The sequence below is a fragment of the Ascaphus truei genome, chromosome 1 (genome assembly GCF_040206685.1).
Source record: "Ascaphus truei isolate aAscTru1 chromosome 1, aAscTru1.hap1, whole genome shotgun sequence".
Classification (NCBI taxonomy): Eukaryota; Metazoa; Chordata; class Amphibia; order Anura; family Ascaphidae; genus Ascaphus; species Ascaphus truei.
The window spans coordinates 87,530,881-87,675,059 of NC_134483.1; the positions used below are offsets into that span (position 1 = coordinate 87,530,881).

The following is a 144,179-nucleotide window of genomic DNA, read 5'->3' on the forward strand; positions in this document are numbered from 1 at the left end:
AGCTTACCTTGTCCTCGTCCTGTGCACTACTGCATGGCTCTCGTCTCTTCTTTTTCCCCCGTTTCTCTTTGGGCTGCTGAGTGTTTGTCGCGTTTAAAGACTGAAGGTCCACTTGGGAATGAAACTGATAACGTCCACTTTCTACATCACAGTAGTAATATATACCAGTGGAAGGGTCATAATATAGCTGCGTTTCCTAGACACGAGACATATGCTTAAGTTATACCAAACACAGCCACTTACAATATCGGATATTTTAAAACAAGCAATCAACATTTACTATGCACAAGTGAGAGGCAGAGTTTCGTTGAAAGAACATTAATTCCCTGTGCCACCCAATGCCTCACATTTCTGCACTCAATCCCTTAGTAAAGTGCACGTCTCATCTCTCTGTATGCCAAGTATCTTTTCTTTCTTATTTACGTGCATATAAGAGAGGCAGTACAAATACGTGCACAAAGGGAGAAATTACACTCCGTTTTAAAAATTATGACCGTGCCAGGGTCACTCACAGCATTTTACAACTTGAATATAGTAATTAAGCCCATACCGAGTCATAATAAAATCCAGTGCTGTGATCATAGTACATTCCAGTGCTTTCATCATATGTAAATCCGGTCTGTGACACAGCGGCTTCTGCAGTTGCTCGCAAGCTTTCGGCTAGTGAGGTGCCCTCCTCTTCTTCCTTACACAGGGAAACACAAATAAAGATTAAAACAAAACTGCCATTGCATTGTAAGCTACAAAAGACGACCAGGCATTTTTTTCTTCACATACATGCACAGTAATTATTATTGTAGGGTAAAACCGGACTGAGTATTGGGTGGAACCCTGCTGCCAGAATCACAATAAAGGATGGACAAAAACAAGGCCCCAACAACCAAAATGACCATGGACATCTCCACGAGACCAGTGAAAGCACCTAGCTTAATGCTGTACACTTCCTATAAAAAGGTGTGGGTTTTTTTTTTTTTTTTTACATTTAACCTGAACTGGGTCGTCCCCCTGAGCTAATCAGTGGTCCCTCAATGCACAGTGAACCCCCTCCTGTTCAGAAGCAATGAGATTGGGGTGGACAAGGTGCCTGGAGTAAAGAGGATAAGGGGTCCCAAGGGCAAAGTGGGGATCCGATATGGCCGCCAATGTAAGGGCTCCCTCTAGCAGCCAATATAAAAGCTGTAACATCTTTGGGGAGGTGACATTGCGGCTTTGTAGTTGTGACCGTGGCAGCCTCTCTTACTGTCGTGCTTTTATTTATCAAAAACTATGATGCTTTAAATGCGTCTTAATTTAGGGAAGCATCGATCCTTTAAAATGTAGACATGGGGAGACATCTGCTTTTCACCAACCTGGAAAGTATGAGGCATGAAAGTAGAACAGCTGCAGGCCTGCCAGCAAATAGGCAGGTTTTATTAATTTATTTTTAAAGAAAGAGGGGGGGAGGGGGCATCCCAGCTGCCCCTCCCCCCCACAGTTTTGTGACACTGTGTGTATGTCTGTCTATGACACTCATCTCAGCCCCTCTAACTATCCCCACCCCCAGCTCACCTCTGCCTCCTGCTCTCAGATTCCCCCGCGCCCCTCACTGAGCAGTGGTGACTTGACCTGTCAATCAGGTCAGTCATCGCTGCACATAGCACAGGTGCAAGGAGGGACATTTTAGGCGCTCTGAATTTTTCTATCCCTGTAATATGTGCATGTGCACATATGTATGCGTGTATGCATATATACAGCCCCCTCCCCCTAAAAAAACTGCACTAACTGCTAATCGACACATTTTGCAATTCCCCACAAGTCCTTCATTTCTGCTGTGCGTATGGAGTATATTGAGTATATTAATAATAGGCAGTACTTTGTCTTTTTGAAGATTCTTTTACATTTTTCCCATATTCTTTAATTTTCATCATTTTAAAAAAAATATATATATTAGCATTTTTTCATTAGAGATTGGTTTTTGAGCACATCAATTCTTATCTGGAGATATAGATATTTATATACATTTATATTATGCACCACACACTGTATACATTTGATTCTTCATTGGGAAAAGCTCCCACACACAAAAAGATGATGAAAACTGTAGTGCATGTAAAAGGTGCACACCCTCCAAGGTCTATGAACTAATGGAAGTTCCATTTTTAGGGAGTTTAAGAATTATTTTAAAATACTTAGTTTAAGTGAGTTTGTAATTACGATGAGCAGAGACATGGGAGGGTTGGATTTGTGTAATATCACAATGTGCTGTAAATGAGTTTGCACATTCCCCTCCATTATCTTCACTCGTTCTCTAAGGCTGCGGCCACGCTGCCACTGAGAGCGCTCATGCTTGACAGTAGTGAGGTCACCAACTCTCCAAGCATGAGCGCCGGGTGTCTGGCAACATGTTAGACCACGCCCTCCCGCTCGCACTAACAGTGACTAGCGCTGATTGGCTGAGGAAGTCATGTGACTCCCTCAGCGTGCCTCGAACTCAATTTAATCTGTCTCGGCAAGCACCCAGCGCCCGCGAGTGTACGTGCACGCGCGTAGCTGGACAGAATTAAATTGATTGTGCAGACCACGCCAAGCGCGGTCAGTGGCAGCGTGGACGCAGCCTAACCCCAGGCATTACTCCCAACAAATTTCAGGGTCTGAATGGGTGCAACTCCACAGTAGGGCATGATTCACATAACAGTTCTCTCTCTGTCTAGTCAAGCAAAGGCCTGATTTCAGGGAATTGATAGGACTTCCATAACACGTTATTTGAAAATAAAGCAATGTTATCCTATAATACTGTGATGTTAACCTATGCTAATGAGATGTATACGCAAAACAATGTACATATTACATCACCTTATTTCCCTGATTTAACAGAGTTTAGTGATTTCCCTGCCCCCTACAGTGTAATATTAATATGGCACAGCTTCTCATTATATTTAATAGGAAGCAAAGACAGGAAACTAATTTATTTTATACAATTTTCACAAAATAAGCAGGTTAAATATAGTAGACTTTTTTTGATGGAATTACAAGTTGGATTGCTTTCTTGATCTCTGAATAGGGAGAAAAATGGCAAAAAGCCAAAAAAACGCTGCACACTTGAATAAATAAGTGAAGAGGGTGAAAAATAAAACAATTTATTTAAAGCAAAAAAACGGGAGAAAATTACATTGACATGTTTCGCTTCGTAGAGCTTTATCAAAATGAATATTTATCTCTGAATTAAAAAAAGTTTTAAAACCTCATGAAAACGAGTAAGTGTACTTCTTGTCTGTTACTGTATTATTCGTGGGCTCACCTATCCTAAGGAATAAAATCAATTTATTATATCTTAAGCCTCGTTCAGTTCAAACCCAGTTATTTTTGTGTAATATTAATAGATCTGTGTAGGCTATCGTCACAGGCGTATTAATAAAACTCATAAACGAGAGGTAACTCTCAATGTATTACTTCCTGGTAAAATATTTTATAAATAAATAAACTGGTGCTGTCCCATACATTTCACAAGTTGTTACAAGTTAGCTCTATAACTACAATGTAATTGCATGGACGAGAGTACTGCACTAATGATACACTCACTTCTCACCTTACTGAATAGGTAGCGTTCTATGTATCAGCGAATCAGAGTGTCATTTCACTCATTACTTTAAACATGCAGCAATTTGGGTATTTCCTTCATTGATAATGTTTAAGATGTACCTTTTTTCCCCCAACCCAGTTATTTTATTTATTTGTGCGGCTTGTTGTTTTTACCTGCCATGAAATAAGTGGTCACCCGGCGCTGAACACTGGCCCTGAAAGCTGTGGAGATCCCCACCTTATTTCAGAGATATGTCATTCTGAAGTTCCCTTAAAGGAATTCTTGGCCGAAACAAACAATATGGCCACTGGGGCCTGCCTCACTCTGGCGGCCAATAGAAAGCCAGGACATTGAGTGTATGACATTGCAGCTTCCGATTGGGTGACCCCGCAGTAAGCACTGGCAAAAGTAAAACATGAAATCTCTCTGAAGTCGGGTGTCTACAGCTTACATGCCCGGTGTTCAGGGGACTGTTTTATATAGGGTAAAACATGTACTTGATTTGGGGGGAGTGGGAGATTGCAACTTCAATTTAAAATGTATCCAACTCCCTTCATCTATGCAGAAGAATCTTAACCGTAGCCATACATATTATGCATATCTGCCACTACTAGGTGTTACATTTTTACATGGTCACTGCTGCTGTAAATATTGTTTATAGGAGTTTCCTACATCCACTAAAATCGGTATAAACGGAGGCCAAAAAGGGATTTGTACTGTGCACTCATTCTGCCTAGAACTCTTGTATGCCCAGGCTGATCTGTCCAGGCCCCACTATACAGAGCTAGGGAGAGGGAGAGACAAATACAGTATACATACATTCCAAGGAAGCCAACATTTACTGTCAGCCAAGGAATAAATACTGTGAATATTAAAGCATTTGTAATGTATTACTTAGTCTTAGAACATAGGTGTCCTACCTTCGCATGTTCGGCATAAGCATTTCCCTGCTCTTCTGCCGCATACTCTGTGTTGTTGGCATCTGAATGTAAACCCGTGTCTGCTAGAGAATGCTCCCCCACACCTGCAACGCTGCTGCCAGCTCCTGGATCCACCTGCGCTGGTGGTTCAGATGCATTTGTATCGTAATGATCCTCATGGGAAGAATAGTAATAATAATCTGCAATGAAGTGTCACCGAAAATAAAAAAAACAATTCCCCTTCTGAAGGTTTGTTTTTAAAAGGATTACAAATGTACAAGAACGCTTGTGCTACCACAAGACCAGGGAAATGCGTTGCTGGCGGCTCAGCAGCAAAGGTTTAAATAGCAAAAATTAAGTCTGCCGTAAATTATTGCAATAGTTCACATGGTGAGGTGTAATATTGAATGTATATCAATTCTGTGCATGTTTGGGTATCTACTGCACTAATTGTTTACAGAGTGCTGCTTCCATTTTAGTTTTGTCCATTATATTTCAGGACTCCGAGACTGGTTCCTTTCAGTACTACAGACGTAGCCAGACTTATTGTACCCGGTGCCGCGGGAAGAAAAATAAAACTCCTCTGCAGCTCCAGGGACAGGATAACCGCAGCTGCCTGCAGGGGAACCGTTCTGCTGAATGGGAACCCCCCCACCGGAAGAGTTCCTGCTGCCGGATTTGGACCACGGGTTCCCCGGCAGTGAGAACACCAAGGCTGGCTAGATCTGTACACTCCCGCACACACACTGAAATTGAATTGCTATACTCATTTAATCAAGAAAAGTGTGAAGGTGGGAAGAGGGTAGTTTACCCTCCATCATACTATTAACAGCTCACATGAGGAGCAATGTACTAAACTTATTAAATTATGAAAACTGTAGAGGCTGAGAAGGACCCCTCATCCATACCATCAACCACTGAGCCGTGATAAAAACCCAGCAAACAAATACATTAGTGAAGCGGTATTACAGGCATACCCCACATTAACGTACTCAATGGGTCAAGAGCATGTATGTAAAGCAAAAATGTAGTTAAAGTGAAGCACTACCTTTTTTCCACTTATCGATGCATGTACTGTACTGCACTCGTTCTATACGTGCATAACTGATGTAAATAACACATTTGTAACAGGCTCTATAGTCTCCCCGCTTGCGCACAGCTTCCGTATCGGTAGGGAGCCGGTATAGCTGTTCAGGACGTGCTGACAGGCGCATGCGTGAGCTGCCGTTTGCCTATTAGGCTATACATCCTTACACGCGATTGTACTTAAAGTGAGTGTCCTTAAACCGGGGTATGCCTGTATATGGCTGCCTGAGGGATACATTGAGAATCAGCTTGAACACAGAGCACAGGGACAAACATTTTAATTAGCTATTGTAATAAATCTGACAACTGTGAGAGAGAATAAGTGATATTCATTGTATACATAACTGACATGCTGCACTTCACATAATATTCTCCCTGCTTCTTGTTTTGTAAAGATGGATACAATGAATACTGTGTGGGAATTAATACACACAGATATAGCAGACATGATTGCACCCGTTATCGTGCGATAACACGTTTCTGCTAGCACGGGTTTGAGCGTGTTATCATGAGACCTAGTGTTTCTGTGCGATTTACAAAATCAAACAAAAAGTAATAAACTACAAAATGTGTAGTGTTTATGCTAGCTTACAACTAGCATAGTTTAAATCATTACATATCCCGTATATGCCCCCCCCCCCCAAAAAAAATGTTCTGCCTCATTAGCCATATTTGTAACCTTAGACTTCAATGTCAGTGAATGAGACTGCAGTCAATACCTGAATGTGACAAAGTAGAATAATCAGTCTGCACTTCCTGGTCAGTCTTTTTCTGTTCTGTTTCCTTCTGTTCATGGATTGCTCTGCTTAATTCCTCTACCTGCAAAAACCCCCAAAAGATAATTTAATTTAAAAAGTGGAAAGAAATGGACAGGAAACACAGGCCTAAGAAATAACAGTGACAAATTGGCCATTCCCCTGCACCTCAGCATCATAACATTTTTGTCTCCAAAAACAGGGAGGTCCAGAGGGCACCTTACAGTCATTCTTGCCAAAGAGATTGGTAGCCCATTTTGTAAGTTAATCATGGATCTTATAAAACGGACAAGCACTTACAGTACCCTCCAAAAGTACATATTTAGCAGATACATCATAGCCCTCACCCCCAAATACTCCTTTAAATGTCCCCTTCATTCTACCCATGACCTCCGCCTTTTCTCCTGCCTTATTATGTCTTCTCGTGCGCTGCAACCTCTCTCTGGAATTCCCTACCACACATCATCAGACTCTCCCCCAGCATTCAGACATTTAATAACTCCAAAGGAAAAAACACTCCAACGCACAGCCAAAATAGAGTGGGTCCCAAACAAAAATAGTAAAAATAAATTTTTATTGGTCCATATTAAAGAAACGGAGGTAAGTACCCTCCTACGCGTTTCGTACCCACTGGTACTTTATCAATACTTTATTTACCTTTTTAAATTAAACCTGTCATACCCCTAACATACACCCCCACCACCCACCTATTGGGACTAGCTGAGCAGCTGGACTACACTCCATGCAATTTGGCACCCACCAACATCCAGCCCCCCCAAACCTTAACTGGATCAGCTGTGCAGCGGCACCAAACTACATCCCGAGTCATACACCGTCCCACAATGAGCACTTTACCTTGTTTCAACAGTGCCCCTTATTCCCTCTAGATTTTGTATGTTTGCGCTGGCTTGTCCTTCTTTGGTATGTCTGTTTATGTAATTTACATAATTCTGCCCCTCCATTGTACACCTTACAGAATATATTGATGCGTTATAAAAAATATAATAAAATGTACATCAGAAAGTAGAGCAAATTTTTTTCTCACACACACACACACACACACACACACACACACACACACACACACACACACACACACACACACACACACACACACACACACACACACACACACACACACACACACACACACACACACACACACACACACACACACACACACACACCCTAATGACCCCTGTGATTGGGGGGGACCGTTACATAGATAATCCTTAAAGATATAATTCTATACCCCTCTCGGGATAAATACTTCCCATTTTGAAGAGGACACCCTCCCTCAGTGTGGGTTGAGGATTAGCGGCCTCCCCCGGCCCTCTCACCTGGCGGCGCAGCTCCTGGTTCTGGCTCTCGGTGCTCCGGTGCAACCTCTCGCTGCGGCTCAGCTGCCTCTGGATCCTGCGCAGTTCCCCGCGGCAGCTCCTCAGCTCTTCCTCCAGGACCCGCACCCGGCGGCACAGCGCGCCTCCATCCCCGCTCTCCCTGCCGCCTCCATCCCCGCTGCCTCCATCCCCGCTCTCCCTGCCGCCTCCATCCCCGCTCTCCCCGCCGCCTCCATCCCCGCTCTCCCCGCCGCCCCCATCCCCGCTCTCCCCGCCGCCCCCATCCCCGCTCTCCCCGCCGCCCCCATCCCCGCTCTCCCCGCTGCCCCCATCCCCGCTCTCCCCGCTGCCCCCATCCCCGCTCTCCCCGCTGCCCCCATCCCCGCTCTCCCCGCTGCCCCCATCCCCGCTCTCCCCGCTGCCCCCATCCCCGCTCTCTCCATCCCCGCTCTCCCCGCTGCCTCCATCCCCGCTCTCCCCGCCGCCTCCATCCCCGCTCTCCCCGCCGCCTCCATCCCCGCTCTCCCTCCCCGGGGAAGATGGGGCACCGAGGTCCAGGGGAGGCTGGTCACCACGGAGCAGCGCGGGAACGGGGGGTTGAGACCCGCGGGAGGCTGGAGACTCCGGAGACTCCGCTAGGGACGGGGAGTCCGCCTCAGTGCCCGGAGATAACGGACACTCCGCAGCGGCGGGAGAGGGTTCCCCGGGACTCGGTAAGGGAGGAGCCGCACCGGGAGCAGGGGGAGGAGACTCGGGGCCGCAGCCCTTGTGCCTGCGCGGCGCTTTGTGTCGGGCCATACAGGAGCAGCAAGGCCCGAGGGGTCACATACCGGGCCGTGCGCTCAGCGTTCCACAGATTCAACCAGCTGAGCGCGGCGCGTCACCGCGAGCAACGTTTCCTGACACCCGGCGATACGGTATCCGCGTGGGGACAAGAAAAACAGTTCGCGGGAAGGAAACTAGGACTCCAGTGAATGACATCACAAGCTTTTTTTGCGCGTGCGCAGAATGTACAGCACGTGGTGGCCATTTTTGATATGGGCAGAAGCCCTTACATCACCTTTTAGATCAAGGTTGCTTTTGGACCTCTGTCGTCATTGAGATTAATGGGGTTCCGACAAGAATCATTGCTAATTTACATATCAAGTACATTACAGTAAATCCTTCTCTCCAGCTGTAGCGATTGCAGCAGGTACTGCTCGTTCAATTTACCCTGCGGCGAGATGTGACCAGTTCCTGCAATTAGACTAATTATGAGTCAATGAAGCTAAGGCAAGGTCCATGGTGCCTCCGCCCGTGTGGAGGCGCGGGCGGCTGTGATGTCACCCGCTTGAAGCCCTCTGTGGGTGTTTCTAGAGGCGTGCCAGTGACGTCACGGAACGCTCACGTGAACGGCCAGTCGCGCCAAGAAATCAGTTTGAACTGATTTCTTGCGCAACGCGCGCCCCCTTCCGCACGCCGCATGGACGTGAACTTCTGTTCATCCCGCATGGTCTGCGGTACCATGACCCCAGCCTAATTTAGACAACAACTGTGTGTATTTACCAAGTAAACTTCTATCCATCTTTGGGCTCTACTGATATCTCTGATACATATTGCCATGGATCACATTACTATAGTGCCAATCTAGTACTATTATAATACCTTGAGTCTAGATTCAAGAAGGTGATCTACCACTTTTCGTCAATGGCATTCAACCAATATACCACCTATCAAGTATACTATTCTGGCTATCACCATTTAGCCCTCAATGTAGTGGTAATATCACCTAACCCCACTCATTAAAAATACTAGGTTTCATTAATCCATTTACAGGATTAATATACCAGCCACTGGGACTGTGGACTGGATAGAGCACTATATTTGGTCTCATTTCTATTTAATTCTATTTTAAGTTAAATGTGTTGAGTGTTCGCACTTTTATTTGTCTACCCCTCAAATATATTATTGGACCATTAAAGGCTATGTTTTAAATCTCCCATTTCCCTCATCATCTGGTGAGTGCTAGTTTAAGAGGGGCTTCCTTTTCTTGTCTAGGCAAGTTCTTTTTTTATACCCTACTCTGCCCCTAGCACCGCCAATTACTTTAGTCTGTAGCAAGAGCATCCTTCCCTTCCCATTCCTTGTTTAACTATATATAGTTAAACACTTTCTGGGTTTTTTCCCCCACATATGTATGGCCAAACCTTTCACCAGCAGCCTGCTCCTTACACAGAGAATCGCGGTGAATATATATTTGTTTTACATTTTCTGTTGGGCCGAATTAAATCCCTATCAGCATTGTCCTAGAGGGCACCACTATTAGGGTGTGATTAATGTATTTAGCCAATCAACCTGCAACTGCTTATTGAGCAGCTTGTGGGAGGCCAATCCCTCCATTTCAAAGTATATAATGTCCCAGTAGATGTACTTTTCACTTTACTTGCATACATGTTAGTATCTACACTGGTATATACCAGTTTTTAACTGCACTAAATTACATAAGATTATGCTTAGTTTATTACCCCCCTCGGGGTATATTTCACAGAATATTTACAGTATATGCATTTAGCGTAGGGACCTGCTATAGAAACTTACCTTGATGTTGTTAGCAGGCTTGGCATTATTTGATCAAAGGATGTAACCAAAAGTCTCCATTGTCTTACAGATATAGTTTTCACTATGTATGTAGCCCTTGTGACCCCACCCTAAGTGATATTGGGGGTTTGCTTCTCATCTGGCTACTGTCTAGGTGTTGGGCTGCATACCTGTAGGCAAACAGGAGGGCTGAGTGCTCCACAATGGTGTGGGGAGAACCAGGACAGGGTTGCAGGTTACCTTTGTTCTTCAGGGGTGCAGCGCCTCCAGTCAGCATAGATTCTCTGCAGGGGCAGGCCCATACTGACACCTTGTTCTTCTTTCACAGCATCAGACAGTAATCACACTGGTTCTGATACAACTGGCTTTATTGCAGGCAGATGGTAATAACACAGTAAGCACAGAGGTATCCTTTTTCTCTATTGTCTCCCAGGACTGCCAGAGCCGTGACTCAGACATTTGGCCCATGTCAGGCCTGCTACAGTCTCCTCCCATCTCCCGGTGGGATGGAGGAAGTGGCTCCTCGCTCCACAGGTGGCGGAGAAAGATCAACCAGGAAGAACCACACAGAATTTAGGAGAGTGCCAGAATTTATAACCTGAGATTGGGGGTTGAAACCCTGCCCCTTAACAGAACAGGTTGAATACTGATTGGTTCATCTAAAAGTAGTGATTACCAATCAGTATCCTTCTCTCAGGCTGACACTCTCTGGTAGTTGCTAGGCCTGTCCTTGGATACCTGAAATGTATCCAAGTCTGCAATACACACACAGAGCCTAAAGAAGGAATTAACCCCTCCACTGCCTGCACCTAACAGGATTTACACTGGAAAGGTCCAGGCAGAGAAGTAGCGGCCGGGAGGCTATGCTATATGTATATTTATTTCCCCATTTATTGCTATCCCAATGGGAGAAGCGCAGGGATTCACTTTCTGTTTTTTCACTTATGTATGGCCAATCCTTTCACCACCAGAAGTATGCGCCTTACATGGAGAAGCGCGGTGAATATATATATAATCTTTTCAGATATAATAAACTTTATGGCTCAGGGACCCCTGGTTTCCAGACTAAAAAAAATGGAGGCTAAAAAAAAACTCTGAAGGGCACATATTAGTGGAGTCCTGTTTATTTGACGGTCTGGATCCACACAGAAGAATACAAAGCCTGGCAAAGCAATAGATTTTTGCCCCCTCCGGCATCAAAGGGGTTAAGCAATTTATCAATGTAATTGACGTCTATAGGAATATTCAGTTACTCTTGAGCTAAACATTTTACCTAGTTTAAATTTGTATATTTCTATTTTCAACAAGTCTTGTGAGCCTTATTTTACCAGGTAAAATACACTGTAGATGTTTGATTCCATACACAGGGCAAAGGTTTTTTTAAAGGAGCAGCTCATGCAATATCCTACATGTTTTTTGTTTTTTTTAAAATAAATCAGGTATGTAGTATTAGATAACACTTACTACATTTTTTTTAATTCAACTCAATGTCATTTTGTAATGTTTTAATATACTGAGCATCCTTTGATTTCTATAACAGGCTTTAGCACAAATCCTCAGCAGTGCAAGATTTTTGCAACACTGTCCTGTTTGTGATAATTTATTGCCAATCTTCCCAGCAGTTTGAGCTGTAAATTTAAGCAATAGATAATGTTACCTTAGTAATATAAGAATAAATTGTAGCTGCTGAGTTACACTGACTGAAGGATTGAAACTGAAAGGCAGCCATTTAGTGAACCCTGGGAAGCAGGATCTTTGCTGATTGATCACAGGAGAACGAATCGAGTATGAACAACTTAGACTTAGGAAGCTTCCTTTGAGAAGGGACTGACCCGTGACAGAGGTCAGTTGTCAAATCCTCTTGGTGGTCACACCTACCTACAGAGGACTGGTCCTAACGGCGTCTGGAATCCCTGCCCTGTCACAGTTGTTTGTCCCATACATATTGTTTTGTCTCTTACCAGAGCGGGTTCTGCCTGACACAAGTCTGGTGTCCTTTAGTTTGATGTTGATGCCGCCTCTATAACCTATTGCTTCCTTACTCATAAGCCACAAAGCTGTGATCCGATTCCTATGTCCGTGGTCCTCTCCTGCCTCTGACTGGATTAGAGGTCGTATTGATTGCTTCTACATATTCTTTAAATTTACCCCCCACCAACCCCACACACACACACACATTCTCTCTTTTGTCCTTCCCGTCCCCTCTCTTTAATTCCTACTCCCTACTCCCTAGCCCCCCTCTCGGGCTCCGTTGTTCCTCTTTGGCCTCCCATACAGATGAGAACTGTGTTCTCGACATACTCTGCCATATTCCGGCCCTCATGGGATGTTATCCCACCATCTGCTTGATGTTCACTGACCTGCTAGATGCTAAAAAAATCCATAAAATCATGTTCACTCTTCTCCAGAAGATGTCACTGTTTTACTATAGTTGTATAAAGTATATTACAGAGCAGATTTTTGGCGCTTAAAGAACGTGTTATTTTAAAACTACATTGAGTGTGTGGGGATAAGTGAATTGCTTGTGTGTGGTCCTGTACAATGATGCTAACTATCTAAATACACTCCAAGTTCATTTTCCTACTAGAATATAGATTGTGTAATCCCTCTTCCTCACTTCTATAAACTGTGCACATATACTAGGGCGGTGTTCTGAGTTCACCTATACATTGTGGATGTATGTTGACCAGTAATATCTATATATGTATATCCCTGTAGAGGGAGCGTCCAACCTGGAAAAGGACAGGGCTTGTGGCAAACAATACAACAGAACTTCCTTGGCAATAATGTATGTATGTATCTGTGTGTGTGTGTTCAGGTGCTGTGGTACCTACTTGCAGGTGTCAACACCTACAGAGTACACAGGCCTCATGTACAGTACACAACAATAGTGCAGCGCGAGTGACCCATAAAATCAATAATATAATCCCGTGGCCTGTGTACTAAACTAATGGGCCACTGTTGGTGCCGGCACAGCGTAGGAGCTCATGTAAGACAAAGTTCCCTATAGTAGTTGCAGGACTGATATTTCTATATGTGTATGTGGTTATGGGGCAAGAGTCCCAAAAACAGTGCTCAATCTCGTTCAGAACTTCAGTAGATAATAAAAATCCTTATTTTGTTGTGGAGTCAGCCTATAACCATAACTTTTTAGGTATTGGACCCAGTGCTTAGTACATGAATCTATCACATATGACAAATAACATGAATGAGGGTTAACGTACCGTTACTTTGTAGGATTGCGCCCTACATGACCCTTGTGTTGCCGCACTGTTACCGGTCATCCAGTCTCAATGAAGGGATACATACAATACTCACATATGGCTGTTCTCCTGTGCGTGCATCCACGCTCGGTGTGCAATATAACAGTAGGAAGGATCCGAAGATTCCAGCGGTGCACAGCTTGTAGAGATGAGAGACCAGCAAGGTGTAGATTAAAAATGAAATTTTATTGAAAAAACATATGGTATATTTGTGTTGATCCCTTATCTTCTAGTTAGGCATTAACAGATAGTTGTAGTTGTTGTGTAGCGAGTAGATCTGATAGGACAAAGGATACTGGTGAGTTGTAGGAGTGATCTTCCAGAAGTCTTTCTCTGGCTATTCACGACTCCATGACCTGATGTTATCGGTCCTCGCAATCAGGTATACCAATGGCTCCTTGTGACTGGATGAAGTCACTTGCTGATGAATATGCCAGGAAAACATACCTGTGACTGCTGAAACCAGCAGTCAGAAGGCGAACTAAGTTAGAGCTACCTGAGCAAACAGGGCTGAATTAACACAGCTGTCAGGCAGCTTGATAAGGAGGCTAATGCTGGTAGTAGGTGGGTTCTCTCACACACTAGAGCTGTCCTGTCCAGGTTTCAGGATCCTGAAAGATTTCCTGAATTCTCTCTTAGGACAGGAGTCCCCACCAAACACATAAGTAATTGTTCTTCTTTCTATATACAAGAATCTGTTATTTAAAGTTGGTAACCGGTGTAGTCGGTCTACTCATAGGTAGCCTTATATTGTTTAGTTAGCCTCCGTACTGTGGAGTAGATGTTCTTTTTATGTTTTGTGTTTTCCTTAAAGGGACGGTGTACCTAATGTTTATATACTGTGGAAAATAAAACCACTAAAGATAAAAACGTTACCCACTGTTTGGGACTCTTACTGACCACACTGTGAGGCCGTCCTGTCACACTCCTGCTCTTGTTCGCTGCCTCTTTTAACTGTCGCCTGCTTGTGCCTTAGATAATATGCAACCACAATTGTCTTCTCCGGTCTCAGGAGCTAATACTCTCTGCTCTCTCTCCTCGTGGGTCTGATCTCTTGCTCACCCCGCTATGCCTGTTAAGTCTCCCAGTGCAACTACCGGGACATCACAGTTCTGCAGAGTCCTTACTTCTTTTCTCTGTTCATAGGCATTTGCAATGGGTACTGTCTGTTAGGCTATTCAAGATCTCTGGATCAATGCAGCCATTAAAGAAGTCCTTCTCTAGCAGTTTGGTCAAGAGTTTTACTCAATATTCTTTCTGATCCCCGAGGCATCAGGAGGACACAGAGCAGTGTTAGACCTCAAGTAGGTCAATCGCTACTTAAAAATCCACCATTTCAAGATGGAATCCTTGAAGGCAGCAGTGCAGCAAAATAATTACTTGGCATCAATCGACCTAAGATATGTGTATTTACATATAGCAATGTGCCATGCTCAGCGAAAATGTCTTGCTTTTTGCGTATGAGACAAGCACTTCCAGTTCAAAATCTTGCCTTTTGGGTTGGCAACAGCCCCGCAAACAGGTGACGGCAGTCGCAGCAAAGCTTTGCCCAAAATGAAATATTCATCATGCCATATCTAGATGATTGGCTGGTCAAAGCTTGTTCGGAACATCTGGCACAATTACATGTCCAGAGAGTCCGCAGAGAACTAGAAGACCACAGATGGATCATAAATGTAGAAAAGAGCAAGATGATTCCTGCACAGATGATTCAGTTTCTTGGAGTCATATATGATACCAAACATGGAATAATTTCCTTACCGGGCATCCTGCAAAAACAGATCAGTCCAAGGTCGATGGTCATCAACTGAAACCAAGAAATCAACATCCTAGAAATGCGCACAGCATTCCGCGCAATTCAAAAAATGAGTTCAGTCCTAAGGAACCTTCCACTCAGAGTTTTGTTGGACAATGTCACAGAAGTGGCTTATATCAACTGACAAGGGTGCACACAAAGTGTAGAAGACCTCAGAGAGCCTGAGATGGGCAGAACAGGCATTTCCCCATCTTTCAGCATCTTACATTTCAGGAAATCAAAATGTTAAGGCAGATTTCTTGAGCAGAAAAACTGTCCTAGCAGGAGAATGGGAGTTGTGTTCACAAACATTTGTGGACATAGTACAGCGTTAGGACCACCCGAACAAACAAAAATATATCTCACTTCGGCTCCAGATGGCAGGATTCCAAAGCCACTATTTAGGATGTCATGCCAGTCATATGGACATTCCCTCTCATATATGTGTTCCCCCCACTCTGTTACTCCCGATAGTGATATCCAAAATCAGGAGAGAGAAGGCAGACACCATACTGATAGTGTCTCACTAGCCCAGACGCTCATGGTCAGCAGACCTAGTCAACCTTTCCATAGATACCCTAAAGAGGATCCCTCTACTTAAGGACTAATATGCCATACCAATCTTGGATTCCTTCAGTTAACGGCGTGGAGGTTGAAAGGAGAACATTGAACTACTCGGGCCAAGTAATTGATACCTTACTCCACTCCAGAAAATCTGTCACCTCAGTTATATACCACAGAATATGGAAGATATTCTTTAACTGGTGTCATCACGAGGACATTACTCCACTCCGAGCAACAATTCCTCAGATCCTTCAGTTTCTACAGCTGGGATTTTAAAAAGGGCTCAAACCTGCCTCATTAAATGTACAAGTTTGGGCTTTAGGCAAATTGTTCTAAATCTGATTGTCGCCAGATTAACCAAAGCAACCATCAGAATCAAACTATGGATAAAAGCTCCCATGCCCACATGGGACCTCAATCTGGTCTTAGAGGTGTTCGCATCTACAACCTTAGAACCTTTGAAGGACCTAGCTATTAAAGCATTCAAAGCAGTGTTCTTCACAGCAATCACTACAGCACGCAGAGTCAAAAGTCAAAAAGTCAACATTAATATTAAAATTATTCAAATGTATAAAATACATTTACAACATAAACCAATTATACAAGTGTACAAAGGCTTCCATTTAATCCCGGAAATAACGTGCAGCGTGTCCCTAAAATGCAACCTCAGATGGGTGACATAAGGCTGGAGAAAATGGTTCACATAGGGTGACAGGCTGGACATAATCGACTCCAGTCCCGAGACAAGGCACTTATGCACTTTTGGCAGATGGTAAAATACCAAAGTCCTAGGATGTTCCAGGTGTAAAAATTGTAATTCTGTTTTGGTGATGATCTCTAAATCCAGGGCACCCTGTAATTGTCTTGTATGCAATCTGAAATTCGTGAACTAGATCACCTGACAAGACAGTATAAGAAAGTGGATCACCCAGCAATCTTAGTGCTTCCGCAACATAAAAATGGATTATGCTGCCCCCCTTGTCGACCTGTCTAGCTATCTAATTTCATCAAGAGCTTTACGCTCATCACAGGACAGGATCTGCAGTCTAGGAGGGTGCTTTTTGCAGAATGCCTCAACATTTTGGAGAACCAAGGAATAGAAAGAGACAATGAACCCTCCTTTTGAGTGATAAGAAAAATAGGGATTTGGTGCAGAATGGAGAATGTGTAATAACATTGGCCAATTCTGTCACTTCAGTTGCTGACTGGCCTAGGCCAGTAGTGACAAATTCCTCAATTGTATCAGGTCCCTCCATAGAGGAACTCGATGCAATATCTGACTCGGCTAAAAGAGACGTTAAGGCCTGAATACAGGCAGTCCTCGGTTATCTGACACAATGTGCTACTCAAAATGGCGTTGGATAGCGAAACGTTGTAAAGCGAAACACATTTTCCCATAGGAACACTTTTTAAATGAAAGGTTCCGTTCCTGAAGGCATTTTTAACACTAAAATACACCAAATATTTTATGCAGGCAATAAGATATGCAGCACACACATAAATTATATAGTGTATATACTGTATTATATATAATATAACATAATAAATAATATATTATATAGTATAATATTATATAGTATAATATTATATACATACACTCTTACGACGCTTTGCAACGTTGTTTATGTGTATGTGTATATATATATAAACACATACACAACGATGCAAAGCGTCGTACGAGCGTTGGATAAGCTGTTTTGGCGTTGTAAAAATGAACATAGGTATGCATTGCACAGCGTTGGATAAGCCATTCGTTGTAAAGCGAAGCGTTGTAAAACGAGGACTGTCTGTACAGATTTTCTCTTGTGTGGTGAATGTTTCACTAGTACGAGATTCCTGATCCGAGAAATACCTTAAGAGTGAGTTTCCTAATAAAACTATTAAGAGCTACAAATAAAGCAAAGCAGTTGGGGCCTGAGCTGGGTGCAAAGGCTAAACCTTTACTAAGGAGTGATATTTGTGATGGAGTAAGTAAATGTGTAGACAAATGTAGATAAGATTGGGCTCTGTCAGAGTATTTATCCATCTATTCTCCATCCTTCAAATAGCTCTTTCCCCTCTAATGCCTCTACTCATCTATAAGGGACAAGTGCTGTTGATTCTGGGCACTTTTTCGATCCCAGAGGATAAATGCGATCTCATTGGTAGCCCCTGTTTGGGGCATAAGTCTAAAAAGATGATTTCTGTGAAGGGGGTGTGATGAACAGGAACTAGTACCAGAACATGCACCCGGTGTGGTTCCCAAAGGAGACTCAGTATCCAAAACATACAGGTTTCTAATTTGATTATTGTGTTTCCAATTTCTTATTTAATGATTTGCATAATCATCAGTATCTCTATTTCCTTTGCTCCTTTTACTTTCAATTAGATCTTTCTCATAAGCTTCAACTCTATTGTCAATTCATTCATTAACATTTTTAAAATCAAGGTTCTCTGTAAAGGGTTTGAGTTTATTTTGAATACATTCAATTTCTATCTGTAACTATTTTATTTTTTCTCCCCTAAAAATCTATAAGTAACTTAATTAATAAATTAGAACAAGTATCCAAAATAGTATTCAATGCCTGAGTAAAGTCTATGCCTACCCCAGAGGCCGGTGCCTTTGAGATGCATAACACTCTAGGAATAATCTTTTTATCCACCTAGTGTTGGAGGGTGGTTATATCTCTCGCACTCGATCGCGCTCTCACGCTCTCTCTCTCGCGCTCTCTCTCCCTCTCCCGCCCCCCAAGGGTAGGTTTGTAGAAATTTAATTTGAAAAGAGAAAGTATTTTAAACTTACAATTCAGAAAGCGACAGTCTGCTCGACACACGGGATATGTATACGTAATCACCATCCTGCTAAACCCCGCAGTGAGGGGGTGGGGGGAGGACGAGAGTGCAGGGCGGCTGGCACTGGAGTTGGACCCGGTGGGAACCAGAGATCGGACCCAACTTCCGCACCTGGTGTCACGCTTGTGCTCTCCTCACAAGCGCAGAGAGAAAGGGAAGGACCCATTAGCAAGGTGGGGAGGCCGCAGGGGATACGAAGGGAGTAAGTTGCCGCGCAGCTTGGGATCGGCACACGTAGTCACGTGACCGCGCCGCGCGCATGAGAATGCGCGACACGTCCGGAGTTGCGGTGCCTACTCAGAGACATGAGTGATCCAGCTGCATGTGCGCGCATGCTCTGTCAGCAGAGTGGGAGTGCGCGCATTCTCAGGCACCAACGCGGGGGTTGCTGGGAAGCCAACACTTCAGCACGGGAGTCTGGAAACAGAAACCAGGAACAAGGTACAGGAGTCCAGAGCACAAGGTAACATCCAGAGAAGGATTGCTTCTAGGAGAACGTCCAGACTTCTTAAAGGCATAGTGCCAGAAACAGCAAGGTGCAGTGAAACTAAATAAACATAAGGGTTCTTAGTCTAATCCATTGGCCAAGGAATTATAAGCCTGCTACCACGTCAAGGTGAACCCTACTAAGCAGGTACCTACACTACCCGACGATAAACTAACCTCAGTAGTATAAGAGTGACTGTCCCAGTCTTCCAGAATCCACAGGAGATAAGTAAAGGTCCCAAGGAGGTCCAGGCAGGTATGCGATGAGTACTAGCAGGCACCAGGGCTGGTAGCAAAAGACTAATAGCAGAGAGAAAGTCAAAGAGAGGCTTACTTCCTGTCAGGAGTAAGAGGGCAGGGTTTGCCAGAAAGCAAGATGGCGTTGCTTGCTTCAGAATCCTTAAAGACACAGGATCTTGACTCGCAGCTAGAGAGCGGCGATCAGAAGTAAACAGGTAAGGAAGGAACACGCCGCAGGGGGCATGTTCCGCGCATCGTTACAGTACCCCCCTCTTAAGGATCGAACTCCGAGCGATCCAAGAGCCTTAGGGGCAGCGATGCATAGGAAGGTAGGCTCGCAGCTAGAGGGCAGCGCCCACCACACAGAGAATCAACAGGGAATCTAGACTCGCAGCTAGAGGGCGGCGCACGCCATACAGGGAGACATCAGGGAAACTAGGCAAGAGGGCAGCGCCCGCCACACAGGGAATCAACAGGGAATCTTGACTCGCAGCTAGAGGGCGGCGCATGCCATACAGAGAGACATCAGAGAAACTAGGCATGGGTAGAGAATACGCCACAAGGGGGCGTGAAGTTGACTCGCAGCTGGAGGGCGGCGCACGCCGTCACGTGTACGCGCCACGCGTGAGAGAATGCGTGACGCGACCGGGGGTGGCCGGGCTCCATGCTACGAGTAGGGAACCGCGGGTGCGTGCATGCTCTATAAGGAGAGCGGGAACTGAGATGCGGCAGGTAAGGAGGGAGCACGCCGCAGGGGCCATGTTCCCCGATTCCTTACAGTATCCCCCCCCTTCAGGATCGGACTCCGAACGATCCTTACTAGACTAGGGGGGACTATAGGATCTCCCAACGTTACAGGGGTACAGGAACGGGCCTCTGCATGGAGCTAGCAGCAGGCCTCAGGAACATGGACACGAACATGGCATGGAACATGGAGGAAGGCGGGGCCACCACTGGGGGTCCGTTTGTTTGGCCGAGCATAATGTCACGCTTGTGCTCTCCTCACAAGCGCAGGGAAAAGGGGAAGGACCCGTTAGCGAGGTGGGGAGGCCGCAGGGGATACGAAGGGAGTAAGTTGCCGCGCAGCTGGGGATCGGCGCACGTAGTCACGTGACCGCGCCGCGCGCATGAGAATGCGCGACACGTCCGGAGTTGCGGTGCCTACTCAGAGACATGAGTGATCCAGCTGCATGTGCGCGCATGCTCTGTCAGCAGAGCGGGAGTGCGCGCATTCTCAGGCACCAACGCGGGGGTTGCTGGGAAGCCAACGCTTCAGCACGGGAGTCTGGAAACATAAACCAGGAACAAGGTACAGGAGTCCAGAGCACAAGGTAACATCCAGAGAAGGATTGCTTCTAGGAGAACGTCCAGACTTCTTAAAGGCATAGTGCCAGAAACAGCAAGGTGCAGTGAAACTAAATAAACATAAGGGTTCTTAGTCTAATCCATTGGCCAAGGAATTATAAGCCTGCTACCACGTCAAGGTGAACCCTACTAAGCAGGTACCTACACTACCCGACGATAAACTAACCTCAGTAGTATAAGAGTGACTGTCCCAGTCTTCCGGAATCCACAGGAGATAAGTAAAGGTCCCAAGGAGGTCCAGGCAGGTATGCGATGAGTACTAGCAGGCACCAGGGCTGGTAGCAAAAGACTAATAGCAGAGAGAAAGTCAAAGAGAGGCTTACTTCCTGTCAGGAGTAAGAGGGCAGGGTTTGCCAGAAAGCAAGATGGCGTTGCTTGCTTCAGAATCCTTAAAGACACAGGATCTTGACTCGCAGCTAGAGAGCGGCGATCAGAAGTAAACAGGTAAGGAAGGAACACGCCGCAGGGGGCATGTTCCGCGCATCGTTACAGTACCCCCCTCTTAAGGATCGAACTCTGAGCGATCCAAGAGCCTTAGGGGCAGCGATGCATAGGAAGGTAGGCTCGCAGCTAGAGGGCAGCGCCCGCCACACAGAGAATCAACAGGGAATCTAGACTCGCAGCTAGAGGGCGGCGCACGCCATACAGGGAGACATCAGGGAAACTAGGCAAGAGGGCAGCGCCCGCCACACAGGGAATCAACAGGGAATCTTGACTCGCAGCTAGAGGGCGGCGCATGCCATACAGAGAGACATCAGAGAAACTAGGCATGGGTAGAGAATACGCCACAAGGGGGCGTGAAGTTGACTCGCAGCTGGAGGGCGGCGCACGCCGTCACGTGTACGCGCCACGCGTGAGAGAATGCGTGACGCGACCGGGGGTGGCCGGGCTCCGTGCTACGAGTAGGGAACCGCGGGTGCGTGCATGCTCTATAAGGAGAGCGGGAACTGAGATGCGGCAGGTAAGGAGGGAGCACGCCGCAGGGGCCATGTTCCCCGATTCCTTACACCTGGATGCTGGTGCTGGGGCCTCTCAATTCCTCCTTCCCCTGCCTGTTTCCCGGTCAACAATAAGGCTGCGGCCAGGGTGATGCTGAGCGGGCTTGCGCTCGCCGTGATGAAACACATTGCTGCAATGTGTGTGGCCAGCATGAGCGCACGCCTGCGCATGCCCGTGAGCGCACAGCACTCAAGCTGCTTGCAGAGGCAAGCAAATTTTTTTATGCCGCTTGCTGACGCATCACATGAGCGGTTTGCCTAATGAGGTTGAGGTTGAACCAGCTCTGTGATGTCATGACCGTGCCCCCCGACGCCCCCAGATGCGCACAACTAGCTGGCCAGGAAAAGCACGGCCAAGCAGAGCCCATGATGTCACGGCGCTCGAGCGCCAGCACGATCGCTCCCTGCCTGGCCGCAGCCTAACTTCTGCCCACGCTCTGCAGCTTCTGACACACACGCAGCCAGGACAGGAGCAGCCAAACAGGCCTATACAACCCCAAGGTTAAAGTGTGTGTGTTTGAGGGGGGGGGGGGGGCGATGTGTGTGTGTATTAAGTGTGTGTGTGGGGGGGGGGTGTGAGGGGGTGGGAGGGTGGGGGTGTTTGGGAGGATTGAGATGTGCGTGAATTGATAATGGTATGGTAATGGGGATTGAGCGTGAGGAGGGGGATTTGAGTGAGAAGGGGATTGAAGGAGAGGGGTGTAACTGAGGGAGGAAGAGTGAGAGAGAGGTAGAGTGAGAAAGAGAGGGGGAAAGGAAGGCAGGGGGAGAGTAAGTGAAAGAGGAGAGAGTGAGTGGGGGTGTGAGAGACAGGGAGGAGAGAGATGGAGAGGATGAGAGGGGTGATGGAATAATATTGCTGAAATGAATATACTGTTGATATTACTAAAAAGGACTGGGGGGGGGTCTATGGAGGGTAAATTGTTAGCAGTGTGCGGAATCCATTTTGTCTATGTGTTATATGTCAGTATGCGTGTTGTTACAAGAATGAACTTTGCTCCAGAGGGGGAATATGGACCATGCATTGTTGCTCAAACACTCAGTGTCCAGTTTAGGGTAGATGAATTGATCTTTGGAGTCAGTTTGGGATAGATAAAATGACCTGGAACTTGATTGGTTTAGAAGAGGATTATCCCCTTATGTACAGGGAATGCATTGTGTTATGTCATTATATATTCTGCCTAGTAACCTATTTTAAACAAAGGAATCTAAAATGTATATAAAGACTGCTCGGGCCCTCCCCTGGCAGAGAGTCTCATCTTTTTTTGTGTATGATCCTACTCTGAATCTGTACATTCAATAAACTACTCATTATCCACGCACCCGTGTTTGTGAGTTTGCAAACATCGACGGGGGGAGTGTGAGAAGGGGGAGAGAAATAGAGGGGGTGAGAGCAAGAAGGTGTGTGTGTGTGTGTGTGTGTGTGTGTGTGTGTGTGTGTGTGTGTGTGTGTGTGTGTGTGTGTGTGTGTGTAAGAGAAAAAAAGGGGGGCTTCGAAAGGCTCCCGACACGGGGGCCGGATGAAGATCTCTAGATTTATTTGACATTTATTTATTTGCGGGGCCCTTTAAACATTTTTGCACGGGGCTCAAAAATTGTAGTTACGCCACTGATGCTGGCAACTTTGACAGCTAGAGAGCACAAAACAGTATGCATGGAAAGGGGACATTAATTTAACTGCTAATAATTGATTTGGTTGCATATAATATTCTACACGAATACAAATATCCAATGTTTCGGTCTTCGTATCTTCATCAGAGCTCTATTGGGAGAATGACATTTATGTAAATGAGTAAGAACATAACTTTTTCTTTTTATATCAATCTCACATACAGTATTGTATATTGTTTCATTTTGAAGAGCTCACCAGTGCTACTACGGTCAATCTTTGTTGAAAGCAAGTACAACATAAATTGACAATTGATACAAAAGCAATGTAAGTTGAACACTTCCTGCCCTCTAGTTATCTGTAACAGTATCTATATATATATATATAATTCTGAAAATCTCGGTTGTGAGTCTCTGTAGACCATCTGATTGGTCCGTCGGTCCGCCCGCCCTCCCACGGCTCTCATTGGCCGGTGTGTCCCGCCCCCCCGGTGTGTCCCACCCCCCGTGTGTCCCGCCCCCCCACGGCTCTCATTGGACGGTGCACTCTAACCCAGGGCTCCCCAACCCCCAGGCACACTGCTGCTGCTGCCTGAGGTGAGGAAATGCTCACTGGTGGTGGTGGTGTCGGCTGTTGCTGCTGGGGGGGAGGCTTAACTGAGACTGTGAGTTTTTGCACCCCCCCACCGCTGTTTTTGCCCCCCCCGCTCCGTTTTTGATCCCCCCAGTTCCATTTTTGACCCCCCAGTTCCATTTTTGACACCCCTAGTTCCATTTTTGACCCCCCAGCTCTGTTTTTGACCCCCCAGCTCCGTTTTTGACATCCCCCAACACACACAGTGACAGACACACACACTGACACACAGTGACACCAACCCTTCCCTCCCGCCTGCCCCCACCCTTGCCTTCCCCTCACCCCCCGCTCCTGCCTTCCCCTCATGCCGCCTCCCGTTTCCCGCCTCTGCCTTTCACCTACCCGCCGCCTCACACCCCTGCGCCCCACAACCGCCACCCGCACTCAACAGACACCTGCCACCTCTCACCCACTCGATACACACCCGCCGCCTCTCATCCACCCGACACACTCGTCACACGCCTGCCGCCTCCTGCCCCTACGCACCGACATCACTGACCAGCCGTCGCACCCACTCACCACCCACCTGCCGCCTCCCGCCTCACACCCACCCGTCACACTCACACCCCTACGCACCGACATCACTGACCAACCGCTGCCCGCACTCACCAGAGACCCGCCGCCTCACACCCTAGCGGGAGCCCCACCCACAGCCAGCACTCACTACCCACCCGCCACCTGTACTGAACACCCACCCGCCGCCTCACACCCGCTCACACCATAGCGGGACACCCACCCACAGCCAGCACTCACTACCCACTCGCCACCCGTACTGAACACCCACCTGCCGCCTCACACCCACTCACACCCTAGCGGGACACACACCTCACATTTTACGTCACCAAAATATACATTGTACTGTGTTGTCTTTACAATAAACCATTTTTAAACAACAACATCGTACTACATTTTCTTCCATGTTTCTTTTCAACATTATTATACAACCTTTCCACCAAATAGTCATCCTATTGTTCCCCTATTTATACATAATACTACCTATTACGGATTTACATCCCGGGCAACGCTGGGTATATCAGCTAGTATTCACTAAATCTGATTCCTGATATTGATGCTGGTAAGAACTGAGAAATTCAAAAAGAGGCAGACATTTATTGGTCAGCATTTGTTTTATATTTGTTGTTATACATTGTTAATAATAATTCCTCAGGAAAGCAAACACCGGAGTAATAACAGCTGATTATGTGAGGAATTTGATATACGGTAGAGAGAATGCAAAAATAGAGATACAGGAAGGTAGTGTAACGGATTGTAAATGATGTATTTACTCATAATGCAGTAATGTATTTTAGTCCTTGTAATGTTATCAAACTGTAACTATCTTGATAGGATTGCTACAGTCATCTGTCCTCATGGAATATTCTAATCCCTGCAGTAATTAAACCAACACTATTACTTAGAACATCTATAACAGTGAAATCTTATAACATTATTCTTCTTTGTAGCATGGATTTAAGATATTAAATGTATACCTAATTCTTTTATAAGAAATTGATTTGTATTCCTCTGGCCCAACAGAAGGAAATGACTGAATATGATGGTTTGGCAAAAAGATTGATGTTATTATGTTCCATTTATTCAAGCAACATAAAGCTCACAAAGAACAAAGTACAGTACTTCTAATCCTAAAATATTATATGAGCTGCTATTTTATCATCTAAAAGTTTTCTTGACACAAAATGTTGATTAAGATTTTTGTTATTATTAATTGACATATAGGGTTAACATGGCAATCTCTAACACTGTACACCAGTGGTACCTGTGACCCTGCCTTATACAGTATATATCTATAGCAAGGCTCTTCAACAGGTGGGAGACAAAGGGCCTTCATGTGGCCCTTGAATTGTCAGCTGTCCAACCAACTAGTATGAAATTAGCAGGGGCAAAGTGACATTTTTTCACACTACAACTTACTTCTAAGTTAAGGTACAGTAATGTAAATATATAAGGTACAGATGTTATACATGCTAGCAAAATGTTGAAATATTTACATTTTCAAGTTTTTAAATATATTTAAAATTATGATAAAATTGTGTTCCTTCTGCTCCTAACCCTGGTCCATTTGGAGAACTGGTTGAAGAGTCCTGCTCTACAGCCTATACATGTCCACAGCCACAATATACAGAGTGTCCACAAGTCATTGGAATGCATACATCTCCCAGTGACCTCATTGCAAGGCCTCAGATGACTTGCCAAAAAGGAAATAGTTAATTCTGCAAATTTTCTGGATATATAGGAAAGTGTTTCAGATTGATCTGCTGTATCTACATTGGGACTAAATAATTCAACAATTGTAGGCGCAGTATACAAGTTTGTTTGAGCAAGATAAATACTTAAGAGCTATCAAAGCAAAAGTGGTGCAATTCTGGGACAAAATGTGTTACACAAGATGTAATCAAAGAATAAGATCCCACAACTGGATTTTTTTTATGATACATCAGATGCATTTTTTTGCACCAGTATTATTTGAGCACAAGTTTGTACCATGTGTGCCTTGATACATATTCTCTATATGTGTAACTTAAAACTACCATAGTGTTTTTTGGGGAGCACGGTTGAAGCCCAGGGATAGCCAACAATCTAAACAACTTGTGTCTCCTCCTGGTGTGTCATAGAGTACTTGTGTATCTTGGTCATTCATTCCTTTATTGAGAACCTTTCTCCAGGATTACTTAGGCACTTGGTATTACTCTGCTGCATAAAATATCTTGCTGCCAGTCAGCCTTACCCTCATTCATAACCCAGCCTTTCACACGTTACCAAGTGACAGGAATGTGTTTCCCTGGAGGATTTGCTACTACACTCTACAAATACAGGTAGCCACCATAGGATTTAAAAAGCCCTCTGTCATAAGGTTGTGCTAGAAATGAATTTTGACACACAGATTCCCAACAAGCTCTGAGAAAGCCCAAACATTACCACATAATATATATATATGTATATAAGTGTCCAAAGGAGTGCTAGTGGGCGTGGCTAAATGTATACAACAAAAGACAAACAAAGATGCCCAAAGCTACTTCCAATGTGACAAAAATACACAGTGCAATACCTATATATTGTCTTGAAAAAGGGTCATTTAGTTTAATCCTTTGGCCAAAGCATCTAAAGCCTGCTGCCACTTCAAGGCATGGTTAGCAGGTCCTAACACTCCCTGGGTTAAAATGTTTATTTACCTGTATAATTACAGGAAGAATGATCACATTGGATCTGTCGTAAACTCGCAAAATGAAACTGACCTGCCAACTTGGAAGGTGGGGAGGGGCAAGCTTAAACCTTAGGGGTGGGTGTGTTGTGGGAGGGGTTAACCCATTCACTACATTAGCGGTATTAATGGCTATGGTAATGAAGGGGTTAAGTCCACCTGCAACACCCCCCCTCCCACGGAAGGCCTAAACACCCACCAAGGGCCAAATACCACCTTCACCCACTTCTGCTACCCACAATAAGCATGGCACTGGTGGTTAACCCCTTCATTGCCTTAGCGGTTAGCCGCTAAGGTAATGATGTTGCCTGTAAATGCATTTTTCATGCATCTGATTCATGCCGGGGGTCTCCGGTGGTGATATTAATGGATATCAGCTCTGGAGTCTCCCGGCAATAATCCGATGAAGGAAAAATGCTTTTTTTTCTTCTAAGTGCCGTCTCGCCTCTTATCGGCAGCTTCTCACCACCTTCTTGACAACTTTTTCTGGCGGGACGATTTGGAGAGGAAATCTCAATTCTAGAGCGGTGATCAGCCTCGATAAGCTGATCGGGGCTACTAGAATTGAGCGAGTTTGAAAAACAGGCGATAAGTGGTGATAAGTGTCTTATCGCCGCGCGTTTGGCAATTGTTTTTTTTCCTCGGCAAAAAAATCCAGCGATTGTTGCTCTTGTTGCCAGCTTATCAGTGTTTACTGAATCGCTGTAGGCTTTTTTGGTGATAAGCTGGCGATAAGTGGCTTATCACTGCTTACTGCATGAGGCCCTCTGTGTCTTAGGCTGCGCGGCCGCGGACCACCAGACCCTTGCCCGAATGGTCCCTGCCCCCGCAGGGCTGACTGGCAGGGCTGACTGGCAGGGCTGACTACGTACTGTGACGCATCAGCCGGCCGATGCTGCAAGATCCTAGTGATTTTCGGCGCTGACACGTCACGTGGTACGCGAGATGAGCCAGATGGGAGGCGCCTTGGGCGGGGAGCAGGGAAGGAGCTGCGGGTTAAAGTGTGTGAGTGTGTGTGTGAGTGTGTGTGTATGTATGTATGTGTGTGTGTATGTGTATATGTATATGTGTGTGTGTGTGTGGGGGGGGAGGGGGTGGACGGCACCACGATCAGATCCCGCCCCCCTCCCTCCCACTCCCGCCCCCCTCCCACTCCCGCCCCCCTCCCGCTCCGGCTCCCTACAGACCGCATATCACGGTCTGTGTCTGTCAGCGCCCCGCCTGTCTGCAGTGCGGGCGCGCTGACTGAGGGAGCGGGGCCCTAGGCTTAGACACTCCAGATGTACAAGCAAACGTCAGTGGCGCCGGGGACAGTGTCTGCTGCAATGGTGCTGCTGAATGGGACCCCCTGCAGTGTTAATCCTTCCATGCCACGACTGCCACGGTTGCGTGATCGCGTGTGGCAGTGGCACAGAAGTGGTTTTAGACATCTGTATAGGACATAAATCACTTTTCACTATTTTGTGAGGTTTTTGCCTTTAACTTGTGGTAGCATTTCTTGGATCCAAACCCAGGTTTGGGTCAAAAAGAAAACACATTTTCCCAGTAAGGTGACTGAAATCACTAAGAGGCTTATTTAATTAAGTGCCATACTGCCAATGTGGCACTGTCGCTACATACATACGTCCCATTCAAGTCAGTGAGACTTTTCATGCGGTAAACCCGAATCACCACTATCACATGTTATTGAATAAGCCCCTTAGTGTTAGAGACTAATGCTCACATTTCCCCGCTGTATATTGCAGTCCCTTTGGCACCCAAAATTCTTATATTGGTGACTACACGAAAGTTACTGAATGTATACATTTTTTTTCTTTCAAGTGTTTATCTAACAGAGGGGTAAGTAATTAGATCTGCTGATACGGTATCAAAGATTAAATTAAATAGATATCTGGGCTTTTTCGTCATTATCTTTTCAATGTGTAACATGCAAAAGATAAACCGGTAAACAGATATTTTCAATTAATAAATCCTCCTCAACTCAGGGCAGTGAAACATCATTGCTGTAAACCTCAGGGAGTTCGATGCTGTGAAAATCTAATGTTCTTTCCCAAACAGACAATTACAATGGCAGCCATCTGGGAAAGAAGTGGAGAACAGCACGTCAGCCATATTACAAGATTACATCTACAGAACCTCACGGCCCATTCACTGCAGGGCCTTTGCATTATTATTCTTTCCGCTTGACATGTTGTGTTTTCTTAAACACTGGCCCAAGCGTGCTGAATTGAATCAGTCCGTGCAGCAAATGTAATGCAAGCAGCAGAATACCGTGCAAGATCCAAATGATAATGTCCTACGACAGATGAAATGTACTGACTTTTACTTGAAAAGCTAACTTAAGCAAAATAGACTTTTCAGCGCTTTCTCCGGGGTGTTCAATTGTCAATAAGCTGTTTGTACCACTCCATTGTAACAAATTATCCATTCTTAATTTGTTATAACTCAAATTTTATTGTTTTTTTTTTTTTTTTAAATTTGACATTTTTTTAAATATATATCTTAACATATTCCACAGTTTCTGGTACATTCAAATTTGACCCATTAATTCCATAAAAGCAGTATAAAAGAAATGTATACTTCACCAATAATTGAAGAGTGTGTATAGTCTGCTTTAGTTAACACTGCAGTTGTATTGTTAAAGCACTTACTCAACAGTGCCACCATCATCATCGCCATGATTTCTTGCCCTTGCTCAGTCATATCATTCATTGTTGTCCCTTGTTTTAAGAGGCTTATAACATTGGATAAATAATTGTAGATCTTGGTGAGACTTTATAGCGTTGTATCAAAGGGCTTCATTTGCCAGCCTCGTGGGTGAAAAACTAGCGGTTTGAGGAGGGTTTGGGGGGGGTGGGGGGGGAAAAGAAATACTGCACCAGATTTATCAAAGGAGAACATCCCATTTGAAAAGGAATATTGGTACTAATACCTAAAGGGAGTCTACAAGCTATTATTGTCATTTGCTGTCATTTTAATCATTAGATTGCAAATTGTAATGTGACTTTAATGCTTTAATTTTGTAGATATTTGTATTTTGGGACCCCAGTTTTTTCATGTATTTACATAGGATTGCTTGAATTCAAAGCACAAATTCACAAATAATTGTCATATTAAATGGATTGTAATCATTGGAACGCATTTCAATTCTAATTGTAAAATAAAATCAACCAACGATTACAATTATTACTTAAAAATAGCGATTTCAGAAATGAAGAAAATAAAAGTATATTAGACTAAATTATTTGGTGACTATAAAGCATGAGAAACTAGTGTTGTCTTTTGTTATTTCATCATTCTTTGCAGAAAGCTACAGTATGAAAACATTCTCTTCAAGGGTTTTCATCCATTTTGATGGAATAAATATTGTAAACAAACTTTCCATCTGAAGTAATTGACTCGTCAGAGTTATTTATTCTTCTGCATATCAGCCATGGGAATAGCCAAGATCCCTTAGCACAGAGTGTGATTTTCCTATTTAATTAGATTGGAAAATTGCAAGAATGTCATGGGGTAGAGGCATCAGGATGCAAGTCACTTACCTAACGTATAAAGGATCATGCCCTTCTCTAGTGGGTCTCAGTGCTCCTGCTGTCATGGGGTGGAGGCTTCAGGATGCAAGGCTCTCACCTAACGTATTAAGGATCATGTCCTTCTTCTCTAGTGTGTGTCTCAGTGCTCCTGCTGTCATGGGGTGGAGGCTTCAGGATGCAAGTCACTCACCCAACACATAAAGGATCATGTCCTTCTTCTCTAGTGTGTGTCTCAGTGATCCTGCTGTCACGGGGTGGAAGTGTAATGGTCGTGCTCGCCACAAACCGGGACCAGACCGCGGGGCTGAGGTGGGGATGTGAAAACACTGACCTTAGACCACGAAGCCGGTTCTGGGTTGCACAGTCCATTGTCAAACATAGCCAGGTCAGGGTTGGAGAATGTAGGGTAATCCGTGGACAAGCTGGAGTCAGGGTAGGCAGCATAGTAGAGATGGTCGCGGTCACGAACTGGGGTCGTCATCAGGAAATCTTGGGTGAAGCCGCTTCAGCATAGAAAGCAGGAAACTGAACAGAGCTGCTTCAGCGTAGATAGCAGGAAACTGGAGCTAAGCTGCTTCAGCATAGAGGGCAGGACACTTAGAGCCAAGCCGCTTCAGCATAGAAAGCAGGAAGCTTGGAGCGAAGCCGCTTCAGCGTAGAAAGCAGGAAGCTTGGAGCGAAGGCGCTTCAGCATAGAGAGCAGGAGACTGGAGCTAAGCCACCTCAGGTTAGACTTAGGGAAACTTGAGCAAAGCTGCTTCAGCATAGAAGGTAGGAAAGCTTCTGGAAAGACACTAGGAACCGGTAATGTCAACAGGCCAGAGGAACACAGAGGGTTTCAGAGTAGCCACTTCAGAGCGGCGAAAGCGAAGACTGACAGGTACTGGAAGCATAGGCAAGAAGGCTAAGACAGGCCAAACAGAAATGCTTGTGGTAAGCACAGTTACTTGAGAAAGTCTATGTTCAGCAATGAGGAAGTGAAAGAGCAGGGTTTAAATAGGAGAGATGCATGACATTGGATTGAGAGCCATCACGTGTGCGCGCCATGCGCGAGGGAGGCGCGGTGCAGCCGGGGGGCGGAGCTATGGTCCATGGTACGCCTTGAAGAGCTGCAGGTGCATGTGCGCTCTGTAAACAGAGCGGGGGTGCGCGCATGGCTAGAGACCAGAGCGGAAGGTGCAGCAGTGGCAGGTAAGGAGGGAACACGCCGCAAGGGATGTGTTCCCAGATTCCTTACAGTACCCACCCCTTCAGGCAACAACTCTGGACGAACAGGAGCAGGATCAGACAGTGATCTGGGCGACATAGAATTATTCCTGAGTTGTCTTCGGCAGGTAGTAGGTCCGTGGTCCAGTAGTTCGTTGGTGCATAACATCCTTACAAGTGAGAATAGTGGTACTGCATAAAGTTCCATGAGAGTGACACCTGGATTCGCAGTAGCAATCATGCAGTCTGTAGCGGATGCCTCAAATACTGTGGGAGAGACAGTGAAAGACAGTATAGTCTGAGGAGTGGGAATCCCAGATTCAGAGGTTGCATGAGGTACTGTGGGGGGAATAGGGAGAGAAGAATTACTCTTTGCTGTGGAAATTCTAGAGTCATCCATGGCTATAACAGGACCCGCCGAACAGTCAGTGAAGGATATATTTGTTCCAGAAATGGATGTCTGAGAAGCAGCAGTGGTCACATCAGGTGCAGCACAGGAATCCAATAAAGGTATACTGGTCTCTGAAGTGGGTATTTGTGAAACAGCAAGGGCTAGACGCGGTACTTCAATTGAATCAGAGGACATTGCGCTTGTCTCTGAAGTGGGAGCCAGAGGGTCAACAATAGGTATAACAGAACAAATAGAGGTTTTTATGGCAAGAACCTTAGAACCAGAGAAAGGTTTATCCAACACTGAATGGGCCCCAGCAATAGGGGTATTGGTCATGGGAGAAGCAAGACAAGGTATATTTAACCATGTGGGAACATTGGTGAAAGGTCTGCTTGTCACTGAAGTGGGTGTGAGAGATCCATAGTGGGAATGCCAGATACTATGGGAGACTTTCTGGCAAGAGTCTTAGGCCTTCTCCATGTTGCCTGCGTGCTTGCGGAAGCGTGCTGACGCGTGCTCCCGCTCAGCACTGAGCCCCTACAGCCGCAATTAGAGCGGCTTTAGTAGGGGCTCACCTGCGCTTCCGCGCGCTTGCGGAAGCGCAGGTCTTAGGGGAATTTAAAATTCCCCCGCTTGCCGGCGAGACAGGCCGGTCACGTGAGCGGTTCGCCCAATGAGGGCGAACCAGCTCCGTGACATCACTGGCCCGCCCCCGGCCAGTGACGTGCCCGCCCCCGGACCGCCCCCTGACGGCTGCTGAGAGCGCTTGCGGTAAGCAACCGCAAGGCCAGGGAAAGCACTCGCTTTCCCTGAGCCTCATCGTGCCTCAGCACGCAAGCGGTAAGCGTGTCCGAGGCCTTAGAATCAGTGCAGGGGACTCAAGGCATATCAGAGAGGGTGCCTTTTAAAGCAGGCGTTTTAACATTAGTGATAGGCATATCACATACTGCAGTAGAGTCAGAGAAAAGGGAACCTGCTTTTAAATCAGAGGCCTTATAACTAGAAAAGGTTACAGCAGGTACAGTGGATACGTTTAAGGAACAGGGCTTAGACTCAAGGATAGGTGTTTCACACATAGCATGCAACTCTGGGGCAGGGAAATATGACTTAGAAACTGGATCCTTAGATGAAGTAACAGGGAACTGGAACCTTGCAAAGGAATCAGAGACAGGTAGGCTGGACACTGAAGTGGTAGATTGAGAAGCAGCAAAAGGAGAACCAATTGCTGTGGGAGGCTCTAAGGGAAATGGTTTAGAGTCAAAGGGCCTCATGCAGTAAGCGACGATTATGTGAAATCGGCAAGCTTACCGATTAGTCATGTTATTGGCGATTTTTCCTCTCCGTATGCAGTAAGTGCCGAATACATTCAAAATCAAGCCGAAAACAAATCCGCCCACTCTCACGATGATTAGCCGATCACACACAGGTGTATCGGCGTGCGTGGCGGGGTGCTGTTAGGTTGCCCAATCACAAATCTTGCTGAATCAGGCGAAACAAGCATGTATTGGATAGCGCGCCATATTTAAAGGCAACGTGTACTGGTAATCATTCTCTGTGTTGTTGGGAGTGAGAGAGAGAGAGAGAGACGCACAGAGCTGGGTGATTTAAGATTTGCATATTGACTGAGAGACTTGTTGTGTATTGTGAGAGCTTTGTCCTTTGTTGTTTTGTTTACATCTTTGTCTTGTTTTATATGTGGAAGTGTTTCGTGTGATTGGCTGTACATTTGTTGTCTGTTTTTTGTGAGTGCTGTAAGTATGCCCGCAAAGCATGGGAAGAGTGATGCTGGTGGGAGTGGGAGTGCTACTCGTGCGAGTACGCGTCGGAGTGAACGTACTGTTCAGGGGAGTGATGTTGCTGAGAGTGCGAGTGGTGTTGCAGGGAGTGGGAGTGCTGGTGCTGCGAGTGGTGTTGCTGGGAGTGTGAGTGCTCTTGCTGGGAGTGTGAGTGCTGTTGCTGGGAGTGTGAGTGCTGTTGCTGGGAGTGGGAGTGCTGTTGCTGGGAGTGGGAGTGCTGTTGCTGGGAGTGCTGGTGCTAGGAGTGCTGGTGCTAGGAGTGGGAGTGCTGGTGCTAGGAGTGGGAGTGCTGGTGCTAGGAGTGGGAGTGCTGGTGCTAGGAGTGGGAGTGCTGGTGCTGGGAGTGCTGCTGGTGGCGCAGTTGCTGATGGGGTGTCTGGTGGTGGCGTGCTTGCTGCTGGCCAGCTTTTGGAGGCTCTTCCATTGGAAGAAGGAGAGTCCAGTCAGCACCAGCCAAGCTCTGACCCTAAACCTGCTCGGAAGAAACGTGTGGAGAAGCCACGTAATCCTCGCTTCAATGACCAGGAAAATAGAGCTCTTGTCACTGGGATTCTGGAGCACTATGACAGTATCTATGGACATTTACTAGGTAAGTGTACGTTTACATTTATTATTCAAATACATGTGATCCTAGGTCATCTGAGTTTTGTTCATATGCAAATATGGGTTCAGAATATCTTTCTATGTTAATTAGTGTGGAAACACAGCTTTTTATCATGCGTTACAAGGACAACTAAACACAGGCGGTCAATTTGCCATAACTGCATACAATATGAATGCAAGCTTGCTTACATGTATAGGTTTAGTAGTGAATGCTCATGTGCTTCACATATTACACCTAAAACAGCATGTTTGCTATCTCTTGGAACAGCTAGCAGTGTAGGAAACTGGTGCTTGTATTATTATTAATTTACCTCATATATTTTATATGTTTTTCAAGGGCGGACAAGTTCATCAAGCAGAAAAGAAATGTGGGACACAATAGTCATTGGTGTCAATGCGTGTGGGAATCTATCAGGGACAAGTATCATTGTCGGAAAAGATTTGATGATATTAGGTCAAACTTGAAAAAGAAAATACAAGACCAACGCGTGCATGCTACTGGCACTGGAGGTGGGCCCACACCACAACGTCTGATATTAACTCCATTGGAGGAGCTGCTTCGGGCAAAATTACTTCCCGTCGTCGTGGAGGGATTGCCTGGTGACCGTGATATTGGAATTTATCCCTCACAATTTCCACCAGGTGAGAAATATTACTGTACTAGGCGTGTCGTTGTTTACAGTTATTTTGCATATTTACGCAGCTTTTTATAGTGTCTTCCCAATATAAACATACCTACATCTATATATGTATATGTCTGTTTCTCTCTGTCTCTTATATATATATATATATATAGATATATATATATATGTGTGTGTCAAATTAGACATATCTGTTGTAGTCCTACTAAAAGCAGTAACTAATATACCACGTTGCATTGCGTGCTCATTTGCATGTGAATTCCCACAATGCTTTGCTGCATTGGAAGCAATTTATGGTGGGCGAAGATGGGGAACAACAGGGTAGCACACATGTGTAACACATGCTAATGAGAAATTATTAGTAGCTACAGGTACAGAACATAAATATGTATAATATTATTGTGTATTTTATTTATTTTACTCCTACAAACACGACATTACTGCCTATTTTAAACATGCATCAAATATATTCCATGCAACGGCCTACAAACATCACTTGCACTAACACATCTATAGTTGTTTATGAAAAGGTCCATTTTTGCTTTATGTCATATACAGACAGCATAATGAGGCACACGTAGAATATGGTATGTCATTGTGTTCATAACTTAAACACTGCAGACGACTATTTAGCTCCTCTACCATTGTGTTAAAGCAGCTGCAATTAATATCTTATCACAGCATACACTTCAACAGAGGGGGTGGGGTTCAGCACAGACACAAATTACAGGCTCATTTGAGGGTCAACTTAGTTCACACCATTTTCACCTGTTTGAAGTAATTGAAAGGTGTGGCTGATTAGGCTTTTTGGGGAAGGGAATACCGTTCTTACAACCTGACTAGCACAACTGAAGTTAATCACACTCATTTGAAAGCTTAACTCTAGCTACTAAATGCCCCAACAACTCATTAGTTATCAAACCGTACGTCACACATTAGTTCACTCATATCTATAGTTGAACTACTATCAACGACACATTATCACACACTGCATGTGTTGTCTTGTTGAGTGACAGCCACATTCAGGTGTGCCACATCTTCTATTACTGTACCACACATATCCTGTACCAAAAACAAAACTTTTTGCAATATGACCACCTTCATGATAACCATTGTGAATGGTCATCTCATGATAGTTATGTACATTATGATACTGATATCACTACACAACATATGATTTTTATGTACAAATTTAATCTATTTATCCTCACGCATTACTGCAGAAACATAGTATGTTGTATGTTAGGGAACTCAAAAGTTCTAAGTACACAGGCATGTACAGTGTTATTACAACTATTTATGTTCACTTTCACACACACATTTTCGGTTAAGGAACTGATGCTGTTAGGTAATCATAAATACAGAACATACAATAAGTGTTTGTTCAATATTTACACATGTAAATGTAAAACTAATGTTATTGTTATATATAGTTGCCCCTGGAGGACATGTGTCACCTGAGATGGAACAAGTGTCTTCACCTGTGTCATGCAGCTCAACACACGTAGAAGGTGAGTGTATCAGTTGGTGGCCATATAATATGTGCACTTCTATATGTTATGTTGTCATGTTCATTATTTGTTTTGCACATCTTCTTTAAATAGGATTACTTAGTGTCAGTGAAAATGAAGTGTAAGGCAACATGTATTGTGTTAGTGATGTGAACTATCATGTAGGAGTTCTGAGTTTAGAGCAAGTTTTCATTCATTCATATTTCATACTGAGTCCAAACATTATTCGTAAGTCAAGGTAGTTTTTAATGTGAGGTTATAAAACTTATGGAAACATGTTAGGTGTTACTTATGACACAGTACAATTACATAGTAACACAGCAGACATTAACATGCCATTTAATAATGTGTACATTTATTTGTAGAACATGATGATGAGTATTATGATGATGATGATGCCGCCATAGACACAGAAATACAAGCAAGTGACCATGAAGAGGTTCCAATTGAAACTGTTTTACCGCCAAATCGTCCAGCAACTACCACATACGATGCAATTGTAGCTTCTGAGGGAAAAATTGTGGAAGCAGAAAATCGTCGCCATTCTGACCTGATGACAGTGCTGGAAAGGATGATTGCACTGCAGGAAGAAACAGTATCACAATTGGCACATCTCCACAGAGTCTTCATTGAAGTGCCTAAACAGTTGCAAAAAATCAACACCTCATTCGAAGCATTAGTTGTTCAGCAAACCCAAGCAAATTACTTGAGAATGACTAATGTACCACAATTCAACTTGAACACCTCACAGGCAGGATCTGTACATGCTGGTCAGTTTTCATCACATGCATCTGATCTTCATTCCCCAGGTCCCAATGTTAGCGGTCAAGTAGCAGACATTGCTGTGCAGGTTCCTGACGACATCCTACCACTGCCATCTGTACAAAATCAGCAGCTGACACCTACAAAGGAGGCAACAAAAACAAAACAGCACAAGCAGTTACTACTGACCAGTTTTTGGTCAAAAACAAAAAAAGACACACATGAAACAGACCAACCATCACTTGTGCAGTGTCTACCAACTTGCTCACATGTGTCAGTGGGCACAAGCCCTGTCCGTGAACAGTCACTGCCCAAAAGCCCTGTAGGTGAGTCAGTGCCCAAAAGCCCTGTAGGTGAGTCACTGCCCAAAAGCCCTGTAGGTGAGTCACTGGCCACAAGCCCTGCCCGTGAAGTGCCAGAGGCCACTCAAAGTGGCTCTGTTGTGGCTAAAGTTGTTGCAAAAAGAAAAAGAAAAATCCAAGAGACAACAAGCAGGCCTGTTACTCGCTCTCAAAAGGAACAAAAAAAATAAATGTTATAATTCACTAAATATGTCTTTGGCCTTGTTTTGTTGACTTCAGATTATCTAATTAATATTGTATGTATGCTGAAGACTGTGTTGTTTTCAAACTTTCAAGTATGTTCTTGTACACGTGAAGTTTTGGAAATGTTAACAGTCATAATTAATGATTACTGTTATTAATATTGATGTATGAATCGTGTATTCAGTAATGGTCCACCAGGAGCCAGTTGCTAAGTTTAGAGAAGCTGCCTTTGACTTTGCAGCAAAACATTGCATTTGGGTGTGTTACTTGATGTAATCATTGCATGTGCATATTATTCACATGCAATTAAAAAAACACCTATTTAACTGCAAACATCTTTCTTGTACGTGTACAGCAGGATTATGTGTTAAATATTACTTACCTTTGCCTTGCTTGGGCATTGTAATGTTGTCCTTTAATCATTTATGTGTTCTTGTTTCAAGAACATCTCTGAATGTATACTAATATATATATGTAGTATGTATGGATATATGCACACACACACACACACACACACACACACACACACACACACACACACACACACACACACACACACACACACACACACACACACACACACACACACACACACACACACACACACACACACACACACACACACACACACTGTGTGTGTGTGTGTGTGTGTATGTATATATAGTACTATCTAAACTGGTATAGATGTATTTACAAAAAACATACACTTCATGCTTCCTTGTGAAAACACAGTATTTTAATAATACAGGCCTAATGTTTGAGAACTATACTAAGTGTGAGCCTCTAACAGTATTGGGCGCAAACAAATGTTTATTACTTAATTCACTCATGTTTATCACCATTTAAATAGGTTTCATACAAGGCCTACTTACTGCCATCAATATGTTGAGTGTACTCCTGCAATATAAAAAAAAACAAAAAAAACATTATATATATATATATATATATATATACACACACACACACACACACAATATATATATATATATATATATATATATATATATATATATATATATATATATACACACACACACACACAATATATATATATATATATATATATATATATATATATATATATATATATATATATATATATATATATACACAATATATATATATATATATATATATATATATATATATATATATATATATATATATATATATATATATATATATACACACACACACACACAATATATATATATATATATATATATATATATATATATATATATATATATATATATATATATATACACACACACACAATATATATATATATATATATATATATATATATATATATATATATATATATATATACACACAATATACATATAGTACAATATACACTTTATATATATATATTTATGAGAGAGATATATTTATATATATATATATATATAGATACACACGTATTTAAACTCATGCAGACAGGGAGTTAACCAGACTTTCAAATACACACAGAAATGTATGCGGGAAAGAAACATTTCATTTTGCAGGTGTGTGTATTTACTGATATGGCTGTCTAAGCACTATTTTCACACAGTGCTCTTTGTTATTTTTCAAGAAAACTCAATGTTACTTAATTAAAAGTGTAGGAATGTTTTCAGAAACGAGATAAAAAAAAGGATACATGTTTGTCCCACAAGCGGCTATCAGAAACCACAAATGTTCAACCAATTAAAACTACAGATCCAATTGGCGTTTGAAATGAGGAGTAAAAGTTTATACTTTTGTTGACCTTGAAAAGGAAACACAGCAATTTGTTAGCCATTGAGCAGTTTCATTTTTATGAGTAAAGAACAGATACCTGCACACATCTTTTGTGCTAATCTGCAATGGCTGATGAATTCGTTAAAAATCTGAATCCGCAGTTAGGGTATAAATACATGGTATCAGAAGCAATTTTATCAACTTGCGGACACAAAGCGAGCACACGCCAAATCTATGATTTGATTCGAGCAAAATATCCTTATTACCAAGACCGTGGGCATGCGCGCAATTTTAATTCCTCAGTAAGATTCACTTTATCAACTAATGACTGTTTTGAACGTGTGCAGGATAAGCTAGAAGACAAGTATGGTTTCTGGAAGATTGCGAAGGAAAAACATTTCACCGTGAAAGAGGGCACACATATTGTGCTTAAAGGCATATTTATTCCTAATGCCAATAGCAATGGATCCGCTACTACTGTTCCGTGTGAATCGATACCTGCTGCAATATCTGCACCCTCCATTCCTGAAACCCACATTGTACAAGAACAAAACTACTATGATTATGTAGCAAGCCTTTCAGCAGAAAATGCATTGGAATGGGTACCCGAAGAAATGAACCTACCTCCGGACCAATTGTTTGAAGAAAGCAGTGGCGATTCCTATGAGCGCTTCATGGAGGAGATGTGTGTCATACTGGATTCAGCGTTTGGGTCAAGCGTGGATGAAAATGCCTTGCATTTCTGGAGCGACCAGTTGCAGGCAGACGAAGAGTTAATTCTAGAAGAATGGTAAATATAACAATCGTTATGCGTTGACTCTGCGTTTAAATTTTTTTTTTTTTTGTAACCACCATTTTCACTTTCAATGCGTGGATACAGCGTAACATTGCAGACTGCATAACATGTAGCGATCACAAACAAATTGTTTCCTAATACAATATAGTATAACCTGAAAGAGTAGTACACATTGCTGACGGAATAAATATACGTACTTTCCTATCCCTTTAAACATATTAGCAACATTTTACCATAACTCTAACACATACCTGTTTTGTTATCATGCAACATCTACAACATTTAAAACCGGGTCCACCACGTATGACGTGGGACCCTTGTCATGGGCCAAGGCGTCCTTAAAAAGGATTACGGCTGTAAGTCCCGCCCCCAAGCGACGTGCGCGCCTCAAAGCCTATTGGCTGTCATGTTTTGTTATAGTAACGGTAACTGCAGTGTGTCATGCGTGCGGCTCAGTGTTTGTAGGCGTCAACGGGGCGTTAGCCGAATGTTAATTGAGTGGGAGGAGTGTTAGCGTGCGTTTCACGCTGGCTTAACATGACGTCACACGTATTGCATTTGCGCATTGTGTTATCGGCCGTGCTTTCTGTCCAAACACGTCTGTTTAAAAAGAATACAGATGTACTCGTTTAGAACGAATGTAGTTTCGTCTTCATTGTATTTGAAATAAAGATTTTATGTTTACTGGTATTTTCAACATGTATTGAACGCACAACGTACGCTTTGTTTTGCGCATGCGCTAACAGTTAGTGGAGCCAAGCGTGAAGTGCGTGCGCACACTAAGATGTGCGCGCACATTTTTCAGTATACAGGCAACGTTCACTTCATATACATAGTTATGCCTGCTACAAATTTAAAGAAACATTACATACTGATGTACACTTGTACTTCTAACATATAAGTGAGTGACGTGTGTATGTACACAATCATATAGAGCTGTGTAATGCGTTGTCACGGATACATATATAGTAAGGTGCCATCTTTGACCATCATGTGTTTGCTGTATTTCAGAGATGTCGGGGAAGATACAATCGGATCAATGTATGATTTCATAAGAGTCTACCTTTATATGAGATGATTGTGAGGAGGAGCCACCGACTACTATACTACATATGGAACTAATTTTATATTGCTTGCAGCGCTTATTAACAAACAATTAAAAATGTTATACCCTTATGCCTATATTGCATAAGCACTTAATTAACATAATGATGTTGCAAAAGAGTGCCTCATGAATTTTTATGGAGTGTTCTTTAATTACTACTAGCATTTTATGGCATGGTGTGTTTTATATATAACAACCATTCCCACTCTGCTAACACATTTGTGTATTCTATTGTGTAATGGAACATATGACTGTCGAAACTATGTAACAATAATAATAATTATAATATGAGCATGTTCATGTATAGCGCTGCTAGTTGTACGCAGCGCTTTACAGACACATTTTTCAGGCTGAGGTCCCTGGCCCGTGGAACTTACAATTTATTTTTTGCCGCCTGAGGCACAGGGAGATAAAGTGACTTGCCCAAGGTCACAAGGAGCCGACACCGGGAATTGAACCAGACTCCCCTGCTTCAAACTCTCAGTGCCAGTGTGTGTCTTTACTCACTGAGCCACTCCTTCTCCCAATGTAAAGGACACTTACAACCAACTAACCATTTATTGTTAAAAATCTCTTGTTACATGGGTATGTTGATAAAATGGTTTGGGACTGTAGCAAATAATGTTATTGCCCAGATGTTGTGGTCCCCTACAATGCATGATGTTCTGAATATTACATCAACATCATGTAATGAAGTACGTTTCTGTGTATATTTCATTAACCTAACTAACTATAGTTTACTGTGTTTATTAAACGTTCTAAAAATAAATAGTATAGTCAATATGATCATATAAGCTACCATAATAAAGCTGCTGTTATCATTTGTCGGTGTTATACATGGATCCTACACAAATTGATACAGACACAAACAGTTGTCTTAAAAAGTGTGTCTATGCTACTGTGCACGCGATTGACGTTACAATTGTGAGAATACTTGATAATTATCATCATGATAATGATGAAGTGACGTGATTGACATTCCAAAAATATTACCAACAATGTCATATTGGGAAATTAGAAATGCTACATGACAGTAACATTTGCGACAAAATTGTGTTTTCTGTTAACAGTTTTACACTTGGTACATGTAGGACACATCCACACACGTGTGACTTATACATACACATGTCACAAATTTAAATTAATGTTGACTATTAATTCCTAGCATTAATAAACACCTACATTGCTAAATATAAGATGTAGTACGCATTGTTGTGATTACAGGCATTCATGCATGGAGTGTTATGATCAGTCAATTTCATCCGTGATGAATGATCTCCCGTAAGTAAACAAATAAGTACAGTTATCCCCTTTTCTCCAAACACCTCTATATTACATTAATGGAATTTATAAGGAAACATACATAAAATGTGATGAAATGTGAGTAATCATTTTGTAATACAATGCACATGAAACCTCAAGAGTAGCTAAATGCATATACATGATACAGAAAGTACATGTATGTTACATTTGTCTTTAAACCAATATGTTGGTTTTTTAATTCAAATAATTATAGGAAGATTGAGGTAGGCACATCTTATGAGAGATGTCAGCAAATATACATACCATGATCAGTCATACTGGAGATATACCTATAATGCAATGGAACAATATGTAAATTGCAAACATTGACATGCCATCTTCAGTACCGTAAGCAACACAGCAAAGTGTGTATTTGGTGTTAAATGTGCAACACCATGTATATTTAATGACATTCAACATGTTAAGCAGCCTGGTGTACACATCATATGGATGTACATGTTACACTGCACCAATAACATTGTATGTAAGCATACTAGAAGAATGAGTGAGTATGGGCATACTATGGGTATTGTGTTTGCATAAGGAACAACACAATGCTAAAATATTAGTGCTTTGTTACCCCAGTTGTATTCACATACACACAACTAATGTACAATTGAAGAGGGATTATATAACCTGTGCAACAATAACATACCGGTGCCACATCCCTTTGTGCACACAGCAGAGAAAAGAAAGGTGTGCAACCCATATTCATCTGTGTCCTAACAGAAGGTTATATAAAGAAACATTATTGTTAATATAACATAATTAAACTATAAAAGTAGTACTAGGAACATATCAGTTTTTACTTACAAGAAAAAAATGAATTGATGAGATTCTGGCGTGTCTGGCCACCACTGGCTGTTTGTTCATTTTCAGCAGCTACATGGGTGGGATGCTCGTCTACCAATGGCTCAGCTAGGTCTGATTGTACATTGTGCCTGAGTGCAACATTGTGCAAAATGCAACAGGCAAGGATAATATCAGACACTTTTTGAGGCTTGTATAGAAGAGCCCCACCAGTTCTGTCCAGACATCTAAATCTGGTCTTGAGTAGGCCAAATGTCCTCTCTATAACAGATCTTGTAGATATATGGGCTGCATTGTACCTCTGCTCTGCTTCAGTTTGAGGGTTTAGCACCGGAGTCAAGAGCCACGGCCTAATTCCGTATCCTGAGTCACCTATAATGAATGGAGCACACATAAGCTGACATTAGTGATCAAATTGTACAATGCCAACATTCCTAAATAAAAATGTGTTTTGTGTTAGAACATGTAAATCTGTACTCACCCAGCAGCCAACCATGTTCAAAATGTCCCTCTTCGAACGCATGGAAGACTGAAGAGTTCCTCAGGATAGAGGAATCGTGACTGGAACCAGGGAATTTGGGTACCACATGCATTATCCTCATCGTGGCATCACATACCACCTGTACATTGAGTGAATGGTATTGCTTACGATTGCGGTACACATGCTCACTCTGACTAGGTGCAATCAAAGCAACATGTGTGCAATCGATTGCACCCAGCACAGATGGTATCCCTGCTATATTATAAAAGCCAGTCCTGACTTCCAGCCACTCTGTTGCCTCTGTAGGAAAATGAATATAATTCCTAGCGCGTCTATTGAGTGCATAGAGAAACTGGGTAAAGGCCCGCGAGAATGTAGATTGCGAGACCCCGCCCACTATGCCCACAGTTGTCTGGTATGACGCGGAAGCAAGATAATGTAATGAGCACAGCATTTTAACAAGCCCAGGGACTGCACGACCTCTGGCTGTGAAAAAATCTAAATCTCCCCTTATCTCCTCATAAAGAGATAAGATTGCTGCTGAACTCAAACGATAGCGACTTACAATCTCCTCCTCACTCATCCCATCTAACAGGGTTCTCTCCCTGTACAGACGCGGACGAGGCACAACTTGTCTCCTCTGTCTTCTCCTCTGATCTCCTGTCCCTCTACCTGTCCCTCGGCCTGTCCCTCTCCCTGTCCCTGTCGTATCCGCGTGACTGTCCCTGTCACTGTCCCTCGGTGTGTCCCTCCCTTGCCCTATATCATTCTCTTGATCAGCAAGCATGTCATAGAAAAGAATGTTCCTGCGTCTCCTAAACAATCGCAACATTTTGAAATGAGTAGCTGTGAATGAGCAGGTAATGGGCGTCCTTTAAATAGGTATGTGATGATGTCAGGTGACATAGTAAAATGCAAGGTGTTACATTAACATAATAAAGTACTTGTGTGGCAAGCTGTGTGCAGTTGTTCTTAGAAGTATTTGTTGTGTGTATTCTGCAGGGAATGATGATATTTGCCAATGATGTGACGTGAAGCTTTGTACAAAGATTGGTTGAAAATAAATAGTTTAATGTGCAATGCATGTAACACTTGTGAACGCAAGAGTCAGTCATGTAATTAGACAAAAAGGCTGAGATTGACGTGGGAAAAGTTTGGTGTAACATGTGTAATTAGCCATGTTATTGTCACATGTTGACAACAATGAATAGTCGTGTGCATATGCATGCATTTCTGTAATGAGGATAGTTGCTATAGAATGAGTTTACAAGGTGTCCCAATGATAAATTACTGTACATGTGTGTATAAGTTAGGTTGAAGTGCTTGTAATGCTACGGTTACAATGTAAACATGCAATGTGATTGAGCGTCCAATAAGTGACGTCATGAAAATAGGGAGGAACCAAAACTAGATGTAAACATGAGAAGACAGATGTACATGAACGTTTAAAGATGCGTGACACATTACAAGCATTGTGTAACGTAAAGGAACATGAATATACGGTGTATGTGTGACATGTGTGACATGTGTAACATCATGTAAATAATTGTCGCTCAGTTCAGTAAAATGTGTGATATGATGTGAGGTTCTCCTTTAAGAGTTGAGTATAGTATTTTCCCTTGCCACATCATCACATGATGAGTAATGTGACCCGCAAATGCTGAAAACATGTAAAAGTAGAATGTTATGCAAATAATACACGTCAGCTGTGACACAATGCAGGGAATGCCCCCCACACTGTAATGCAAATGACGTTTGTATTGTGAGCAATGAAACGTAAACAGTACTATACTGTTATACGTCCCCGCTCCATTGACTCCATTGATGTACAGAAGATTTTTTTTTTCTAAGTGCCGTTCCGGCAGCCTTAGCGATCGTTCTCCCCTCCAAACTGCCAACTTTAGTTGGCGGGAGAAATTGGCCATAACATCTCAATTTCGTAGTGCCGATCAGCCCCGATAAGCTGATTTTTTTTATTGAATCCAGCCGATTTAAAAAAGTGGCGATCAGTGGCGAAAACAGGCTTATCGGCAGCCGACTGGCCATAACAAAATTATCGGCTCCGAAACCTGCCGAAATCAAGCACTTATCGGCGCTTACTGAATCTCAAACCCAATTTTGGCTATAAAATGCCGAAAAATACCTTATCAACGCTTACTGCATGAGGCCCAAAGGCAGGGATTTCAAATGTCTGAGAAACAGGAGTGGTTACACTAGGAGCTGCAAAGTTTTTTGAGAAAGGGAAACTTGAGTCAGAAACAGGGCTAGTGAAAAATTCCTCTTTAGGTTTTTGACACGCAAAATCAGTTTGGTAATTCCAAGGAGACAAGGGGTACCCCCAAGGGGTTAGTAACAGGACTAGGAGGGCAGAAGGACTGCCACGTAGCAGAGTGGCTGGCTGGTATTTCAGAAAAAGTCTCAGGGAACTCAGTAGCATGAATTTTAGCTGTGGCAGGGCAATGAAAGCAATGATCCCAAACGGCTCAGCAACTTGAGGCTCAAGGGGGGCAGGAGTAACCTTAGGCGGAGCAGAAGTATGAAAGCAATGAATTCCAACAGGCTCTGTAACTTGAGCCATAAGGGTGGCACAATGTGCAAGCTCTGCCTTTAAACCTAAGGGTTGAGAACTAGCAAGGGTTACAGCAGGCATAGCATTAGAGACAGAGAAAGGGGAACGTGAGTTTGAAACTGGAGACATAGAAAGTTCATCTTTTGGCTCTAGGCATATAACATTGGCTGGGAGGTTCCAGGGAAAAGACTGCCACTTAGCGGCATATTCCTTCCTAGACAGGGCTCTTATTTCAGACGGGGACCGGTTTTCAGACAGGGACTGGTTTTCAAACAGGGTCTGGTCCAAACCCACCTCAGCGGGGTCCGTGGTTGTGGGGCTGAAAATTCTGTAACAGTCGTGCTCGCCACAAACCGGGACCGGACCGTGGGGCTGATGTGGGGATGTGAAAACACCGACCTTAGACCACGAAGCCGGTTATGGGTTGCGCAGTCCGTAGTCAAACATACTATGGAGACATAGTATATGGCTTCGCACCTCAAACCCACCTTAGCAAACTTGACACCCTCTACAATTCAATTTGTCATTTTGTTCTCCAATGCAACTACAACACACATCACTGCGAAATGCTCAAAGAACTAGATTGGCCATCACTTGAGTCTAGGCGCAAAGTTCACCTTTCCTGTCTTGCCTTTAAATTCTTCATGGGCAATCTACCCATCTATCTGAACAAGCTCCTCACCCCTACCACATGCAGCACCTATCATCTGAGATCAGACTCCAAAAGACTGTTCATGGTCCCAAGGCTCAACAAAGTATCCGGATGTTCCTCCTTCTCCTACCGTGCACCTCAAAACTGGAACAACCTACCAGAGACTCTCACATCCAGCACCAGTTTAAGTTCTTTCAAATCTAAGGCTGTCTCACATTTTAATCTGGTCTGTAACTGTTTCATACGCCCATAATATATATTTTGTTTAACTGTGCACGCAATGTCTTGTATATAATGTATACCCTGTTCATTTATGTAACTGTATATGTAACCATGTATTATTTGTTTTACTCTGTGCCCAGGACATACTTGAAAACGAGAGGTAACTCTCAATGTATTACTTCCTGGTAAAATATTTTATAAATAAATAAATAAACATAGCCGGGCCAGGGTTGGAGAATGTAGGGTAATCCGTGGACAAGCCGGGGTCAGGGTAGGCAGCATAGGAGCGATGGTCGCGGTCACGAGCTAGATTCGTCATCAGGAAATCTTGGGTGAAGCCGCTTCAGCGTAGAAAGCAGGAAACTGAGCAGAGCTGCTTCAGCTTAGAAAGCAGGAAACTGGAGCTAAGCTGCTTCAGCGTAGAGAGCGGGAAACTTAGAGCTAAGCCGCTTCAGCATAGAAAGCAGGAAGCTTGGAGCGAAGGAGCTTCAGCATAGAGAGAAGAGACTGGAGCTAAGCCGCCTTAGGTTAGACGTAGGAAAACTTGAGCGAAGCCGCTTCAGCGTAGAAGGTAGGAAATCTGGAAGGACACTAGGAACCAGGAATGCCAACAGGCCACAGGAACACAGAGGGTTTCAGAGTAGCCGCTTCAGCGCGGCAAAGACTGCCAGGCATTGGAAGCGACGTCTTGTGATCCATCCTTTGGAGGCCTATGTCTCGACATCTTAAAGGCAAATTAAGCACAGCCATTCTGATTGGCTGGCATCATTCCCTTTAAAATGACGTCACTAAATCCAAGATGGCCGGCGTCACATGGTATTTCAGCCAATCAGAGTGTGGAATTGGTTCCCACGATCTGATTGGCTGAAATACCATGTGACGCCGGGTTTGTGACGTCATCTTAAAGGCAAATGAAGCACAGCCATTCTGATTGGCTGGCATTATTCCCTTTAAGTGACGTCATGTAAAAAAAAAAAATTAAAGTCGGAACATGGTTTTAACAGCCAATCAGGTGGCTGTTAACTATTTTGAGGCTAATGTGATGTCTCAAGCCCTATTTAAGGCCGTAACGCCTCATTTGAGCCCAAGAAGACGACGAGACAACATCGGTTGGGATGTTGTGGTGCTTTTTGGATTGACAGATGAAGATAGAAGATAAAGAAGATCAAGAAATGGTGACAGATGAAGATAGAAGAAGGTGATTACAGAAAGAAAAAAGAAGATTGCGGTACCTGAGCCGGATCTTCATGGCGGATGGCATCGGATGCTGTTGGAGGCCTTCAAGGTACGTGAGCTTCCTGTTTCCCCGGGAGTCGGAGGGCCACCGCTTCTAATGGTAAGTAATATATTGAATGTTTGTAAATGTTTCTTTTTACAGGTTTATTCATTGGATGTGTTTTTTGATTTTTTGGGTGAGGCACATTGACAGATAATATATTAATCTGTACCACTTTAGGGTACAGATTAATACATTATTATGGCAATATTTGGGGGGCATTTCTGGCTTGGTATTGCTGTTGGTTTTTGTAATTTCAGTTTCTTATGTGGATGTCATTGTTTGTTTTTTTCCTGCTTAATGCTAATAAAATGTTTGCGATTGGTGTTCGTTTTTAGTTAATGTTGTATTATGTTAGCTAATGCGTTTTATGGTTACAGTATTTCAGATATTGTTTGAATTTATTTCTTTGTATTTTAATTTTTAAATTCATTAATGTTGTAGTAATTAATTGGTTTGATTGGTTAGTATTACTATTCATTTTGAGTTGGTTTAGGAATTATTTGTTTTGATTGGTTAATGGTTTAATTACTTAATTGTTGATGTTGTTATTGCTTGTATTGATTGGATTAGCTGGCTACTGTTTTTATTTAGTGAAGTTTGGTTTTGTGGAGTTTAGTTATGTTTTATTATTGTGTGTCTTGTGTATTAATGTATTGTAATTAAGGTGCCCATTGTGTGCTTTAGAGGCTTATCATGCCCATATTATTATTATATGGTATGATGTACCACTATACTACTCAATGGGTACAGGGTGGGTATAGTCAACCAGGGGTGGGTGCTTAGGCCTCCCGGGTTTGTATCAGGTCAGGGTGGGTTAACCCCTTAATGACTATAGCGGTTACTAACCGCTAAGGTGATTAAGGGGTTAGGGGCCATTAGAATGTCTTTATTATGTATATATGCTCTCCTGCTTCGGAGGACAGAGGGACCTGCTGTTGTGGTAAGTATAACTGTATTTATTTACTTTATTTATGTATGCTAATGCAGTGTTTAATAATGGGCAAATAATCTATTATCCATATCTGGATAATAGTTATTTTGCCCATTACTGTACTGTATGGGTTTGGGCGGAGGGGGGGGGGGGGGCGTGTATTAATGTTTATTACATTATTTATTAATATACATTTCTTTAATAGTGTAGAGGTGCAGGGGGTCTCCGGAGCTGAACCACGTTGGTTTTATGTCTGGGGACCCCCTGCTTCCCGAGATACAGGCCCCTTTATGGGGGACATTGAAATGTCCCGTGTCACGTGACCGGGACATTTCCTTGCATAGGAGATACCGGCACCCCATAAAGGTGCCTGTATCTCGGGTAGCAGGGGGTCCCCGGACATAAAACCAACGCGGTTCAGCTCCGGAGACCCCCTGCACATCTACACTATGAAAGAAATGTATATTTAAATAAATAATTTTAGCCCCAAGCATGGAATTAATTAAATCCCTACTAATCAAGCTCATTACCATAGATAAAATTAATAAAGACCAGAGAGGAAATAATCCAGGGAATAAATTCCAAAACAAATGGGACCTAATCATAGCATCCTTCCCAAAAAGGACCAGACTAAATTCCTAGAGAAACAAAAGGAAGCGTGACACCCCTGAAATTAGACCCCCCCCAAAGAAAGAAATTAATAATTTTAGGGCGACATTTCCGCTGTGAGAGGCAGCTCTCTCAGAGCAGCTCTCTCTGCAGCAGAAATGAATCGCCGGTTTAGGCCTTTTCAATGCTCTCGCTGGCAGCAACTCGCCCGTTTTGGGAATTTTGCTATCACAGGTAATCGAGGCTTTCTGAATACCGTGATAGCAACCCCCCAAAAAATGGAATTTTAAATGCCCTGGCGATAATTTTTATCAACCTTCTCTGAATGAGGCCCTGTGTGTTTAATAAGAATTCTGCAAAATAAAAGAGGTTGGTTTATGATGGGCATTTTATACTCTGAATTATTTCAGTTCTAAAAACCATTCTCTATCCCAGCCATAAATGTGACGAGATTGATGAGTCAGAGATAAGACACACCCACCAAAAGGTTGTGACAGAGGCAAAGCTTTGAGCATAAAAAACATGCATTTGGGTTATCAAAACTGGAATTGAACAGAGGAATGCTAAGTTCATAAAACGTGAATTCTCATATTTCAACTTCATGATGAGTCTATTTGGTGGTAATGTATGAGAACTTTCCTGTATGCATTTATATATTGTATGTCTTTTTATCGTGCTTTTTCTGTAAACAAACCACTGTACCACTTTTTGTATGTTAAATCTAAAAGGTTATAAGGACTGGCTTTGGGATCTAATTGAACCAAGTACCCTTTTGAAGAGATTAACCTAATTTTTGGACATATTTTGCTACATTTGGTTTCTGTGTTAATTACATCCTTTTCTAGTAAACAGGAGACCAAGCACTCCTAAGGGAAGACCATACATTATTCTTGGTGGTGGCAGCAGCGTAGTGTGGTGTAGTGTGATGATTTTTGGGGAGGTATTGCTCATTTTGAGGACCCTGCAGGGAGGTAAATGAGTTAGCAAGCTGTTTTAACCCCTTTCACATAGACAAGCTACATGCACACAGGTGTGGTGATCATAACACTCCTTATGGTCTGTGTAGATACCCTCTCTGCTTCGATGGCCTGACAATGCTGCATAATTTGAAGAGATAAGTATTGCATCGGTTGCCGCCACATAGCCACTAATTCCTGCCGATAGCCTAGGATTTGAGCTACCACTGATGGTGGAGCAGCAGGTTTAGGGGACACAGGCAATGAGAAACCAGCAGGTGCAGGAGCCACATGCAAGGAGATAGCAGCAGGTGGAGGAACCACATGCAAGGAGATACCAGCAGGTGCAGGAGCCACATGCAAGGAGATACCAGCAGGTGGGGGAGCCACAGACAGGGAGATACCAGCAGGTGCAGGAGCCACATGCAAGGAGATACCAGCAGGTGGAGGAACCACATGCAAGGAGATAGCAGCAGGTGGAGGAACCACATGCAAGGAGATAGCAGCAGGTGGGGGAGCCACAGACAGGGAGATACCAGCAGGTGCAGGAGCCACATGCAAGGAGATACCAGCAGGTGGAGGAACCACATGCAAGGAGATACCAGCAGGTGGAGGAACCACATGCAAGGAGATACCAGCAGGTGGAGGAACCACAGGCAAGGAGATACCAGCAGGTGGAGGAACCACAGGCAGGGAGATAGCAGCAGGTGGAAGAGCCACAGGCAGGGAGATAGCAGCAGGTGGAAGAGCCACAGGCAAGGAGATACCAGCAGGTGGAAGAGCCACAGGCAGGGAGATAGCAGCAGGTGGAAGAGCCACAGGCAGGGAGATAGCAGCAGGTGGAAGAGCCACAGGCAGGGAGATAGCAGCAGGTGGAAGAGCCACAGGCAGGGAGATAGCAGAATGCGAAGGGGCCACATCATGTAGGTACAGCGGAACAACAGGAGGGGACATGCTTAACCTATATGAGAGCAATTAGAACTCTGCCAATCTTGTCTGTAATATCTGGAGTTTTTTTGTTTGCGACCTAAAATAACGTTGATAACTTCACTGGAAGATCTTACAGCATATTGCTATTGGCCAGTAGTCAATGAGTCAAGTGAGGAGCTGGGCAGGAGAGGCTTCTCGGTGGTGGGCGGGGTCAAAAGAAAGGGGCGTGGCCGTCGCTTTCTCCGCCCCTTGGAATGTTGTTGTGCCCCAGATTACATGGGCTGTGGGTGTGCGCTTCTTCATACTGTACCTTGCAGAGGGATGCTCTCTGCTGCAGCTGCAGAAAGCTGCAATGTGCCTAGTCCTGCATATTGTGATCATGACATGAGGTTAGTAATGCATTCTTCATTGATTGAATATTTGTCTTGCACTTTTACTCATGTTGCCGATGTTATGTGGTTTTGGATAGAGGCAATCATTTTTTTTAAATGATGGTGCCATGATGTGGAACATTTATTATTAGAAGTTGAGTTTGAAGTTTTCTAGCTCTGATCCAAAAAGAAAGAAAGCTATAGCTTTAAATAGAAGGGTTATGATGATTATAGTAGTACACTGTGGTGCCTCACTTACTGTGATTGTGTGAGATGTTTGAGTTCATGCCGTCCTCCTCTTTAGCACTGCATTGGGTATTGCTTCCTCTCAGTTAGCTCAGTATCTCTCCCCCCTCTGTTCCATCTTGTACTATCCAGCCAGCAACTGCCTCCTCCCCCTCTATTGCCCTTCCCTCCCTGCGACCACATGGCTGAGAGGAGGGAAGCATGCAGCCCTAAAGGATGGAAATACAATATTTTCACTGGGCACCGGGATCGTTCCGAAGACACCCTAAGGGGGCATGTTTACTAGGTGGTGGATGAAGGTGTCTTATGAATTGCAATGCTAAGTAAATTTGTCCTTATTGCATGTATTAAAGTCTTTACTGCAAAAGTGGGGCAAAAACATTCATCAACATTCCCATTGATTTTAATAAAATTGTTTATCTTTAGTGAATCTGTTGCAATTTCTTTCTCCATGTTTGCCTCCAAGAGACTATGATTAATATCCCCCATCGTGTCATATTCCTGTTGTTCGCCTCATAGCTGCCTTATATCTGATTTTTTTCTATCCGGGTTGCAGGCAGCTTTCCTGGGGCCAAGGACTATAATTTCCACTGCCCCCCACCCCGCCCCCTCAGTGTCGGCTGCCTTGCGAGACCCCCTCTATCTCGTACCCCATATCTCACTTCTCTCTCCCACCTCTCTCTCCCTCCATCTCTCTCCCTCACGCCCCCAACGCTCTCTCTCCGGTCCCCAACTCTGTCTCTCTCTTGCCCCCACCTCTCTCCTTTATGCCCCCACCTTTTCCCCTCTCCCTCTGTCCCTCACCTCTCTCTCCTATACCTCCACCTCTCTCTATCTCCTAATACACGTAACTCCTCTCCCCCAATACACATAACCCTCCTCCCACCATTAACATAATAACCCCTTCCTCCCACCATTCACATAACCCCCTCATCTCCCCACTCACATAATAACCCTCCCTCTCACCATTAACATAATAACCCCTTCCTCCCACCATTCACATAACCCCCTCATCTCCCCACTCACATAATAACCCTCCCTCTCACCATTAACATAACCCCCCCCCCACCATTCACATAACCCCCTCATCTCCCCACTCACATAATAACCCTCCCTCTCACTAATCACATAATAACCCCTTCCTCCCACCATTCACATAAACCCCTCATCTCCCCACTCACATAATAACCCTCCCTCTCACTAATCACATAATAACCCCCCCACCCCCTCCCACCATTCACATAACCCCCTCATCTCCCCACTCACATAATAAAGACCCCTCTCACCATTAACATAATAACCCCTTCCTCCCACCATTCACATAACCCCCTCATCTCCCCACTCACATAATAACCCCCCCTCTCACTAATCACATAATAACCCCTTCCTCCCACATTCACATAACCCCCTCATCTCCCCACTCACATAATAACCCTCCCTCTCACAATCACATAATAACCCCCCCCACACCCCCTCCCACCATTCACATAACACACACTTTCCCTTGGAGTGGGACCTCCTGTGACGCACCGATGAAGTTCAGGCCCAATTTCAGGCTTGCGTATGGAGGCGGAGCCTGCGCAGGAGGCCGGGCTCGCTGTAGCAGGGAGAGCAAGGCCCACTGCAGCAGGAGAGGACCGGGATCTGGCAACCAGACGCGGATGTTGGGTCCGACCTCCGACAGGACCCAACTTCCAGTGCCGGGCCCCCTGCCACCCGCCGGGCAGGGGTATCTGTCCCAGCTCTCCCCCCTGCCACCCGCCGGGCAGGGGTATCTGTCCCAGCTCTCCCCCCTGTCAGCGGTCCTGTCTCCTATACTGGGCTAACAGATTCATGAACAAAAACTAAAAATACCACATTCACAGAGGTCCATTATCTCAGTGCTATAACGGGCCGTTTTCTAAATAATTAACGCCTATTATTTTCTCTGAGGTGAGCGCATATCCACAAAGCTAATTATACACAAAAACAACACCCATTGTATATCTCACTATAATAGGCTTAAAGCAGCAATACGGGTTAACTTAAAGAAAAAAAAATATATATATATATATATATATACATTCCCTTTGATAAAGTTGCATTTGTTGCGACGAAAGGCGTCAGGGACGTACCTTACGACATTACGTCATCATGTTGTGTGCATCCTTTACGGCCAGGGACCACATGTAGTGATATTAAGGCCAACTCTGATACCAGATGGACTTGGAGGATTTCGAGTGAACCGGAGGGACAGCGCTGTTTGGGAGACTATTTCCAGCTGATCTTGGACTCTCTGCTGCGGTTTGGACTTGCCTTGGTGGTGAATATATATCACATATTGCTTATAACTAACGTTTATATTGTGAGTGTTTTTAATCCCCCCATCCACTCTTCCCTACATTAAATGTTACAGTGTTACACTATGGGGCGTGCGCTCTCTGTTTTGTTTTTCTCATATATATATAAATATATATATATATATATATATATATATATATATATTTATATATATATATATATATATATATATATAGAACACACAGAAAGAAAAGTTGCTCAACACCTAATATATAAGGTTAACTCAAGCCCTTAAATTAAAACTAACTATATGGGTGAAGTAAAATATATACCCCAAATAAAGTCAGTATATAAATTAAATAGGACCTGATGGTGCTGGGGGATAGTGAAAACTATATAAAACACACAAATGAAAAGAACAAAGACAATCCCCTTAGTAGCACTCTAAAGTACACCAAACCTAATCTATAAGATAAAGATTGTTTAAAAGAAACAGATGCTCCGCCAATTCAGAAAAAATGAACAAGATTTTATTAATTTAACAGCAAGACACACTAACTTAAAAACATGAAAGTACTAAAGACAGCCTAAGAAAATATATATGTATCAAAAATATAAAGAGAGGACTACTAATCAAATACTATCAGTATTACAGAAAAAAGAAAAACTAAAATGTGTCTAAATAAGATTTAAATAGTGACAACAAAGTAGTTTAGTCTAACATAATTGGCAATACAAAATATATTCCCACTGACATATATGCCTGATAAAATGATAAATCATTGCGTTGGAAAAAGTATATAGTCAATGACCCAGTATATAGCCAGGAAAAATTAATATGTATACCAAAAACAGGGAGGAAAAAAAGAGCACACAGGGAAAAATAATATAACAATAATAATAGTTATACCCTGAACAGCATTTCCCAAAAATGAAAACAATGAGAACTGATGCAGCAAACAAAAAATATAACTAATAAAGACATATTAGCAAACAGAGTCATGCATATTGAAAACACCACAAAGCGCAGCACTGCAAGGACAGGTAATGCCCAAACAGCAAGGAGAGTAATACTCAGCTGCAGCTAGATTATGTGAAGCGTATGTCCATATCGTTGTGCAGGATGAGTTTCCAAAGTCTGCTTATAACAGGAATAAAGAATAAAGCCCAAAATGCTGCATCAGATCCATCGCAAGTCCCTCAGAATAAAGATTACATTAAGGCTGTGATGAAGTAAACACAAAGTACTTTTATAAAATATACTTTTTCCAACGCAATGATTTATCATTTTATCAGGCATATATGTCAGTGGGAATATATTTTGTATTGCCAATTATGTTAGACTAAACTACTTTGTTGTCACTATTTAAATCTTATTTAGACACATTTTAGTTTTTCTTTTTTCTGTAATACTGATAGTATTTGATTAGTAGTCCTCTCTTTATATTTTTGATACATATATATTTTCTTGGCTGTCTTTAGTACTTTCATGTTTTTAAGTTAGTGTGTCTTGCTGTTAAATTAATAAAATCTTGTTCATTTTTTCTGAATTGGCGGAGCATCTGTTTCTTTTAAACAATCTTTATCTTATAGATTAGTTTAGGTGTAATTTAGAGTGCTACTAAGGGGATTGTCTTTGTTCTTTTCATTTGTGTGTTTTATATATATATATATATGTAGAGGTATCATTACCGTGTTAGCCGAGCTTCAATAATCAAAAAATAAATAGATGATACCGTTCTGTGGCTAACGAAATGCTTTTATTTGTGCGAGCTTTCGAGATACACTGATCTCTTCTTCCGGCGATGTTACAATAGTCAACTCTATCCTGTCTGCAGGCCATATCCCTAAGACCTGGAAAACTGCCAGAGTTGTCCCAATCTTCAAAAGTGGGGACAAAAACACTGTCTAAAACTACAGGCCAATCTCACTTCTCCCAATTCTATCCAAAGTTATGGAAAAATGTGTCCACTCCCAATTAAGCGATTTCTACACCAAGACAAATTTCCCTAGCCAATTCCAGTCTGGGTTTCGTCCCAAACACTCCACCGTAACTACCCTGCTAAAAGTTTGCAATGAAATCCAGTGTGGAATGGAACGGGGACAACTCACTGGTGCAGTATTCCTAGATTTTGCAAAGGCTTTTGACACAGTTGATCATGTTATCCTGCTTAACAAATTCCAGAGCTCTGGAATAGGGAAACATGCTTTAAACTGGTTTCAGTCCTACCTATCAGGAAGATCCCAACATGTGTCCATCTCAGGCTCTAACTCCAACCCCCTGGATATCACCTGTGGTGTCCCGCAAGGCTCTGTTCTGGGGCCCCTACTTTTCTCAGTGTTCATTAATGATCTTCCCACAGCTTGTAAGGAAGCCTCAATACACATGTATGCAGATGACACAATCCTATATGCACACAGCCATAGCCTCTCTGACCTTCAACACATACTTCAGTCTGACTTTTTGAGACTCGAAAACATGATTTCCCAAAACAAACTGTTTTTAAACACTGACAAGACTGTAACAATGGTATTTGGGACCAAGACTAAATTTGTAAAGCTTGCAGTGACTGAGCTCCTGATTAGAACCAACGCTAACACCACCCTAACACCTGTCACTAGTTTTAAATACCTGGGCTTATGGTTTGACTCCCACTTAACATTCGGGATGCATATTGATACCCTCACAACCAAGACCTATGCCAAACTAGGGGTACTTTACAGGAACAAATCCTCCCTAAGTCTCCTGGTCAGAAAGCGTATTGCACAGCAGATGCTAATGCCAATTATTGACTATGGAGACATAGTATATGGCTCGGCTCCTCAAACCCACCTTAGCAAACTTGACACCCTCTACAATTCAATTTGTCGTTTTGTTCTCCAATGCAACTACAACACACATCACTGCGAAATGCTCAAAGAACTAGATTGGTCATCACTCGAGTCTAGGCGCAAAGTTCACCTTTCCTGTCTTGCCTTTAAATTCTTCATGGGCAAGCTACCCAGCAGCTACCTGAATAAGCTCCTCACCCCTACCACCTGCAGCACTTATCACCTGAGATCAGACTCCAAAAGACTATTCATGGTCCCAAGGCTCAACAAAGTATCCGGCCGTTCCTCCTTCTCCTTCCGTGCACCCCAAAACTGGAACAACCTACCAGAGACTCTCATATCCACCACCAGCTTAAGTTATTTCAAATCTAAGGCTGTCTCACACTTTAATCTGGTCTGTAACTGTTTCATACGCTCATAATATATATTTTCTTTAACTGTGCACGCAATGTCTTGTATATAATGTATACCCTGTTCATTTATGTAACTGTACTTGTAACCATGTATTATTTGTTTTACTCTGTGCCCAGGACATACTTGAAAACGAGAGGTAACTCTCAATGTATTACTTCCTGGTAAAATATTTTATAAATAAATAAATAATAAATAACAATGAATGAAGCAAGCAAAGGGAATACTTAAAAACAGTGTCTCTTGGAATGTTATCTGTGCTTGTCCTTCCCCCGGTGTGGATGAGATTTATGGTTAGAGGTGTTAAATGGTTCCTGAAAGAAAGTGATGTAAGAGTGTGTGTGTATCTGTGTGAATATAAATGAATGGAGAGCCCACAGTGTATACAGTGCTTTACAAAAGGGTGTGTGGAGTGGGAGTTAATAAAAATGGGGTGGGTAGGTGTGGAAATGTGGGAGATAGTGGCATAACTAAAAGTGTGTGTGGATACTATGTGGTCCCTATTGGTGTATAGGGATGCACCATATATACACCAATAGGGACCACATAGTATCCACACACACTTTTAGTTATGCCACTATCTCCCACATTTCCACACCTACCCACACCATTTTTATTAACTCCCACTCCACACACCCCTTTTGTAAAGCACTGTATACACTGTGGGCTCTCCATTCATTTATATTCACACAGATACACACACACATACACACACACACACACACACACACACACACACACACACACACACACACACTCTTACATCACTTTCTTTCAGGAACCATTTAACACCTCTAGCCATAAATCTCATCCACACCGGGGGAAGGACAAGCACGGATAACATTCCAAGAGACACTGTTTTTAAGTATTCCCTTTGCTTGCTTCATTCATTGTAACATCGCCGGAAGAAGAGATCAGTGTATCTCGAAAGCTCGCACAAATAAAAGCATTTCGTTAGCCACAGAACGGTATCGTCTATTTATTTTTGGATTATATATATATCAGCAGTGGTCGACAAATCACCAAAAAATCTACTCGCCGAACAAAAAAAATCTACTCGCCACCTAGTACCACACGTGTGCTGCTTGGGCCAATAGGAGCTCGCCACGATTGTAAATCCACTCGCCCGGGGCGTGCAAATGTATAGGTTTGTCGAACACTGTTATGTTTTTTTATTACAGGCTTGAAACGGGGTCACTGGAGCTGAAACAGTTAATTTCCCCTCTGGGTACTCCCTGCTTTCAGAGATACTTACCTCTATAGTGGTGCCGGTATCCTTGCAAGCAGTGAAACTGTGAGCTGAAATTAATGTAATACATTTTTTTACAAAGTTAAACCGTAATTCTGCTTTAACGCCATGTTCAGTTAGCACTGCCTCGCTTTAACTTCAAATAACATGGCTTGTATTATGCCTATGTAGCCCTTTTTGTGAACACCTGAACTAAGGGACTACGGTGCATAAACCTGTGGCTTCAGGAGCTCTGAGCCTCCGCATATTGGGAGCCTGGGGGTATACCTTTATCACTTGTGGTGCAGCGCCTCCACTCACCCAGGATCCCCATTATAGAGATTATACCCTGAGCAAGAACCTAACAACAGCAGTATGCAACAGCAACCTTTTTATATCACACATGAATAACAAATGATATGCAGACTTATCATATAACATTTACATACACACACACAACGTGGCTCGGCCACACCTTATTGGGATAGTGTCCTGTACATAAGCAGCTCTGCCACTCTCCTTAGGAGTATGTCTCATAACCAGTAAAGTATGGTACCATATGCATTCTCTCAGGAAACCCAATTAGTTAGTGGGAGGCGGGATCAGCGCCTGGTGACCGGTGTAGGTGCACTTGTAGATAAGGATACCTTCCGGTCACTACGATGACCTTGACACTCCACAGGGGCCCTGGTGTTAATCCAGCCTTGCGCCGTCTCTCCCTTCTGCAGCACCGTCAGATGGGAAAATCCAAGATGGCGGCCGCAGCTCCGCAGCTCCGCATATGACCCTCACTAAAGGGGAACGTCCCTGACGACTATGGGCGTCCTTACAAATACAGCACCCTACGATGGCAGGGGAAAAGCTCCTGGGGCTGTGGGCATACCCTACCTAAGCAGACGGGTCACTGACCCTCTGCTCTCGCACACGAGGTTCCGCCAACCTCCTCCTTCACCTCCCTCGCTGCTCTGACCCACCGCCCACACGCATCCGGTTCCTGCATACACAGTCTCGCATCCCATTGGTCCTCAGCCTCAGCTGACCTTCTCACAGTCAGAGTTCATAGTTCAACCCCCTCCAAGTCTCTACTTAATATTACCCTTCGCGCGCTTCCCTCGCGCATGCGCAGCCCCACTGGTACGCAGTAACTTCGCTGGCAAACAGGGACAATATGGCGCTGCCTATGTAATTGACAGCGCGGAACCTTTAATATATATGCACATCCTTACATTCTCCCCCCTCCAGAATCCAGCGTCCCCGCTGGACTACCTAACCACATATATATATTAACTATGTACACAACCCTCTCTTCCTAGATTAGATTACACATCTCATTAAACAGTACCATCATAGCTTGCATCCTATGCCGAGCCCACTGCTGAGCCTCATAATGGGGTGCCCCAAACTGATCATATGCCATTCGCATGGGAGGTTGACTGTTTCTTTGACTTCGGCGGGGTTGATCCTCCTCTGCTTCTTCTGCAGAGTGCTCAGTCTCAACTGGTATTTCCATCTCTACCCTTGAGGGGTGTTCAGCATTAGCACAGTCTCTTTGGGGTGTAAAACATGGACTTTGTGGGTCTAGAGGCTGACTCACGGGAGTCAAATGATCAATGTTCGGGCCAAAAGGCTCTTTACCCGTGGCTCCTTCGGGAGATGCCTCCACGGCCGGAAGGCCCCTTTGAGAGGTTCCCTCCATTGTATCCTCAGAGGTGGCAATTTTTATAGTCTCGGAGCCATCCTCTGTGTATTCAACTGCTCCATCTAGGGCAGTGGCTGGGGCTTCCAATTCATCCGTCCCTACTTGAGGTATGAGAAGCAGATGATTCCTATGCCACACTTTTACGCGGCCTTCAGAATCCTTGATCCGATACACAGGAAGACCCGGCATCTGTGACTCCACCTCATACACACCCTCCCGCCACCGGTCTGCCAATTTATGCTTCCCAGGAACACCTAAGTTGCGTAAAAGGACCGCATCTCCGGGGTGAATTTCCTTGTAACGTACTTTGTGGTCATAACACCTTTTATTCCCCGCATTCAATTGTGCGGTCGTCCGCTCAGCCAATTTGTAGGCTAACTGTAAACTGTCCTTTAGTCGCTGAACGTATCGGAAATGCGTCCTATTGGATACCCCATCGGTAGATATCCGTAGGCGCACATCCACCGGTAACCGGGCTTCCCTTCCGAACATCAAGAAATACGGGGTATACCCAGTGGACTCATGTCGGGTACAATTATACGCATGTACCAATGCTTCAACGTGTCTACTCCACTCCGTCTTTTGCGGGCTCGTCAATGTACCCAACATATCCAACAAGGTGCGATTGAACCGTTCGGGCAAGGCATCCCCTTCGGGGTGGTACGGGGTAGTACGTGACTTGGCCACGTTCAGTAGGGTGAGCAACTCCCGTATCAGTGTACTTTCAAAATCCCGGCCCTGATCGGAGTGGAGACGATTTGGTAACCCATAGTGAATGAAATATTTTTCCCATAGTACTCGGGCTACCGTTACGACCTTCTGGTCTTTCGTAGGGAACGCTTGGGCGTACCTAGTGTAGTGGTCAGTGATCACCAGAACATTACTAACTCCCCGACTGTCGGGTTCGATACAAAGAAAATCCATACACACCAAATCCATGGGACCCGAACTTTTCAAGTGTGCCATAGGAGCCGCCCTGGTAGGCAGTGTCTTCCTTTGTAAACAACGATTACACTTCCTACAATGTTGCTCCACTGACTCCCTCATTCTCGGCCAATAGAACCTATCCTGCAGTAGTCCAAAGGTCTTGTCAATGCCCAGGTGACCATGGTCATCGTGAAGGGCCCGGAGGACTAGTGTTCTCAAACGTTCCGGTAAAAACAACTGACGCCGATCGGGATGGTTATGATAGGAGATCACCCGATATAACAAACAATTGTCCATTTCAAACTTCCCAAACTCATTTAACAGGAGCTTCACCAAGTCTTTGGGGGCCCGCTTCAGTATAGACGGATTATCTTGCTGTACAGCTTGACGGGCTAGCTCCACTATGGGGTCTTGTGTCTGATAATGCACTAGATCCTTCCACGCTATGATATTATCTTCATTGATATTCATCCCGTCTCGACCTTGATAGGCCCGAGGAACAGCCTGCGAATGACATCCCAACGAGTCAACCACCCGTAATTCCGAGAATGCTACGTTGTCATCGACTATCGCCGCTACTGAACAGAGAGCACGAATCCCGGGGCCCGGTATCTCCTCCCAGACTTCCTCATCAGGGGTGGATTGCAGACCAGGTCGACGAGACAGAGCGTCGGCACCTATGTTGGTGGGTCCGGGTTTGTATTTGAGGTTGAACCGGTAATTGGCTAGAGCAGCTAACCAACGGTGTCCGGTGGCGTCCAATTTGGCAGACGTATTGATATAGGTCATGGGATTGTTGTCCGTGCGTACTTCGAACGGTACTCCATATAGATAATCGTGCAGCTTGTCCACCACCGCCCATTTTAGCGCCAAAAATTCCAACTTATGGACCGGGTAATTCTGCTCGCTAGGGGTTAAACTTCGGCTCGCGTAGGCCACTGGACGTAGCCCGGTCTCATACTTCTGATGCAAAACCGCTCCTAGCCCGCTGAGGCTAGCATCGACATGTAGGACATAGTCTCGCTCAGGATCCGCGTAGGCCAATACGGGGGCCTGAGTGAGGCTGGTCTTTAAGTGTTTGAAGGCCTGTTCACATTCTGGAGTCCATGTCTTCCCAAAGGGTGTCTGCGCCGAGCTCCCCTTTCTCCCGGTTTCTCCCGGATACACCTTGAGAAGGTCATTCAGTCTCTTGGCCTTGCTGGAATACCCCTCCACGAACCGCCGATAATAGCCACAAAACCCCAAGAAAGACCGCAGCTCTTGAACATTTTGAGGTCTGGGCCAGTTCATCACCGCCTCGATCTTCCCTGGGTCGGTGGACACCCCATCAGCTGACACAATGTGGCCCACATACGTTACAGAGGTCCGGCAGAATTTGCACTTGTCTAGCGACAGTTTTAGGCCCTCCCCCTCAAGCCTATCCAGCACCTTCATCAGTCTCTCGGAATGCTCCTCTAGAGTCCGCCCGAACACGATAATGTCGTCCAGGTACACTAAGCACTCTCGCGGGTTAAGGTCTCCGAGGGTTTTTTCCATTAGTCTCTGGAACGTGGCCGGGGCACCGCAGATCCCTTGAGGCATGCGGGTAAACTGGTAAAACCCTAAGGGACAGATGAAGGCCGTTTTTTCTTGGTCTTCCTGGCCCATGGGCACTTGATAATACCCGGACCGGAGGTCGAGCACACTGAACCATTTACTCCCGGTCAACGCATTCAGGAGGTCCTCGATTCGGGGCAGTGTATACTGGTCGGGGATAGTACGGTTATTCAGCGTTCTGTAATCCACACATAGACGGACCGTCCCGTTCTTCTTGCGGACTACCACAATGGGTGAGGCGTAAGGGCTCCGAGATTCCCGCACGATGCCAGCCGTTTTCATCTCGTCGATTAATCCCCTCACTTCGTCAACATCCCTTGAGGCAAGCCGGCGGGAGCGCTCCCGGAAGGGGGTGGCGTCGCTCATTCGGATGGTATGGTGGGCACTGCGACTGCACCCCACATCCATGTCACCAGTGGAGAACACACCCCTTCGGTCGTGTAGCTCATCCTGCAGCCTCTTCCTCCACTCATCCGGGAGGGGCGAGTCGCCAAAGTCAAATTCCAATGCCGGCGCTATGGTAGTAGGCGAGCTCCTAGCTAGTCCCGTCGAGGCCTCCTCCTCGGAAGTTACCGGGTATATCCTTCCTAGCGTCTGCCGCCGGTCAATAGTCATCGGGTACGGGGATATATTCTGCACATACACCCAGGTGCGCTTCGGGATCTTCCCGGGCCATTCCTTGACCGAGGTTAGTACTTTGTAGCCCAAACGTTGTTCGTCCTGGGCCACACTCTCCAAGGTGAAGAGCTGATCCTCCGACCGTCGACGGGGGTAATGGCAAGCGGCGACCATCATTCGTCCTTCCCCCGGGGGAATCTGGGTCAGTCCCCATTCTTGGCTGTAGAGGACGCCATGCTCTTCCTCAGTCGCAATTTTACCGCAGACCTCTTGGAGGGCGGGACAGGCCGCTAGGGCCAGCAGTGGGGCTTCTCCTGCTTCCTGCAAAAACTGGCGGAATACCGCGCGCACAATGTCAGCGTTGGTCCCCAAGATGATTGGGGCGCTGGGGTGGTCCTGCGGCTCGGGGCACACTAAGGCCTCCACTTCCATGGGGTGATGTTTACCAGTATTCAGCTGGAGAATATCTAACTGCACCTTTACTACTCCGTCTATTGGGTAATCTTCATGACTCAGTCCCCGTAGTCGCAAGGCATCCGCAGATAGCAACGGTAGTTGGTGTAGGTGTTGGTCGTAGAAGGGCCGATACACGATGGTCACTTGAGATCCCGTATCCAATAATGCGGCGGCGTAGATGCCCTCAATAACCACTCGAATAAGGGAGGCGGGGCCAATTCGGGGGCTCGGAGAGGGTGGCAACACCTTTTCATCCTCCAGGGGCCGGCACGGCATCGACTGCGCCGATCGGGACGACGTCCTCCGCGAGGTGGGGCAGTGGGCCCGTAAATGTCCCATCTTTCCGCATGCGTAACACTGCATTTGGCTGAGGTAAGCCTCGTCTCTCCTGGTTGGGGGACTTCGCCCAGTCGGGGGACGAGGTCTGGGTGTCACTGGGGTGGGGACATCCTCGGGATCGAGATCCCCAGGTTCAGGCACGTCGGGCTTTGGGTCCACTTTCTTGGCTTCTTTACCCCCGGGCGGTGGCTTCTTCCCGGTGGCTAAGTCACGCCCTAACAACACCATCTCGTGCGCTTGGACCCGATCCATTAAGTCGTGAAACGACAGGGCTTGCCCGGGCGTTATGCAGCTACTGACCCGCACCGACACGGGGTGTAGGGGTAGGAGGCCCCTCAGCAACTGAGTGGTACGTATTCCGTTGGCTTCTTTCCGTGGCAACACGCCTTTCCTGACCATATTCCAGAGATCCAGGTGTAGTCGCCTGAGAAAATCGGATACCATCTCCCCTTCCTTCTGGGCTAACGCATGAAATTTCGACATCAAAGTATACATGTCCACCGGAGCTCCATACGCCTTGGTTAGGCAGTAGATGAGGTCTGCCGCATCAGCTTCTGGGTTGTCGTCTCGGTAGTAGTGCACCATGTGGGACGCGGGGGGCCGTAAGCACTCGACGATGCGCTGTCTACGTACCGCGTCCGTGCAGGTCCATTCAGGTAGTACCTGTTCGGTATGATCCAGCCAGTCCTCTATCCCTACTTCCCCTTGGGGCATGGGTTTCTCCCCGGAGAAGGCCTTTAACTTCCTGTACTGGAGCGACTGGGTGGTATTGTGGATAACGGCAGCTAAGGCGGGCAAAGAGGTGTCTCCCGGTAAGCTATCCCCGACAGCGGGGTAAGCGTCCAATCTTGATAGGCTAAGTCGGTTGAGGCTAGCCCGCAGGCCGGACGGGGTAGAGGAGGAGCCTAAGCTCAGGGCTGCGGGCCAGTGAGGGTGCAGGCCACGGTCAGGGGAGTGGTCGGGGCCTCCCGTCGCGGCGCCAGCGGTGGGGGTATACTCTCTCCGGGGGGTGGAAGTGGCCAGGGGCGCAGGGGTGTCCGCCTGGACGATGGGACAGCGCACCCCCGGAGCCTCGGGCAGCAGCAGTATACGGGGCAAAGCCTCGGGGCATATATCTTGTTCAGTGGCATACAAGATCCGGCGCCAGGTCTGGTCGCGGTCATAAAAATGGTCTTGTACTTGGGCATTGTCCAGGAGAGGAAGCTTTCGGACCTGTTCGGTCACTGTGCCTAACGAGATCATGGCGGGGACATGGCCCAGCGCGAAAATACGGTTCAAGGGAATCCCTCGCCGTTGGGCCCACTTGCGCACCTCGAGCGCCGAGGGCACCGACATGATGTGGGTTGGTTGCACAATAGAGACAAAAAAAAAATGTGGGGGCACCCCAGGTCTAAGCTCTCAGCAGCGCCTCCAAATGTAGCCCTTTTTGTGAACACCTGAACTAAGGGACTACGGTGCATAAACCTGTGGCTTCAGGAGCTCTGAGCCTCCGCATATTGGGAGCCTGGGGGTATACCTTTATCACTTGTGGTGCAGCGCCTCCACACACACACACACAACGTGGCTCGGCCACACCTTATTGGGATAGTGTCCTGTACATAAGCAGCTCTGCCACTCTCCTTAGGAGTATGTCTCATAACCAGTAAAGTATGGTACCATTTGCATTCTCTCAGGAAACCCAATTAGTTAGTGGGAGGCGGGATCAGCGCCTGGTGACCGGTGTAGGTGCACTTGTAGATAAGGATACCTTCCGGTCACTACGATGACCTTGACACTCCACAGGGGCCCTGGTGTTAATCCAGCCTTGCGCCGTCTCTCCCTTCTGCAGCACCGTCAGATGGGAAAATCCAAGATGGCGGCCGCAGCTCCGCAGCTCCGCATATGACCCTCACTAAAGGGGAACGTCCCTGACGACTATGGGCGTCCTTACAAATACAGCACCCTACGATGGCAGGGGAAAAGCTCCTGGGGCTGTGGGCATACCCTACCTAAGCAGACGGGTCACTGACCCTCTGCTCTCGCACACGAGGTTCCGCCAACCTCCTCCTTCACCTCCCTCGCTGCTCTGACCCACCGCCCACACGCATCCGGTTCCTGCATACACAGTCTCGCATCCCATTGGTCCTCAGCCTCAGCTGACCTTCTCACAGTCAGAGTTCATAGTTCAACCCCCTCCAAGTCTCTACTTAATATTACCCTTCGCGCGCTTCCCTCGCGCATGCGCAGCCCAACTGGTACGCAGTAACTTCGCTGGCAAACAGGGACAATATGGCGCTGCCTATGTAATTGACAGCGCGGAACCTTTAATATATATGCACATCCTTACACCTATATTACCTAAAGGTGGTGTTACTCCCATCCAGAGACAGAAATATAGGGCGGGAGATAAATACTCAGACAAACGGATGGGGGCGCAAAATAGAGAGGGAAGAAATCAATAAATGTTCTTAAAGCATAAGGTTTTTATAAAGGCCCAGCATGCAAATGGCTCGCCTACGCGTTTCATGTCACGTGGGACACTACGTCAGGGCAAAATGATGCTGCGAAGGTTATGACGCTGTAGACCCAGAGCTGCTTACACAAGTGCAGGGAAAACTTCAAGTGGACGCCGGTCTGGAACTTCCCCTCGGCACTTACCATCTGCGATCCGGAGGAGGGGGGTTCATGGACTACGGAGTTGCTGCTGTGGTTGATACCTGCCTGGTGTACTTGGATCATTAAGATCCCTTTTTATTGTAAGTCTTTGTGCTTTTTTATGCCTTTATAAAAACCTTATGCTTTAAGAACATTTATTGATTTCTTCCCCCTCTCTTTTGCGCCCCCATCCGTCTGTCTATGTTTGAGCCTTCTCTAGCCCCGCTGATCACGGGAGACGGGGAGCAGCATCAAGAGGGATCTGGGAGAAAAAACGTTGGACGGCCAGCGCGCATTTATCACTGTACCCCGGGAGATAAATACTTACATTATTTGAGGGAGCAGTGCTTCACTGGCCTAGGCCAGATTGCCCCATAGGCCCCAGTTAGACCAAGTGTGGTTTGTGGCTGCTACAGGGAAGGCCCATAGATAGGGACACTTCCCCAGTAGCTTACAGTGGTAGTGTACCGGTGGAGGATGCCACGCAGTGCACACGGCCTGTGGTCTGAGACCAGACCGCAGACTCCTTAAAGTGACATTCATAGGAACACACTACAGCTGGAGCTCCTCAGAGGCAGACGCCTACGGATGCCTACGGACAGGAGAGGATCCTGTAGACCGCGTTGTGGGATCACGTTGCGGCCTGCGGACCCACCATCTTCCATCTACCCTAGACTGGACGGAGACCAAGAAGGTATGTACATGTGCACCAACGGCCATACACACAGTGGGTAGCGCTACTCCACACAAACACTATTTGGGTGGGCCTGGACTTTGTCGGTTCCACCAGGGTGGCATTGTGGTGTGGGGTATACCTTGTGGGGCCGATATGGTATTGGGTTACGCTGTGCGTGCTGCTATAGTACTAAGTTTGTGTTGTCAGTAAAGATAAGTTGTTATACCACCGCGTGTATATTTATTCCTTTACTGTGTGGGTTCCTGGGAAGGGGTTATCCAGCTGCGCTAGGAGCCCTCCCAGGTGGAGGCGCTGTCACCAGATAGAACGCGACCACCCCAGGTCCCAGTGGTGGAGGATCAGGCCTCCTGTACGCCAGACAGGTATCCAGCACAGATAGTTCCCTTAGACACAGGGGAAGGGGGCTACAGGAAGTCAGGACGTAACCATTTTTGTTTTGTGATGTCACGTATGACGCTGGTTTTAAGTGCATTAATATTAATTGGTAATTGCTGTCTTCGGTTGAGACAACACAACATCTTCTACTTCACTCAATGTTTTCCACATCAGCAACAAAAAGAAAAGTTAGCAGCAAAAGAACAGTAGAAATAATCCTGCCCAAATTAATTTTCACTTATTTTAACTGTGAGTTTCACGGGTCTCCCATTAAATAATTGCTTGGTCATACTCAGCGACAATCTCCAGTTCAGGAGAAATTAAAGAGCAAAATTCAGAGAGTCTCGCTCAGAAAAAAACAATTAGCCATTGACAACCAGCTTGGATGACAATCAATATGGACATTTGTGGTATGTATTAGTAATTGGAATGGACGATGACATGTCCAGGGACGATGCGACTCTGGTGTCGGCTCATGCAACTTGTATATTTAACCAGCGCCAGAATAAGTAAAAACATTTGTTATATCTTAGCTAGGGTCTTTACCAAGGGCCTGTACTTTACTTTTTCTTCACTTTAATTCAAACATGTCACAATACTTCACTCAGTCATACTATTTACTATAAATGCTTTTTTCTGGAATATGGGTTCTTCTGAATGACCCACTTTGCTTCAATAGGGGCTCGTGGTACATTGCAAAGTAATGCACTGCAAGATACTCTGGCAGGACACTGCTTATCTAAGGAAAAAAGAAGACTGCATTCCAGTGGTCATGGCAAAAAAATGTTTTAGTTGTGTGTAGCCATGCATAACAATGTCTACAGTCATCTCTCCTGCTGGCAGCAAAACCTGGTAAGTTACAGGAATGCCAGCAGTAATTATGGAGGTTTGCCCTCACACCCTGGTGAGGTGCCCTATGTATGGATGTGAGTGGCTACATGCTCTGAGTCCCTAGTTAGTGACATCAGAGATGTGCCTGCTTCCTGAGATATATAAGGCACTGCACCGCCTAAAGTTAGTGTGGTTGCTGCGGGTTGATGTTACAAGGTGAAGGTGAAGCAGCAAGTTCAAAGGTGCCCACTAGTGCAGTAACTAGTGGCACCATTCGATATCCAGCCAAAGAAGGCCAACTGTGTCCAGGGACCTGGCACAGGGGTGATTTCCCTGCGGGGAGAGGGAATCCCACTCCATTGGGAGGGCGTACCTTTTAAAGGGGATCACGGAGCAATGTGCGGCTGAGGCAATGACTGTGAGGGGCAGCTGGCCCTTATCACCACGCACAATAAATATGGCTTGTTCAACGAGAACCCCATGGTGTGAGTCTGCAATTACTCTCCAGGGGCCCTCACCACCAAGAAGGAGTTCCTCATCAGGACCATCTACCTGCATACGCATAGATCCTGATGAGGTGGAGGCGCTGCACGTGATGTAAGTAGGACTCATACACACTAACTCAGATACCTGTTTGGCTTAACATCCCCGAATACCATCATGCGGGAGACTCAGGAGTCCTGTTGCCTACAGGTGCACCACCAGACACAAACATGTAATGAGGGCTGGATAGACTACAGGGTCCAATGTGAGATTGGGTGGGTCAGACCAGATGGAACAAGCGTTACATGTGCAAAAGGCTCAACATTTCGGTCCTATTGTGGACCTTTGTGGGCTAAAACATTATTTTCCAAGATCACCGGCGTGCCGTCTTCCTCCTTCCCTGGATCTGCTATACACCAACTCGCTAGGGCTTTCTGGCAGCTCTTCACCGTAATGGTGAGTGCTCCTATCTTCTCTTTTAATCAGGAAACTGCTCATGTCGGTCCCACAGCACACTTCTCTCTGTTAATATGAAATTATTTGTAGAATTTTTCAATTAAAAAGTTTTGGAATCATCTGAAACAAAACACAGCTACGCAAAGGCCCCACGCAGTATATTGCTTTAAAATAACTGGGTTCATGGAACCATTTACAAATGTGATGCGGAAGTGTTTCATACATAGCATCCCGGAATGCAATGAGGGCAACATGTTGCTAGCCCAATTAAATTATTATGACACCTTTACTGCTTACAATGTGGTTTGCATTCTGCTTCTCTCCCCTTCATCTTCTATAAAACGTTCCCTTACATTGGCCCTCAATAAGTAAATTATACATCCACAGTCATAGCACAAAGGGCAAATCTCTCATCTAAAGTTACTACCTTTCTAGTCTCTAGACCAGAGGTGGGCAACCTATTTTTCAGCGTAGCCACAGGTGTGGCGAATGAGAAGTGAAAATCGCCACACCATGCCAAAATTGAGAAATTAGGTAGCCCAATCGAACATTTAAAACAACACACACTGTTTGTCTGCTCCTCACCTCAGCACTATCACCTGCTGCTGCGTCACTCACCTCAGCACTATCACCTGCTGCTGCGTCACTCACCTCAGCACTATCACCTGCTGCTGCTTCACTCACCTCGGCACTATCACCTGCTGCTGCTTCACTCATCTCAGCACCCAACACCTGCTGCTGGTTCACTTTGTTGACTCATTCAGAAAGCGGAAACCAGCACACGCCATCAGGAAAAAGTTTATTTTACTGTGGGAGTCGTCAAACTCAAATTCGCCCACACTTTTATGGCCAATTCACCACTTGTGGCGATTGGCGACAGGGTTGCCCACTTCGACTCTAGACAGTGATGTCCATATTTCACCATAACAATATATGTGAGGTCAAAGCTTTTCTGACGGCAAAATAATGGAAGCAGTGGCTTTCTGTTCACTAGACATGTTTTACCTAAACCTTTTTTTTGCCTATTTTTTTTTTGCTTAGCTGGAATGTTTTTTTTTACATTCATGTAAGATTATTTTAATGCGTCAATCACACATAACTAAAACCCTTTTCTTACAGGGTGGCAAACAGAGGGTTCCCTAAGAACTACAACGCATTCATTCCATCCCTGGGGACCCATTAGTTCCCGAAACACCAGCGACGGTCCTTGTGATTCCTCACTGGAATTTAAATGGCTGTCCAATAGGAAGACACAACCGATGACGTTGGCCAGCAGGACCTGCAAAATGTGACCACCTTTTTGTTCTCCTGGAGAAACATTTTATCTTAGCGGCAGGGGGGAGATGCCCAGAGCTGAAAATAGCATGGTTCAGATCAGACGCGCCCGCCGGTTTCCATGCAGATTGGCTGCTCTCATTATGCATACACATAGCATGAGTATATTTTCTGTATCCCCTTACCAGTTTTCCATCATGTTAAAACAATAATACAGCATCAATTAGGTTCAACCTGAACCTCAAGTTACTAACATGTATTAAAAAAAAAACCAGTTTATTTTACGATATATGTGCTAATGTCATGTTAATAAATGACTTAACAATTATTTAGGATGTTTTGTTTATAATTTATTCTGTTAATAACAACCCGTATTGTTTGTTTTTGCTCAATTAGCAAATGCAGAAGCTTGTGAGAGCTTATGATTCGAAAATGGACTTTACAACTCAAGAAACTGAAGACTCGTCGCACTGTCAGACCCCATATTGGTACTGCATTCTTATGTTTGGTTATCCACTGGTCCTTATTTAAAATGTGATTTGTGTTTAGGGCTTCCCATGGATCTGGTTAAAAACCAGTTTGACTCCGTCCAGAACCAAAGGGGGATGACAGAGTTTTGGGCTCTAGTCCCGTGTGACTCATACCTCACCACCCTCTGTTTGTTTGAAAAGGGGCAAAACTGTGGGTTATTATCACTAAACAGTGCAACAATACATTTTGCCTGATACTACTAACAAATTGCCATATTTCTCATTGGTATCCAATGGTGACCTTGGACAAGTCACTCGATCTCCCTGTGTCTAAAGGACTAAATCAGATGTTTTTCTGTAGTAGGGTTATTATGCCTGTAAAGTGTAATGTGTATTAGTGTAAATTAGTGTGGGGGGGGGGGGGGAAGAAACATTATAGATGAAGGGGAAGGATTAGCTGGGCCTAGCACACACTGAAAGCACACACTAATACGCATAAGGATAAACTCACCCTCCCTGTCCTTCTCTACCTTAGGCCATATTATTTTCATTGGGGAGTGACAGGACATGAGCAACACACAACATCTGTCATTGTAGATTCATGGTAATAGTGCATAGTGTACCATGTTTTAGTATATTTATAGGCGTAGGGAGAATGGAATCAGAGCTGTCGGGGTCACACACATATATTTTATATATATACTAGCTGATATACCCGGATTTAATTTACCAGCCCCCCTCTCTCTCCGCTCCCCCCCCTCTATCTCCGCTCCCCCCTCTATCTCCGCTCCCCCCTCTCTCTCTCACCCCATTCACCTCTCTCTCTCCCCCCCTCTCAGCACAGTGTGTGAGTGAGGCGGGATGGTACTTGGCGGTCCGCGGTGAGAGGAGGCTGGGAGGGTGAGGGCGTGCATAGCCCTGCTTCTGACATCACCACACCCCGCAGGCAAATCAGAGCGTGAGCCGCCGCCGCCGCCAACCAATATATTTTTATATGTAATACATTATTGTATTATTTTTATTATTGTCATTTTATTAAAATTGTGTAATATTACGTTGATATATTTCTGGCACCCCTAATTTAACAAAGTGATTGTGTATATAATAATTGGATAAGTGTAAATTATTAATACCCAAATGAATAAACTATAGAGATCAAAGTGCATATAAGGGTGCACAAGGTGAATACGGATATGTGATAATATGTAAGAGATTGATTGATTAAAAAGACGCGACGAGGAGAAACAGTTCAGGGATTAACTCGTGCGGTATCTCTTAGATTCGTATGCTACTCTTTGATAACAGACAGATCTGTCTGTGATAGAATACAGAAAAAAGCAACACAAGAGCGCCCAGAATCTACATTCAAAATACACACATTTTACTGTTATACAGATACATCGAAACAAGTAGAAACACATTAAAAACACACACAAAAAATCAACACTTGTTGCCACAAATGTCTCAAATCGTGTAGAGTGTAGAAAGAGCTACAAAGGACATCCAATGTGAGTCAATATTGCACAAATAGCAAATACTGTACCATGTCCATGGGCAAATCCACTAACAGATGTAAAGATGTGGATATTTAGTGAAGGTTTGCATACCTTGTGAATCAAGGCTCAGATGGATTGAGGGAACAGTCAAATAATAATACCTGAACAGGGATCAGTTGTTCTTATATTGAAATGGCAAAGATAGTCACTCTATTCCTTCTTAGAGCCAATAAGTGAAGTACTGAATAGGGTACCTGTGGGGGCGCTTTTCTGGTGTCCGCAGCTGCATTTGAGGCGCCAAATTTGAAATAGATATGTGTAGGCAGATTACTCCGCAATAACTGCCGGTAAAGCCTATTCAGCGAACGCAATCATCTGGACCTCCAAATGGCAAATGATAGGTGTATCTCAGCAGTAAAGTTCTCCTCCATGGGTATTATATGAGTGCAGTTTTTAGTACTGGTTAGACACAGATCCCGTTCTGTTCCAAGGAAGCTAGCCACTTCCATTCATCCATCCACTGGAGATACAAGACTGGTCGCGTTTCAGAGCTGTGAGAGATTCACAGACACCAGATTTCCAGGGACCACAGGTTTGCATGAACACAAGATAGATGCGTTCAGCTTGCTGGCAGTCACTGGGGCAAGTTGCAGGAAATAGTAACCTGCTGCAGATAGGTGCAACACGCCCTACTCGTTTCATAGCTCTGGGCTACTTTGTCAGTGATGGCTTGCCCTGAGACTGTCAGGCCATTTTTATAAGAGCCCTCTTAAAGCCCTCTTAAAGGGGTGTTTTCTGTAATCGCACATTATCAGAATCAAGTGCAATTAGCAAGCAAATGGATTGTTGCGAGTATAGACTGAACAGATAACACAAGTGAAAAAAGTGGCAGGTACATATACAGTACAGTAGATAATCTCCCCAACCTGGAGAGGATTGCTGCTCTAAGAGCAGTACAATTGTGGAATTTACTCTCCATGGAGATTGTGATGGCAGATCTTTTTATACAGATATATGCCGAATAAATTAGGAAGGATTTTTTTCACCTTATGAGACATACTGTAATTGACAAATATTTCACTGGGATGTTTGTGTGTGATCCTCTGGAACAATATAAGTATAACTATAGGAGGAGTATCTCACCTAATTTTAATTTAACAAAGGATTAACTTGATGGACATATGTAATTTTGTAACCTAATTAATGCGACAGTGTAACATATGCTATAATAGTTTTGTTACTAAAATGGCAAATTAAAAAGAAAATATTCTAGAATTGAAAACCGAGACAATTTGCTTGTAAATCCTTTATACATACAGTAACAGACACTACCTGTGCTTTGAAGTATTTTAATTGCAATACTTATGCTGCATGAAGATGTATTACTTTTTAATAAAGAGTAAATGCTTCTACAATTCCTGTACACTGCTCACATTCCTGTTTCAGGGCAAACAACACAATGGAACACAGGGTGAGATCTCATTCTGCATGGAACCGTGTGGTCTCCAACCCACTGAAGAACTTTACTATTCCTAAAATTAGAAGAGCGGCTGATAGAGGTTCGTATTAAGGCCGTGATATTTATTATTCCACCTTCAACATTCTTCTGAATAAAACAAATATATAGAATACCTGACAGATCATTAAAAAGGCTTTGTGTTGGGATATATTGTAATATTCTGCACCAACATTGTCATTCACTCCTATAGAAACTCTTCATCTGTATATAATGTAGCTTACGGGAGGTAAACTTGTAGCATCCATTGTCTCAGCTCTAAAGGTGGCACTCTTGTCAAGATCAAAAATATGGTTCTATTGGAACTACTCAAACTGTAATAATACAGTATTTTGTATTTGTGGGTGGATCATTGTGACAGACTCGATCGCAAATGTAATACTATATATATATATATATATATATATATATATATATATATAGACGTGTGGTAACTAGGGGATCCTGATGACCAAAGAAGACAGCACACTGCAAGGTAGATAACAAAAAAAGTGTATTGTGGAACACAAGGCCGCCAACGTTTCGGTCCTCACAACGGGACCTTCCTCAGGGCACTGCCCTGAGGAAGGTCCCGTTGTGAGGACCGAAACGTTGGCGGCCTTGTGTTCCACAATACACTTTTTTTGTTATCTACCTTGCAGTGTGCTGTCTTCTTTGGTCATCAGGATCCCCTGGTTACCACACGTCTATATGCTACGTATGGGACAAGCATCTGCCTTCTGAACTTGACCGTGAGTGCAAATCTCCATACCATGACTATATATATATATATATATATACACACACATACATTGCGGATTAGTAAAGAGTTCATGGGTTCTTCTTATTGTGATTACAATTGAAGAAATAGGAGATAGGAGATTTAAAGACATCTACAGTTACATTTTTGTGAACACTTCAGACCCTTTGGACAATTATGAATATGGGAACATTATATTGACAGTGAACGGTAAACCTAGTGAACTGCATTATGTTTTTTTGGCAGAGAGTTCAGTTCTGTCTTTTTACTCTCTGATAACTAGATGTATTAATTGTATTCAGCGGTGTCTTGCCTACCGTTATGTAAAATTAGTAACAAAGCTGAATAAATGGTTCTAATAAGGACATATTATTTGCATAGCAAATTGTACTCTCTATTATGATATTGTGTGTCTGATAAGAACTTTGAACTTGTGTTTGTTTGCAGCGTATCTTGCTAGTTGCCTGACAGATTCGCGGGAATACCACGATATTCAAATTGCTCTAAGTGAAGCAAGGCTGAATATTGGCTGTGATCTGCGGGCATCATGGCAATTTGGTGAGACAAAGCTCATCATCAATGACGATTTAGAAAAGAAGTTTGTGGCTAAGAGGTAACAAATGTTATAGAATATAAAATGTTCACGTTAAAGGAACAGTTCCCCCCAGACTCACTTTTTACTGGTTCGGGAAGTAGTGGGTCTCCCGAGCTGAACCATGTTAATTTCAGCTCTGGGAAACCCCTACATCTTGAGATACTTACCGGGGGAATGGCCCATTGCTCCCCTTATCTTTATTGGATATCTGATATGGGTAGGGAGGGTTAAGGGTAAAGAAAACTCTTAATTGTCAATCCCTTCCCCATTCAGAGGCCACTAAGAAATTCAATTTGTAAGTAATGACCCCAAAAACTATATATTTCATATTAGCATGTATATTATATATATTTGTTTAAGGAAGCCAATTAGATTGTTAAGCCCTTTTTCCATAAAGTGCGAATGCACCAATCCGACATCAGTGGTGGTTTCTGGGCGATCACGCTGGAGCTACCTCCCACTTCCTAGGATAAGGGCCTTAAAGCAGCAAAGCACCTTGCACTAGATCTTCATTTCTTTGTTGTTGTTCTAGAATTGAAGCAGGGGGTCTCCAGAACCAAAAAAGACGGTGTAACACAGCGCTAAAAATACATTACAAATATGTGCTAAATGAAATAATTAGTGCAAATTATGTAAACAACTGGCAGCCAGGTGAAAACTGACCGTACAATCAGTAAAGACCATAGAAAAAAAGAGAAAAACCGGCGCCAGAAAAATGAATGTCAATCAATTCCAAACCATAAATTGAGATGTCCACATAAAGGTCCTTAGATGAACAGAAGGAATAGGTCGACGACTCTCATCACAGACCGTGCAATATGTAAAAGAAAAGAAAACAGATTATAGTGCAGTATGCCAAATACTGTTGACTTAAAACAGGATCAACTAACAACACATAACAGAAAACACAGACAACACAACAACACTAGCAAGGCTAAAATATATTATTAAAAAGCTATTTATTGACACAACTAATGCTAAGTTCCGGAGGATCAGTATCCAGAGGGCTAAAAATGAAACCCTACTCACAAGACCCTAAATGGGTAAAGGCAGTTCACACTGAAATTGCAAGTGTAATCCTCCAAAGATGGCGACCGGAGCTCCCTCGCGGGCGTCCCTACGTGATAGGGGTGGAAGGTGAATCACTCGAACTGCAAGGCTTTCCGGCGGATGTGACGTCTCGCCCCTCAATGCTCCTACTGCAACGCGATGTGGTTCTCCCAATGCGAGTGTTCCTCTCTCGCTACACTGCCCCCACGGCTTCACCAGCTACTCTCCAATGTCCTCCAAGAACAAGACAAGCTCTAAAATACACGAAAACCTCCCGACGCGTTTCGTGCGCATGCGCGCACTTCTTCAAGCGATTTCAGTGTGAACTGCCTTTACCCATTTAGGGTCTTGTGAGTAGGGTTTAATTTTTAGCCCTCTGGATACTGATCCTCCGGAACTTAGCATTAGTTGTGTCAATAAATAGCTTTTTAATAATATATTTTAGCCTTGCTAGTGTTGTTGTGTTGTCTGTCTTGTCTGTTATGTGTTGTTAGTTGATCCTGTTTTAAGTCAACAGTATTTGGCATACTGCACTATAATCTGTTTTCTTTTCTTTTACATATTGCACGGTCTGTGATGAGAGTCGTCGACCTATTCCTTCTGTTCATCTAAGGACCTTTATGTGGACATCTCAATTTATGGTTTGGAATTGATTGACATTCGTTTTTCTGGCGCCGGTTTTTCTCTTTTTTTCAGGGGGTCTCCAGAGCTGAAATGTACTCGGTTCAGCTCCGATGACCACAGTGAAAACAGAGGAAAAAACAGCACAAGCGACATCACTTAAATCCAGGAAAGGGTTTCACAACTGAAAAATAAATTAATTCATACAACCAAATGAGAGATGCTGCTCCACTGAAAAAGACTTCCCAGGATGTCTCAAACAAAACTTCCAAACTAAAACAGGGGCGCAATAACTCCAAGGGTATGTGAAAAAAATGAGAAAAAACACAAAATAGTGCAATATTGTAAGGAAAAGACAATGTACGACCAAAAGAACAATCTGATACACTCACAAGTGTAGCAGGAAATCAGGCAGTGGATGTAAAGATGAATTTCTTTGATGGGGGGTAGAATATGTTGCTGGTCAGGTGAGATATCCTCTATCTCAGCTCAGAGAGAGAGAACTTTACTGAAGCTAGTTAAAAAGGATTAGTGACACTCACTGACATCTGAGTAAAAATGCATGAGGGGTAACAGATTTTGGAGGGTCGTGGATGTCTCAGACTATCCCTTGATGCTCCTGATGTTCTCATGGCACCGCCGTCAGGTTTGCGCAGACTTTTGCGAATCAGGGAGGACTTCACTTCCCGTCGTCCTTCCCAGATCTGTTTCTCTATCATTCCGAGCTTAGATAGAGGATATCGCACCTGGCCAGCAACATCTGCAACCCACCATCAGAGAAATCCATTTATATCCACTGCCTGATTAACTGCTGCACTTGTGAGTGTATCAGATTGTTCTTTTGGTCATACCTCGTTTTGCCTCGTATTGCACTATTTTGTGTTTTTCTCTTATACCCTCTAAGTCAGGCCTGCACAACTCGTAACGTGAGAAGGGCCGAACTGTTCTAAGGAAAAAAAAATTGGGCCGCACGGTTAAAATCATCATCATCATCTCTCCTCCAGCACCTCATCATCATCATACTCATATCTCCCCCAAAACCCCTCACTATCAACCTTTGTGATACTCCCTATCTATCTCTCGTACCCCCGTCTCTCCCCCTAACCCACACACATAATACTCCCGCTCCACATCAAACACAATACCCCCCTGCACACCACACACATCCCACATCCCACCCCCCCTGCACCTCACATCCCTCTCCCCCCTGCACCTCACATCATTCTCCCCCTGAACCTCCCATCATTCTCCCCCCTGCACCTCACATTCTCCCCCCTGCACCTCCCATCACACTCCCCCTGCACCTCACATCATTCTCCCCCCTGCCCCTCCTATAATTCTCCCCCCCTGCACCTCCCATCACTTTCCCCCCTGCACCTCACATTAACCCCCCAGCACCTCACATCAACCCCCCTGCACCACACATCAAGCCCCCCAGCACCTCACATTAACCCCCCAGCACCTCACATCAAGCCCCCAGCACCTCACATCAACCACCCTCAAACCCTCTCCCCCCCCTTCCCTACCCTACCTTGGTTTGCGGTGGAGGAGGCGGCGGCAGAGCAGGCAGGAGTGCATGCACGCTCTAGCAAGCAGCAGGCAGGAAGTGCCTCAATGCTAGAGCGCGCTGCTACCCTGCGAGGGGGAGAGCGGGCTCGCGGGGGAGGGTGACAGCAGGCTCGCAGGGGAGGGTGAAAGCGGGCTCACGGGGGAGGGTGACAGCGGACTCGCGGGGGATGGTGACAGCGGGCTCGCGGGGGGGCACAGGAGAGTGGACTCGGGAGGGAGGGGGAGAGTAGAAAGCCGCCGCAGGCCGCACATTGAGTGCAGGCCTGCTCTAAGTTATTGTGCCCCTGTTTTGGTTTGGCAGCTCGGGAGACCCCCTGCTTCATTCCTAGGAGAAGAAGAAGATTAGTGCAAGGTGTTTTACTGCTTTAACCTCTTTACAAAAAGTTGTTTTTTGGCCATCTATGTGGAATTGCACCTTCAAAACATACTTTGCAATCGGTTTCTTGTAAGTCTCAAACTTTAGATTTGTGATACAGGTGGCCATTATAAAGAACTTCTACCTTGATGTCATGCTTTGGGGTTACTAAAATGTGGTAATATGTGCTATATATGGGTATTGTCAAAAACAAAAGCTAAGTGCGATAATAATTAAAAATGATTTATCTTTGCAACTTTTCTCTTTGATTATCATCTTCCGTTAGATCAGAAATGCGAAAAGAGGGAAGACCACTTCAGGAACACTTCTGCTTTCGAGTTCTTCCCAGAAGTGCCGTCATGAATATATACCTGCATGGTTTGCATGTGGATGGTGCTGCTCCAAAAGCTCTTGGAAACCCTACATGGGGAGTGTATGTCTTCAGGCACATTGATGTTGCGTTGCAGTTTGCTCAGCAGAAGGGCTCTAAATCAAACTACATTATGGTTTTTAAGGCAGGTGTCACACTAATGAGACTGCTTCTGATAGAGAACTGCATTTCATCAATATGTTGTACATAGGGCAGTGAGAGAGCAACAAGACTTTTGACCTACAGTACGTCAACCTCTTTACTGCCCATATGACGTTCCTCGATCATCACAAGGGACAGTGCTCCCAGGACCCCTTCTGACAGTCCGAGAACACCTTGAGGTTTTCTTATTTTGTGGTAAACACAATTGAAACGGGGGAGGGGGGCAACACTATTTCCGTTCAGGGAACTAGCTTCGACCTGTTGATCTCTACTTCAAGCGCTTACGTGGTTGTGATCCCAGAAGTCTAGTGGAGTTGTATTGCTGCCAGACATCTGGCACTGAAGGGGAAATGCAGTCACTCATTTACCCTCGGAAACATGACCAACAGTAACATGTTTTTAAATGAATAGAATTAGACGGAGAAGATACAAATAGGTTTTTTTTAACGTTTTTTTTTTAAAGCTTATGTTTAAATTGTAACATTTTACAAACTCGCGACTTCATTTATGGCTTTACAGGCATCCATATTATATTTTCATATTTAGTTATAGAATTCCCACATTCTTTTTATTAGGTTCTGTTTGGTAAAGTTAAACAAGTTCAGGCAATTCTGAGTTCAAAGAGGAAAGTAGCCATGGATCCCACCCCAAACTATGATTGTCACGTGTCAAAGAAAGCGCCGTCTCCAAAAGATTCCTGTGAGGAACAGACTATTCATTCCTTAGTAAGTACATTTTGTTACTCAAACACAGAACGTGCTGAAAAGCACCTCCATGTTGCCTAGGATCTCATTTACTAAAAGGTTTAAGATTAAATTAGTATTTTATAATGATAATCCTATTTCATCTATGGCAAATGTGGCACTCTGGTAGGGAAGGTGATACTACACTAACATAATTATGTTGTGTAGCTAATGTCCCAGCATTCACTTTGTATGGTGTTATGCAGAAAATATGTTTTATTTGCACCATTACAGTAATCAAGACTACAAGTGTAAATGTTATTTTATCTTACAGGTGTATTTGTATGAATACGACAATAGTTCCAGGCCAATGGAGACACCAAGGCATTGCCTTCCATATGCATTGATAGCTGTCAGGTTTTTGGGTCAGAAGACAATGACCTCATTAATATATCGGTGCAACCCCCTTTCTTCTGGTAAGATTATTCCTTTTGTGGTCTTCTCATTAACCACACTATTACCAATGTAGGTAAAAAGAAAATGAGCAATATTAAGAAGCAGTTGCAAACTTCTCTGTGAGCACTTCCAAATGACAGCATACTGATGTCTGTTTAGTTATAAGCCACAAAAGAACAAAAAGAAAAAAACAACATAACAAAACTTAAAATAGTAATAATTGAAATCCTCATTCATTGATGGAGTACTTGAGGCCGATATCCAAGTCCAAAAAAAGCACAGGATGAAGGTATTGTGTTATATGTTCTACTGTAGTTCATATATTGCCCTACAGAGGTCAATGTGACAAAAAGCAAACAAATATCAGATATATTTCAAATTTAATTTCAGAATAATTATACAGTTGATTACCTGTATTGCACTCCTGATACTGATACTATTAAGGCAAGACTAATATAATTTAAAAAAGGCAGATGTAACTCTGGTTCTAACAAGTAATTATTCAAACATGGTTTACACGAAAAGAACAGATATACCCTGTGTTATTTGCTAGAATTTTTTTTATTCAACCCTGTGTTGTTTTCCCACTGTGGTAAAGTAAGTTTGTGCAAAGTTTTCCTGTATTTTGATTGTAAGTAAACAAAATACCTACTGGCACTCTGGTAGCAGTGAGATTATTTACAGATCAATATAGTAAAATACGTACAAGTTTTTTAGTATGCTACCAAAAAATTGTGATTATGCGACTGGAGTGGCTACAGTTGGTTGTTTGCAGTTCATGTGCAGTATAGCACCTGTTAGTACACTTTTTGTGACTTTAGCCTGTAACCGACACATATTTACAGGAAGTGTCAGCAGCTCTTGCACGTTTCTGATGTTATTTTTTTCTAACAGGGAAATATCACTTAAAGAACTACACATGTAAGAAGCTCGTTAATTCAGACCCAGTAGGCAGAGAATGTTGTTGGACAATTTCAACTCAAGACTGTCAGCATTCTACAATCACTGAAATGTCATCCTCACATTCACCATGCTTATTCGGGACACAATATTTATCATCTAGTGGCAATAATGCTGTAAGCCCCCCGTCTGCTTCTGAAGACCATAAACACTTCTCTGAGTTTATAAAATCCAACAAAGAGAATGCTCGCCCGCCAATTACTTTTCTAGAATTACCTCTTGAAAAAGCTATTGAAAATATCAGGAGCAAGATCTGTATTGAACAATATGACTCGGATCTTAGTGTTCAATGTAGTTCTCTGATAACAAGCAGGACAACGGACAGGCCAGAGGCATGTTTTTGGCAAAAACATATTTCTACATTACCCGAAGTACCAAGTATTTCCAAAAGCAACACAATTGGATTATGTCATACAAAACGTTCTACCGAGGGGAAATCTTTGCCAGTCGTTTGCCATTGGGCTTCCCAAGCCAAACCATTGCATGGAAACTCAATGCAAGATTCACATGAAAATGCTAGGCATAATGGAGATCAACATGCCAGGGAGGTGGGCATTGTTTGTAACAACCAAAGTGCACCGCTTAAAATTGAATGTGATAAAAGATCGACTTCATTGGTGACAGAATTACCAAAGATTTTGCAAAAGGCAGATGAAACATATTCTTTAAAAGCTTTGCAAGAATATAAATTAATTTGCAAGGAAATGCTTCCGACATTCATCACCATTTTTGAGGAAAATCAACAGTGTTCATTGAAAGAAGTCACGGTTGACCGAAAATTATTGGTTGACAGAAATCTTAAGGCATCTTTCAAGCATGTATTAAAACCACAGGCTATCGAGTCATTTGTTGAACTGCAAATGATGATGGAAACCAATCAATTTATTGAAAACAAAATACAATACTTTGAAGGAGAGCCAACATTTCGGAGCCTACTTTGGTATGATAGTTCTCTTTATACTGAATTACTTGGAGGAGAATCGGGTTATCAACAACAGTCCCATTTATATACTGCATTTCAAGAAAAATTAAAGCGCAATGCGTTACGTACGTTAGAGAACCATCACACTCAGCTTGGTGGGTTTCTGGCGGGAATTCATGAAAGGAGTACTTCTTATTATATCTTCCTGAAATACAGAAGAGAAATTGAGGAGTGCGAAGCAGTTTTGCAGAATTGCTCTGATTATTTGTACTTCTCTCTTTCTGTGCCATTAACCTGTGGAGTGCACATTGGAGACACATTAGACGACTTGAAAGCCTTGCAAAAAAGCACTGTAGAGCTTATAAAGACCTATGTTAATCTTCCTATATACGATTCAGGAAAGCAGGAACACGCACTTTACCTTCTAGAAGTCATTTCAGCAAAAATCGATTTCATTAATACATCTGAAACTATAAATATAGCATTTTCACTTTTTGGCCTTGAGCACTTGCTATTTTGTGCAGCAAAAAGTCTTGTTTTGCAACAAAGAAAAAAATATGCCTGGCAGAAAAAGGAAACAAATCTTAGAAGCGAATTAATGCTTGAAATAAATCACTGCGCTCTATCAAAATTGTATGAGATTTATGCCACACCTATTACAATGGGAGTTGAAAAAGCAGAAGATCTATATCAGAAGAACAATGATTTCCATCCTGACAAGAACATGTGCTATGTTGGTAAGATCATTGACCAAGCTCGGTATGCAGATCCTCTTCTATTACAGCAGATGATACTGGATCATGAAAAGCAATTTGATATTATGAAAAAATACTTCCAGATCTTGCAAGAGTGTGATGCAGATCTAGTTATAATCACAGAAAATAATGTTTTGGAAGCTACCAAAAGACAAGATCAAACTGCTATTCTTTTAAAGCCTGAAGCTGTTGAGACTTACATTGAATTAGTAATGACGTATGAAACATTGATCTTTCTAACCAGTTTACTGGCTTCAAAGATGAACCAAAAAACTTTCAGGGGATTGCTGTGGTTTGATACCTCCCTTCTCTCGGAACTGGTACACTGTCAAAACAGAATTGCTTCTCTTCTGAATGGGGAGTTAACGGCTAATGCCATAGATGTACTAAACAGTATGATCATTGAACTGGAGTCAGAGATGGACATAATTTGTGATTACACAGATTCTGTGAACTTTTCATATGCTCTTCAGATAATGACAAGAGAACTTTCAGAGCTTTCAGAGTTAAAGAGCGTACTTTCAAAGAATAAGTCTGCAATGACTACATACATTGACTTTTCCCCATATACAGTTTCTGGAAATTATGGGAGCACTGCAACAGAGCTAGAACACAATTACAACCAGTTTTCTCAATTTCTTGCTCTTCTAATGTCTGCTCCCAAGAAAGATTTAGGGAAAATGGCCCATACCATGAAAATCATGAAAACTATTGAGTGCATGAAGGATGGTACGTTCAAGTCCGGAAAATCCGCTTTTAATTTACTAGTATGTCAGATTCTGGGAAACAAGAAGAAGCGTGAACAAGAATTGGCAAAGAATCAAGAAACAAAAGAGGAACCCAGTGAAACATGCATAACATATAATGACAATAATGACTGGATTAACAAACAGTCTCCCAGGAAAAGGACAAACACTCAGTCATCCCTGGATCTTGGGGACCACAAAGTGTACTTAAGCCCAAAAAAGGAAAAGGTAAGGTCATTTTATTAAATAAATATATTGTTACAGTTGGTTCAGTTGCTTTAAATGTTTAAGGTATTTAAGATCGAAGATACACAGGAATATTGTAAAATTAACACGATTATTATTCAAACTCCATTACATACTAACGCAACCAAACAGGCGTTAACTCCTATTCAAGTCAATGGAAGTTAATGCCCATTTGGGTTCGTTAACCAATAACGAAGCCTGATGAATCTGATGTAAATTGGTTACAGTACAGACATGATGGCATTTTTGTTCCACTGTGTTTACATTTGGGAAAGTGACTTAGTAGTGGTGTATGGGGCCTAGTATTAAGGGTTGGGCGCTCACTACTGTTTTAGGCTCTATAAAAAATGTGTGTTTTGCCAGAATTCATAGGTTTTAGTACTGGATTTGTAAACATCTCAAAATAAGCAAGAAAAGGTTTTTGACATTTTCAGAATTTAAACTCGTGCCACATTTTGTAAGTTTTTCATTCACAAACCAAAACATTTACCCAGTTTATGGAAAAAAAAACCCCACCTGAAAAAACAAACAAAAGCAAAGCCAAGGACGTGCCTTTATCTTGTTTTGGCTCGAATTTCAGTTTCATAAAAAATTTTTTTACGGAACTTTGTCTTGAACTTCTGAACGAACATCTTAAGTTCATAGACGACATGACTTTATGAAATAAATAATCATCTGCTGAATAAATAAATCCCTTTAAAATAACGTAATAACTTATTTTTTTGCCTAAATTTTTTTTAGCTAACTGTGCTTCTGGATTACCGTAAGTAACATAATATTATAAATATGATTTAGTCCGAAATTTATGAATATTTGTGTAACTCAGGCTGCCTGTACCATGAACTCCTATTTTGTACCTGGAGGGCAGAGATAAACCTGTTCATATAGTTACATAGTAGATGAGGTTGAAAAAAGACATGCGTCCATCCAGTTCAATCATTCAACGACAGATAGTTAATCTACATTTGTACTTACAGAATATTGATCCAGAGGAAGGCAAACAAAAAACCCCAGTGAAACATCATCCAATGATGTCTCATAATTGGAAAAAATAAATTCCTTCCTGACTCCAATATTGGCAATCATATTTCTCTCTAGATCAACATCCTTCCCATGTTTACTTATTTGGTGTATCCCTATATACATTTACTTTCTAAAAAGACGTCCAATCTTTTTTTGAAGATATCTGCCATCACAGTCTCCATGGGTAATGAAACTTAAACAAAACAGTGTTCATGGCGCAAAGTGATAAAACAGTTAAGTGCAAATAAACCCAGTGTTAGTTAGCACTGAAAAACAGATAATACTGTAACTCCAAGTAGAAGATTCTCCAGGTCAGCAGACTCTTTGTAGACCCTCATATGAAGAAACACAAATGCAAGGATATAGTGCATTAACATTTACTTTAAGATGACAAACAACACAGAGGGGATGGTAACACACACTCTCCCTGTTGGTAAGTAAACAAGAAGTGACTTCGGGCGCACTTCAACACTTCTCCTTAGATAACAGCACCCAATGCGACCGCTCCACTTCTCAGTCAGGAACAGACCGCGATTGCCTCTGCCAGCGTCTCTCAGCAGCAGTGGGGGCACTCCGCTGCGTCACGGCCGTCTCAGCAGTCTCCTTCCAATCAGGTCTTCTCAGGAGATTGGGTATAGTGGCCTCAAAGCATCAAAAAAAGCCCAACATGTTTCGTCCCACCGGACTTCATCTGGGGGCAATCTCGACCAGTGCGGGTAATCTCGACCAGTGGGGGTAGGGAAAATAGCACAAATATATGATCTTACTACTCACACGGCCATGTGTAAGTAAATACACAACAGAAGTATCTTTGCTTGTCTTTACTTGTCTTTATCTTGTCTTGTCTTTGTCTTTACTTGTCTTTGCTTTTGACTTTTCTATGGAAATCCTTGTCCAGATGGTCCTCGGATCCTCCCAATAACATATACACAATATGTAGGGAGCAAAAGATTAGACTAAATAATTTTGCAATGTAGCAGGGGGATCAGTCAGGGGAGGTTAAGAGTGAATAATGTTAATAATATCACAATACTCACATGGGCATGTGTAAGTAGATACACAACGAGGGGTTTCTGTTCCTTTAAAGTGGATCCAGAGATCTCTATCCCTTCAGTAATGATATTCCTCCAGGTGCCAGACACAGCTCACACCCACGTGATCCCAATAAGATGTATATGAGATGTGTTCAATAGTGGATAAAAGTGCATTTATTCACACATATGTAACGGGTATTCCACCCCACCCAATCTCATATGTAGTGTGAGTGAGTAGAACATGTGGTGTTACCGGTGTGGTGCGTATACCTGCAGGCTCACAGGAGGTCTGAGCCTCCGCTAATGAGAGCCTGGGGTGAATCCTCTGGAACGGATCTTCGTTTACAGCGCCTCCACCTATGTAGGATTCTAGGGAAATGTAGAATGACCCTACATAGGAACCCAATAAGAAACTACACACACAGTGATTATATATAACTAAGGGCTTTACTACGAACATAGAGAATATCATAATCCATTACATAACATCATAACCTGTGTCCCTCTCACGAGGAGACACTACCCGTGGTGACGTCTCGCAGGACGATTCCCCGACACCAGGTGATCCCACCCAGTGTCCCAAGAACCCCACCCAATGTCCCGTACTCCTACAGAGATAGTCACTGGGTGACTGCGCAGTCACTAAAACCTCTAGGCCTGTTGGTGCACATATAATATTGATACCTTCCGAGCACTCCGATGCTCGGGCCTGCAACACTCTTCTCAAAGGGTCAGACGTCCGTCTGATCCTTTCCAGGTATTCTGCCGGTGGACCCCAACGAGGGTCCCACCGCTCCACGGGAACTGCAACCGATCACGGCAACACCAACCGCATGGGAACAGCAACCGCCGTTATCAGCTTTCTGCCTAACTACTTCTAGAGTGACAGCAACCCTAACCTAGGGCCTGTCCCTGAGGAACCGCAACCTGGGATGGCTTGGGGAAAACTCCTAGGGCCTGTGGAACATTAACCTGCCCCCCTTCCCCTAGCTACCCAGTCTCAACTGTAACTGCTAATCCTAACAGCCTAACGCACCTGCAGCCAACACTCAGCTCACACTGTCAGCCTGCAGGGATCCACACACACTTCACACACCCTGCACGCACTGCGCCCAGCACATGCAGCAACACACACACAGACAGCTGCAATCACACACAGCCACCTGGATCCCGTAGCAATCCACTACTAGCACACTGTGCCTATTTGCCAGTGCCCACAGCCCTCTCCGCTGTGGCACTGCCAAACCTGCACCTTACACACACTAAGGGTGACCTCCCTATTTAGGGCCGTCCCTTATCAGTTACCCACTAACCTGGTGGGGAGTTGGGGCCTACCTGGAGGGTGAGGGTACCTATCAGGATGCAGGAGCTGCACTCACTCCCCGCATCCTTCCTTCCCCTTCAGCTCCTCTGCTCCAACTGACAAACGTGCTGCAGCCCAAACAATGTATCTCTTTCCTCCAGGCCTTCCTAAGCCCTATTGGCTCCCTGGTATCACATGGGGCGTGCAAAGGCTCTTGGGATATGTAGTCCCAGCTCAGAGCCTTCCCTGGTAGGCTAGGGGTTCGCGGGCTTTTCCTACCCTGCACTGCACGTGCGCAAGCTCTCCCGGGCTTTCTCTCTTCTCCCCGAGCTGTCCCTATGCTCGCGCGAGCTATCCCTAGCTCTGGGGCTTTCCCTGCGCCTACGCGTCCCTGCGCATGCGCAACGCTGTCTTCAATGGCGGCGCCCTGCCTCACCGGCCGCCGGGACCTTAGAGACGCGATCGCGGCCTTAGCAACGGCCCGATTGCGTCCCCGGCAACCGGCCGCAGGCCGGAGAAGCCGCGCTGCTCCCTGCTCCAGCCCCCACCCTTGGAAGCAGCCGTCGGGTTGTTCAGTACCCGCGATCGAGCTGCGCCAGGGGAGGGGGGTCTCCAGGAGCTGCTGGGGACCAGGGTTACACTCTCCCCCTGGTGAAACACCCAACGCCCTCGCTTGGGGAACGACATAGCATGGTACACAGTTATACAATGAAAAGGCAGTGCATATGTACAACTTATCAATGGTGACTTTAAACCCCAGGTTACAATGCATTTCACACCCATTAATACCCGAGACTAGCTGAGACCGTTTGTGGGGTGCCCCTACCAGATCAGATGGGGGTACCTCACTTTTGCGTCCGTGAGCCTCCCCCAGAAAAATTTCTTGGAGAGCACACTCTAAGGCGACAGTTTCTGGCTCTTCGCTACTTCCTCCCCCTGGTGGAAGGAGTAGCCCAGTGTCTCGGAAGCAGACCTTTACCCGGTCATCCGCGGCAGGGATGCGGTAGACCAGGAGGCCAGGACCTTTCCCGCGGTCCACCACCTGGCGAATGGCACGCTCCTTTTTGGGCGTAAAGGAGGCCAGTCTTCCTAGATCGTCCTTTACACAGTCCTTGTCCCTACGGACTTGCGAGGCTTCCACTGAGAAGCAAGCACTGGGAAATGTCTCGGTTTCACCTGGCCGGGGGGGAAAAGTAGACACCTTACCCCTGCGGTGATTCATGGTGGCCAACAGGTCCTCGGGGACGCTGTCAGTTCCCACCTTGGTGGTATCGGGACCTGTCCCCAATTCTTCTGGGACAGGCCACTCACTGACTCGAACTTCGGGAGCGTTGGATCCCAGTCCTGGGACCACTTGCGTCGGAGCACACGGGCTCACACTCCGCTCAGGAACCGTAGCTTTGGCCTTCTTCACGGCCACCTCCATCGGAGTCGGTGGGGAACAAGGGGGTTCCTTACCACTCTGCTGGCTGACGATGGGCTTCCCTTCTTCCGGAAGGATCGACGGTAGACACTGGTCCACTCTCTTCCCTGGACAGCTACCTTCTAATGAGGACACCTCCGCCAGGACGCGATGAAGAGGGAAGCCCTTCGCCCGGGCGACCAGACTTAAGGAGCCATCGTGCTCCGCGGTCACCTGGAGGCTCACCCCCGACACCCCTGGGGCAGTCGACTTACCCTTGTCGGCGTTAGGTACTGGTCCCCATTCTAGGACCGATGGTACCTCTGTAGTAGGTCGGACTGACCATTGTAGGGCACACGGGCCCACAGCCGGGTCCGCAACATCGGGACACACTTCCTCTAGGGCACACGGGCCCACAGCAGGCTCTGCATTCGCCGAGATAGTGTGTTCCTTGGTGTCACTGAAGTGGTCCGCCGCCAGGCGCATCACCACAAGTGACGGGTCGCTGGATTCACTAGAAGAAGGTGGGGGTATATACACCTTACCCTGTGATTCCTCTGTCTCACTGCTGGGGTGGTTCGCCGGTAGGCGCATCGCCACCGATGGGGATTCAACCTTGTCCGCTGGCAACATCACGATCGGATCCTCCGCCAATGTGTTGCTCGGCTCCAGGATGGGCTGATCCGGGTTCTGTGGTTCCTGCTCAGGAACCAGGTCTAGAAGGTTCACTTGGGCGCACTGGCCCTCCGAAATGTCTATGAGAAAGGTAGATGGGTTAGTTATACTGACCGGCTCTTCAGGCTGGGGCACAATAGGTTTTAAGAACCAGGCACCGCAATCTTCACATTGAGGCTCCCACGCCAATGCCGCTCTAGAACAGTCACATGTGGGGCTAAAATACTGTATGCTCAGTTCTCCATCCACGGTGCCGGTCTTGAAATCCAGTGGTAGCTGAAATAGGTCGGCTCCTTGGACATAAGCTTTTTGCAGGCATGTGCACATTAATGTAAGGGCTTTCACTCCTGGCGCGTGCCAGGCCACATACACATTGGGGTGTACTCCCTTACAGTCTGTTTCATCACTATCAGGAAACCAAGAGTCTATTTCATTTATGTCGGCCACAGTGCCCTCTTCCTCGGGCTGTCCTGTAGCCGCCAACGGCACTGGTCGCAGAGTCGGTATCCTGCAGCAGCCACACATGCGTCCCCAGGCCAATTTACAAAAGGAGCAGTCACCGTTGTTACAGAAACATTCCCGGCACCCATCCTCGTTTGCGTCTTCCAGCCGCCCTCTGATCAGGCACGTCAAAACAGCAAAGTTCATACTACCCGACGGACTCAACGATTCTATCATACACGGACACAACAAAAAGGATACGGCCCCGGCCTTCGTCGGCCAGAGTCCATATGACGGCGAGCAATTTTCTTTGCCCCCAGTACTTTCTTTGATGGAGACAGCAGTTACGGATGAAGGCTCACAGTGCTTGCTCCCCCTGGGGGAATCTGAAGGAGGGGCAGCACACTCTTTCATTGAGTGACTCGGGCTCGGCACAGAGTTATTCAGTTGGCGGGGGCGGGGCTTAGGATTTCCCGCCAAGCTCGGACAGTTTGCAACATTTTCCCGCGCGGGCGGGAAATCAGCACGTGACTTCTTAATGGCGAACAAAAATAGCACAATTTAGAAAAATGAAAACAGGGCACCCCAGGTCACCTCTCAGCAGCGCCTCCAAATGTAACGGGTATTCCACCCCACCCAATCTCATATGTAGTGTGGGTGAGTAGAACATGTGGTGTTACCGGTGTGGTGCGTATACCTGCAGGCTCACAGGAGGTCTGAGCCTCCGCTAATGAGAGCCTGGGGTGAATCCTCTGGAACGGATCTTCGTTTACAGCGCCTCCACCTATGTAGGATTCTAGGGAAATGTAGAATGACCCTACATAGGAACCCAATAAGAAACTACACACACAGTGATTATATATAACTAAGGGCTTTACTACGAACATAGAGAATATCATAATCCATTACATAACATCATAACCTGTGTCCCTCTCACGAGGAGACACTACCCGTGGTGACGTCTCGCAGGACGATTCCCCGACACCAGGTGATCCCACCCAGTGTCCCAAGAACCCCACCCAATGTCCCGTACTCCTACAGAGATAGTCACTGGGTGACTGCGCAGTCACTAAAACCTCTAGGCCTGTTGGTGCACATATAATATTGATACCTTCCGAGCACTCCGATGCTCGGGCCTGCAACACTCTTCTCAAAGGGTCAGACGTCCGTCTGATCCTTTCCAGGTATTCTGCCGGTGGACCCCAACGAGGGTCCCACCGCTCCACGGGAACTGCAACCGATCACGGCAACACCAACCGCATGGGAACAGCAACCGCCGTTATCAGCTTTCTGCCTAACTACTTCTAGAGTGACAGCAACCCTAACCTAGGGCCTGTCCCTGAGGAACCGCAACCTGGGATGGCTTGGGGAAAACTCCTAGGGCCTGTGGAACATTAACCTGCCCCCCTTCCCTTAGCTACCCAGTCTCAACTGTAACTGCTAATCCTAACGCACCTGCAGCCAACACTCAGCTCACACTGTCAGCCTGCAGGGATCCACACACACTTCACACACCCTGCACGCACTGCGCCCAGCACATGCAGCGACACACACACAGACAGCTGCAATCACACACAGCCACCTGGATCCCGTAGCAATCCACTACTAGCACACTGTGCCTATTTGCCAGTGCCCACAGCCCTCTCCGCTGTGGCACTGCCAAACCTGCACCTTACACACACTAAGGGTGACCTCCCTATTTAGGGCCGTCCCTTATCAGTTACCCACTAACCTGGTGGGGAGTTGGGGCCTACCTGGAGGGTGAGGGTACCTATCAGGATGCAGGAGCTGCACTCACTCCCCGCATCCTTCCTTCCCCTTCAGCTCCTCTATCCAACTGACAAACGTGCTGCAGCCCAAACAATGTATCTCTTTCCTCCAGGCCTTCCTAAGCCCTATTGGCTCCCTGGTATCACATGGGGTGTGCAAAGGCTCTTGGGATATGTAGTCCCAGCTCAGAGCCTTCCCTGGTAGGCTAGGGGTTCGCGGGCTTTTCCTACCCTGCACTGCGCGTGCGCAAGCTCTCCCGGGCTTTCTCTCTTCTCCCCGAGCTGTCCCTATGCTCGCGCGAGCTATCCCTAGCTCTGGGGCTTTCCCTGCGCCTACGCGTCCCTGCGCATGCGCAACGCTGTCTTCAATGGCGGCGCCCTGCCTCACCGGCCGCCGGGACCTTAGAGACGCGATCGCGGCCTTAGCAACGGCCCGATCGCGTCCCCGGCAACCGGCCGCAGGCCGGAGAAGCCGCGCTGCTCCCTGCTCCAGCCCCCACCCTTGGAAGCAGCCGTCGGGTTGTTCAGTACCCGCGATCGAGCTGCGCCAGGGGAGGGGGGTCTCCAGGAGCTGCTGGGGACCAGGGTTACACATATATAACAACAAAGCTCACATGTACAACAGCCCAAATCAGCAACACCACTGACCATGTGCAATGCAGCATATAGGATCCTAGAGCAGGAAACAAATGGAGACAAGCCAGATCATAGGCAAGGACCTTCAATAAGTAATCAGGACTCCAAGGAACAGGTCAGGTCAGAAACAGAAGGAGCCAGGATCACAAAACAAAGACAAGGAGGTGCAGGAAACAGGAAACTATAAAGCAGGCAGAGAAAGAAGACAGAAGCACGGTCGAAGTGCACAGATGCACAAAACGCATCAGAAAGTTCTTCTCAAGTTTCCTGTTAGTGTATATGTTGCAATTTGTCCAATAAAGAATCTTTTAGTAGCGATCCAGCATCCGTAATAGCTTCTTCTATTTGGAATGCATTTTTTTCTTCACCGTCCTCATCTCCCCCCTTGGGAGAATACTTCCAGAGACAGAATCACCCAAGAGGAGACAAACCGAGGAACACCCAGGGCAGGCAGAAACAGCAGCACATCCGGTGGACAGACAAAGGAACTGGAGAGAGGGAGATCTAGGAAACTATGTCAGGGCTATTCCTGACAGTTAATTTGGCACAACCTATCTTTCATAAATCCATGCCAACTATTACTAATAATTTACACTTTTCCTCATCATTTCCACTTGTAAAATTGCAGACACTTGAGTTATAAAAGAGGCGTTAGAACATAATAAGATATTTTTTTTTAAATAGAGTTGTTTTGTAGAGTTAGTAATATGGTTAGTAATTTAATGGTGGATTTTTCTTTTTTACCTTTTAAGGACTAGTTAAGGACTGCCTACAAATTATTAAATAGTGTTGTAATTCGCTTGGCAAGTCTTTGATAACAACTTATAGAAAAGAAGTTGATGGCATGGAACACGAAGACAAAAACATAGAACACAAGAGCATATTTCAATTAATAGAAAATTATTGAACAGAAATAGAACCCCACATTACCACATTCTATTCTGTGTTTGTTTTTAGTAATCCTTCTGTTTTACAGTGATGGATTCTGTCATGATGGATTAAGACTCCAACCCACATGAAAATGGTAGAGAAGTGGAGTAACACAATAAACAGTCAATAGTCAAATAGTCAATTCTATTCACTTTAATGGAATTAATGCATTTTTTACCCTTCTCATTCATTGAATGAGGGACCAAGATGTGTTCATGGTGTTTTCAATGTAATGATTGACAATTTGTACAATGGAGTCTAATGAAAGTTTTCATGTCTACGATGTAACATTAATTATTGAGATTTACATGTACCGTGAACAAAATGTTGGTTGCTAAAATTAATCCATCAATTTAAATATCCATACGATTAGGTGATAAACTCCCCCAAAATTCATTCTACAGCAAAGCAAGAGGAAAACAGATGGCAGAGAAACGTGAGGTAAGATAGAATCTATGTTATTGTCTCTATGTCATTTCTAATTTGTACTTGAGCATTGAAGACTCTGCCTGTATTACTGCATGTCCTAAGGTAAATTGATTGTTTCTGAGTAAGAGACCACCTTCCCTTATAACACTAAAGACGACAGAGAAGCCCAATGCTACATCCAACATGACAGAAATACACAGTAAAATACTTATATATTCTCTTGAAATAGGGTCATTTAGTTTAAATGTTTGGCCAAAGCGTTGTAAGCTTGCGAGCCACGTCAAGGCAGACACCTGTTCGCAAGGCCTAACACTACCAGATAAAATACTAATATACCTCTATTAGGATTAAAATTCTCATTTACCTCTATTAGGAGGGAGAAAGACCACAGTGGGTCTATATCCAGCAGAATGAGGCACTTGCAAACTAGGGAAGTGGGGAGGGGCGGGCTTAAAACCTGGGAAGGAGGAGCCACTAACCTCCACCAGCTGGAACAGCTGAGAATGGGTTAACAAAACACAGAACCCCAGTAAGCTCTTTTTGGGAACCCCTGAGCTCCCACAAAATATATATATGTATATGTGTCAAAATGGAGTCCTATTGAGCGTGGAATATGTATACAACAGACGACAGAGACGCCCAATGCTACATCCAACATGACGGAAATACACAGTAAAATACTTATATATTCTCTTGAAATAGGGTCATTTAGTTTAACCCTTTGGCCAAAGCGTTGTAAGCTTGTGAGCTACGTCAAGGCAGACACCTGTTCGCAAGGCCTAACACTACCAGATAAAATACTAATATACCTCTATTAGGATTAAAATTCTCATTTACCTCTATTAGGAGGGAGAAAGACCACAGTGGGTCTATATCCAGCAGAATGAGGCACTTGCAAACTAGGGAAGTGGGGAGGGGCGGGCTTAAAACCTGGGAAGGAGGAGCCACTTACCTCCACCAGCTGGAACAGCTGAGAATGGGTTAACAAAACACAGAACCCCAGCAAGCTCTTTTTGATAACCCCTGAGCCCCCACAAAATATATATATGTATATGTGTCAAAATGGAGTGCTATTGAGCGTAACATATGTATACAACAGACGACAGAGAAGCCCAATGCTACATCCAACATGACAGAAATACACAGTAAAATACTTATATATTCTCTTGAAATAGGGTCATATTTTATATTATATTTTGTGAGGGCTCAGGGGTTCCCAAAAAGAGCTTACTGGGGTTCTGTGTTTTCTTATAACACTAAACACTGATGTACTCATCAATTAACGTAACGTCTCAGGTGTTTTTTTAACAACATTTTGCAGCGTTATTTTTTTTTTAAAGATCAGAAAACAATAACCTGTGCAGTATAAGGCTAAGTCCCCGCTGCAGCCGACGGCGCGCGCCTCTACATGCGCGCCTCCTACCAACCAAACTTGTGGAGTTCTAAGACATAGGGTTTAAAATCCCAAATGAGGGGAACGGGTACCAACCACATGCGGCAGCAGGTGCTCAGTGTGGACACGAATTGTCCGGACTGCACGAACACACGGCAAACAACTCCCTCTGCTGGCGCTTCCTGGTTCTCACGTCCCAGCCAATGGGTAACTGTGTAGGGCTGCTTCATTGTGAAACGCGAGAGCGAACAAGCCTGCTGGACGCAGCCCTGTCTTCAAGGAACCAGCGTTCCAAACTGAGGGAGCAAAGCTGTTTTGCAGTATCCAGAAAGGATTGCCTGGACTCTCTTGGGACAGAGTTCCCCAACCACAGATAAGGACTTATATGTTATTCCAGACATATGTGTATATTGTTTAAATTGGAAGTAGTATAGCTATCCACGGGGTTAGCTAGCTACATTGTGTGTAGTTAGCCTCCCTATCATGGAGTAGGTTTTTGTTTTATGATTTGGTTTGCCTTCAAGGGACAGTTTGCCTATTTGTTATTGATGTGGAAAATAAACCACTGAAGGTTAAATCCTAAAACATACCGTTTGGACTCTTACTGACCCTACCGCGAGGCCATCCTGCCACACCACATACAAACTAATGTAAGCACGTAAGTATACCCACACATGCAGGTGTATAATTAGAAATCAAGGTGTACAATATTGTATATCTAGAACTCCTCATAGAATGAAAATGCTTGCGCTGACACCCATTGTGGATGGTGTGTCTCTTAAGCTAAGTACATAATATTACATTGTGTGAAAAACTGTATGAACCTCCATGTAGGTTAATAAAGGTCATAAGGTTACTGAACTACCTGGTTAGTTTTAGAAACTCACAAAAATACATTACAGCATTCTAATAAAGAGAAAACACAGCGCACGACTCTCATAGTAAAGTAATTATATTGTGACAATATTCAAATGTAAATGATTGCACGTACAAGATAAATAGATCATAAAAGCAGCACATGTTTAGGGTACATGTTACCACTCTGGAGATTGATGACTTGCTTCGTGAGGATCCCTCTGCATACACTCCTTCTGGTCCGGGCAGGAAACTTAACCCCTGTCTCAGCAAGAGTATCCAATTACGTTAGTGTAGCAAAGTCCGTTACATAGTACCCACAGGGTTACAATGAAGACAGCAATGGAGCAAACCTGGTTTTCACCAGGAGTGTATGCTGAGGGATCCTCACGAAGCAAGTCATCAATCTCCAGAGTGGTAACATGTACCCTATACATGTCCTGCTATTATGATTAATTTATCTTGTACGTGCAATCATTTACATTTTAATATTGTCACAATATAATTACTTTACTACACTATGAGAGTCGTGCGCTGTGTTTTCTCTTTTTTGCATGTTTCCTGTGAGACAGGCTGCAGACTCTCCACGGATGTTAAAGGTTTTTTGTATCTTATATTCATCTCAATTTATTTATTTCACATTTAGGAACACAACATTGTGTTCCCTTAAAACTTTATAAGTGCACTTTTAATTCACAACTTTAATTGGGTTGTAAATTCTTCACAATTATTTATTTATTATTATTATATATATTAAGCTGCATTCGGTGCGCAGTATTTTTTTTTTATAGCATTCTATTAAAACATAATTTCTAACACTCGTTCCCCCCCCCCACACCGTCCTTCCCACCACTTGTACCGTATGGAGACCATAGTCCCAGTTCCCCTCACATCCCCCACTCGCCATGCAAAACCGCAAGGTTGGTGCAGCCAATCCTCAGCTGTCAGGTTGCTTTCCAGTATTTCGGGTGCAGGCTGGGCCACCCAAATACATCTCTTGAAGAAGAATAAGACATAATTCCTGAAAAGGGACTCCCAGACACAGAGGGATAAACACAGACACAAACACCAACGAGGAGGAAGAGAACAGAGAAGGAAAGGACACGAAGAGAGGAAAGGAGAGATCAGGCCACGTCTTCGGGTCTCATAGAGCAATCTGTTGTATTGAGATCGGGTAAGCTCATCAAATTCTCGTTTGTTTTTTAAATCTGTCGTGGACGGCTACATTCTGGTCTTGATTCTTTGATGTTGCAGGACCTCTTCCGCATGGCATCAGGTCCCATTGAAGCAGGTTGCATCCCTCTTCTATTTTGATGGTTGATTGAACTCCATTCCAAGAAGGTGGAAGGGAAAGCCCTATTTATTTGGAACCTTGTTTTGCAGCAGCACAGTAGTAATTCCTCTAAGTGCCCTTCTGTTTGCCAAAGTTTGTGGAGACCGGTCAGGGAATATTTGTAACTTCTTGAAAGTTTGAGGGAGTGCTACTCTATACAAGTTGCGTTAAGCATTTGTTCCTTAATGTAGAATTAATGAACCCGCATCATTACATCTCTGGGAGCATCTTGGGGTGCTGTTTTGGGTTTCATATTGCGATGTGCGCCATCCAGGAGCAGTTCAGTGGTTTCATTTGATGCTAGGAGAGAGCTTGAAAAAGTCCAATAAGAAGGATCTTAAAGAATTATGATTCTGTTCCTCAGGTACCCCTCTGATCTGGAGATTATTGCTCCTGGACCAATTTTCAAGATCCTTTTGTTTGTCCATGATAATGAAAATTGACTCTTTTTAGGGAGGATATTTTTTTGTTCTAGGTTGCTGTGTGTTAATTCTATATCTGTGATTTTATTTTCTAGTGTCTCAGTGTGCTCTCCAATGGCAGCAAGATCTTGTCTGAACTCCACCGCCACTTTTTGGAGTTCAAGCTGAAGGGTAAGTTTGAGTTCTGAGAAAAATGAATCATGTCTTTAGTTGTGACTGGGCTACGGTCATGTTAATCTGACTCGGAGAAGGAAGATCTACTGCCGGAGTGTATGGTCTCCGTTCCCATGTCTCCATGTGGCGGGACCTCCGTGCCCTTCTCCCGCCTAGCAAAGAACTGAATGACTTGCTTCGTGCCCCCCTTTTTCGGCTTCAATTGCATCCCCAAACATTCAGACACCTTTTTGTACTGATTTTTCTATTCATTTAGTGAGATATACCCTGTATTTTAGGTAAGTTGCCGTACCTTCTCCTCGGAGCACCAGTTGTATGCAGCCATCTTCGAGTCAGACAATATATTTTTGCTTTATCTCCTTTTTAACTGAAAGTCATAGATGCATGAAACAGTTTACTTGGAGAAATGGAACGAGCAATTACAGTAGCTTGGGTAGACACGAAGGGAACCCTAAGAGGTCATGATGTTTTGGAAAAGGTCATAGATCTGGTAGAGTTTGTGACTTTGTAGAAAACAGGGAACTTGGCACAGTGAGGCAAATTGACCTTATCTTGTCTGTTTCTCTATTTCTATTGATGATTACTAACATTAAGGGTCATGTTTAGTAATCAGTACTACTCCATAAGACACCTTCTGGCACCAGATGACACCTTAATGCTCTTTACTTCTATGGGCGGTACGGTGTCTTCCAGTGCTGGAGTAGCACCGCCAAAACTCTCTAACAGCTTTTTTTTTCTTTTTGTCTTAATTTCCATTTTTAATCACATTTCTGATTTATTTTCTGCAGATACCTGGCAATAACTATACCTCTTTTGCATATCGATGCAATTCCCATCACTGTAAATGAGAACGAGCAAAGACAAGTTTTTGCTTTTGACAAAAGCATAATTGTCCTACTATTCCTATAGTGACTAGAGCTAAAACGTTTTTCCATGTATGATAAATCTGACACATCAGCAAGAATATGTTGTGTTCTGCACAGTGTATGAATCCTAGATAATATACTCAAATGCTAAAACGTGCTGTTTAGTTTTGCTGCGGTGAGTGATCGAATATGGTGTATCAACAGCCTGCTGCAACATAAGTCTCCATAGAAGTCCATACGACCACATTGCTAGATTCTACAGGGAAACAAGGTGTGAATAGATGTTTTAATATTGTACTCTTATGTTTGTGTTAATTTAGTATATTTTATCTAATATGCCATTTTGGAGGAATCATTCACTCAAGTGCAGAGCTGTTAGCACTCAATGTTATATGCTTGTTAAGCCCATTGAAGAAAACAAACTGAGGTTTTGTGAATAGTAACACGGGCAACCTGTGTCCCCATTGCATTGCAAGCCTCTCTGGCACTGCAGTGGTTAAACCCATGCAAACGATAAGCAATCTTTTATGAGTTTATTATTTTTGTTCTACACATTTACATTTATACCCGTTAAGGCAAGGTTTTAATATTGCAACAGCATTTGTTTTCCATAAGCAGAGGTTATTTAAAAAAATATATATTTTTGTACCTTTTTAAAAAGTGGCCATAAGAATTGTTAATTTGTAAATGTTTCATTCTTGTTCACTTGCAAGTTTTCATTTAAACTTTTCTTGGCTCATTATCTTAGCTAAACATTTGTCATTCCTCATAATTTTATTTAAAATGATTGGCCTTCGTTACTAATGTGTGGCTAATAGTAGTACTGTATAGCATACTGTGTTTCCAAGGATTATTTTGCACATGTCTCAAGGTCAACGCAAAGATGTGGATTGCAATAAATCAGGTCTGAATGGACATATTACATTTGTACATGGAGTTTCATATCTGTAGTGTGATGTGGATTTGCTATTTTTTTTGTGTCTCTCACCCAAAGTTGTAAGTGTTTAAAATATTTTGTCAGAGTTATCAATTTGTGTTGTTTTATTCATTATTTTCTGTGACAAAAGGCCTTTGCGTCTTAAAAATATTATTTCAAACATTTAAAATGTATGGTGATGCATCTGTTTTTACTGAATGGAGGAGTCATCTGTTTTTGGAGAGGTTTTACAAATGTGTAAAGTAAGTTTCTGCATGGAAACGGCAAAATAATACTATATACCATGCAGGGCACTACTTGATCTCTGACTGCCACTTTTAAGCTTTATTGGGGTGAAACACACTTTTTAATGTAAACTTCAGAAAAATTACCCCCCCCAAAAAAAACCTGAATACATTAGTTAAAACTTTGCAGCATTTGAGTTGGTTTTATTGGCATTTTTAGTAATTTAGTAAAGAAATGATAAAAAAAAACTCGTTTAAGTTAAGCACGAGAACACCATACATAATAATTAGTTGAATAGTAAGGATATTTTAAAATATTTTTTATGTGCCTCAATCTTGGAGAATCTTACTGTATATGTTGTTGTATTGTGCTTGTGTCAACAAAACACAAAACCCCAGCAAGCTCTTTTAGGGAACCCCTGAGCTCCCACAAAATTTATATATATATATATATGTGTCAAAAAGGAGTGCTATTGAGCGTGGCATATGTATACAACAGACGAGAGAGAAGCCCAATGCTACATCCAACATGACAGAAATACACAGTAAAATACTTATATATTCTCTTGAAAAGGGGTAGTTTAGTTTAACCCTTTGGCCAAAGCGTTGTAAGCTTGCGAGCCACGACAAGCCAGACACCTGTTCGCAAGTCCTAACACTACCAGATAAAATACCAATATACCTCTATTAGGAGGGAGAAAGTGTTACGCCGGTGCTGACCGCAGACCAGACCCATCCCCTGTGCTGAAGGGGGAGGTAGGAATACACTCACCCGCAGCAAAGGGAGCGTGTCCGGAGTGTGGTATTAAGCGTTGCCAGGCCAGATGTAAGTAACGTAGACAATACTTGCTGGTACCGGGTATAGGAGTAGAATAGTGATTGCCTTGCCGAGGTCAGGGAACGGAGAGATGAGAAGGTTGAAGTCCAAGCCGTTATCGTGGGATGCCAGAGTATACGTAGTCCAAGGAGAGCCAAAGTCGAGAGCCAAAGGGGGTAGTCGTACGAGCCGTGTCAAAACCTGTAGTAACCGAGAGAACACCACACACATCCATACAGAGACTATGTCGAGCGATGAGTGAGGGCTCAGAGATGCTAGATAAGGCTGGGCTGACTAATCAGGGATGGAGGCGGGTCAGGAGGACTTCAGGGAGCCTCTCTGGATAGGTGTAGCTGATACAACCTCACAGCAGGAGCCTCACAGCAGGAGTGGAAGTAGAAGAGTGGATGCTGGGCGTGCGCTCTGTAATCTGCGTGTGCACGCGACCAGCATTGGAGGAGGACACACGTGCACGTGGGACGGAGGAGCTGACAGCCCGTGGAGGCAGGTAAGCGGAGGTTGCGCTGCGCGCCCTGAGTCTCCCTGAGGGTAATTTGTGTGTTGCGCAGACGGTGCTGAGAAATCAGATTCCTAACAGTACCCCCCTCTTCAGGAACGGCCTCTGGACGGTCCTCAAAAGGTTTCTCTGGAAACCTCCTTCTGAAGGCTCTAAGAAGAGCCGGGGCGTGAATGTCCTTTAAAGGAACCCAATACCTCTCCTCGGCTCCAAAACCTTTCCATTGTACCAGGAACTGGAGTTGACCCCTGGACACGCGGGAATCCAATAGAGATTGAACCTCATACTCTTCGTTATTTTGAATGGTAACTGGATCCGGCTTGCGAGTCTGGTCCGGGAAGAAATGACTGGAGACAAAAGGTTTTAAGAGAGAAACATGAAAAACATTGGGGGTCTTCATACTGTGTGGTAGCTGGAGGCGAAATGCCACAGGATTGATCTGTTCTAAAATAGGAAAAGGACCCAGGAATTTAGGTGCCAATTTTGGGGATGGTACCTTTAAGTGGATATTTTTAGAGGAGAGCCATACCAAATCCCCTGGCCTGTACCTGGGCACAGGACAACGGCGGTGATCGGCCTGAAGTTTAGATCTGTGGGAGGAGTCGAGAAGGGTAGTCTGAATTCTGGACCATGCTGCTTGGAGAGAAGAAATGCGTTCGTCTACGGCCGGTACCCCAGAAGGAATGTTGGAGATGGGCAAGCAGGGAGGGTGAAACCCATAATTTATAAAAACAGGGCGACTCACGGGTGGCTTCATTCTTGGCAGAATTAACAGCATACTCCGCCCAAGGAAGGAGTTGAGTCCAATCATCCTGGGAATCAGAAATAAAGCATCTTAGGTACTTTTCCAGGGACTGCTTGATTCTCTCCGTCTGTCCATTGGACTGTGGATGATAAGCAGAGGAGAAGGAAGAAGAGATGCCAATCTCTTGGTGAAAGTTCTTCAAAACTTGGACACAAACTGGGACCCTCTGTCAGAAACAATGGAGGAAGGAATCCCATGAATCCGAAAAATGTGATCCGTAAAGATATCAGCAAGGGCGGGAGAGGTGGGTAATCCTTTCAGTGGAATAAAATGGGCCATCTTAGAGAATCTATCCACGACCACCAAGATTGTGTTCATTCCTCTGCATTTGGGAAACTCCACGATGAAATCCATCGAAATATGGGACCAGGGACGGTCGGGGACAGGTAGAGGTAACAGAAAACCTTGGGGTTTTTGACGGGATGTCTTGTTCTGTGCACAGGTAGGGCAAGCACGGGTAAATTCCAAAATATCTTGGGACATTTTAGGCCACCAAAAGTTGCAACGAATAAGGTCAATAGTATTTTTAAGACCTGGATGACCTGCGGATTTAGAATAGTGGCCCCAACTCAGGACTTCAGGAACAAATTTGGGGGGTATGAAGAGTTTGTTGTCAGGAACTGCCAAGTGCTTAGGAATGCGTCTCTGAGAATGCATAATCTTATCAAGGATCTTGAAGGTAGATGTGGCGAGAATCCTCTCCCGTGGAAAGATGGTCTCCAAGGACTCCTTTGGTCTCTCCTCAGAGGAATGTTGTCTGGAAAGTGCGTCCGCCTTTACGTTTTTTGTCCCGGGACTATAAGAAAGGTGAAAATCGAATCTGGAAAAGAGAAGAGACCAACGAGCCTGTCGTGGACCAAGGCGTCGGGCATTCTCAATGTAGAGAAGGTTTTTGTGATCCGTGAGGATAGTAAACGGCTCTTTCGATCCCTCCAAGAGATGTCTCCACTCTTGGAGAGCCATCTTCACGGCCAGGAGCTCCCTGTTACCCATGTCGTAATTCCTCTCAGCAGGAGAAGTATGCACAGGAATGTAACTTGTCTTGGGGCGTAGGTCTCTGAGATAGAACTGCTCCTGCGCCGCAATCGGAGGCGTCGACTTCCAACACGAAGGGGAGATCGATGTTAGGATGACGGAGGATAGGGGCGGATACAAAAGCTTCCTTGAGTACCTGGAAGGCTGACAGAGCCTCGGGTGACCAAGCAGCTAGACCCGTGCAGGACGGAGGATGGCTGATGGCCCATGGAGGCAGGTAGGCGGAGGTTGAGCTGCGCGCCCTGAGTCTCCCTGAGGGTAATCTGTGTGTTGCGCAGACGGCGCTGAGAAATCAGATTCCTAACAGAAAGAGTAGATTTATTACTCCCCAAAAGCTTCCAGTACGATTAGTATGATGGGAAACATACCTCTTCATTTGGTGCTAATGCAGTTGTTCTTTGAAAGTGTGGGTACCCAGTTGCACTCTGAAGGACTTAGTAAACACTGATTGTCAATCAACTTCAGGTGTATTTTGCAGCAAGTTAAAGTAGGATGACTTGTGAGTCGCCACTGGTGGGACACAAGAAGACCGCCTTGAGAGAATAAATTATCTGGAGTTAGGTGCAGAGAGAAAAACGGTTTCTTCTGCTGGACCACAATTGGGTGTTTCTTTCTGGGCTGGTGGGTATAGTGGAACTGGCACAATCCACTGAAAATTAGGATAATTCAGTATACAATGACAATGAATATCTGTATAAAAATCATCGTAATATGGAAATAAAAGTTCGGTCCCACACTGGGAACACTGAGGTTGAGGACTTATTGGCAGCTTTCATAGGTATAGCTTTAGCAAATGCTCTAATACTATTTTTATTTTTTAATGGGTGTTTTTGTATGAAATGTATTTGTTGATGCGTTTTTTGATATTTCTACATAATATATGTATAGCAGAATAAAAAACAAAAACATTTTTCATATAATTTTACTGGGTATGCATACACATACGCAAAGACAGTACAGCCAGCCTCACACTGCTGAGACCCAAAAGGTCGAAACAGCTTTCTGTGAGTAGGTTTACTGGCTACAAACTTTTTTAACCCAGGTTATGCTGAAAACCTGTGTAATGCGGCAGGCATATGCTTATAGGGGTCCATGTCAAAATTGATTTGAAGCTAAAAGTGACTTTGTGTGCTCTTTTGCATGTCATTTCCCAGAATCCCTTGCTGCAGTGGAAGCACTGTTTGCTAAGAGAGAATGGGGAATGGCAGGGTTGCAGACCTGTCTTAAGACTTGAATGTGCTCACAAGTGATATTTTCATTTGACACACACACACTCTCTCAACATGGTTGCAGGAGATGGAAGGGATAGTTTAAAAAAAAAGTTCAGCTCTAAAGCAAAATACTTTACAACAACCTTAGCGTAAAAAAAATGCAATGTCTTCTTTGCTCCCAGTACCTCAAATCAAATAAAAATAATGAGCATTTGTTTGAACCAAGTATGTTATTGTAAATCCTACACTTGAGATTTGCACTTTTACCACAAGGAGTCACCCTAGACAACATTTTGACAGGTTACTATCCACAGTGCACTATCTACTGATACGTACTTTTGGATCCTAGAAAACAATAGTTCCCAGCACACAAAAAAAAAGAAGGAAAAAAGGAGGGGAGCAGTGAACCAAAAAGGTTTAATGAGCAAAACAGAAAGTGAGTGAAAAAAAACAATACAACAATGAGGGAGGGGGATGGGATGGGGTATGAACAAACGTAAAAAGTACAGGGGAAGGGGACCGGCAACGTTTTGGGGTGTTAACCCCTTCAGGCCCGTTTCCAAAAGACACGTATCTAATGGTACTTTCCTATTCCCTTTACCAAACTCCCAAAGAAAGAGCACCAAAGGAGACAGTGTTTTCTAGACTGTTGGTTGGGAGGAATTAGGGTCTTCCCTGTTCCACATTGCACCAATCATTCCACATACTCATTTGTGTGCTGTCTATTATTTTGTTTGTTACATACTTTGGAGCCTGTTTCTTCTTGCTGTGCCACATGGATGCCTCTAGATTATGAGAGACATAGGGCTGTGCAACATAGAAACATATTTGACATTAAAAAAAACATTTATTTTGTGAAATGACACTCAATGCACTAAATCAGGGGAGCGCAAACTGGGGCCGCGAGATTTTCCAGCGGGGGTGCGGCGGTTGGATAGGTCCAGCGTTTTCCCCCAATGCATTTAAATTAAATGCCGGGGGGACCACGCGAAGCCTCTGTAACTTCTCCTACCTGGTTTTTGGCAACGCGTCACCATGGTAACCTGGCGTCAAATGATGCCACGGTGTCACGTGACGTCACGTTGCCATGACAGCATCATTTGACGCCGGAGCAGAGGGGGGGGGGGGGTAGCGCGGGAGCAGGTAAGGAGAGCAGGAAGGGTGACGCAGGAGGAAAACTTTGCACACCGCTGAACTAAATGACCACTCACTAAAATAATGTAGGAAAGACATTCGAACACCCAGAAACCTATTTTAAAGTATATTATATCAATATACTGTATATAATACTCTTTATTTTTAAGAATGTAATGAACAATACAGCTTAACCTTCCAATAAAATATTGCATGATTCAATTCTCCACCCACCCAATCACTCTCCACCCACCCAATCACTCTCCACCCACCCAATCACTCCACCCACCCTATCACTCTCCACCCACCCGATCACTCTTCACCCACCCGATCACTCTTCACCCACCCAATCACTCTCCACCCACCCAATCACTCTCCACCCACCCAATCACTCTCCACTCACCCAATCACTCTCCACCCACCCAATCACTCTTCACCCACATACTGTATTGCTGTTTCTAAGATCATTATACAGTATTTGTTTCTCTTGTCATTTCTAATGTTGGTATATGTTTCTATCTTTCATGTTAGTATATGTTAATCACTGTCTATTCCAGTGTTCTGTCTTTCTAATAAGTTTACTTATAAATATGAAGTTATTCATCATACTGTAGTAGTGCCTTCCCTCTGCCAATAAAGACTCATTCTCCCTGCACTCCTGCTCCCTTAATAGAAAACACAATCCAACCCTCTTCCTTTCTTCAGCACGTCTCACCCAGAGGATGGACCTTTATACGGTACTAGCTGATATACCCGGCATTGCCCGGAGGCAGGGAGGGGGGGCGTGAAAGGCAGGGGGGGACGGCGTGAAAGGCAGGGGGGGGGCGTGAAAGGCAGGGGGGGCGTGAAAGGCAGGGGGGGGGCGTGAAAGGCAGGGGGGGGCGTGAAAGGCAGGGGGGGGGTGCAAGGCAGGGGGGGCGTGAAAGGCAGGGGGGGGCGTGAAAGGCAGGGGGGGGCATGAAAAGCAGGGGGGGTGAAAGGCAGGGGGGGCGTGGAAGGCAGGGGGGGCGTGAAAGGTGGGGGGGGGGGGGTGAAAGGCAGGGGGGGGCGTGAAAGGCAGGGGGGGGACGTGAAAGGCAGGGGGGCGTGAAAGGCGCACACACACACACAGTGTGACACACACACACACAGTGTCACACACACACAGTGACACACACATACACAGTGATACACACACACACACACACAGTGACACACACACACAGTGACACACACACACACAGTGTCACACACACACACACACACACAGTGTCACACACACACACACACACACACACACTGTCACACACACACACACACGTCACTAGAGCGACACACACGCGACACCTACCTCTACTTCCGGGCGCCGCCATCTTCTCACTCGGCGCCGCGAGGGAGGAAGGGGGTCCTTCCGGGCGCCGCCATCTTAGGCGCCGCGAGGGAGGAAGGGGGTCCTTCCGGGCGCTGCCATCTTTGCAGCCTGCCTGGCCACTGCCTGTTCCCCCGCCGGGGATGGAGATGAGCGCCGGGAGGGAGAGGTGAGCGGAGGGAGGGAGAGGTGAGCGGAGGGAGGGAGAGGTGAGCGGGGAGAGGTGTGCGGAGGGAGGGAGAGGTGAGCGGAGGGAGGGGAGGGGAGAGGTGAGTGGGGGGAGGGGAGAGGTGAGCGGAGGGAGGGGAGAGGTGAGCGGAGGGAGGAGAGGTGAGCGGAGGGAGGGAGGAGAGAGGTGAGCGGAGGGAGGAAGGGAGAGGTGAGCGGAGGGAGAGGTGAGCGGAGGGAGGGAGGGGTGAGTGGAGGGAGGGAGAGGTGAGCGGAGGGAGGGGTGAGCGGAGGGAGGGAGAGGTGAGCGGAGGGAGTGAGGGGAGAGGCGAGCAGAGGGAGTGAGGGGAGAGGTGAGCGGAGGGAGGGAGAGGTGAGCGGAGGGAGGGAGAGGTGAGCGGAGGGAGGGAGGGGAGAGATGAGCAGAGGGAGGGGAGAGATGAGCACCGGGAGGGGAGAGGTGTGTGTGTGTGTGACACTGTGTGTGTGTGTGTGTGTGTGTGTGTGTGTGACACTGTGTGTGTGTGTGTGTGACACTGTGTGTGTGTGTGTGTGTGTGTGTGTGTGTGACACTGTGTGTGTGTGTGTGACACTGTGTGTGTGTGTGTGACACTGTGTGTGTGTGTGTGTGTGTGACACTGTGTGTGTGTGTGTGTGTGGAGCGTGGTGCCGAGGGGGAAGAGAGTGGCAGTTGGGTGACGTCAGACCCACCAATCTGATTGGCCAGAGGCTGAGGACGAATCAGATTCACCGCAGCTAGTACCAACCTTTCGATTTTATATATTAAGATAGTCTGACCTCTATTTTAAGTGGAGGGAAAATATATATTTTTTATTTTTTCATGGGGCTTTATATTTTCCAAAGAAGGAAATGTTGAGACGGCACTTGTTAGGTATCCTCAGCTGTCTGGTCCTCTTCTTCCCGCTGCTCCGACGCTGTCCGGTGACCAACCGGGACATTTCAAACATGAAACAAAGAAGGGAGCGCAGAGACGTCAGGACGTCAGGTAGATAGTTCAAATGTATTGTAACACAAAGTAACTTAAAAACTTACAGTGAAATTTAGCCACTTGCTCAATCCGATTCCCCTCACACCGCCGACAACACCACCACGAGGTCCGCAGAATCCCCCCTGTTCCGGCTAACCCGAGTCACCACACGGCTGTAAAACCGGTGATTCAGACGCTGACTGCTAGGAAGGGGCTGTTCCTCTCGGTAGAGCTGCATGCCTGGCTATGGCAGCGCTCACAAATGGTTGGTTTTTAGGGAGGTTAAATGGTTGAACTTGTCCCACAGCCACATAAGATATGTAATCTTGGTTTGTGGGGGCTATATAATATCCCTCTACGCGTTTCACGCTTATAGCGCTTCAGGAGGTCTGAGCACCCTTGGATGTGTCCCTTAAATAGGGTCTACACAAATTACCCCAGGTGCTCAGATTAAGGTGCATAATGAAGACAATTGCTCTTAAGTACCAGGTGGATACTGGCACTTAAACATACATTTAACAGTGACATAGACATAACATGGCAACGTTATACAACATAATAAAAAAAAAAACATTTAAAAAAAACGCTTATTTAAAGATAAAAAGCTTATTTTAAAAACCCTAACTTGTAAAAACATATTAACTGCTTAAAATTCTTAAATCAGACATTTCAACTTATAAATGAATTACAAATTAAATATTTAAAGTTATATTATAGTATAATATAGTATAATATACCTAACCAACACAACCAACACTGGGACATCAAATAATAATTCTAAATTCGCCCATCAATTATAATGTTACATTTTGATTTCCTTGTTTCAGGCTTTATATATATACCAATCGGAATTTTTCCATTCCTACGGCTTTTCTAGATCAGTGTGGTTAACCCTTTTACTGCCAATGCACTGCACGAAGTTGTAGGCCTCTCCCACAATGAAAGGGTTAAGGAACAAGCTGTAACTTGTGAACCAGAGGTAAATGAATAAATGTTCCTCTTGAGGGAGATGATGTAAATATGTTGCTAGGATACCTGCATAGTGGAAATGTGGTTACACAGCCTTGGAGTAAATAGTAGCAACTAAATATATCTTAAGTATTTAAAGAGAAGTGTTTCCTCAACCAGCAATCATTTCCTTTTCCTGTTATATTGTATCAGTCAGGGATTCAATATGAAGAATGTGCCACAAAATAATGTCAAACATCAAATGAGATGTATGAAGTCTTCATTACATAAGATGCACATGTTGGAAAGTTTGTATGACTTTTTAGCAGACAAAAGATAAAGCTTAGTACATTGGCTCTGAACGTAAAGCAGCAATCCATGCAATATCCTCCATGTGTTTTTTTTATTCATTATTTAATAAATCCGTTCTGTAGTATTAGATAATGCTTACTACATTTTTATTTTTACTTAAACTCTTAATGCCATTTTAAATGAGTTGTAATATACAGAGCATCCTTTGATTTCTATAGCAGGCTTTAGCACACATCCCCAGCAGTGCAAGATATTTGCAACACTTTCCTGTTTGTGATCATTGGTTGTCAATATTTCCAGCAGCTTGAGCTGCAAACTGTGACAATAGGTAATGTTACCTTAGTAATATAAGAATACTTTGTAGCTGCTGAGTTACACTGACTGAAGGATTGATTGAAATGGAAAGGCAGCCATTTAGTGAACCCTGGGAAGCAGGATCTTTGCTGATCGATCACTGGAGAACGAAACAATCGGCTGCTTACGTAATTCGTTTTCAATAAAGGTAATCAAAGGCTGCATATATTAAAACAAAAAATATATATATTTTTATAAAGTGCCACTTGGATTGCCTTTTTAAGAATTCCTATTACTATTCAATTTATAGCAGCGGTGCACAAACTGGAGGAAGGGGGGGGGGGGGCGACACTGTTTGCGGCTGGCGCAGGGTTTACAGAGGGCCCCCGCGCTTCCCGAAGGCACTTAAATGAAGTGCTGGGGGAGCGGCGAAGGCCTCTGTAAACCTACTTACCTTGGCTCCGGTGGCTTCTTAGATGCGACGCCGCAAGGTCATGTGACGTCATGTCGCTATGGGAACGTGATGTCATGCCGCCCGAGCCGAGGTAAGCGGGGAGGGGGGGGGGCATGGATAGAAGGGTACCGCCGGCAGGGGGCGCAGGGAAAAAAGTTTGTGCCCCCCTGATTTATAGCATATTACCCCTCTCTCATTTTTTTTAGTTTGTTTGGTACTTTTTGAGGTCCATTAGTCTTTTCTGTAAACCAAGCATTATCTTAATTAATTTTCTTTGAGCAGACTATTTTATTCTTTAAGATATAAGGCAGATGTTTCAAAGTCACCCAACTTCCAAGCTAAGAGAAAACTGGAGCAAAAAAAGGCATAATATTTATCAGAGCAACAATTTTTATCTTATGGGACCTTTTTTTTTTTTAAATAAATCTTGTGTAATTATTCTGGTGCAATGTTGTCATTGGTTTGTAGCTAGAATACTTTGATACATACCGCCCCGTAGGTTCAGACCTGAACACAGGGGGGCTGATACAAAGTCTCCCAGCTTCAAAACAAATGCAAAACTGGAGTAAAAGTACTTCACCAGATTTAAAAATAGGTTCCATTGGATACGAATGAGTGTGTGCATCAAGGCAGCAGTGGTGCGAGTCTGGGGCACATAATCTGCACCTTATTATGATTTTTTTGCTTTTATTAATACTGTATGGTGCAGTTTTTTTTACTCCAGTCTTCCCCGGTTTTGCAGCTGAGAAACTTTGATGCATAGCCCTCTTGAGGTCTTACTAATGATGTATTAAGTGTAATTTCTCTAGTGGTAATATTTGTCCACATTCAATTGGGCATGACTTTATAGCCATCGATGTACCTCCCCCTGCCAGAACATACCCCTTAAATAAAACCCACACAGAAAAGGTCTGGAGGTTCGAACGGCTACGACTAACTAAAATGACCAACATGACAGAACAGTAACTCTCGACGCCCTACCAGTGTTCCACCAACCAGTAAGGCCAACAGTGCTCAACTATCGCCCACAACACCCCATGCCAGGTACCGCACAACGCTGGCCGAACAGATGATTCATCATCAACTGCAAGGATGAGCCACAGGCACCCACCGCCCACTGAGCCATGCCCACCCACCAATAAATGCCACAACTAGGCATCACTGTACCCACAGAGCCCCGTCTGGCAAGGTTAACCTGCACTTCGCCAACAAAACAGCTGCTATGACAAAGGCAACACGCCACTTTCTCTTACTTTTCTTTTAATATTTTATATAAACATACATTTCTTTTCTTCCTTTACTTTCTTTCCATTATCTTTCTTACTTTCCTTTTTTTTAAAGTTTACAAAAGATATACAAATACACATCAAATCATCAGAAAATACACACAAAGGGGTGGCTGGGAATCTTAGCAGCAGAAGTGGCTCGGAAAGCCTGCTCTGTTCCCCTGCCCATAACCTAAATAACCACCCCTCCCCCTTGGGCCCCTTCCAGCAGCCCCCCAGAAAACCACCCCATTGGTCAGGGCCGCCAACAGGGGGGATCTGCTAGGGTTGGCTTCCCGGGCCCTGTGAGTCAGGGAGCACGGCCGGGTCTATTATATTTTTAAAAAGTTAAAAAAATTTAAAAAATGGCGCAGATTCCCCGTGTGCGTGGGCAGGGCCGAGGTCCCCGCGTGCATGTGCAGGGCAAGTAGGGTGTCCGGCCTGCTGACCGTGGGCCCGCTCCCTCCCCCTCTGCTCCCCCCGCATGTGGGACAGAGGCGTGTGCCAATTGAACTTCCCCCGCGCGCGCAAACCCAGCTTCCCCCACACCCGTCTCTTGCCTCGGGCAGCAGCCGTGAAATTAGCCCACCAGTCTCTCCCCCCCTAGCCTCCTACCTCCCTTGGGGGCAGGAAGGGAAGCGTCTGGTGGGGAAGGAAGCAGCACTCACCCGGTCAAGGTCAGTCACACAGTCACCCACCCAGTCACTCACCCACCCACTCAGTCACCCACCCAACTCACCCACCCTGGCAGTCACTCAGTCACCCACCCAGTCACCAACCCACCCAGTCACCCACACACCCAGTCACTTAGTTACCCACCCAGTCACTCAGTCACCCACCCAGTCACTCAGTCACCCACCCAGTTACCCACCCAGTCACACAGTCAACCACCCAGTCACTCCCCCACCCAGTCACACCCACCCACTATTCACTCAACCACCCACCCAGTCACCCACCCAGTCAGTCACCCACCCACCCAGTCACTGAGTCACCCACCCAGTCACCCACCCAGTCACTCAGTCACCCACCCAGTCACTAACCCAGTCACCCACCCACACAGGCACTCAACCCAGTCACTCAGTCACCGACCCAGTCACTCACCCACCCACATAGGCACTCAACCCAGTCAGTCAGTCACCAACTCAGTCACTCAGTCACCCACCAGTCACTCAGTCACCCACCCAGTCACTCAGTCACCCACACAGTCACTCACCCACCCACCCAGTCACCCAGGCAGTCAGTCACCAAAGGCAGTCACCCACCCACCCAGTCACCCACCCAGTCAATCATACCCAGTAACTCAAGTAACTCACCCACCCAGTCACTCACCCACCCAGGCAATCACCCAAGCAGTCAGTCACCCACCCAGGCAGTCAGTCACCCAGTCAGTCACCCACCCACCGAGGCAGTCAGTCACCCACCCAGGCAGGCAGTCGCCTGTCTTTTATTGAAAATATAAAAATAAACAGATTATATTGTAATGTTTTTTTCCGTATTACAATAAGAATAAAACTGTTAAGTAAAAGTTGCGCGCTAAAAAATATTTTTTCATGGTAGGTGCGCTATGGGTCCGGGGGGGAGGGAGCCTGCTCCTTTCATTTGTCCTGGGCCCCATGATTTCTGTTGGCGGCCCTGCCACTGGTGGCTAAGGAGAGAAAGGTTAAAGGGGTGGGAGTGTCTCCTTGGCCTGGCGGTCATGCCAACCCTAGCTATACAAAGATTATGAGCTGCACACCACAATCAAACAATGCATTCAATATTACCGGTGCAGCTGGTTCAAGGGTACCTGTCCTGGTAATCCTGATCTGAACTGTAGATAAGGGAGATCCAACACACTACAGATTTGACAGGCACTTGATAAAGACCTCACTGTCGAAACGTTGTGTGTGGCACAATACATTTTCTGTTGTACAAATCCGTAGTGCGTTGGATCTCCCTTATCTACAGGTCATGCCACCCCTCACATATACTGAAGCTTAGGCTACTTTCTGTTGGGTGTCTCTGTTTTTCGCACTGCTTTGTTACATTGTATATTTACTTTGCAACCATCAGACATAATATGCCTCAAAGGTCTTTATTCAGTGATGATTAAAAAATGGCACTTTATTGACATGTAGCATATATTGGGCTGCATGTTAAAAATAAACTTGTTCATTATATCTTTTTTTACAGTATGGGTTTTGCTGGCAGATTTCCCAAAAGCATGATGATACATAAATAAGCATTATAAACACAGTTACATACAGTATAATGTAATAAAGACACCATTTAATTTCATGTTTGACCTTGTTGTTTGGGTGGAGTCTCTTGATGTGATCGCTCCTGATAGCTGCTGCACTGTAATTGCCCAGGAAACCATGGAGATGGTTAAATAAGAACATTAATTAGGATCGGGCTTGTAGAATTCAGGTTTAATAGTCCCTGTTGGCTCTAGTAATTGTCAGGAAATCTCTGGTCAGGCTTTATTTAGATACACTACGCATTAAGAATCTCTGTTACATCAGATGCATCTGAAACAGTCAACAGCCTTTCTGGGACACTCACAGGAAAGACACACAAACCTAAGGATTAAATAGCCACTCTCCTATCATAAAGATGTACACTCACATATTGGAATAAGGTGCTTATATGGCAAAGCTTTACCAGCCAAATGGGCATACAGCCCATTGAAGTGAATGGTGGTAAAGTGCCTGATGACTTAGCACCATCTAGTAAATATGGGTCTTAGGGTCTTAGTCATAATATTAGACAATGTATTAGTGTCTTAGTATTAGATAATGCTTACTACATTTTTATTTTTACTTCAACTCAATGCCATTTTTAATGAGTTGTAATATACTGAGCATCCTTTGATCTCTATAGCAGGTTTTAGCACACATCCCCAGCAGTGCAATGATATTTGAATTAGTAGTTGGCCAACTCCTCCGCCCTGTCTATTCCTTGGCCATTAAGCTGCGGTGGTGCTGGGAGTTTCCATGCGATAGTGCCCTGATCAGTACTTTTGCAGTTTAATCGATAACACCATTGGTGAGATATGTCATCTCAGTTCTACCATGTTATCGACCAGACAGGAAGTGACCAGACTCTGTGTGATCCTATCTACTAAAGTGTTCAAGCTGTACCACCAACACCATACAGGAATGGGCAAAAGTACAAATAGCCAAAGATGGTTAATAGGGCTTTTGCCCATTTAAAAAATCACCACAGTGCAATACAATAAAATACATTACTATAAAAAACACATTACTATAAAAACACGTTACTGAAATAGCCAAGTCCCCTTCAGCTACAAATTATCTGGCCCCTCTAGCACTGCTAGTGCCAGTAAAGAGTGGGCAGTGTTGTGAACAAATCCTGCAGGGCCTGGTTGTATTGTTATACGTGTGTTACCTAATAAAGTTCAGGAGTAGCCTGGTATTACAAGGGGGGCCTATGTCTGATAGGAGGCCGGCTTACAAGCCACTCCCCAGGGAAGGAGGGGTTCCCTCTAGAGGTTAGAGCAAGGGTTCTGGGAGTTAGTGCTGTGCTGATCTCCCTGCGTGGATGAACCATAAGACAGTCCCTCCTAGATAGGAGTGGGCTGAGGCCATGCCCGGGTAGGGGGTAAGGTATGCTGAGGAGGGGTACTCAGGGCCTCAATCCTGGGGTACTGCCTTCAGGGAATGGAACCTGTACTGATGTGCTGAACCTAATAAACTCCAGTTATACCCTCATTGATAGCCTGTCCTGATGTCTCCCTATACCACCGCAGAGATCTCAGGCCTTCTGTTCTACCTAACAGGTATGCACTCGCACCAGAATAAACCGGTAGCTACATGATCTCACTTAGGGTGGGGGAAAAGGTGCTACACTGTAAAACAAACCTCTAGCCATTTAATCCATTGATTGTCACTGTGGTAATCTATGCCCTCAACTGGTCCAAAATAGCCACATTGGCAAGCAATGGCCACCAAACAACAACCCCCCCACTCCCCCAACACGCATGGTAATGGGCAAAATTATCCATATCTGATAATAGTGCATTTGCCCATTAAAAATAAAACATTAGCTGAACCCTTTTGAAACAGTGGTGGATTTGCAGGATGCAGCGGGAACAATCTAACGTACATCTATAGAACATTACTAGATGTGGAGTAATAACAGCTCTTCCTCTGTATCAATGAATATTCTAGAAAATGTATATAAGATAATGTACAGGTGTTTTTACACACCACAAAAACGGAAAGAATGCTACCCAGGAACTTCCAACAAGTGCTGGAGAGGTTGTGAGGAGGTGGGAATAATGCTTCATATCTGGTGGGAGTGTAAAATAATAGAGCGGTTTTGGGATATGATATTAGAGCATATTATTAATATTACCAAGATGAGAATCCCAAAAGATCTGAGTATTTTATTGCTAAACAGAGAAGGGGTCAAGGGGCACAGAATTATAAAAATCTCTATTAATACACATGCTAAATACAGCAAGATGTGCTATCGCTGCCAACTGGAAAACGTTGGAGGCACCCACTATGGGACAGTGGGAGTCAAATATGGGAGGTTATGAAAATGGAATAACTATCAAATATAACCACTGACAGACAAATAGGTCAAAATGTGAATGCCTTTGGCTGCCATGGTCAGAGTTTACTGCTAATAGAACACTGTGAGAGGATCGGATAGTGGACACACTTGCCATAGTGAGAATAATAATAATAAGGATAATCCGGACTACTAATTATGTGATTGACTTATTTCTACTATTTCTTTTCTTTTTATTTAAACACAATCATTTAAAAAAAAATATTTGTCAATTTTTTGGATTGTTTGTTTTGTGTTTGTTTTTTATTATTAATTCTGTCAGGTAATGTGTTACTGTATACCCAGTACTCTACTGTAGGGATGCGCAAACTGGGAGATGCTAGATATTTTTTTTTGGGGGGGGGGGGGGCGTGGCAGTTATAATTTAAATTAAACCCGGGGAACCTGGCGAGGCCTCTATAACACACTTACCTTCTCTTCCAGCAACACATCATCATAGTAACTCGAGTCACGTGATATCACGTTACCATGGCAATGCCGGGGCCAAGCAGGGGAGAGGGCGCGAGGTGCCGAGGAGAGCAGGCAGGGGTGCGCACAGGGAAAAGTTTGTGCACCCCTGCTCTAATGTATGACTCACTTTATATATTATTATGCAATAAGTCTGAGTATTGCTGACTGTAGACAGCAGAGTGAAAAAGTGTAAAAACTCTGATATGTCTTTTTTGTTTGCTTCTTTTTGTTCCGTTTTTAAGTTGTGTTGTACTTACTGTTATGTATATGTTAAATGTTATAAAAATGTGGATTATAGATAAAGAATTTCCAAAAAATAAATACAACATTAGCCAGCGTATAGTAAATAAAAGTTGTACTTACCCCTGCCAAGATGAAGGCCATCCTCGCTTTCGACCGTCACGTCCTCATCCTCTGAGTCTTCAGTGGCCAGCAATAGTAAAATAAAAAAAACTAACTACTGGTCAGTAACCCCTTAATTATCTTAGCAGTTATTAACCGCTATGGTAATTAAGGGATTAACACCCTCCCCACCAGGTATCCACCTGGGAGGCCTGACCACACTCCCTGGAGCAACTACCATGCCATCCCCCACCACCTCTACCCACACACAAATGGGTAAAAGCACTAGTAGCCAAATATGGCTAATAGCGCTTTGGCCCATTTGTTTAAAAAAAAAATGTAAAAAATACACAATAAAATTAAATTGACATTACATTACAATACATTGCACAGGATTACTTCCTGGTAAAATATTTTGTATAAAAAATAAAAATAATCCCATTGATTGTCACTATGGCGACCGATGCCCACAATGTGGACACAGATAGCCACAATGGCAATGAATGAGCAACCTAAAAAAAGAATTAAATAACAACAAACATTTGCCAAAAAATGCATTGATTGTCAATGTGGTTATCTATACCCTCACATTGCCAATCAATGGGCATTAAAATAAACCACAATTAAATAAAATACAATCAATATGTTGCCAGCTCTTGACCCATGAAGCAATGCTCCTCATTTTGAAGAACACCATGATGGCAGAAGCCCATGATCCTCAGTTGCTTACAGTGGTGGCCCAGTAAGTAGATCTTCTTTCTTTCTTTCTTTCTTTCTTTTCTTTAACAAGTCCAGGAAATATTGATCCGCCGTCTTCTTTGTGTCAAATGAGATGTGACAGGTCTTACATAAGACCTGTGACATCACATTTGACTGACAAATGGTACATCCACCAATCCAATTGGATTGCCATGTGATGGCTTACCTTTTTTTTGGAGTGATGTGACGTCACCTTAAAGGGAGGTAAGCCAGCCAATCAAGTAGCATATGCTTCCAACACTTTAAAATGATGTCACTTCACCAAAAAAAGGGGTGGCCATTGCTTGCCAATCTGTAACCCATTGAGTGCATAGATTACCACAGTGACAATCAATGGATTAAATTTAAATTGGTTTTGTTTTATAGTAATGTAGTTTTTTGTATAGTAATGTATTTGAGTGTATTGCATTATATTACTTATTTGAATGGGCAAACGCGCTATTAGCCATCTTTGGCTAATAGTACTTTTGCACATTCCTATGTGGTGTTGGTAGTAGAGGGGGTGGGTGAAGGGGTAGTTGTCCCTTGGTGTGTGTTTAAGCCTTCCAGAGTGGTTAACCCCTTCATTACCTTAGCAGTTATAACCGGTAAGGTAAAAGAGGGGCTCATCCCTCCATGGAAGCCTAAAACCCCACCCTGGGGCAACTATGAAGGTGTTATTTGGCCCGTAGTGGGTGTTTAGGCCTACCGGGTGGGTAGCGGAAGTGGTTAACAACTTCATTACCTTAACGGTAGCAACCGCTATGGTAATGAAGGGGTTAACTCTGCCAGCTGCCCTCCCCATAGGCCTATCCACCCACCCTGGGGCAACTCCAAGCTTCACCCATCCCCTCTACCACCAACAAACCGGGCACTGCTATTTATCCCCTTCATTACCTTATCGGTTACCCACTAAGGTAATGAAGCTGGGCTGTAAATGTATTTTAATTACATAGGATTGAAGTAGGGGGTCTCCGGAGTTGATATTAATGCGGGTCAGCTCCGGGAACCCCCTGACTTCAATCCGATGCAGCAAGAATACATTTTTTCTCCTTCATATGCACATGCTGGATCCCCCAGATGGCAATCTGAATGTTGCAGCAGTGATGTGCATCTCAGAGCTATCTGAAAAGCTTGATTTTTCAAAAAATGTGAGTTTGACCATTTCTCGAGCTACCGCTTGGTTTGTCTGAGCAGGAGCGCTACCAATAAGGAAGAAGCAGCTCATGGCGAGTTTGGCATGTTATCGGAGCTTTCTGAATAGCTACACATGTAAACTCGCTCAAAAAGTGCTCACAGAACTGTCGATAAGTCACTTATCGGAGTTTACTGAATAGGCCCCAGACCCTAAAATTAGACATCAATTGAGGCTGGTAATCTTCCACCTTCTACTGGTAAGCACTGTGTCTGGTTTCTATCTTTCTTTCTTTTTTTTATGGCAAAAGGGTAATGCACAGATTAACAGCGAACAAATAGCTCAATAAAAAAGACAAATGGCCAAATACTCCTGCCAGATAAAAAGCTGATGTTTCACTGGCTAGGTTTATTTTGTGGGATATTTGCCTTCACTGCTCCTTTTTAATTTACTAACCAGACCACTCTGTCCCTGGATCAGTGTTCTTGTACAGCCGGCCTTTCATTTTGTATTGTTAGTCGCATCTCTGTATCAGGCTTCAGTTCCTCTTTGCAAATGTGGCTCAAATTGCTTACTTTTAAAAGGTATTGTATCTTTAAAAGAACATCTTCAATCAGTGCTGTCTTTTTTTAAGAGTCGTGTCACGATTTATCATCAGTGCTTCCTTATATGAGATAAAGGATGTGTACTGAGGTGAAATTACATTTGAGACCATCCGGTGTTATTTGAGCTTGTAAATTCTTAGTTACATGTGTAGTTCCTGTTTAATCTCAGTTAGTCCTACTGTGGTGACCTTTAAAAGGAGTCAGTATGATCCATGCTGGATAAAAGGCGGATATTTCATTAGCTAGGTTTATTTTTGGGATATGTCTCTTCACTGCTCATTTGTACTTACTGACCAGAGCGCTCTGTTCCTGGATCAGTGTTCTTGTACATAGGTTTTAGAGCTGTGATATGCCCAAATGACCCACCTAAAGCTTTATATAGACAGAGGTGTAACAGAAATACACTGCAGCCCGAGTGTCTAATTTGTCAGACCACATTGTTGCAGTTTTATACAACATTCCAGATTTTCAGGGAAGTTCTTTGCAATCAAAAGCAGCACCATGCATGATATATGACAAATATTCTGGGGGGAGATAGGTTGCGAGTATGATCAGTGTTTTGGGATCAATGGATGAAACGATTACATTCTTGAGACAAAATAAATGATAGAGCCAAAAACTGTTTTACAGAAAAGGAAGGTAATCAAAGAGCCAGCATCAGTGTAAAACAGCAGCAAAGCTCCAAATCGATTTATAAATTCATATCTGAGCCGTCGGGTCCCCCGATGCTCATCCATGATCTCCAACATCTACTGACCCTCACATGATGCAGTATTTACGGAGAGATGCGTAGTTTGCATCACGTAACTCTTCCCCATCTCCTCCAATTGACACTCCCCGAATCTCAAGCTGACACATGGTGTAGAACTCAGAGCAAAGACCTTGATATACTGACACAGAGACACAAGAGGAAGATGAATGATTAACAGATACCCAGGGAGTGTGGTGTAAAACGTTGCTCCACTGGGTATTATTTTTTTAAAATAAATCTGGTCACAGACTACAGAGAAAATCCTCGCTTAGCTCTAAATTTACTACTGTCATATATTCATAAAAAGACTGGTGCTCAACTATACTAACTTAATAATAATAATAATAATAATAATAACTGTATTCCTGCACCGTAGAGCTTACAATTGATGTGTTTTTGGTGGCTGAGGCACAGGGAGATAAAGTGTCTTGCCCCAGGTCACAAGGGGCTGACACCGGGAATTGAACCAGGCTCTGTATCATAGTTTTCAGGGTCACTCCTCCCCTATAGGGCAACTATTATAAACCAGGCCATTTGAGAAAAGTATTTTAATATGAATTATAGGCTAAAGCTGTAAAATTTTGGCATTATTGAAATCCCTGCTCTCTGATTCGTTAAAATTCCGGGCATTATCCAATCAGTAATGCCCGGAATTTTTGCAGCTTGCAATGTGTTGATTTCCAATGTGTTTATTTCCAGCCAATCAGCTTTCAGAACAGCTCTGAGACAGGGCAGAGGATTGGTCAGAAGGCAGGAACAGCTCTGAGACAGGGCAGGGGATTGGTCAGGAAGTATCAGCAATGGGTTGACTCCTCCCCCTCCCTCTGTGAACAGAGCTGACTGCGCAGATTCAGTTGAATTGGAGAGGGAGATAGAGAAAGAGGGAGAGAGGGAACAAAGTAAGTAAGTGGCTGTCTGAAGTTTGTTTGTGGCTGCAGTTTCTGTCTGTCTAGTGTGCGTGTGTATGTCAGTAGCAGTGTTTATGGGTGTAGCAGCAGCAGTGTTTTAGTGTGTGTGGTGTGTTGTATGTGTGTGTAGCAGCAGCAGAGTTTGTGAGTGTGTGTAGAGCTGCAGTGTGTGTGTGTGTGTATGTGTGTGTGTGTCAGTGTGTCAGTGTCAGCAGCAGTGTTTATCGCAGCAGCAGCAGTGTGTGTGGTGTGCTGTTGTATGTTTGCTTAGCAGCAGCAGCAGCAGCAGCAGCAGCAGCAGCAGCAGAGTTTGTGTGTAGCAGCAGTTTGTGTGTGTGTAGAGCTGCTGTGTTGTGTTGAGCTGCTGTGTGTGTAGAGGTGCTGTGTTGTGTTTTGAGCTGCTGTGTGTGTGTGTAGAGATGCAGCGTGTGTGTGTGTGTGTCAGCAGCAGTGTTTATACGTGTAGCAGCAGCAGTGTGTGGTGTGCTGTGCTGTTGTGTTATATGTGTGTGTAGCAGCAGCAGCAGTTTGTGTGTAGCAGCAGTTTGTGTGTGTGTGTGTGTGTGTGTGTGTGTGTGTGTGTGTGTGTGTGTGTGTGTGTGTGTGTGTGTGTGTGTGTGTGTGTGTGTGTGTGTGTGTGTATGTGTACACAGAGGGGGCGGCAGTGTGTGGATATAGTTTGCTGCAGTGTAAGCGTATATAGAGGTTGTTTAATGTATTTACCATTTTATTTTAATAAAAAAATCTATTTAACTATACAAAAGTGTCTATTATTTATGAAATAAGCCTACATTCAGCCTATAATAGTAATAATCCCCTCAGAACAGGGCATTATTAGCCAGTAATGCCCTGTTCTTCAGGGATTATTACTTAATTATATTAAAAGTTATGTTTTAATAGTTCAGTACATATAAATATTTCTTTGTTGCTTTTGCAATATCATGACTGTCACTAGTTTGAGGGTACTTTTCGCCTCCCTTTATTGTTGATAAACCTAGTGCAAGTTTTTTTATTTATTTTTTTGCCCATGTTTTCCAGACTGGAGACTTTGATTTTAACCCCCTCTGTGCTCCAGCTATCATTGTAGATTAGTTGCTATGAGGATCAGTACATTTTGTCAAACCATTTCTATATACCCTGCCAGACCTACAGTATACTGTATATAAAAAAAAAAGTATTACAGGCAGTCCCCGGTTATCCAACGGAATCCGTTCTGGAAGTGGCGTTGGATAGTGACACCGTTGTAACGCGAGTCCCATGTTAATCAGTGGCGGTGAGCGTCGGATAACGCATTCCGGCGTCAAAAAACGGCCCATAGGGTTGCGTTGGATATGCCATTCGTTGTAAAATTAAACGTTGGATAGCGAGGACAACCTGTATTGTAAAAAAATTGGATTGTTATAAAGTGAGTCAATCTGTTAATTGAGTTAACAAAATCTATTTTTTTGTGCTTGTTGCTTTAAAGTAAAGTTTTCTTAAGTTTCAAGAGCATTTATGAAAATTAGTGAGAGTCCTATTGTAAAGACCAGGGTTTGTTAATTAAATGTCAAATAATTTTTAACTGAAGGGTGCCTGAAGACAATTGCTAGTTTATTCCTAGAGGTTTGGTGAGAACAGCTGATATGGTTTGTAATCACAAAACGCTGAATTTAATTTCCTTGTGTGCTATCTTTGTGTCTCTATCTTTCTCCCTAATAGACTTCTTTATCCTTTTTCATGACTGGTTTAAAAATCCCAATCCACTATTTAATAGCTTTAGAGTTGTGGAAGCTATTTGACAATTGGGCCATCTAAACCCAGTTTGTATATATATATAAAAAAAAAAGAATGTAATTTCTCTCTGGAAATCTATGTCCAAATAGCTGCCTTATCAAAGCCTGATATATACCAAGCAACAAAGCAAACCCTTTTATCTGATCAGATATAATGCCAGCTTTTGGCAATTACAGTCTTGGGACTTTATTGTTAGTACTTTGAAACAGTGCAGTGTAACGCGAGATAAATATAATGAAGACTTTTGGGAATAGCAAGTATGACGTTAAGCTATTGTCTGCATTTGATCCAGGGGCACATCTGTATAAATGACTACAAATAATTGGCATGACCAGTGCAGGCTTAATGTCACTAGTGCTCTTAGGGAAAAGCCTGTAGTGCTGAGAGGTAACTACTGTAGGATTCAAAGGGGAAGTAAGAGCGCTGCAATTTATTAGATTAAAATAATCAAAATAAGGAACTTTGCAGTGGTTAAAGCGATCGAGAAACGTAGTAGAAAAAGCCAGGCATGTAAATCCTTACCTACTTATTTTGATGCTTGTTTAAATGTTTCATACATGTTTAAAGTCACAGGGCATTGTAGAACCAAAATAAAACAATAATGTTACTTAGATATTTAAGTGATTAAGAAAGGGTGATTCATACATTTTCACAAAAATTAGATGCATAAAGTAATTTGGTGATGGGTTTTATTTCCTCTGGCAACTCCCTAATATAATTTTTTTTTAACAAAACTGAAATTCAAAGTGCAAATAGAAATGTAACATTGACATTTTGGGGCTACTCCAGCTCCATCTTCAGGTAAAAGACCCCATGAAGATCACAAATATGTATACCTGTGTAAACCTTAGAAAACCCTATAATTAGAGATGGAATTATTAGAATATGATTAGCAATTCAAAGTTCTAGTAGCCGTATTGTCCTGGAGAAAAACAGATTCAAATGATGTGAGTGGACAGTGAACCAACATTCGAGTTCTTTATAGATCACGTTATAGTGTACCGAGCTTGTACAGAGTTGCTTCATAGTGTATGTACACTAGTAGTGACTAGCACAGGAGTGGCCAACTCCATTCCTCAACAGGTCAGGTTTTAAGGCTATCCCTGCTTCAGCACAGCTGACTCAATCAGTGGTTCAGTCATTTTAACTGAAGCAGGGATATCCTTAAAACCTGACCTGCTGGTGGCCCTTGAGGACTAGCATGTCACACTGTCACATTACCTTGGGAACTATTCCAAAACCTTAGGATTCATTATTTTCCCATTTCATTGCTGTGTGTAAATATGACTGACATATGCAAATGCAAATTATACTTCTTTGTTATTCATTAGTATTATTATACAAATATGGAGTAGTGTTATATTTAATCTGTTGTGTATTTAGCTTTCTGGGAAAACTGTAGAGTGATTTGAACTGATACACTGACTCAAGCTTTTATTTTTTTCATTTTTGCTGACTTTGGGATAATCGCTTTTGATGAATTATTGATAATTTTGTGAATTCCAATTACAGTATATACTTGTACATCTACTTGGCCTGTGCATATTAGCTATTAAAACTAAACTTATGTAGTACTTAAATAACAGCGTTATTTCCCAGAAACTGACCAGATCAAGAATGCAGAAAACTATGCGATTTAGTTACCAGCTGTATGGCTGGACTTAACCCAAGAGGTAATTGGTAGGCTATAGGCGCTGACTGTACGTTTGGGGCCGGCCCTGCCCCAATATCGGCTATGTGGCACACGGGGACCAGCTGTATGGTTGGAGCTCAGCAGCCATAGGGTTTTTTTTTATGGTAATAACACTTAGTTGGAGCGAACCACCCCCAGGTTGGGCATGGTGCGTCCAAGGGCCAAAACGGGCTTGTTGTGCCCGTAGTAAGAGCTGGTCGGCAGTCTCTGGGCTTTGATAATTTTATGTAAATTATTAAATAAAGCTGTGACCATTTTATTACAGAATGTCTGACTTCATTATTTCAGGAAGGGGTGATCGTGGGGTAGGTGGAAGGCGGCTAAATAGGCGTCATAAACCCTTAAAGATCATGATTAAAATGATTGTACATGGCTTGTAAGCGTCCGATATAACAATTCTGCAACAATAATGTTGATTTTTATAATTATCTTATTTGGCTTGTTTATCCTATATGGGGTGTTTGTGGGCTCTTTCTGGGGGTGCTGTCGTGGCTTAAATACACCCCACTCACCCCCCCCTACAGTACAATAAAAAAATACAATCTAATGGCCCCTAACCCCTTAATTACTTGGGGGCCTCGGGTGGTCCATGTGGGTGTTCGGGGACCTTCAGGTGGTTCCCACGGGTGCCTGGAGGTCCTCAAGTGGTCCCCACGGGTGTCATTGGGCCTCCAGGTTGTTCCCATGTGTCCCTGCGGGTCCTTGTGTGGTCTCCGCGGGTGTCCGGGGCCTCCAGGTGGCCACTGTAGGTGTACAGGGGCCCCATGGGTGTCCGGGGGTCCTCGGATGGTCCTCGAGGGCCCCTATACACCCAAGGGGGCCACCTGGAGGCCCATGGACACCCGCGGGGACCCCTGCCTGCCTCTGGTATCAATCCTGTGTTTAAAAAAATAAAAAAAGCTTTATGTGGGGGCACAGGGGGTGGGTTGTGTAATGGTGGTTAGTACATATTGTAATGTTTATTGGGGGCAGAGGGGGTGAGTGAAGGGCCAAGTACCCGCTTTACTCACCCACTCTGCCCCCAATAAAGCTGCTGTTGTTCCTTAACCCGTTCATTGCCTTAGCGATTAGCCGCTAAGGTAATGAAGTTGCCTGTAAATGCATTTTTATTGCATGGAATTCATGCCGGGGGCCTCCGGTGCTGATATTAATGTGTATCAGCTCCAGAGACTCCCGGCATCAATCCGATGCAGGAAAAATGCATTTTTTTTTTCAAAGTCCCCTCTCGCCGCTTTTTGGCAGCTTCTCACCACCTTCCTGCCAACTTTTCCTGGCGGGAGGATTTTGAGAGGAAATCTCTATTCTAGGGCCGCGATTAGCCTCTAAGCTAATCGAGCTACTAGAATTGCACGAGTTTGAAAACCTGCTGTTAATTGGCTTGTCGACTCTTGCTTGACGATTTGTTTTTTCCCTCGGAATTTTTTTTTACAGAACAGGGCTTTTATCGGCAACTTATCAGGGCTTACTGAATAGCAGTAGGCTTTTTTGGCGAAAAGGCCTCGATAAGTGCCTTATCGGCAGTTAGTGCATAGGCCCTATAGTCGGGCGAAAATGCACTGATTTTATCACTGTTTAGTGAATAGGTCACAAAAAGTCTAACCATAAATATCAAAACAAGCGCTGAGAAAGAAACTTAATTTCAATGTACTGTACCAGCAGGAAATATGGTTCACCGAAAAATATTGTAAGAAGCAACTTTTCTACCATCAGATTGCCATCTAACAAAAATGTATAGTTGTGATTACTGATTATCCATCAATGTGATTAAAAAAAAAACTGCTTTATTATTTATCACATGGTGGAATCCCTGATGAAAAATAACAGGGATTAGGTAACTTTTTTTTTTTTTTTTTAATAATGCTGGTGTAACCTATTATCAGGTATTACTCATTGTCAGGTAGGTAAACACCACAATTATCATGAGAGGAATGAAATAAGATTAGGTGAGAACAGCTTGGAATTTCTTGCGTCAGTGCTGTGGATTGAGCTTTTTTACTAATTAGTTTAGAACCATTAAAAAGACCTCATTAAGTTCCATTATTTCTACAAATCCAATTCTTCCCTAATATTATGTGTAGCCAGGTCCCCCCTCTGCCCCGCGACCCCCCCTCGTTACCTTCGTTGCCGGGGGTCACTCGACAGACCTGCCGGCACTTCTGGAGCGTGGGGGCCATGCAGGGAGCGCTTTGGCGCTCCGGAGGTTCCCTGCGGCTCCCGTGCAGGGTGCCGGCATCTTGTGAGAGTTCGCGCATGTGCAGTGAGAGCTCGGGCGGCCGACCACTTGCGCATGCGCGAGGACAAGCGCGCGAACCCTAGCCTACCAGGGAAGGCTCTTGGACGGGACTACGAGTCCCATGAGCCTCAGGGGACCCCACGTGACGCCAGGGAGCCAATAGGGCTAGAGGATCTACCTGCAGAAGGGATTTAGATACATTTTGCGCGCTGAAGAAGCACGTTAGTCAGGACCAGGAAGAGCTAGGGGAAGGAGGTGAGTGCAGGGGTCTGTGACCCACTGCATTAGGCCAGCAGCCCCCTAGGCCCCAGTTAGGTCCTGAGCCCCTCACAGCTTGTGGTGCTACAGGGACAGGCCCTAGGTTAGGGACCTTGCCACATTAGTACCAGTGTTAGTTAGGGACACAGCGAATGCTGCGCTCCCCGAGAGGAGGCTTGGGCTCAAGCCTGTGCCAAAGTGACAGAGACTATCTCCAAGGTGGGATCGCCCCTGGCGGACCCTCGTGCAAGGAAGGGTCGGATCACAGACGGGATCACCAAGCGGCGGATCCTTTTCGAAGTTTCTTGCAGGCCCGAGTGCAGGAGCACTCGGCAGGTACCTTCATAAGTGCACCAACAAATCACCTATATATATATAGTCTCACATAGTGACAGCGCTGACCACGGGACAAAGGGGTTAGACTGTGGGGGTACACGGTGGTGGGTGCAAGGTACACTCCTAGTGGAGTGAATGACATTTGGGACTACGGTACCTGGTGTAGAGTTACCCCCTAGGGGGAGCAGTATTACTGAGTATACAGTTGTTGTTGCTGATACCGATGCAAAGTGTTATGATTGTTCTGCATATATAGTAAACTGGTTATATACATCTCAGTGTATGTACTTATTGTGTGTGACGATTCAGGGGATTCCTTTCCCTTCTTTTCCCTCTGTCCCATCTCCTGCCAATCCCTCTACCCTTTCCCACTCCTGTCCCGTTCCGTCTACCTCTCCCCCACTACCTCAGCGCATGCCCCGCAGGTCTCGCGCGCCCGCGCGGTCCCCGAGCCCATGCAGTGACGCTCCCCGCTCCCGGACACCCGCTGTGCCCGTGGCTAGTACCTCACCTTACTTGGTTGCTCCGTCCGCTCCTCTGCCTTCCTCCAGCGGGGTGCCCGTGGCGCGGCGCTCCACGCGCCTGGTGGCGCGGCCTGTGCGCGCGCTCCCTCTGCTCACAGAGGGCGCGCGCACGCTCCTCCTCTGGGTCCTGTCGCCCTTCTGCTCCATCCTCTCAGTCCCTGCAGGCCATCTACCTGTCACAGCCTGTGCGCGCGCACCCGCAACTTACAGAGGGCGCGCGCACACGCTCCTCTTATTTAGCCTGTCACGTTCCTGACTCCTCCTCCCAATCCCTACAGGCCATTCCCCTGACTGCCCCTTCTGTCTCCTCCTCTTCTCTCCCTGACCTATCTCTGTTGTTTCCCTCTTCTCTCTCTGCTCCTCCCCTCTCTTCTATTGGTGTGTCTCCCTTTATAATCCCTGTCTGTTCACTTCTTCCTCGCTCTGCATAGTTCCTGTTTCTCTGTGTGTGCTGACCTATGCTGTGCTCCCTCTGTGTCCCTGCTGTATCCTGCTCCTGTGTTTACCTTGGATTTCCCTGGCTTTTGACCCCTGCTTGTCCTCGACTACTCTGCTCTCTGGTACCCCTTGAACCTTGCTACGAACTCTACCTCGTTACCTTCTAGCATCCTTGGACTTGGCTTTGTACCCTGACGACTCTACCCTCTGGACCCCTGGACATTGGCACACGGACACGCCCATTGTTACGCTTATACCATCACACATTGCAAGTATATCTAACAACTCTCTCTACAGGCCCAGCAACGCTATACCACACTCCAGGCTTTCTCCCACTGCTGTGGGTGTGTGGTGTAATACCGTTCCCACCTCAGTACTGGGGTCTTGCCAGGTCTGCGGGCATACAGGCGTGACATTGTGTATGTGGGTCCTGTGTAGGCCACCTTCTACACTCCTAGAACCCTACACAGGTGGAGGCGCTGCAAACCAGATCGATCCAGAAGACTCACCCCAGGTTCCCAGTAAGCGGAGGCTCAGGCCTCTTGTGAACCTACAGATATACGCACCACACCTGGTAACACGTAGGTTTCCCCTCACACACACTATATCTGTGATTGGGATAAAGGAAGTACCTGTTACATATGCATATTGAAATGCAGTTGTATATCTTTAGTTAGGGCTATACTGTATAGGTATGAAAGAAAGCATGTACAAAATGATTGAGACACATTTATTTATTTTATTTATAACATGTTTTACCAGGAAGTAATACATTGAGAGTTACTTCTTGTTTTCAAGTATGTCCTGGGCATAGAGTTAAGACGACAAATAATACATGGTTACAAATACATAGTTACATAAGTGAACAGGGTATACATTATATACAAGACATAGCATGCACAGTTAGAGAAAATATATATTATAGGCATACAGTATGTAACAGTTACAGACCAGATTAAAATGTGAAACAGCCTTAGTTTTGAAAGAACTTAAACTGGTGGTGGACGTGAGAGTCTCTGGTAGGTTGTTCTAGTTTTGGGATGCACGGTAAAAGATGGATGAGCGGCCGGATACTTTGCTGAACCTTGGAACTATGAACAGTTTTTTGGAGTCAGATCTCAGATGATAAGTGCTGCAAGTGGTGGGGGTGAGGAGCTTGTTCAGATAGATGGGTAGCTTGCCCAGAAAGTATTTGAAGGCAAGACAGGAAAGATGAACTTTGCGCCTAGACTCAAGTGATGACCAATCTAGTTATTTGAGCATTTCGCAGTGATGTGTGTTGTAGTTGCATTGGAGAACAAAACGGCATATTGAATTGTAGAGGGTATCAAGTTTGCTATGGTGGGTTTGGGGTGCCGAGCCGTATACTATGTCCCCATAGTCGATAGACATCTGCCACAATGACGTGCAGTATATTTATAAACCTCCTCATTAGATGTATGGTTTGTTAACTTGTTTATATGTTTTGTACACACACATAGACATATAATGATAAAATAATAATAATAATAATACTAATAATTATATAGTAGAAAAAAGGAGAATGGAAAGTATACTGTAAGTGTATTGTAAAGAGGAGGCCATGTGACTGTTCTTTGGGGGTTTTGCCAGGCAGACTATGAAGGATTGTGGGTAAAGCCATCTTGTGGTGTGGCTGACAGGTGGTCTTAAGAGGGAGGTGGCTCCAGGCTTGGATAGTTTGGCAGACTTGAGGGACATGCTCCTTGGGCCCAGAACCATAGAGGTCCGTTACGTCTGGCGTCCTAACGATCCGTTGTCAAAATTGATAACGGACGTTTGTTTCCCTGAGCTTATCCGCAAGCCATAAAGCTAATTACAGTATACAGTATGCAAACACAACCGTCAGGGCCCTCATCAGAATATGGCTAACGGGCAGTAGGTCACATTTTATTGAATAATCTGCTATAAATCTAATGTGCTGTAATATATGTTTAATTGCAATAAATAACAACTAAAACTGCAATGTAGTATTCCACCTCTTTTTAACCAGACACAAAGAAAGTTATGAGGAGTAAAAAAGTGACAAAAACCCTCCACTGTACAGTGTACTTCAAAAACACCCCAAAAGCTGTGTGTAGAGCTTGGAACTCCACTGCAGTGTTGTGCCTATTCACTAAAAGTGTAATCCTCCTTGTCATGTACACGCTTGCCTGTGTGGACATGTGTGTCTATGTGAAAAAGGTTAGCAACAACTGGCCGTCCAGTTGCCTTAGTCCCCTCCCTGCAGGGCACTATCAATAAGCACTCACCCCCAAAACTGTCACTCTATGCCCAGTTACGCTGCCACCACCAGGATTAATTTAAGGGTTTACACCTCAGGAGTCTTCGTTCTCCCAAAAAATATACCAATTAAACAAAAACCCAATTTTGCAAAACGTGCCCAAAAATGTGGGCAATCTCTTCAAAAGGTCATAGGTCAAAGATGGTACTTATTAAAATTTAGATGTGCAGAGCTTGCTACAGAAATGATTATAAAATGACATACAGTACTTGAGGTAAGACAGTTTACAAAATAAATAGGAGTAAAACAGAAAACCTATACATTACCGGCAAAAGTCCTGTCATAGGTTTTTCAAGGGATAATGAAGAAGAAAAATAAGATCCACGCACACAAAAACTCCCCCAGGTAAATCTGCCTTGTGGGAATCAAATATACATCCATATACCCAGGCACATCCCTAGAGAATGTGCCACCCTTAGGTAAGCTCTATTAAGGTCGCCACTCCCCCCCCCCCTCACAAAGAAAATAAAGAAAATATATCCTCCCCCAAAAACATTCCTCATAAAGAAAGTTTCCCCACCCCCGCACTTCCCGGTAAAAAGCAGGGGGTTTCCGGAGCTAATCCATGTTAATTTCAGCTCCAGGGACCCCCTGCTTCCTGAACTACTTACCTCCATAGGTACAGCCAGTATCTCCTGCTCAGGCTTAGATGTCACATGGGCCAATAGGAGCCGTGACATCATTGGCCCATGTGACTGTGGGCTTTAAACCAGAGCTGGAGATACCGGCACCCCCTAAGGAGGTAAGTATCTCAGGAAGAAGGGGCTCCCCTAAGCTGAAATTAACGCTGTTCTGTTCTGGAGACCCCTATTTCAATCCTACATGTATTTAAAAAAACAGAAGCAGCAGTGCTGCCACACAATGCATCTTGCTGCCCCCTGAGTCCTGCCAACCCTAGGTGGTGCCTTATCCGTTTACCACATAGGGACGGGCCTGCTTATACCCAAGAAATGTTCACGACGAGCTACTTTTATGAGAAGGGAGTTATTTAATTTATATTATAATCAGAGAGAATAAAATACTCCATAACTCTCTCCCCGTTATCACCAGATTAATGGTACCCACATCCTTGCACTGAGAGGAATTTGCTGGACGCATAGGTTTTACAGGTGACAGTATACTGTATATACTGTATATACAGGCACCCATTAGATAGATAGATGGATAGATAGATAGATAGATAGATAGATAGATAGATGGATGGATAGATGGATAGATAGATAGATAGATAGATAGATAGATAGATAGATAGATAGATAGATAGATAGATAGATAGATAGATAGATAGATAGATAGATAGATAGATAGATAGATGTAGAGGTATCTGTACCATGTTTGCCAAGCGTAATATTAAAAAATGAATAGACAATACCGTTCTGTGGCTAATGAAATGCTTTTATTTGTGTGAGCTTTCGGAATACACTGATCTCTTCTTCCGGCGATGTTACAATGAATAAAGCAAGCAAAGGGAATACTTAAAAACAGTGCATCTTAGAATGTTATCTGTGACTGAAACCTACCACTCCCCCCTGTGCTTTATGCGATTTATGACTTGAGGTGTTAAATAGTCCCTGAATATTAGTGATGTAAGAGTGTGTGTGTGTATTTATGTAACTGATAATGTATAAATCGCCCACTGTGTATACAGTGCTTTGCAAAAGGTATGTGTGGAGTGGGAGTGTATACCAATGGTGTGGGTAGGTGTGGAAATATAAGAGGGTGTTGCATTACTAAAAGTGTGTGCAGATACTATGTGATCCCTCTTGGTATATAGGGATGGAATTACATGGAGTATTTGTATGTGTAAGAGACAACTGTGTGTGTAATCATATAGCACAGTATGTATAGACATGGCCTTTAGAACTCATGGGAAGAGAGTTCTCTTGTGTCAGCAGTGAGTCATGAAACTGCGGTCTTGGTTTAGGCCACCGCTAAATATTCCAAGCAGTTGCATACATTTCTGGACGCCTGATGGGGCTCACCAAGAGCTGCTCTCCTCTGCACACGACCAGCATTCTAAGGGTTAACATGTGTTTGTACTTTCTGGAACGTCAACACCACCCTCTGAAATGTTAATGAGCCAAGAGGACAAAAAACTTTGTATTCGCAGCTGTATTCATTCTGAACCCCTTCAGTGTGCATCTGCGTCTCCCCAAAGGTGGACAGCCTTTGGCACAGCCAAAGTGTTGCTAAAGGGTGTGAGCCATTTGCTGATGTTTGGTGATGTTAAAGCTTCTCTATTTCAATCTGAAACTCACCAGGCATTTATCCCCTATATCCAACTTTCCAACTATATCTGTCCATGAAATGTCTGTGAATTGACTATATAACCCCTGTTCTTTTAATGTAACCATGTATTGTTATAACTCTGTGCCCAGGACATACTTGAAAACGAGAGGTAACGCTCAATGTATTACTTCCGGGTAAAACATTTTTTATAAATAAATTAAAACATCCTCTCTCTTACTATATAATTATTCTAATTCAGAACTTTTGGGTATTAGATATATATCCTTTACTATACATATATAATATATATACAGTATATATATATATATATATATATATATATATATATATATATATATATATATATATACAGTATATATATATATATATATATATATATATATAAAAATATATATATATATACTGTATATTTTTACTATATTACTGTACTACATGGATTTTTTTCTTTAATTTTTATTGTGAGTATATTATTGTATTATGTATTGTTGTTGCGTAGATGTATACATTATATAGATTGTCTGCACCTTGTTGCTTTGCTCACTGGGCTTTAATCTTATAGATATATTCTTATAAGATATTCTTATATAGATATATATTCATCTGTTGATGATAGTGTTTGCATACCATATGCAGCAACTATTTATGTATTTTATTTGAGTTGATTACTGTTATGTATATTCATGTGTTAACGATTGTACTGTATATTTATTTTCTGCAACTATATGTTATGTGGATACTAATTTATGATCAAATTAGCATTGTGATCACAGTTAGTCCTGATTTCAATTGATCCATTTTAGTTCATTTATGAGCCTTCTATAAATACGTCTCTAATTTGTCATTTGGACACCCCCCCCTCCCGATGAAGTCATCCTTGTGGTAATGAAACGCATAGGTTTAGCGACGTCGTTATGTCACACGTTGCCGTGACACACGGACTTCCACAAGCAGGAGCTTGAATTTTATACCTCTGATTTTGCATTATCAGTGCGTTCAGCTGGACAATATTGTGACTGTCTCTCCCTGCTAACATGCTGGGATTTGCAAGTTGCCGCATTTGGGTCGGTCCTGACTTTTACCTAATGCTACCAGCCGCCGACAAGAAGGAAAAAAGGATCCAGCGCTCCACGGATTTCTAAATAAGTACATTTATTGTGCCACACAACGTTTCGACCAATAGGTCTTTTTCAAGTGACTAGGCATTACAAAATCAGAGGTATAAAATTCAAGCTCCTGCTTGTGGAAGTCCGTGTGTCACGGCAATGTGTCACATAACGACGTCGCTAAACCTATACGTTTCATACCTAGGTATGCCTAGTCACTTGAGAAAGACCTATTGGTCGAAACGTTGTGTGGCACAATAAATTTACTTATTTAGAAAACCGTGGAGCGCTGGATCCTTTTTTCCTGAGTGTACTTTGGATTTTGCCTGGCAGGTACTTCCTTGAACCAGCAGCACCGGTAAACTGTATGCTTTATCTTTATCGTAATTGTGGAGTGCAGCCTTAACTCTCTTTACATTACCAGCTGCCGACAAAGCATCAGAGACATTTCCTATTCCTGCACCACACTGCTGCCTGTGGCTACAATACCGGAGCCAGTGTCCGGTAACCTTATCTGTCTCATTATCCAATGCAAGTTTTTATCATGCACCATGTGAGTGGGAATTTATCTCTTGTTTATATTAAATTCATACATTTTATACTTAATGACACTATTTAGTGTGCGCTTCTCGCTTTTCTTTTTTAGACTCATGCTCAGATGCTGTCTCTTTCTAATTGAAAAGAACATGGCAGAGATTGCATTTGATAGGATTTCTGCTGTGTAGCCCGAACATCTAGAGCACATGTATCAAGTGGATAGGGTCAGTCTCATGTAGCAGCAGGCGCAAGATAAATAAAATAATAAATGAAAAAAAGTATATGTAATTCACTTCCTTTGAAAGATCCAAGTATCTTTAAATGATAGATTAGGGTAAGGAGTCCACCCTCGAGCTGTACCACGTAGAGAAAAATAAAACTGAAATCCCCCTGCAGCCGTCAGCAGGAGTACTCCATTAACTCCTACGTGAGAGCTCAAGAGGGAGGGCTCACTAACAAACAAAAGAGGAGAAAGCAAAAAGTGCACCAGGGATCAATTTTAATATGGTTTGAATTTTAAAAAAAAGTCCTCAGAAAGGGAAAACATGATATAACAACAACAACAACAACGATAGTATCACAAAGTTACATTAGTGTGCAAAAGGAAGGGGTATCTGCAGATCGGGAGACAGTGGATGGATATCCTGTGTGTACAGCAGGTGAGTGGGCCGGACCACGAACACGGTCAGCCTGATGGAACTCCAACGCTCTCTCAGACCGGTCTGCGATCCCACCACTGGAAACGCATTCAGCCGGCTCACGTGACCTCTACGCGTTTCGCCAATTTCAATTATCATTTTTCTCATTTGTATCATATGAAATATAATATGTTTTTATTTTGGAAGCCAAAAACGCCTAAATGTTATGTGCTAAAATATGCTTGTGGGGTTAAAAACACAGATAGCTTCAAAAGTTATACTATAGCACCACACCCACAAAATTGTTTGTTTTTTATACCGATTTCCTTTACTTTGCCATTTTATGCTGATTAAATATGGCTGTGATCATTACAATTGTTGTTATTGATGCCACATTATTTGCCGTTCAAAGTTCTAGTAGCTGTGTTGTCCCTGGAGAAAAGCACTATGTAGTTTGTGAAACCTTTTAGCAATCATACATACTGTACTGTAGTCTAAAAGCTCAGTGCACTTTAGCCAAATTAAAGAAGAAGGCCACGGATATAATCTAAAAGTAGAGATGTGCAAACTTTTCACCCTTTATGGTTTGGCGAAAAAGTTTGCAACAAGTTACAGTAACTTAACACTAAAAAGTCAATGGGCATTCAATTCATTCAGATAACTTTCACTTTCCAAATTCCAGATTTTGTTAAAACGTTTGGTGCCAAAAGTTCAATCAAAATTTGCAGTTTTTTTTTTCTAGCTTTTCAGAAAGTTTGATGGAAACAGCGGTGAAGCGATCAGGTTAACATGTCCCTATCCAAAAGTACACATATATAACATATGTCTGTAACAGGGACTTATCCCTGTTTAAATAAAGCAGCCTCTGAGCTCTGAGAATCCAGCAGTGAGAGATAATTGCAGCCAATCAATTAACTAGTCTCCACCTGGACTAATGAGAGCTCTGTAAAAAGCCTCATGTGAGACACAGGAGATTCCTTAGCTCACATTTGTTCTGACATAAGGAGAAGGAGGGCTGCAGAATTTTCCCTCAGCACACAAGGTGCTGCAATGAGGAGAGAGTCTTGAAGCACACAGGACTGTGTGTTGACAGCAAGAAACGGGGGGACAAGACCTCTATACCTGGACATGAACATTTCCATTGCACACAAGGATGCTGACCCAGGAGAGCAGAGAGGCCTTCCCCTACATCTACAACAACAGAAACAGATAAGAGACTTTCTTGTTGGACTTATTGACATACATACATACACGTGTGTGTGTGTGCGTGTGTGCGTGTGTGCGTTTCAGGTGGTAACCAGCTTAGCTAGCCACCCAGTTATAAAGGGCTGAAGTAAAGGTTTAGTTATTCTCCAAAGTGGAGTTGGTCTTTATTTTGTTTCTTTTTGTGTGTGTTTTCCTTGTTAAAGGAACAGGCACAATAAAGCCAGGATTTAATTTCACCCTAATCGGTCTCTATTAAATGTACCTCTGCACACATCTCTTACAATGGCACTAAAATATAGTTACATACTGTACATGTGAACACGAGACCCTTATGGGGTGTCCTATATGCAGAATGGGATGTTTGGTTGTGGTAGTTTCGCCGTTACCAAGTCCCCACCAGTGTTTAGCCACAGAGGGTCTCTATCCCGAAGCTGCTTTTACGATAAGGTACATTTTAACCCCATCATCCACTTATAATGATGAATCCCACTGATTCACTCACTCTCTCATCTTCTAAGTGAATCCGTTAAATGAGACAACAATGCTACGTACATCCCATGTTATCCTGTAGATTTTTAGTAACAACTGCAAGAGGTATCAAATAATACAACTACAAAAAAAAAAAAAACAACGTGCTTGCCAACATTCATGTTCAAATTTATTCATATTTTCACTCTGCTATTTGTTTTTATTATAAACATAGTTACAAATAAATAAGAATGCATCAGTAATATACATAAACAAAACATATTTTACATTGATGAAGGCTGGTAATCCAGTTTTACCATTTTCGTTTCAAATTTAATCTCATCTACAGTATTCTAATTACACCTGAAATATAATGATTCACACATTGTTTATCTTAAAGACAGTTTTGTCTGGGTCTCTATTCCACTGAAGTCTGGTAGCATGCACAGACATTCACAAAGGAGTAGTGCTGGAGTTGCCTGGAATGCGTTGTTCAGCATTAAGGGTTAGTACACTTTTGCATCTTCTCTGCTTGAGATTCTCTGGCCAGTGCCACTAGGTAACTAAATAGGTCCTTATTCATTATGCTGTGAAACTACTCCCCAGTGCTGGAGAAGTGGTAAACTCCATTCAAACGAACTAGAATTATTTCTAGCGCAGGGAAACAACTTTACAGCATATTGTATATGGGCCATAGAGTGAAGATGTAATATGTACGTATTTAATAAATAAGTATACCTAGATAATGCAGGCAGGTATACACTTTCCTATCTAAAAATAAACAGGCTCCCTTTCTATTTTCAACTGTACTAACTGCATATTTAAGATCTAATATATTAGGGGGACTGTGTGTCAAACTAAAAAGAAGATTCATTTTTTTCAGTTACGTTACTGCTAACACAGGCATTAAGTCTACATTCTTTGCTTCGTGTAATGATTTGGTCAGGTGGTATAGCGGGGAATAGTACATACCACACATAGTCATGGAACATATTAAGTACAGAAAATTGTAATTTGTCTCCTCTGTCTCAAAAAGAATGCAGATGGCGTAAAAACCTTTTAAGCTCACAGATCAGCGTCTTATGAAGAAAACGTTCATGCATTTGACACAGGTGCAAGCTTTCAGAGGTGACAAAGACACAATGGTTACAAAAAGGGACAAAAGAGGCCGGTTTTGTATTCTCTGAAGCAAAAGATTAGATTATCGTGCAGTCAGTGCCAGGTTTTCAGATTGGCTGCTTCGGAGAATATTGAATAAGCCCCAAAGATTTACTAAATGGTGCTAAGCCTTAGCATACACTACGAGGCTGATTTTTATGTGGTGAAAAGGCCAAAATTCCCCACTAAAGTCACTGGGGAATTTTGGACAAAGATAACCCAATCTGCCGCTTTGAAACATATAGAATCAACCCCTATGGCCCATTACCCAAGAATAGCAATAATAGAAAAAGGTGACTCACTCATTGACTCTTCTTTGAATGCCTCGGGTGCACGCCCACTGCCGATGAGGGTGCGATTAGTGTCAAAAGGTTACTAAGAAATTGAAGGAAGAAAGCGGCACTCCAGAGGGCTAATTGTAAGAAAAACATTTAATGGAAAAACATTTAATGGAACAGGTCTATCCTATTCCATTAAATGCCTTTTTTTCACATGTTGAGCTTTCTTCCTTCAATTTGTAGGCAATCTTTTGACCATTACCCAAGAAGATGTAGTGTATATCCAGTGCACCCAATACTGAACAGTATGATTTTGCTACTTGGCTACAAATGCACTTTATATTATTTTAAAATGGTCCCTTAGTATCATATTTAAAACCAGAGACAGAACATAAAACACAGACAAAGCTCAGTTTTAGCACATCCAGTGAAACTCATACACGGTACAGTGCCTAAATATATATGTATAAATATCTATTAAGTAAAATGGTCTTTTAGTTTAACATTTTTGGCCAAAATTGTTGTAAGCCCCTGAGCCAACTTCACGGCAGACCACAATTCAGGGGTCCCTAACGCTAATATAAATTCTTAGTAACCTGTATAATAACAGGAAGAATGATTTATAGTAAATCTGTCAATATTAGTTGCAAAGTTCTAAGTCTGATTGAAGCCTTTATTAACCTGTACATTACCAGGAAAAGCACTCTGTATTAGAGTTGTCACAACCATCCTGCAAGCAAACAAGTTCCCCTGTGTGGAAGATGCTATGGAGTGAGCCCTTAACCATTTAAATGTGGGAGGGGGTGAGCTTCAATTAAGTAGGAGGTTGCCACCCTCCAAACAGCCAAGACTAGCTGAAACACAATTGTAAAATATACTGGACACCTAACAAGCTCCTATTGAACCCCCAAAATAACCACAACATACTATATATAAGCATATGAGTGTCACAGAGGAGTGCTACTGAGCATGGCAATACATATTTAAAACCAGAGACAGAACATAAAACACAGACAAAGCTCAGTTTTAGCACATCCAGTGAAACTCATACACGGTACAGTGCCTAAATATATATGTATAAATATCTATTAAGTAAAATGGTCTTCAATCAGACTTAGAACTTTGCAACTAATATTGACAGATTTACTATAAATCATTCTTCCTGTTATTATACAGGTTACTAAGAATTTATATTAGCGTTAGGGACCCCTGAATTGTGGTCTGCCGTGAAGTTGGCTCAGGGGCTTACAACAATTTTGGCCAAAAATGTCAAACTAAAAGACCATTTTACTTAATAGATATTTATACATATATATTTAGGCACTGTACCGTGTATGAGTTTCACTGGATTTGCTAAAACTGAGCTTTGTCTGTGTTTTATGTTCTGTCTCTGGTTTTAAATATATATTGCCATGCTCAGTAGCACTCCTCTGTGACACTCATATGCTTATATATATGTTGTGGTTATTTTGGGGGTTCAATAGGAGCTTGTTAGGTGTCCAGTATATTTTACAATTGTGTTTCAGCTAGTCTTGGCTGTTAGGAGGGTGGCAACCTCCTACTTAATTGAAGCTCACCCCCTCCCACATTTAAATGGTTAAGGGCTCACTCCATAGCATCTTCCACACAGGGGAACTTGTTTGCTTGCAGGATGGTTGTGACAACTCTAATACAGAGTGCTTTTCCTGGTAATGTACAGGTTAATAAAGGCTTCAATCAGACTTAGAACTTTGCAACTAATATTGACAGATTTACTATAAATCATTCTTCCTGTTATTATACGGGTTACTAAGAATTTATATTAGCGTTAGGGACCCCTGAATTGTGGTCTGCCGTGAAGTTGGCTCAGGGGCTTACAACAATTTTGGCCAAAAATGTCAAACTAAAAGACCATTTTACTTAATAGATATTTACTGCTGCGGCAGAGTTTATTCGAGCATTTGCCCGTTCTCTGCCGCAGCAGTAACCTGGCGCGCGCCGGAGGGTGCCGGGCGCGCGCCGAAGCAGCGGAAGAGCGCCCTCCGATCGGGGCGCTCTCCCTACCGCTGCCGGGTCCGCCGGGTCCCCCGGAACCCCCTGCCGCCGTCCCGCGATCGCGGGACACCAGGGCTCCCTCGGGGAGCCCTGGACGCGCGTGCAGGGGGCGCTGACACCCGATGACGCGTGACCGTGCATCGGTGACGCGCGGCACGCCGAGGGAGTGGGGCTAGCAAGCCGGGGCATCCCCCGGCTTGCGGAACTAGCCCTGCTCGATTTAAACGTGTCGGCAGTGTATACATATATATTTAGGCACTGTACCGTGTATGAGTTTCACTGGATGTGCTAAAACTGAGCTTTGTCTGTGTTTTATGTTCTATCTCTGGTTTTAAATATATATTGCCATGCTCAGTAGCACTCCTCTGTGACACTCATATGCTTATATATATGTTGTGATTATTTTGGGGGTTCAATAGGAGCTTGTTAGGTGTCCAGTATATTTTACCCTTCGTATCATAAAAAGATTTTTTTGTGGGTCATAAAATAATGTTAATTTGGGTAGTTTGTAATGTGCCTCTCATAGCATCAATGTAATGTATTAAAGAAGCCTGTGTTAGCATCCAATCTGGAGGGTTTGGGGAACAATTGGAAGAGTTGATTAAGATACACATTGTAACAGGATGTATCAATGCGCCTTTTGTATTTTTCCTCTCTTTACTTGTCAATAAATATTGGCATACCTGAGCTGGCGTAAATATATATATATATATATCCCTCACATATTTTCATCCAGTATGTCTGCAAATATAAATACCACGTGTGAGCATATTGACATGTCTCAGACAGGTCTGCAACCCTGTTTATCTCTATTATCTCTTAGCATACTGTAGCCACTGCAGTCAGGGATTCTGGGTAATGAGATCACAGTGCATCATCCAATCTATGAAATTATATATAGATAATGATATATATATATATCATCGTTTGTACACATTTGAGAGTAGATTCGTTTTCACTGACCCACTGCACTGTTTTCATTTACAATTTGGTGCCTTTAGTTGGCAAATAGGCCAGAACATTGTCTTACGCTGCACATCCGGCCCTCCTGCCAGTGGAGGGGTTATTTTTAATTTGTACATAAATACCATTTTCATGTAAAATAACAGCAGAAAAAGGGGAGCAAAGGAAAAAATAAAATCATACATTGTATATTTTCTGTGTCTTGGGGACAAAACAGCAGGAGGGAAACATAGTTACAGCTGAAGCCGAACAGCTCATAAATGTATTTATTTTGAAACCTGATTTTTTTTCTTCCAACTATGGGGGCTATTTTGCTTTGCGAATCAATTCATAGGAAAGCACACCTCTTCCACGCTATTTCCTTGTTGTTTTTCCATACGTCTATCAAGCTGATTGTATTCAAGTGTCACCCGGTTGATAAAGTTACCACTGGAAACCATTCGCACCACAGTGTTGTCACAGCCAATCTTCATTTGGGCTAAGGACAGAAACACAAGGTTTTTAAATGCCTTTGGTCATTAATATAAATGTGTGAAACTATCTCAAATGTCATAGCAACATTTTTTATTTTAAATTTGCCTTTTTTTGTGCAAAATATTTCCCCGAACCTGAAAGCGCTAATAATGCCATGAAATTAGGCTTGGATTTTGCAATCCCACAAGCTTTCAGCAAAATATTGCTACACAGGGAGGGAAACTCGGTGTATGTGCCCTATTTGTAGTGTCCGCATTAAGCCAATCTTGCGATTTAAGAGAATTTAGCAAATTAGCGTAATAAGCGAAATGCAAGGCCCATTGATTTAATGCTTGATGCATCGCTTGAGAACTCTGACTAGGCAACAATATGTATCGACGGTAGAAAATGGCCACATTTCACGTGGTTCACAAACATAGCTTGTAAGCTCCTCTGGGCTTCTCTTTTTCTATTCCAGACCAGTACATTAATTTATGTCATTTTGTGTTAATTCACTGTTATGGTATCACTGTATATTTTAATATTAACGTTTATGTCCTGTTAATAAGGCTTGATGTGTGCAATTAGCATGCACCTGTTTTGGTTCCCCTTGCACGGCTGTGATTGGAGGATAATAATTGACGTTCTGACCAGTCCCTGCCGAGTGGGGGGTACTTAAATAGGTTCAGTATTCATGATCAGTATTCCCTGATGAAGAAGCATTTTAGCTTTGAAACGCATTGGAATATGATTTTCTCCAAATCACACTTGTGAATCATAAGGATTGATCCTAGCTACTTTGAATCTGCTGCCTGGTTTT

At 44.0% G+C, this 144,179-nt stretch overlaps 3 protein-coding genes across 5 annotated transcripts in view; 1 reads left to right on the plus strand and 2 right to left on the minus strand.

Moving 5' to 3' along the window:
• The window catches only part of AGGF1 (angiogenic factor with G-patch and FHA domains 1), a 32,958-nt gene extending 24,500 nt beyond the window's left edge, over nucleotides 1–8,458 (minus strand). Inside the window, exons 1-5 of the mRNA XM_075576671.1 lie at nucleotides 7,661–8,458; nucleotides 6,285–6,384; nucleotides 4,480–4,679; nucleotides 551–685; nucleotides 8–196 (exon numbers count right to left, since the gene is read on the minus strand). Of these exons, the coding sequence (XP_075432786.1) occupies nucleotides 8–196; nucleotides 551–685; nucleotides 4,480–4,679; nucleotides 6,285–6,384; nucleotides 7,661–8,458 (1,422 nt within the window). The remainder of the gene's footprint in view (nucleotides 1–7; nucleotides 197–550; nucleotides 686–4,479; nucleotides 4,680–6,284; nucleotides 6,385–7,660) is intronic.
• A 44,418-nt stretch (nucleotides 8,459–52,876) lies between these two features.
• On the plus strand, nucleotides 52,877–101,727 carry LOC142489781 (testis-expressed protein 15-like). 3 transcript variants are annotated; one of them, XM_075591169.1, is made up of 10 exons: nucleotides 52,877–52,986; nucleotides 72,748–72,839; nucleotides 75,764–75,876; nucleotides 77,020–77,185; nucleotides 81,049–82,019; nucleotides 82,312–82,453; nucleotides 83,328–86,044; nucleotides 95,649–95,716; nucleotides 99,803–99,878; nucleotides 100,670–101,727. In XM_075591169.1, the coding sequence occupies exons 5-9, from the start codon at nucleotides 81,930–81,932 to the stop codon at nucleotides 99,873–99,875; spliced, it is 3,090 nt and encodes a 1,029-aa protein (XP_075447284.1). In that variant the 5' UTR covers nucleotides 52,877–52,986; nucleotides 72,748–72,839; nucleotides 75,764–75,876; nucleotides 77,020–77,185; nucleotides 81,049–81,929; the 3' UTR covers nucleotides 99,876–99,878; nucleotides 100,670–101,727. The 3 variants fall into 3 exon arrangements, with proteins under 3 accessions (XP_075447284.1, XP_075447293.1, XP_075447302.1); XM_075591178.1 differs by lacking the exon at nucleotides 72,748–72,839; XM_075591187.1 differs by lacking the exons at nucleotides 95,649–95,716; nucleotides 99,803–99,878; nucleotides 100,670–101,727 and adding an exon at nucleotides 86,804–86,858.
• A 40,224-nt stretch (nucleotides 101,728–141,951) lies between these two features.
• Nucleotides 141,952–144,179, minus strand: part of CRHBP (corticotropin releasing hormone binding protein) — a 15,395-nt gene continuing 13,167 nt past the window's right edge. Inside the window, exon 7 of the mRNA XM_075591198.1 lies at nucleotides 141,952–143,384. Within this exon, the coding sequence (XP_075447313.1) occupies nucleotides 143,230–143,384 (155 nt within the window). The 3' untranslated portion in view covers nucleotides 141,952–143,229. The remainder of the gene's footprint in view (nucleotides 143,385–144,179) is intronic.

What these genes read in the sequence shown, in the direction of transcription:
- LOC142489781 (XM_075591169.1), top strand. Translation starts at nt 81,930, where the DNA reads ATGGATCCCACCCCAAACTATGATTGTCACGTGTCAAAGAAAGCGCCG. An exon ending in AACAGACTATTCATTCCTTA is followed by an intron (nt 82,020 to 82,311) that starts GTAAGTACATTT and finishes TTTATCTTACAG; the next exon opens with GTGTATTTGTATGAATACGA. An exon ending in AGATGGCAGAGAAACGTGAG is followed by an intron (nt 95,717 to 99,802) that starts GTAAGATAGAAT and finishes TTTATTTTCTAG; the next exon opens with TGTCTCAGTGTGCTCTCCAA.